Below are 144,179 nucleotides of genomic sequence, written 5' to 3' on the forward strand. Positions count from 1 at the left end.
GTTAACAGATCTGTTGAAATGGTTAAAATGGTTAACAGATCTGTTGAAAGTGACTGGTAACAGAGAGCCTATGCTTAACATAATTCTCTTCAGAAAGCTATTTGCTGTTCTAGACACGGTAATCAAGGTTGTTGTGTCAAATCAGGTTCTTGATTATCTTTTTATGCATCATCACAGGTCCAATAACAAACCAGTGACAAAATAGTTTCGTTAAACAAAATTAATTTTATTGGACATTTCATGCCCCTCATCCCAAACCTAACACACATATGTTGCCTTCTTCTAAACTGACTTAACATTTAGAAATCATACTTTGTTGGTGATGACATTTTCAGTTTGATAAAGAAATAATTAAAGACTGACTGTACTTTTTAAATAATTCTACTTGATTCTATAACTAGCCCTTTTAAATTTCTTCTTATAGCAGTATTCTTACTGGACCCAATAACCTTTCACAGGCAAGAGTTTGGAAAACCAGGCTTTACTATGTGAATAGTGTTTACATGCAGAGTACAAAGATTAGCAATACTTAAAAATTTTCAAAGAGCTAGTGGCCATAACACACTATTTTTTACTAACACCTATGAAATAAAGACTACTATCCTATTTTATGGGTAAAACTGCTGACAAGCAGGGAGATCAAGCAGGTTTACTCAATCAAATTTAATGGTATGGCAGTGAACCTTTTACCATCCTCAGCCAGACTATTAACAAAACAGGTTGGTATAGCATTCTTTCATATGAAAACCTGAAGAAAGTTATTAGTCAATCTGAGGAACATCTCTCATGTCTTTCTCAAGAAAAGTGATGAAAAGGCTAGTGGAAAATAGTATAATTTGTGCATGGTGCTGGAAACAAAATTCCCACAAGAATTTTAAAGTTTTGACTTTTTTTGCATTCTTGGAATAAAAAATAGAAATTATGTAAATGCTTATGAACCAAAAATCTGAAGAAAAAATATTAGGATCTGATCTGTTAAAACTTTCAAATTAGACTCTATTTCTTTGGTTATCCATCCATCTGTTTATGTGTGTTGTGTTTACAATGGTTTCTCATAGAACAATAATTTTGACCTCAAATTCAGAATATTTTCTGAGGAAATATGTGGTCAAATTTCCATGAAAAATCTTCAGATTCAAATGAACATGATACAGTGAGAAGGAAAAAATCCTCTATTTTAATGCAAATCCAATTTTGTCCATCATCAAAGATTTGCAATGGACATTTCATCAATGGCATGATGAAGGCTGCTGCATTTCACCTGCACCTGCTTGCAACAAATGATTTTATGTGACCATAGATTATAAAAATTCTTTAGAGTTTAGTAAAATTCATACAGTTGTAAGCATGTCTTGTTATCTCTGCAAACCCCATAAACAAAACTGTTCTCTTGCAAGCCCAGTTTCTGGGATTCATGTACTTAGTCATGCACATAGTTTGCATGAGACACACAGGATCTTCATGTAAGTGAATGAAGCATATTTTAAAAATACTTTAAAATAAAGAAATTTAATTTGAAAATAATCTCTATAAGCACATGATGCAGAGGTAAGTAGTGAAGGAAATCAGATAGCTTTTCAAGGAAGATTAATCAGAAAAACTGATGGACATAACTGGCTTGAATGCCTCTGTTTCCAGAACATTACAAACCACAAGACTTCTGTGACTAGTTACTAATTCTATAAAGAAGAGTCTGTTTTAGATTGTCCATGTCAAATGCCAGTTTGCTTTAATCCATAGAAAATATCATAGCTGAGGTTAAGGATTTATTTTGCAGTTACCATTTTGAGGGGGAAAAAAAAATATTCAGAAAGCAACAAGAATTAATGTTTTCCCTATGACCCCAAATGTCTATTCTGGCATCTTAAGCTTGTCCTTGCCTCTACTCTCATTTTACTAAAGAGAAAAAAAATAGTTTAGAAAAGTTATTTCACTTTATTCGCTGCTTCTCAAAAATCAGGAAAGAGAAAGCAGTATTTGTAACAAATTAATTTTTCCTGAAGTATACACATGCATTTAGTGGCTCTCATGTAATCCCAGACAACTAGAAAACTAGCAAAACCACTTGAAACTGTTGTTATCTCCCTTTTTTATGTGGAGGGGAAATAATTCAAATGACTTCAAGTAGGAAGAATTGCTTACACATTTTCCTGGATTCTGTATGAGGTGGTATTGTGATCTAATTCATCATCTGGTCATAACTTCACCATCTCTTTGCACCTTATTCTAAACTTTAAATCACTGTGATATTTCTTTTGATTCCTGAGTGAAGGCAATTATGTGTAAATCAGCCCTCTACAGAATCCACAGATATTGCAGTGTTTTAAAATCCAGTTCTTGTCTCATTATTCCAATGCAATAACTTCCCTGCTGTTACTTTAAACATTGTAAATAATTTCAGTTCTTTTATAGTAATTGGAAACTTATGCAATTTCATGGCTTAATATTGCATATGTAAATATAAGCTAATTGAAATTGCCAACTAATAAATGTTCTTAATATAATATTCATAAACCAAGGATATTTCATACAAATATTCAGTTGCATATGAGACATCTGAATTAAATTTTGATTTGAATTAAATAAAAAATAAAGGTGCTTTCATTTTATTGCATTAGGCTTAAAATGTCATACTAGACATTGGAAAAGTGAATGAATTTACACAGCAAGATTAAGGCAACTATGAATATTGGAATATGCATAATCATATTGCTCTTCTTCAGTCATATTAACAATATATGCTATAAAAAAAAAATTATCTCTGGATAAGAAACTGGTTGATAGTTAGGGGCAAAACACAATAATTTTTTCTAGTCAACATTCCTAAAAATGTCCCTACTTCAGTTTATATCTGTTGCGTTGAAAGCTATGTCCTCAGATTTCTCATGGTGTATTGCTGCTTACAGCTTCTAAAAGGCAGCAGGTGTGACATAGGACTAGTAAATTTGCTAGTCAAAATAAGAATTATTTTAAAATAAGAACATAGCCTCATGAAAATGTAAGCCCGCTGTACTCTTTTTTATACTGTATGCTTTGCAAGAAACACAGTTGCACAGCAACCATCAGCAACCTTTAACACTAAACTAAAAAAGCCACTAACACTCTCAACACTAAACGTGCACTAACATTTCAGGCAGCCTTTTCACCATTGACTGCAGGCTGTGTTGTGGGTAACTGCCTGTGTCCTTCTCTGCACTGATGGCCCCAGGTGATAGGGCTCAGGCAGACTTTCCCCAAAAATACTAGCTGAAATATCTGGACTACTAAAACATTAACCAGACTGCTGTAATGGTGAATCTGGGGGAGAAAAAGAAAAAAAGAAAAATGTAAAGTGTAGTAATATTTGTATCAACAGGGTGCTAACTCTAAAGCAGAATGGCAGCTCTGATGTAGCTTTATGTATTGTCCCCCTACTGCTAATGTATAAAAGGGTGATGGAGTTTGTACAGTATTAATGTAATTATGAAAAGAACTGAAAATGACCTGCCACGGATGTTGAAAGTATGCAGACATCTGTGAGACAAGAGCCCTTGGTTTTATAAAAACTCTTGCTGTCGTGTGAATGGGCCGCAGTATTTGGTGGGTAGGTACTTTTGGGGAACGAGCCTTTGGTGTCTGCACTGGGAGGTGCAATGTGGCTGTCTGTGAGTTTGCAATGGCACAATACTTCTGGCTGTATGTATATCCGTCAGCGTTTCCTGTCCATAGCCATCAACAAAGTGGTGAAGAAGCCCTCTGTGATTTCTCTTTTCCCTGAGACACTCTCCATGACTGAATTCTCTGAATTGGAAGCATTGCTGGCTCTCAGGTCACAGAGAAAATTAGCCTTACACCTGTACAGACATGAGGGTTGCGTCTGTGTACACAAACCTCTTTTACATCCATCTTCCCAAATAGCCTGACTTTTTTCTTAACGCACATGGCTTTGAGATGTCAGCAATTTGCCAAAAGCTGAAGACTTGGCCAGGGCAACTTTGGTTAGCAAATTGGTCAGCATGTGTTTCCAATACGTATGATATTGGCTTAATTATGTTTAATTAACAAGTGTTTATGTCTGTTGTAGGGGACAATGGCTATCTAGTGAAGGCTTATTTATTGGCAACATATGGCATTCTAGTGAATGATTGCCAGAAAAACTGTAATGAAGCATTTAAAAGAATTAGTTCGGTTCAGACTTTTGGAATACTAAAAATGTTTTTCAGATGTCTACATAGTCCAGGAGATGCCTCTTATCTCATTTCTTTGAAAATTGACCTCATGCTCCTTTCAGCACCTTATGACCTAAGGGCATGGGAGGTGGGAAGAAACTGTCATAGTATTAAATGAATTAAGCAAAAACTCACATATAAAACAAGAGAGTTATCAAAAGCATAACTAATAGTACTTTTTGAAAAAAATTACTAAAAGTCCTTCTCTATATTCTAACACAGTTATGTATGTCCTAGACTTTACAGTGATATCCAAGGAAGTAGGATCTCCATTTCAAATTACCCTGAAATTTAGCTTTACGTAACTTGTAAAGTAGGTCACAATTAGAAATGTATACTGTTCATGGACTCTATACAACAATAGATACTAACTCTAGTTAAAAAGATTTGTCTCAAAAATTTATCTAAGAAAGAAAAAATAGGCACACATCCCACATAATAACAGACACTGGTCTAAGCAAATACAGATTTTGCAATATAATGCTTTCTAAGGGGATTGGCCAGTAAAAGCACCAAATTCAGAACAATAGTTTGCCATTAAAGTTAATCTTCTGACACAGAGTTGATGCTGATAGCATTTCTGTCTGGCTTTTAGCTAGGAGCCTGTTGGAAGTTTAACCGGCACAGAATAAAAATCTTTAATATTTCATGGAGCTATCTTGAATTTTGCTGGAAACAGTGGGGATGTTAACCTTCATCAAAGATTTTTTTATTGCATCTTTGAATTTTTGCTCTCAGGCCTGTACTTGCAAACCAGCAATGGAAAAAGAGTCACACCAGTTCTGGCACCCCTGTGGCATAAAGTGGCATGCAACCTGAATTTACAGGCTTCTGAGGATGGTGCCTTATAAATGGAAATTTCCAGGAACAATTCTTCATTCTGGCTTAGTCTTATCACCATCAGCCACATCCCTGATATTCCTAAGAGTGCTCTACACCATGCTCTTCCCCACCCCTCACATCTCTCGTCTGTAGGCAGTTTCCACAGCTCCTCTCTCTGTGGATCAGCAAAGTATGTGGTCTGTCTCAGTGGCTCTCAAGCACAGGCAATTTTTGCACACAGTCCATAGGGTCAGGACCTTTGCCCACCCAGACACTACACAGCTAAATTTACTCACCCTCCTTTTCACAAACTTCTGCAAGCTTCAGCTTGACCACAGCTTAGATAAGGGGCCAGCATGTTTCCATCTTAAACATTAAAACTTCCATATATCCTGTTTCCCTAAGACCATGTTGGCAGTTCCGCACCTCAGCAGAAGGTATCATACTTCTGAGTTTACTCTTAAGAGTTTTAGAGGGAATCTGACCACATCCTCATGTGCACACCCAGGTTTGAAAAACTGCAGCTAAAACTTTTTACAACTAAAAAAGCTTGTAGCTTATTTCATGCTGGTTGTGCTTGAAACTCTATCACCAAGGCTATTCTTACCTCTAATTTGAACACAATTTAATGTGATGGTGTTAAATGAAACTGTATCTTCAGATTATATTTTACTATTGATTGACTCTCCTATACTTACTTTTTTTGTTTGTCCGCTTGAACAGTTCTTTCAGAGTTGTTCTTTGACTTTGCTTCACAAATACAAAGTTTTGCAGTTCATCTTTCCTAGAAATAAAGAAAAAGTCTTCAAGAACTTTTTTAACAGAAAAATCTTTACCCTTCATTGAGTCAATGCCATTTGGCACATAAAAATACGAAAGTGGCATAAACTCTTGACGGCATTTAAGAAAATAGATACGTACAAAGATAGTTTTCAGTTGTAAGAAAAAGGAGGATGATTATTGGTGTTTTGTCAGGTTAGCAGTCAGATTCACTTCCCACCTGTACTCATACATTTGCCTATAATTTTTTCCTCTCAGATCAATATTGGTGTTCCCATATGTTTTCTACTTAGCTACTACATTGGGCAGCTCCCATACACAAAGAATAGCCTTTACTGTGGAGTTTAACAAAGATCCTGGAGTATAAAATAATAACACATATGATGAAGTACTTCAGATAACCAGCAAGTATCCCTAGAGGGCAACTAACAATTATAAATTTGGAGGAGGAGGGGGGAAGTGCTATATTCTTAAATTGTAAACTCTTTCCTTTTTACAGAACATAATACATAAAAATCCTAGAGTAGATGAACCTAGTAGAAGGGTCTACTTCAAAGTGAATATTTGTTTTTACCCCCCTCCCCCTTCATATTGTTTCTCTTCAGATACTCCCACTAAAAGTAAGGCAGCTATTTAAAAATAATAGCTTCATTCAACACAAGGGAGGGTAACCAAACTGACTCAGTATATTTAAATATAGTCTACATGTTGTTATGCCATTGCCAAAAGCTAAGCATTATCAAATACTGAAATATATTTACAAGTGACAAATAAGATACACCAGTTTTAAGGGACTGAATGGTTTAGGGGTGTGGCAATAAGACATACACCACTGGTTTAAAGATTGCTGCGTCAAGTGTGGACAAAGACAGTCATAGGATTAGAAGTCTTATGTGATTACTTCTGTGAAAGTATTTTATCTATCATTTATAAAGACACATAACAAAACCTCTAAATCATTGAAATTTATCCAAGACTGGCTAAAAACTGATGGCAGTTCAGGTTCTTGTTCTGAGAAAAGACTATAAAATACTCAGAGTGGGTAAAAGCTCATAAAACTAAGTTTTATAATGCAGACAACATGCTTTCAAGAGGAAAAGAGAACTATTTTTCACTAATTGGCATGCTATTACTCATATGCTGTATGTAGGAAAGAGTTGATTTTAAAACTATCACAGTCTTTATGTGCTGTAGGAGCTAATGATTCATGTGAAGTTTACATATTCAGGGCAAATGCAGCCCTAATACAACCCCATAGAAGCCAGTGACATTCCACCTCTTACACCAGGTTTGATTTCAGTGCATACTTCCTTGTTTTAAGAATTAGACTTCCTGCTTGATGGATACTGCAGTCATTAAAAAAAAAAAAAAAAATGAAGCATGTTAAGAAAGGTAAAGGATATTTTTTGAAGACCTGTATTTTTGTCATTACCTTTCTAATTGGGCCTCCACAGTTATCATTATTACTGAAATACTGAAAGACTTGAGGCACCATTTTGTACACAGGAAATGTGGATATTAGACAGGTTCCCTTGTCAAATTTTTATCTGGACACTTATAACAAAATGCATTTTCAAAATAACAGTTTACTAGTGATGTGGTAGATGGGAACAGTTCAGCAGTCTTGCTACAACAGTTCGTTAGTTTGATCAGATGCTATCTGAACTAGATAAGTCCTTTGAAATACATTCTTATTTGTGGAAGGGTAAGAGACATCTTTTGAGAAATACTGTTGTAGTTATGAATTAGTATTTCATCAGAAGATGCAGAAATATTTTTGGAGCCTGAACTGTAGCTAGGATACTTTTTTAACACACTCCAAGGAGGGCAAGATAAAATAAAATATGTATAAAAATTATACTTGAACAACATTACAGCAACTTTAAAGTGGAAATTCTCATTGTCCAAAAAGTCAAGAAGCTCTAAGTCAGGTTTCTCATTGTAAGCATGATGGTGTTCCTTGTCACTTCTGAAGTTTGTGACTGTTTTCATTATTTATAATTGCCTAATAGACATTCCAACTGATGTCTCATAACTTAATGGCTGACAGGGAAAAAAATGTGTTACTTCCTACCCTATAACTTGCTGAACCATGTGTCACAAGGGCCTTTTAGCTATGCTGGAGCAAAGGTGGTAAAAATTAAAGTATCCTCACATGATAATAGCTTTGAATTCTTCAGGTTGAACCCTTTCCCGGGAGAGTACTCTGGCACTCAACTGAAACAGGGTGCTATGCTGGAAAAAACAGAGTGAAATTCCACTCTTGCTCTCTCCCTCCTATTCCTTCAATGCATTTAACAGACTCTGCCTTGCCCAACTGTCAAAAGAAAGTCTAATGCCCTGGGTTGTGCGTATAGGTTTTCCTTGTGAGAAATATACCCCCACAGTCCCAAGCCTAAGTGATGGACTGAGACAGAAATTAAGACTGTCCTGAAATTTCCCTACATCATCATTCATACTGTGTTGTATTCAGGGCTCTCACGGGACCTCACCCTTCACATGCATTGTACCAGTAGCCTGAGCGTGTAACACGAAACTGCACATTCATCATGGAATATGAGGGACAAGTACCTAAAAGTAAGGGTCATCAAAAGTCCTAAATCCCAGCATGGACCAGGGCCTCAGCTCATGGCATGACCATATTCCTACCCAAATCACAAAGGATCAAGCTGCACTATGAGTTAGGCTTCAGTTTTACTTGAAATGGGAGAAAGTATAACTTAAAAATATTGGACCGAATTTTTAACCCAGAAGGCTATGTAAATCATTCTCCTTCCTACATTCTTCAAAATCCCTATATCTGTGGCCTTCATCTTAACACCAAGCATGACATTGCACAGAACTAAAATTAGCCTTGTCGTAGTGAAAAATAACCATCTGGCAGTCCTGGTGTGGTGTAACAGTATACTACTTTGAAAAGAAATGACGCATTTTAACTATGAACAATTAGTCTCATATGTATTACTGTTACTGTGTTTAAAAAGAACTTTAATTGTTGTCACTTTCCCTAGAAGGATCAACAACATTTTCCTATAAGAAAGTGGGTGGTGACACAATTGGAGGGGTGTGTGCAACGAAATTTAATTTTTGTCCCTCTGTTCAAAAGTCTTCTTGCCTGCAGAAAATTACAGAAATATCAAGTATCTGCCAGAAATTCAATCCCAGGTGTCAGCTTTCTGCCCCAAAGCAGTGTTTCCATTTGCCACTCCTCTTCTGAACATGTCATGCAGCAAGGCAGGCACTGCTGCTGACATGACCCTGATAGGCTGAGATACAAACAGAAATGAAAATTAGGATGTTCAGTCTCCCGCTCATTGCCTGAATACCCTTATAATGATACTATTCAGAATGAGTGTTTATTATTGAAAGTGTGTGTTTGCTCTGTATGTCATGCATAAGACTACATCACATTTCCTCTAATGTAAAGTGACTTTCAGAAGTTGTTTTAAACCCTGAAGAAGCAGGATTAAAATTAGGAAACTAATTCCCTTCTATATGCTGACTCAAATCAAAAGTAAACAAAAGACTCCTTAACAGTCTCAAACTAATTCTTGTAGGCCAAACAATGTAAGAGCATACCTGTGAGGACAAAAAGGAGTGATAGAAAGAATAATTTAGGATATTATTCATCAGATAGTATATCATTCATCAGATGTTTGACTGTATAGGCTCTGAACTTCTGACACAGCATCTGCCTCAGTAAAAGCTGGTGTTAAAGAGCAATGACCTTGAGATGGGCAGACCTTTAGCCTCCATGCAGCAGCTGATCAACTTTGTAAAATCAGCAAAAGGCAGAGTCAGAACAACATAAGAATAGTTCAGAAGCTCTGTTCCTTTCCTACCTTTTTTCCATCTAGAAATAATTCCACTCCTCCATACAGTTTTTTAAAGATAATCTACTAATTAGATGATGATTATACACTTGCACATTTTGCCACTGGATTTCATAATATTGGTTCATCTGGACATTAATTGTGTTGTCAGTTCAATTAAACAGCTTACCTGGCATTTGTTAATTTATATGCATTTCTAATTGTCCATGACAGCAGGATGTAGAACTTTAGCATGTACTTGTTTTGTGTAGTTCATGGAAAGACACTTGAGAGCTCGCCTTTCTCTTTTATCTTCCTGCATTGCATCTTTCAAGATGACTCAGTCTGCAAAGAAGGTAGATCAGATTTTGTTTGTCTTGTTAGAGGACAAAATATCTTCCAGGAGGGATGACTATAAAGTGTACGTTCAGATTGTGAGTCTCTGAGGCAGGAAGTGTCTTGTTTTTTCTTCATGTTGTATCACAAAGGGATCCCAAGCCTCACCTGGGGTTAATATAATAAGGAGACATTGATGATTTTCTATGAAAGGCACATAGAAACACAATGAAATTAGCACATATTTTGCAGCATAAAATATATATCATATGTGCAACAATGCATTTTTTTACAGCATTAAAAAATTTATATTTTTAGAAAACAAAAAGAGAAACCAATAGTCCAGGAACCTAGTAATGCCTAAAAATTTTTCACCTCTGTGAATTAAAATATTAATAATGCCAGTATAAATTACTATAGGCAATTGCAAACCCATTAAAAATGGGTTCCATGTAATGGAAATGGCAAATGTGATGCTCTAGTAATTATCTCCAAACAGAAGCCAGAATTGAGTTGCAATATTTAAAAGAAAAGTATTTAAAAGAATATAATTAGTAAAAATATTTAAGGCAAATACAAGGGTCATAAGGAATTTTTTAGTTATTAAATTTGTATTCTAAATTGAATTATTTTCCAGTCTCAAAGAGTGTCTTTTTCTTTAAGTAGATTGAACTTTAAGGATCAATCAAAACTCAATTGTAATATAGCATAATGAAGTTTCATACTATGAAAGTGATGCTCAGAACTGAAAGATGCATGTGGGCGCTTTTGTTTGTTTAACTATTAAATACAGAATTCTCAAGGCAGACAGTTTAATCTTATGATTCACGCAAGGATATTTTTATGATGTGGCACATATGGAAGCAGGTGACTGGACTCAGTGATCCAGGCAGTCCCTTTCTGCCATATTCATCCACCAACATTTTTAATTCCCCTTAGCACCACCAGAAGCTTCTCCCCTCCCCTCCCCTCCTCCTCTCCTCTCTCCTCTCCTCTCCTCTCCTCTCCTCTCCTCTCCTCTCCTCTCCTCTCCTCTCCTCTCCTCTCCTCTCCTCTCCTCTCCTCTCCTCTCCTCTCCTCTCCTCTCCTCTCCTCTCCTCTCCTCTCCTCTCCTCTCCTCTCCTCTCCTCTCCTCTCCTCTCCTCTCCTCTCCTCTCCTCTCCTCTCCTCTCCTCTCCTCTCCTCTCCTCTCCTCTCCTCTCCTCTCCTCTCCTCTCCTCTCCTCTCCTCTCCTCTCCTCTCCTCTCCTCTCCTCTCCTCTCCTCTCCTCTCCTCTCCTCTCCTCTCCTCTCCTCTCCTCTCCTCTCCTCTCCTCTCCTCTCCTCTCCTCTCCTCTCCTCTCCTCTCCTCTCCTCTCCTCTCCTCTCCTCTCCTCTCCTCCAGAGAATAAATGTGCCTGTATTATTTTGTTCTAGCAGTCTGTTAATATTAGCCTATCAGACAGCCAGACTTCAGGGAAATGTCATTAGCCACCTGCTTTTACACACTCCAGAATATATATCTATAGCTTTCAGAAGTAAAAGGTAACATAGATACAAAGAATATAAACAGAGATGTCTTATTACTAATGAAAGGCTTTGAGTGGTAAGGAAGTTAATTCACTTTCTATTAAGGTAGGTTTTTTTAAAAAACAGTGTTTACTCATAGAAGTGGATTACTGGAAATGAGAGATGAGTGATTGTTTCTTTCAGTGGTAAACACGAATTACTACTCTGTCTCCAAAGGAGTTTCACACACCCTCTAAAGCCAAATGGCATGTAAGGTGAAATCCAAGATTGCAAAGATAGAAAAGTTGGTTGTTGATTTTAAGCTTAGTGGAGAAGACAAAGAGACAACAGAACCATGTGTTGGCATCAGACATGCACAACGCAGGAACATTAGTCGTGTAAACAGGGGAAACTGAAGGATTAATAAGATAAATTATACCCTAGTTATCACTACCTGAAAATTTGAAAGAAAATATTCTATTTAAACAGCACATTACATGTTCCATAAACAAAGGATAAAAGGTGATAGTCTAGCTAATAAAACAGATTCTTACAGCTAAGTTACTAGTTAAAACGGAATGGAGTTCATGCTCTCAGTTTTGCAGTGGCATATTTCTGCCTGCTTGTCTACTGGCAGACATTTCTCTTTTAAGTGAAATACAATCAATTCTCTTGCACTAACCAAGAATTTGGGCCAGAATTTTCAGGCACTAAACCTCTGAAGAAGCTATTTTGCAATTTAAACTCACCATGATATGATTTATTAATTGTTGAAATCAGTTGAATCAGGCTATCAGAAATTTGTGCTTGCTTTCTTATCAATCAAACTAGCGCTGATATATAATATGGAATGTGTTAAAATTAGTCCATAATATATATGTACAATTAAAGTTTAATCTTTTTCATCTAAATATCTTATATGTCAACATTTGAAAACTACCTTACATGTACTGTATCTGCTTTAACCTCTTGAAGTCCTGATTCCTCATCAGTTACTTAGTACAGTTAACGTGCCATGAACTGTGGCAGGCATGGGATTAATCCATACAGGAAAATAGGTTTTCTTTCCATGGAGATGCCCACAAAAGGAGAATCTGAGAGAATAAATTCCACCGGAAGCTTTTTGTAGAGATTTTGTTATTCATTGACTGAGAGCAATCAGTATTAAACAGAACATAATTTTTGTTCTCATCTTTATTTGTATGTTTAAGGAAGTATTTTATGGAATATTTTGGCATAGTGCCAGCAACGCAATTTTGTTTCAAGGGAAAGATGCATCTTAAGCTCCATAGATCAAGGAATCTTAGCCAAAAAATACAAATTCTGCTTTTCACCTGGCTTGAACTTCTCCATAACATTTTGCCCCATCCAGTAGTAATCCTGGACTACCTGTCTGGCTGGCCTCCACTCAGCCTTACAATAGACACACTGTTTTTATTTTTTTTATTTCGCAGAATCAGCATTTTGAGATGAAATACTATTCTACTGGAAATAGAATCATAGAACAGAATCATAGAATTCTTTAGGTTGGAAAAGACCTTCAAGGTCATCAGGTCCAGCAGTTAGCCTAGCATTGCCAAGTCCACCACTAAACCATGTTCCTAAGCACCACACCTACATGTCTTTTAAATACCTCCAGGGCTGGTGACTCAACCACTTCTTGGGCAGCCTGTTCCCATGCTTGACAATCCTTTTGGTGAAGGAATTGTCCCTAATATCCAATCTAAACCTCCCATGGGAAAACTTGAGGCCATTTCCTTTCATCGTATTGCTTGTTACTTGGGAGAAGAGACCAACACCCACCTCACTATAATTTCCTTTCAGGTAGTTGTAGAGGGTGATAAGGTCTCCCCTCAGCCTCCTTTTCTCCAGGCTAAACAACCCCAATTCCCTCAGTCACTCCACATAAGACTTGTGATCTAGACCCTTCACCAGCTTTGTTGCCCTCCTCTGGACATGCTCCAGCACCTCCATGTCCTTTTTGTACTGAGGGGCTCAAAACTGAACACAGTAATCGAGGTGCAGCCTCACCAGTGCTGAGTACAGAGGGACAATCACTTCCCTAGTCCTGCTGGCCACACTATTTCTGATACAAGCCAGGATGCTATTGGCCTTCTTGTCCACCTGAGCACACTGCTGGCTCATGTTCAGCCGGCTGTTGACCAACTCCACCAGTTCCTTTTCTGCTGGGCAGCTCTCCAGTCACTCTTCCCCAAGCCTGTAGCATTTCATGGAGCTGTTGTGAACCGAGTGCAGGACCCGGCACTCAGCCTTGTTGAACCTCATACAATTGGCCTTGGCCCACTGATCCAGCCTGTCCAGACCCCTCTGTAGACCTCTCCCACCCTCAAGCAGATCAACACTCCTGCCCAATTTGGTGTCATCCGCAAACTTACTGAGGGTGCACTCCATCCCCTTGTCCAGTTAATTTAATCTCACAGATGTACCATCAGAAACCAAGACTATTTATTTGTCTGCCAGACATGTGCCTGATCACAGGCTATGTGGCTTTATGTTGCTTCTAAACATTCCCCAGAAGTATGAGCAGTTTCTCCATTACTTTTATTTTGATGTTGGACCAGAATTTTTCCTGTTGCATTTCTACTTTTTGAAGCCTGCTCACACAACCTGTCTTTGGGATTTGCCTGTCCTGTCTGCTCAAACCCTCTGTCTTCCTAAGTGAATGCTTCCACCTAACAGGCAAGGCCTACAGAAGTGGAAGCCATGTGCCTTGCCTTGCCCAGTCAGCAACCAAATATCTATGGATTTTTGGAATGCATTTTATTTTGCATAGGTCCCTTTCTGGACAGCCGCTGCTTTGAAATTCTTACAGGGGTTGTCTTCTTAAGGGGCTGAGACAGGGAAGCATGGTTACTCAAGAGTCCTGCAGACTGGGATGTGCAGAAGTAGGATCCTTCATAGGAGCTCCTAGATGTTGCTCTAGATTCTTAGCAGATGAAGAGTTTTATAGCATTTCTTATGGTCTTCTGGAATCCTATACATATTAGTTCTTTACAGGCAAAATCAACTGTTACAGAAACGCTATGGTAAAGTCCCTTCTCCAGTGACTAGGGAGTCTAGCACTACAACAGAAGATACATCTGGTGACATATTGGAACAAATTGGCATTTTCCACTTGCCAAAGTTATAAAACTCACCTTAAAATTTTATCGAGTCCCAAGGGCATCTGTCATTCTCTGAGTCAGACTGAATACAGCATGCTACAAAACAAACGTGGTGTGTTATCTCATAAATACCTTATTTGACTCTTTAGTTGCTTCTTAATGCTTCACTCCTCTCATAATTAGAAAAAAAAAAAGACTTTTTTTCAAGTTCAAAGCAAGTCTTCTTTTCAACTGGAAATCTTGAACAGTGGCAAAAAATCATTCAAGGAGATATGGAAGATATGGAAGTAACCTATGTTTCCAAACAAAATATTTATTTCCAGAAGACTTAGCCCATGAAAGGCTATAGGTCTTTTAACAGTTAATGCCCATCCCGGTCTACTGCACACCAAAAATTTTGACTTTTCAGTGCTAGTAAGTCCTTCCTGGGTATTTCTACATATGGATGTGTAGCAATGATGCTTGCATGAAACGAACAGCAGATGACTCAAGGGAACATCAACATTTCTAAAAAGTTCACCAGATAATTTTAATAAACAATTATTGTCCTTTAGGAAAAGTGATTTTTAAATACGAGTTTTAAATCGTAAGTGCTTTCAACCCCATAATGTGCAAATCTGATGATAGGTGTATTGGGAATATGTTAGAAAGAAGCAGTGACATTACATTACAAGATACAGAAATTGAATGTCTCTTCTTTCAAGCAGTTTGGATGCACTTGCATTTCTATCACAAGCCATTGTGTTTTTTATAAAAAAATGAAAACCGTTGATTTCTGAAGGACACGGAAGTAAATGATAAGGTAATAAAAATAATATGCCAGGAAGTTCAGTTAAGGTCATTGAATCCTGAAAGCTGTGACTATTTGTTGATCGATCTACTAACTTCAGTTGAGAGTACTATGAAAATGTAGTTCTCAGTCCTGAGGAAATATCATCTGTGATTGACAGATATTTTTTCCTGTTAGAAAGAGTCAGACTTCAGTGGGGACAGATTAGTTCATTGCTTTTCCTCACTATACTGTATTTCAAATATGAGAATCTAAATGAAGAAGGACATCTGGTAGATGTTTGAAACAGTGTCTTGGTAGATAGAGAATTGTAGAATTGAAAGATAACTGAGTCTGATTTCTACCATATAACAGCAACTCACAGCCATTAGATTTCTTTCTTATTTAAGCAAGGCTTATCAATTCCCACTAAGCTTCATTCACAGGTTTGAGAAACCTGAGTCAGTGCTTGTAAAACAGATAATATGAAAAAAAAATATTCCAGAAGTTCCCTTTTTTAAATAATGCAGGACCTGAAAAACAGCATAAAGAGAATCATACTCACATTAAATGAAATTTATTATTTCAAACATACATATAAACATGTAGGACTGCCTGTGACTTGCTGTTTATGAGAAAGTTTAACATCTGTTTTAAAATGTAGATAAATTGATTTTTTCATACTTTCTATAATTTTTATCATTTAAGTATACTTAAAAGAGAGCTTTTTAGTATACATAAACCAAACCATGCACTCTGTATAGAAATGTCTGCTTATATTCCGCAAATTGCTATGACTTCCCACAAAAGATTGTTTTAAAGTTCTTTTTGGCTAAAGACTGGGAGAAACTCCACCAGAAAGAAAACAGGGCTTAAGACCACACATTATCAATGTAGCATGGGGTTGCTAGCATGAAATCTGTGTGTCTGCTGATGTGGCTCCTTCCCTTTGCAGTAACTTGAGCTCTATTAGATCTAGACATACAAGAGCACAAAGCTGTATTTGTGAGTACATAATTTCTTCAACTGCATCTTTTTTCTGTCTTGAATTCTGTCCAAAATCTCAAAGCAAATATTTGATGAAGACAAACAAAAACCAAAAGGAAAAGAAGTGATGTATCTTTGTGATCGTATCTGACTACACACCCAAAATTTTTCAGGAAGAAGAAGTAAGTTGTGGCATTACTGAAGGACCTGCACAGGAACTTTCCACATCAGTTATGCAGCTATCAAGTCCAAGTATCTGATAACAACACTCTCCATGAGACAGAGGAACTAGGGCAGTGTTCCTTGAAAAGTAATGTAGACGTTGTTTTGAAGAAGCAAGCTTTTCCTCTCAATGTTGTACCTACTGGCTATCCTGATATTCAGTGGAATGGTAAGACAAGATCCACAATGGCTGCTGTTGTTCCTCTCTCATGTTGGCACATTATCGTGTTGTACTGGTGTCATTCCAGTAGTTTGTATTAATTATTAAAGGAGGGTTGGTGTTCCTGTATGTCAGCAACTGTAAATGCCAAACAAAAAATTCAATGTTTTGACTGTTGTTTTTTCCAGTGGAGGCCTGAGTGTGCTCTTTGAAAATGCTTTTAATATATAACATTAGCACCCAGTCACATTTCTTCAGTTCTTCAAGGTTGTTTTGTGGTTATCCCAGCTAGTTCCCCTTTGCAATGGGTTGAACTACCTCACCTCTACTCCACAAGGTAAGTCAGTGTACTGCAAAACTGCATGCCATCATAAAAGCTTTTTTCCTTGCAGAAAAGCTCCAAGGACTAGTTTCCACCAAACTACCCAGTACATGGTTGATAATGAGCTCTAAATGAGGTAGTGTGGACACTGGAAGTGATCTAGCTGTGACCACTAATCACAAAGCAGTTCTGAACTGCGCATTTTTACTGTATTTTAGCATGCTTCCTATCCAATTTAAAATCTTCTTTTCCACAGCTGCTGTGAGCACAGACCTATATATTTTCAAGCAGAATCTTAAACAGGGTTTGTGAAGAACAGTTTGGTCACATTAATTTTTGTTTCTGCCCCTTAAAAAATCACCTGTGATGACACAAAAGAAACAATTAAATATACATTACTTATTTTTTAGTGTTAGCCCTATGCTCTGTTGCTACAAAGATGACACAATAATCAGGTGAAGCTAAAACCTAGGCACTTTGCAAAATGCTCCAAAGCAGCTATTAAAAAATACTTTACAAGAAGTACTTTTTTAGCCAACATTTTTAATGTATTCTAGTTGCCAAAAATACAGTTCTAAATTTAAATTCTATGTGATTTCTTTTTGGTAAAAAGAAAAATCAAAAGGGATGAAACCCAATCTTACTTATGTGATTACTTCCCTTTAATAACCTTCAGCCTCTACAGATGTTGTAAATGGCACCCTGGCACTTCATTTCCAAACTACAGACTTCTTCCTTTTGAACTAAAAGGAGACGTCTTTCAGCAGTGAGCTGTAGCTGAACCTGTAAATCCTTACTGAACTGAAAACAACCACTAGTCACATCACCAGCCCTCTCCTCAGAGACAGAAACCCTGCAGCCCTTCAGATACCCATGGATAAAAGACTGGGTTTACAACTAGCAGAGAAATGATTAGGCCCAACCTACTTGCAACAAAATGATTAATAACTCCACTTGACTAAATCCTCTCTCTTAAATACCTCTGGCACATGAATATTCAGCAGATTTCAGTAAAAGATAAGTTTTAAGTAGTAACACAACAGACTCTTTGATCTAGACCGACAAAACCAAAATTTTAAATTAGAATATTTTAATATAATTAAAAATATTATTTAACTATTTTTTTCTTGCTTCACAGAAGCATTCTCACTTCCCTTTAAAGTAAACCAAGACAAACATTTTTTCCAATCTGGAATTACAAGGCTGGATGAAACCGGGTTTCATAATTGTGGCTGTTTTTACTCTGAAACCTGGGGGTGTTACTTGGCATATTAAAAAAAAAAAAAAAAAGCCACCTAGTGGTGCTTTTGTGGGACCAAACCAACACGACTATATATATGAAGTAGCGCAGAAATCTCTGAATTGACTGGCTCTAGTATTCTTTCATAAAAACAGAGGAGTACGCCACAGTGGAAGTTGCTTGATTTCCCTAATGAACCACTCTTTCATTTTGTTGCACAGCAGCCGGAGAGTAAGGCTTAACTTTTAGGCACGTCCTGTTGTAACGCTCTGCAGCCTTCCAAGACGCATCTTTTCCCCCTCTCACCAGTAGGTAGCAGGAGCAATGCAAACGGGAAAGGAGGGAATGGTGTGTGGAACAGAAGTGTCATCTCAGAAAAAGCATCACGTATTCTAAAAGCAGTATCTGAGAGTTTTAAATTAACAGAGGAAATAGACACGTATCACTATCCCGTATGAGCTCTAATATGTCATTCTTTACTATACTAAAATCTCAGTCTGGTACTGAGTACAGCAGTCAGTCACTTTGCTCTTGCCTACCAGACCCAGTGTGAACCATACATAAGCTAGCTACAAGGTCTCACAGTTTACCCTTTGTATGCAGACAAAAGGTACATCTATTCTCATGCTCTCCTTTAACCAGGCTCAAGGATGAAGACAAGTTCACAGCTTGTTTGCTTCCTATCTATAAATGTAAAAAGTCATGTCAGACTGCATCAAATAAGCTAAAGGACCAAGGATGTGTATCAGCTAGAATATCCTTTCCATCAGTACACAATCAAATACTTCTTATAATTTCTTCTCTTCTGCATACATTGATCACAAATCCCAGTGGCTTTCCATCTCCACAATCATGAAACATCTTTTCATTAGTCTTGTATTTGCTCGTGTGAATATATGAATGCGTGTGAGTGTGCACATGTGCTCATATGGAGGGAGAGCAAATGCTGAACACCATATTCTCATATTTTAAAATGTGAATGTTAAATCCCATCTGAATGAATCATATCGCCCCAGAAAAGAACAGACTGGCTTCAAAGCAAAGTGAAACAATGAAACAAAATAATCTAAAGCACAATTTTGAATCAGTGAATATGGTGACACTTTTACAGCTGAGTTTTCATTTAATAAAATCAGATTCTTTACTGAAAAGGTAGAAATATACTTTGTCTTATTTTTGTACAAAACTTCAGGAAAAAATAAACAGGAACTTTTACACTGCAAGAAGAATGCTACACAGTTTTTTGTCGTATGATAAAGAGTTAAGGTCTTTTGCACTCTTAACCACGGAATTATCTTAAGGAGCTTTTTTTCTTCTTAAGCTATCAACAGGTATTTATGATTTCATTTCAATTATTCTCCAAGTATTGATTTGGTGGCAAAAGCTACATTAATACGTCTGTTTTCACAGAGATACACATTTGAAAACAGATGATCTAAATGAAGGTGGTATTCCTTCAGGCAGGTTGTTTGCATTTATCAACATCAGTAATTCCAGTGTGTTTTAACACTTTCTCAGGTACCAGTTGCAGTTTGCCATTTATACTGAGGAACAGAAGCTATAAAATGGTGAAATGGTGAAAGCAGAAGACAACCGCATTCCCTGGCATCTGATGTTCTAACAGGGACATTTTTAAGCATTCCATATTCATTATGAATAATCATTTGGAACAGGGATAGGAAAAAAAAAAAAAAAGTGAGGTTACTTTGGTTTGACTTTCAATTAATCATAGCATGAACGCAAAGTCTTAGACCTCTGGATCACGTTCTCTCCCTTTGGGTTCACTGAATGCCCTGCCTGGGAATTTAACGGATCCATTGCTACCTCATGGTCTTGTATATGTCTACATGCATGTCTACATGTATGTATATTACCTATATATATGCATGCATGCATAAATAACTTCCCAATTTACTGAAGAATATATCTCTCTTTTTTCAAAACAATCAAGAAACACAATATTATACCCTGTAGTGTGCAAGCTTTAGTATCATATCCATCATTTAGTATATACCATACTTAGTGCCTTAAATAGTGCCTGTGAGTCTCCCTTTCTTCTTAGTTGATGTAAGAGAAAGATGGGAATATCATTTATACATTTCTGCTATTACTTTATCTGTACAGGATGCTTATAAAATTCTGCTTTTCCAGAAAATGTGGGAAAGCATAACATTCACTTTTTCATTCAAGTGATACATCTGATTCACGAGTGGGCAAGTAATAGTCACATACTAGACAGAAAATAGAGTTCAGTCAGAGGCTTAAGGCAATACAGTCCATCTTCTATAAAAGAATAATCTTTCTGTCTTGGGCCAGATGCTAATAGTCTAGCTTTTTTGTAATAGTCTTCCACTCATTAAGAAAATACCTAACTAGGCCCAAGACTTCATGTAATGGTTTCTCAAATGTTTTCAATGGAAGAAATAATAATCTAGCAAAGCAAATATCTAAGGTAGCACTTAAAAATAAAATAAACTTTATTTTCCATTCTCTCATGCTTTTCAAATATTTATTATCCAGATAAATGTGTTCTTCTCTTTTACTGGAGATTTACTGTGAAGTTTCAACTTCTTGCAACGATATAACAATGTTCCAGGGGACTGCCAACATAATAAGCTGATTGATTTGAAGATTTCTATTTTTAAAGTTCCAACACATTCCTATTAGAAGTTAAAAATTCTGTGGAATTAAAAAAAAACATACAAAAGTAAGTGACAGAAGGCTATATAGAGAAAGACATATTTTTTCTGAACTCAACAGCTGCTGATAAATTTTTTCTAGTACTGTACTCCAGATAAACTGTATTCTAGCATTTCTCTGTGCAAGTAAGTAACAAGTCCCAGATGTCCTTTGTAGGCAAAAGAAGGCGGCATTCATGCAGGGCAGGAAAATTATGAAAGACCTTAAAATAAGAAAGAGTGGACAAAGAGGGACAAATATTCCCTACAGTAAAATTCTGCAAATTACACTCAGCAACATTTCTGCAGTTGCGCAGGTTCCTTGAAAAGAAAGCTATGCTTGAGTATTAGGTTAAGATAGGTGATTCTGGGAGGTTGCTTTTATCTCTCCTTACATATCCCAAGCAGAAAAACTCTCAGTGTATCTTAGGACATTCAGTGTATTTTACTAGACATGTCAAGTACCTGGGATGAAATCCTACCACAGCTGAAGTGAATGGGACCTGTTGAATGCATAGAGCAAGATACCTATACAGTCGGTATTCCTACAGTTAGCCCTGAACCTCATGCATTGAGAGCCTCTCATGCTTTATGACCCAGGGGACTGGGATGCACATCAGCTTGATTTATGATATTAAACAAGGTAGGGTGATGTGTGGGGCAGAGAACAGGAGACCAGGCTTACAGCTGTGCTGCAACTGGCAGCTCCCATTCAAGGGAAACCAGTAGAAGACAACCACACTGGTGCTGTACCCCTTCTTCTGTACATGACCTGTTCCCCTCCTAGGGCCTTCTGCGAGGTGTCTCACAGCTTGGGATAGAAGTAAGCTGGGAAATATGCTTCCCGTTCCTATTGTTTTCAAACACAGGGGTAAAATAGCCAGGCTTTGTTGAGCAATTTGCTTGTGGGAGTTTTGCTCAATTGAGGATTCAGAAGTTGTCTTGTGGTTTGGCTGGCTAGTTCAGAGAGAACCAACCAATATTCAAAAATTATTTAAAAACATGTGTGACCCTGTCTGCACCATCTGGCCAGTTCAGCAGGAGCCCTATGTGAACCACTTAAAGAAAACTTGTTTACAACATGGTATTTTCTCTTTCCACAGTATCTCAGACTGGGACAGACCTCAAGTTGAACGATGACCTGTGATTTTTTTTTTCTCCCCAGATTTATTCGCTTTTTTTTCAGTGGATTGATAGTATAAGAAAAGAAACTGTACAAGCCTCTAATTCAAACTAGAGTACGTGATTTTGAAATAAAAATATCTACTTATTTAAATGACAAATGTGATAGATGTTCAGGCATCTATCTACATTCAGGCATACCACAATTTATAAGAAACACAGGCAAAATCAAGCTCCTAAGAAAAAGATGTAAATAAAAACAAAAAGGATGAAGTTTTACCAAATTAATTAAATGAATGAAATACCTCTGCTCTTTTAGAGGCGTTGCATTGGAGTAATGGCCCTTCACTGCAGGTAGGACATTTCTCTTGAAAAATAAATGTCATATTCCGAATCATTCTGTAAGACTGCATAATTTGCCATGCAAAATGCATGTAAAAAATATCTGCAAATGCTTACCCCCCTCTTCTTTTTTTTAGACAAATATTTTTAGATGAATATTCCCCAGCTTTGTTGAGCTAAAAGCAAAATCGGGGGGGGGGGGGGGGGGGGGGCGGGAAGAAAAAAAAAGAAAAGTATTGTTGGTATGTTATGGTGCAATAGAATGTTTTCAGAAAAGGTGCATGACTTCATAGGAGCTCATTAACAGTGATCTACATAATTGGTGGCTTTCTACAAATCCCCAAATACTGTTCTTGTCTTTCGGGGACATCTCACTTGCAAACGTGAAGAGCACTAGTAAAAGTGCTCTTGTATTGAACCACTTTCAGAAGACTAAACATGTATCTCTTTCATTTAAGTGAAAGACCTTAATTCAAAGCAAAATACTGACACTTAACTGTTATCTGTCCATATGGGCAATATAAGAACGTTTAATCCAATGTATAATTATGCCAAATTGTGTATATGCACATCCGTATGCCTTGTGCTGCTTACTGCCTGGTTTGCTTCGGTGAGATTTGCAAACTATTTCATTCCAAAATTAGTGAAGATATAATGATTTCATTTACGTGATCCAGTCTGTTCCCAAAGTACAACCTGCTGCCAGTTTTAGGGCATAGACATTCTTCTGAGCTATGCTCTGGGGTCAGGTAACATCAAGATTTTCACCTGCATGGATGCTACTTAACTCAGACAGCTGAGCACCTGAGTATGCATAAGCACATTAACAGACAGTAAAACTACAGCAGAAAGTGTGAGAGGCTGGATAGAAATTATCTTATTACCAAGATAAGATAGAAAATATCTTATTACCAACAGTTGAATTTATAATGGTAAATTGTGGATATGCGCATACTTTTCATTGTTTTTGAGCTCAGGTGGATAGATGGCAAATCATTCTTGTGCAAATCACAAAAAAAAAAAGAAAACCCCTCACACAACCATCCCCCCCTCATCCAAGAAATCCCACCTATGTTGTACTCATTAGACCTCTGTCTTCACAAAAAATGTCCTTTCAGTGACTTTGGCTGCTCTCTCCTCAACAACCAGTATTAATCTTAACTCTTCATTGTGCTTTCTAACTGCTAAATATTCAGATATTTGGATTACTGGTGCATGGTTACTCTACTGTCTGTATAATCATGTCACGTGGTTTTCTGTGGTAGAAGGTTTATTGGTATTTTAGAGGCAGTAATATATAAGTGGAATTGCACAGGGCAGATCTATTTTTCCTCCTCCTTAAACCAGTTTTATATTGGGTGATGCCACTGATAACAAGCACACCAGTGTATCAGAAAAGATCTACTGTTGCAAGACATGTCTTTTTGATGGGATGCTTCATTTGAGCATTCACTTGAGGGATGAGTACGTGATCCGTATGTGTATGTCAGTTCTATGTGTATGTCAAACTATGGGATTCATGATTTCATATTTTGGGGGATGGATATGCTCTATTAAAAATCACAGTTGTCATTATATATTAGCCCTTCAGGATATGAATTGAGACACCTGGATTGAAAGTACTGGAAGGGCAGTAAGTTCCGAGTGAGAAGAAAAACAGGGAAGTGGACAGTGCTGGATGTCTGAGACATATCACTATTTTCTTTTTATACTGTGAGCAACTGTAACTGTTTACAACCCTGCCTGAAGTTCAATGGTGTTTTTCTAAGGAAATTTCCACATCTGTTAAGAATTGCATCGTGTGTTGGTGCTGAAATGTTCCCTCTCTGTATAATTCCTTTCCCTCTCCCCAGTTCTCCTCCCCATCACTACCCCTGTCCAGCAACTTCTTTCTCATAATCTCTCTCCACTTCCTATTGGTACCTAAAAGTTATATTGGTAAATCCATTCCCTCAAGAATATGGGAGCCTAGATCTTTTATGTCATGGGGAAAATTGGAGACAGAGCTAGTGCTTCTGTGCCACCAGTGCTGGAAGAACATCTCCGCAGATGTTGCAGCCGTGGCATGCCAACGCATTACAGCATCCACATTATGAAGAGACAGCAGGACAGAACAATCTGCTCTCATCTAGACTCCACCAGACTGAAATCTGAGGTCTGGAGTAGAAACTTGTTATAAGAGCAGCTCATATGGGGTTTATAACCTCAGTGTAGGCAAGAACTCAAATTCTGAAGAATTGAGAGGTAGGAGTATTAGAGAAACAGCTGCCAAACTCCAGACAACTTTCAGTTGAACCTAATTCCTATTGGCTGACAAAGAGTAATGATTTTGCACAGAATATTTCTATATCACATCTGTACTTAAAAGATTCCTCAAGGCTGTTGCTTTCATACACAGAGAACAGATACTAGGCTAAAGGACAGGACTTCATGTACCTTTGCAGCAGCAAGCAGTTGCTGTTCCTAAGTCTGAAATTTGCCAGCGTGCTTGGAGCCATCTCTCCCTCTCAGATAATCCCTTTCTTTCTAAAATGAAACTTCCTTCACTCATTTCAAAAAATGTTGTGGAAGCAACTTTTCCACAGGACCGTTTGTCTCAACGCTATTTCCCCTGTGGTTTTAAGTCTAAGGATCTTTGGTGATCCGGAGACTCTTTCTAAGATGTTATTCACAGCCTAGGAAAAAATAAATTTAAGAAACTCAACCATTTGTGTCAAAAGGAATGAAAAGAGGCTGGAAAAGTTTTAGGATTTTGCAAGTCAAGGAAAAACAGTGTACTACGACTAGTCCACTGAAGTGGAATGGTTAACTGTACTTCTGTGACACCCTTCCCTTTTAGGTAACTCCCAACAAAGGGGATAAACCCCAGCCTTCTACACTTGGGTAGCCTCACTGGTAACAACACATGTGTTTTGCATATGTACATCACACACAACTTAGAATTCTGTATGTGTTGCGGCCCTGATCCGTTGAAGTCTGACACAGACATATCCTTTTTCATGCAAGTATTGTCATTGACTTCAGAGGGACTATTTCCAGGAGTAAACTTAGCCATGTGTGTGACGACAGGATCAGGGAGCTGGTATGAGCATGTGTCCCTGTTTACTGTACAAAATAGACACACATTGCTCTTTTTTCTGTCATCTGCTGTGGTGGAGACCTCATTCTGCAACAGACTGAAGTGTGATATACTGGCAGGTGGTCTTTATTAGAAAGGTCATTGACATTGTCAAGCATCTTTTGAAAGGTGACATTGCACCTAGAAGGTTATCAGGCCAGAGCCATGGAGTCTACAACAATTTCTCTGACAATATTTTAAATAGGTAATATTTCTGACCCCTTCTTAGACTTACAAAACACAGGAGATTAAAGTTCTTCTGAGCCTCTTTCACCCCTTCACGATCCATGCAGACACTTCCCCTAAGCTTTGTCTTGAAGTACCCCGCAGAAGTAGTGAAGTTGCGAAAGAGCTACTTTAATTATAAGTACTGCAGTAATGAATTCAAGTACACTCATTTATCATAAAGGGCTTCCCCATCTGTCTCTAAAGTATGCTCAAAAATGCTGTGTATTTGATAACATAAAGGTTGAGAATTTAACACAGTTTTAAACACTCCGTTTTGGTTAGCTTTTTGTAAGATTGTACAACTGCATTTTGACTGAAAGAACGGATGGGGGGAGTGTGCGTGCGCACGTGTGTGTGTGTGGTCTCTTCCTAATTTATTTGCACTTCAACCCATTGGGATCAAGCTGCAATCCCTGTAGGCAAAAGAAGATTAGGGAAAGCGACTGACTGTTTTTTCCCAGACACAGAAGGGAAAGCCACTTCTCAAGTACTGCAAGTTTTTCTGGCCACTGTACAAATTGTTCCTGAGTATGGAGAGTTTCCAAAAGACCTAATTAGCAACTCGCTACAAACATTTCTTTGCATTAGCTAATGATCCGGCTACACTTGTAAGCAAACAGTACCAACATATCTAATCAATGCAGAAAAACCAACAGAATGCCTGTTAAACATCTGGATGTAATTTTCTAGTTAGACTTAGAACAAAATGAAAACATATGCAGGTTTCTTTGATCTATGCCTCAACAAAGAAATTGTCGATAAAAAAAACCACTGGCCAGTCAATGTGTCATTTTCATAAAGCTTGGTCATTTCTCTTCAAATGTTCCCAGTTTAATTTTGTTGGTTTCCTGCAATCTCCAATTTTACCATACTGTGTGAAACCACAAGGGATTCTTTGGATCTGATTTTATTTGAGGTTTTACTGCTGCACGATCTGCTACTGACTTTTTTTTAAAAATTCAACTCGGGGAATTTTTAAGGGTGAAAGAATGGGGGAAGGGAATACAGTCATGATGGTAAAACGACCTAGTGCAACTTTTTGAACGTTCTTGCCCACAAGGAAAGCTATTAATTAAAAAGAAATCAAATTACAAAGAGGGTACGCAATGGCTATTAGCGAAAAGATAACAAATAATTAGAAATGTAATTGCTTTACCCTGCTCACATCATTTGCACTTCATAAATAAAGAAATATTTTAAAAGTGATATTGTTTTGCATGCTTTCATAATAATTATTATTCTTTCAGCTGTATAGGTAGTCACTACTATGCCACATGCACTGTATGACCCAAATACAATTTTTTTTCTCTATTCCACCTGTGCGGTCCTGCCATTAAAAAAAAAAATATTAAAAAATAGAACAATCCCTTCACCCCGTGAACATATATATAATTTTAAAATGTACTCTCTGATTCTCTTTCAGTTGAAAATCCAATGATCTCTCAATCTAAAAGTTTAAAAGCATAAAATTTATTGAATTCTGTAATTGGTTCCTCCACTGATTTGCTCTCACTACAAAAGTAGTAGAACTGTGGGATAAATCACAAATTTGCTAAATTGTTTCCCGCCCACCCGCAGCAAACTCCTAGCGATTAACATCATCAACATTTTTATTATATGTGCCAATTTGTGGGAAGTTAAAAAATACTGCTTGTAAATATTACTGTTAAGAGCAAAGGAAAAAAATTTAAACAGTGTAATAAACAGAACAAACACCATACAATACATCATCTCCCTAAAGAAGATGCTACATCTGAAACCCTTTCAGTATATTCAAACTACATTTTGGACCTAACACTGGGGTTTTTTGACTCAAAGCTCCAACTGCTTCCAGTGTGAATTTTCAGTACACAGTCAATGCAGGATTAGGCCCTTTGCAATACAAGGTAAGAACCCTACATTAAAATGCTTACAGTGAAAAACAATTGATTTCAAACAGCAGAGTCAAATGGATGATTAAACAGAATGGGGGGGGGGGGGGGGGGGGGGGGGGGGGAGTGTTAATAATCACCGGAATCTTTTTATTGTATTTCTAAAACATGAGAGAGTTAATGTCAGTGGCTCTCATTAGAAAAAAAGAAATCATCACATTTGATTTCCAGTACTGCTTTTACAGCTCTTCTATCTCAATTATAATGGAGAAGATTCAAAATGTCCTTAAGTGTCTGATTCTAGAATCTAGGTAGGTTAAAAGCACCTGCTAAAAAAAAAAAAAAAAAAAAAAAAAAAAAATCAGGAACATAGAGCTTTTCTGTTTGCGTTACAACATGTCTTGGATGTTTTAATGATGACAAATACAGGTTAGGAGACATTTCAACTCTCATGTAGGCGAGCAATTGAAAAAAAAGCTTTTGTTTATGTTCCAAAACATAGTGTTGTTTTAATGTCATATCTGTTAATATCTCATTATCAACTTGTGCCAGCAGGTTAAGCAAAGTACAACCAAAGTTAGGTAAGTGTTACATTATTACAGACTCCATAGCTACTAGGTACACACACAAAGTATATAATAATACCTTGCAGTTTTATGGCATCTTTCATCTGAAGATCTAAGTACTTTATAACCATTACTTTATTAAGCTTTCCAATGCCATGAACAGAGCAGTGAGTTGGCTTGTCCAAGACTACAAGGGAAGAGCTGGGAACAGAATGCAAGATTTTCAACTTTACTTAAAGCAACAGACAAGTTTACATTCCTGTCCTGGGAACCACAATCTATCAAAGGTCACTAGCAAGGGTATTTTGCCTCATCTCTTTAAAAACATTAGAAGTCCTCACATTTATTTATGTATTCACAAAGATGTATCCACATATATATATATAAAATATATATATAATATGAACACAGACACATACATATGTATAGGTACAGACACTATTACATGTACACACACACATACATGCACACAGGCACAGAGACATACATGTATCTGTTTTCAGTGTCAAAACTCTCGTCCCGGAAGACTGCAGAAGACTGAAGGAATTTAATTTTCTTTTCCTTTTGTCGTTCCTGTGTAAAACTGGGAATAACGTAGTATGGATATTAGCACTCTGAATGAGTAAAGCTGTATCTTGATATTGCAATGTATCAAATTTCATACCAAATTTTAAACACAGATTGCTCTTTCTTTAGGACACAACATGAAGCATAACGAAATTCTAAGTAAGTGTCTCTAGTGAATATTAATGGCGAATGGTAAGAAAATGCAAATTATAAAATTACCTTTGTGTTTTAAATGATGTGATACAACATTTTAATGCCTGGTTTTAGGTAGTATACAGGTATACTAACAGCATGAACATGTCTTAATGCATTGTTTTAAGTCCGAAGGTACCACTATGTCACACTTTATCGTGTAATTCTGCTGTGAATAGAGTGGCTGTTAATAGAGGACATGTTTTGAAGTTTACTTCCCACCTCAAGCTGTGTCACCATTTGTCATCTCAGTAGCCACACAGAGAGCCTGTGGAATTTGTTTGACCCTCATCTACATCAAGTGGGCCTATAAACCATTTACAACAGCAAAGTTCTTGACAGCTTTCCTCTAGCAGACCTCTCTTATAAAAAGCCAACCTTCCCCAAAGGACAACCTCCGCCTGATCAGAGGGTCACTCTAACCAACGTTTCTGTTGGTGTAGCTGAGCGATGCAAACAAGTGTGAGATTTTATCCTTCTTTATGGCATCTTCTGTACAGCCAAGAGCAGCGTCAGCAGGCGCTATATTATTATGTAAGAGGGGGAAAGGTGCTCCATCTGCCCGCCCGCGTTACAGAGCGGATTCCCGGGACAGGACAGGGTAGCCTCTTCCCCGACCGCTCCGCGCCAGGCTCCGCGTGGGCGCTGGCTCGGGCGCGGGGCGGGCTCCTTCACGCGGCCGCGGCCGGGCTGCGCACCGGCGTCGCTGAGGGCAGGATGAGGAGGAGGGTGCCGTTCCGTGCGCTGCGGGTGCCCGTCCGCACAGGCACGCCACGCTCAGCGAGGCCCCCGCCAGCGGCGCGTAAGCCGCGCCTCGCCACGGAGCCCCTCGGAAAAGACACCCCCGGCGGGCCGAGGGCGCACGCAGGGCTGGGCCTCTCGGCGCCGCGGCCCGCCCTGAGGCAGCCCCTCACGGGGCGCCAGCGGCCGGCGGGAGAAAACACCCCGCGCGCGGGCAGCCGGCGCGGGCTGTGGGGCCGCCCCGCCCCGCCCCGCCCCTCCCCGCGCGGCTCCGCCTCGCCCCGCGCTCCGGCAGCCCTGGCGGATGGCGCGCGCAGGCGCCGCGCGCCCGGCTCTCCCGCAGCCCCACCGCCCCGCCCCGCCCCTCCACGCCCGCCCGCCCGTGAGCCCCACGTTACTTTGATTGACAGCTGAGCCGCTCCACTCTCCTTCCCACCGACCTTCCCCTCCTCCCCGCCGCTCTGCGCGCTCCGCGCCCGCCCATTGGCCAGCTCGGAGCGCTCCTGCCGCTCCGCCAGAAACGGGTCCCCGCGACAGGCTGGAAGGCGGCGGGACTCGGGCTTTCGCCATTGGTCCGCGGGGCCGGGACTCATCACGGCCCCACGTTGGTGCCGGGGCCGGCGATTGGGCGGCGCCGGCGGCTGCCCGCCCCCCCGCGCGGCGGCGTGGGCGTGGCCGGGCGGCTGGTTAGCTGGCGGAGTGTGAAACCGCGTGCTAATGTAAGCGGGGCGGGCGGCACGGCGCGTCCTTCGGCCACGGCCGCGCTCCCGTCCCGGCCCGGCCCGGCCCGGCGCCCGCCCCAGCCTCCCCTGTCCCTCGGCCGGCGCGGAGGGGAGGGGGAAAGGAGGCCGAAGGCGTTTCCAGCTGCTCGGGTCCGCATCTTTCAGCCGGGTAGAACTTTATCCCGGGCCGGCGAGGAGCCGTGGGGCAGCGCGGAGGAGGAGGAGGGGGAAGAGGAAGGCGAGGATGCTGCTGCCGCCGCGATGTACCGCGCTCGGGGGGCTCTGGTGAGACACGCAGCTCCCCGATGCGCGCCCGCCCGGAGGAGGCTGCAGTGGTACCGTTGCGCGAAGGAGCTTCACGTCTGATTTAGCCCCGATACGGACGTTTTTACCTTTCTTTTTTCCCCTTTCCTTCTTTTTATTTTTTTTTTTTTCCCCCCGACGGGGCGGGCGGCTTGGCCGGTCGGGCCAGAGGGCATTTTGAGGGCTTTTATTATTCTTTTGTGCTGGGGATCTCTCTGCAACTAACGGAAGAGTGTCTGCTGCGTGTGTGGTTCCCCCTCCTCTACTCTCCTGCGTTCCGTGCATGTGCTACTGGAGCTGCTCCGATCGGGGCCGGCTGCGCAGAGCCCCCCTCCGCCCTCTTCCTCCTCCTCCCGCCTTCCTCCGTTGTTCATTGCTCCGTATCTTGCCGATGACCTGGCCCCTCCGCCGGCGCCCGAGAGCAGCGCGGTCCTCCCTGGAGACTTTCTCGAGCCGCCCCGGCTTGCGACCGTCCCGCCGCTGAGACCGCGTCCCGCTTCTTCCGGCTGGATTTTCCCCTCTTGGCGAGAGGCAGAGGTGGGGAGAGGAGTCGCCTCCGCCCGGGGTTTCCGGCCTTACCATCGCATCGGCAACTTGCGAGCCCGAGAGGGGGATTGATTATTCACTCCCGCGACGGAGAGCGGCGGGGCGGCCGCGGTCGTCGTCCCGTCTGTCCCCCCCACCCGCCCCGTCGGGTTCCGTTCCGTCCCGCCGCGCCCGAGCGCTGCGGGCGCCGTCCGCCGGCCGGAGGAACGTGGAGCGGCGGTGACCGTCCCGAAGGCGGCCCGTTCGCCTCCGCCGGGCACCCCCAGCCCTCCCCGGAACAGCAGCAGCAAGAAAGGACGCGGCGCCCAGAGGATGTCCCCGTGGCGGGGACACTGAGCGGCGCCTCGCCGTGCTCCTGCCCGCGGCGGCGGAGGGAAGGAAGGCGGCCGGCGGGTGCCGCCGCTCCTGCCCCCTCGGCGCCCCGGGTGTGAAGCCGGGACAGCGCGGGGGGCTCGCCGCGAGAGCCGCGCTGCGAGGGAGCCCCGCCGCGGCCGGAGCCATGTTCCCCCAGAGCCGGCACCCCGTAAGTACGGCCTGGGCGGCCGCTCCGCGGGGGTGGGGGCGCGGGGCCGGCCGGGGAGCGGGGCGGCGGCGGCGTGCGCCTCGGCAAGGCTCCCCCGCCCGGCTGAGGCGGGGGCGGGCGGTCGCCCTCACAAGTTTGTCCCCTCTTGGGAGGAGCGGTGCATCCTGCCTCCCCTCCCCCGACCCCTTTTGTTTCGTGGGCAACTTATTTGCCTTGGGAACGACGACGGGGGGGGTCGCCGCCTAGCCGGGCAGTGTCGTCGTCGTCCCGTCGTCCCCGTCCCCCCCCTCCCCCGCCGAGCGCGGCGCCCGGGCCGGGGCCGGCCGTGCCCCCCCGGCGGGGGTCGGCGGGGAGGAGCCGGCACGCCCCGCTGCCGTGTAGGAGGCGGCGGCGGCTGGAGCGGGTGGGTCGGGGTCGGAGCGGCTGCGGGAGCGCGGTTAGCCTCGCCCCCACCCCCGGCAGATGAGGGACGGGAAGGTGGGTAACAAGTGCGCAGCGCCCCGGGGCGGGGGCGGGCCGGGCTGTCCCTCCCTCCTTCCCTCCCTCCGCTCGGCCGCCTCCCCGCGGGGCGGCCGCGCTGTCTCTGAACGTTCCTCTCTCTCCCGTGCCGGCCGCTGCCGCGGCAGACCCCGCACCAGGCTGCGGGCCAGCCTTTCAAATTCACCATCCCGGAGTCGCTGGACCGTATCAAGGAGGAGTTCCAGTTCCTCCAGGCGCAGTACCACAGGTGAGCGCCGACGGGCCGCCTCGGGCCGGGGGTGGCCGCCCCGGCCGGGCGCCGGGGACTGCACTGAGCGGCCGCGGCCAGGCGGTGGCGTGCTGTGTCGCGGCTGAGCCCCGCCGAGGGGACCGGCGCCGCCGCCGGCCGGTTTTTTGAGGGGGGGGGGGCACGGCAGTGCCGGGGGGCGCCCGGAGGACGGGGCGCTGGGGAGGAGACGGCGGCCCTGCCCTGTGCGGGTCCTCCGGCCGGTGTGCCGCCGGGACACCGGCGGAGGGGCGGTCGTCTCGAAGCCGGAGCTGTTGAGCGCTTGTACGCATTTAAAAAAACAGAAAAAAAAAAAAAAAACAAACCAAAACCAGCCAGTATTTGTTGGGGATGCTTATGTGGAGGACTTTCTTCGAGTACATCGAGAGAAGACCTGCGCTAGTTCTATAGCACTGAGCATTAAGGAAGCTAATTCTCGTGTGTGCTCATTTGTGTGTGGTGTTAATGCAAAGATTAATAAAATGCCAGTATGCAGTGCTTAAAGACCCAAGAAGGATTGTTAAAGCACACAAGTACTGGAGTACGAACACAAAGTTGACGTGATGTGTTTCTGATTGCTGTGCTGCCGTCCTCCAGTCGTTCTTGTTGCGTTTGTGCTTTGCTGCTGAGGTCCCTACAGAGATGTGGGGTATGGGTTCTTGCATACACAGGGCAATGGCGTTAAGGGGCATTTATCTTCCTTAAGTTTGTACTTACATGCACCTGCAAGATCTGGATAGGAATAAAAGCTTTGCAGGTTTCCCCATTAGAAATCACTTGGTTTTGATTAGGCTTCTGCTTTCTTACCTGTGATACTGTAGTCTTAAGTATCTTATTTAAGCCATTTATTATTTTAGAAATGCAGTGTAAACTGTTAACATTCAGTATCACAGCTGTAAGTGAAAAATGCTGGCTTGCACACTGTTTGCTAGTGATGCTTACCAGTGTCACTAAAAAAATAAAATCAGTCTGCCAGAGAACGAAGGCATTTGCCCTGAGTGAAAGTAGTTGGAATTGTACCATTGTTAGTGATGAGATACGCAAGTGCCAAATGCAACTTCTTTTCATTTATGAAAACAAAAATAGAAAAGAAATTTGGTAGTAAATGGTAGTCAAAGTTACTGTTTTTCAAGCTGTGGGCAAGACAACATCGGCTAGAGAGTACTTAAGGTTAAGAATTATAGACATACTCAAGTTGTAATTGTAAATGTGAGTGGTGTTACTTGACAGTAATTTACTAAATGTCATATACAAAGAAATACCTCTATTTTACTACTGAGAAGTACTTCAGAGGAATTCAGATCTTATTATAACTTGAAAGTTGTAGCACTTTATAGCAGCTCTTTGTCAAAGCGTGAAGACTGGATATGTTTGGGTTCTGGAGACAGTTTGGGTCTCGTACAGCACCCATGAAATACCTTCTAAATGTCCTGTTCAGCCGTTGTATTTAAAGTATGAATTAAGTCTTTCTCTACTTGTGTGTTAGTTTATGAGTTTTTTTAATTAGCTGCTCTGTCAAAATACAAAGTGGGTAGATGTCAAAACAAATGACATAACAGTTACATTAAAGTGTGATCTATTTTGTAGCCTTAAATTGGAATGTGAGAAACTGGCAAGCGAAAAGACAGAAATGCAGAGGCACTATGTGATGGTAAGTATATTTGATTTTTCTTCAGTTAATATCTCCTAATACAGTGTAAACCAGCATAAGAGAATAATGTTTGCTCCTTTATTTGCAGTATTATGAAATGTCATATGGATTAAACATTGAAATGCACAAACAGGTAAGGCATTTTGTTTTCTATACCACAAAATCTGCAGTCTGTCTAGTGCATTTAAATGTAGCTGTTCTGTTTATGTTCAGATGATTGTATCATGTACCTGAATCAATAGGCTGATTTGTATCTGTGATTAGTAAACCTTTGCCTACCTGCTGTCAAATGAAGTATAAATTAGGTTGAGAGGCAAGGCTTTCTTGGTATTGGTCCTGAAAGATGTTGACAAAAATAGGAAAGGTCTTGTGTCTGTGGTTTCAAAAATATAGTTCAGTGCTTTATATGGTTTTATTTTGTTAGCAGTAAAGTCTTTGGTATATAGAACCGGTCTATGTGTGTGTAGCATATGTAGTGATAGTTGCTCAAATCCGTCCCATTTAAAGGCATGAAAAGATTAGTGACTTGGAAAGCTGTAGTTATGACTATGAGTTTGCAGGTTCCCATAAAATTCACACTTACGGCCACTATAATGGTGAATAAAAAAGAGCGTTGAACTGGAACAAGACACTAAGGACCTCATAAGAGAAGAAAAGCTAAATGATTGCTCAGCCCAGAGGACCCTCAATTGAGTAGTCATTGTCTGCCAAATAAAGCATTAATGGCAGGGTGTAAGTATTCTGTAGATATGCTGACATTCACTTTTTCATCAAGATGCTGGTACAATAAGTCCTTCAGAAATCGATGGCCTCTTAAAAAAAATTATCATTAGATGAAGTTGCACAGTTGGACACATTTCAAAGTGCAACAATACAATTCTTTCTTGATGTGTATGTGCTGTTTCATCTAAAACTCTTGTTTCATTAAATTAAAGAGCATGGCTGACCGGCTAGGGCACAGTGAAGAAATTGATTAGTTCAGGCTTCGGATCTTCAGTATATTCAAAGACTTTCATTAAACAAGTGAATTGCAGAGTTGAATTTTGCTTTTGTAACTGAACTCTTTGATTTTTGTTTTGTTTTCCCCTAAAAAATATATGTGATAAGGTAGTATTGTAATTCCATGATAACTTTCTGTCTGCAGAGCTGGGTAGGTATTCTCTTGGTTTCTAGAGGTATGCTTCTTTGAATCCAAAATGCTGGTAAAAGAAGTAGTACTACGACAACCTCTTTTTTTTTTTTTTATTTAAGTGATACACCGAATAGGTAGACAGAACAATTAGAGTAGTGTTTGACTTGATTCTTTCTGTACTGTAGCTGCATCAGTTGTCTTGTGTTTTGGAAGAATGTCAGTTTTAGTGTGAGGTGGCTTTTCCAGACATTGTGATTTGGAGATTTCTTTCCTGGATTTTTTTTTTTCTTCCCCTAAACATTTTTCTCACACTGTAACCTGTGAGGAAGCCAACATCTGTATAGGCGTCACATTTGGCATGAAATGGATGTTGTTTTCAGAAGATCTTTGAAGAGAATGTGTGACTTCAATAAATGTACTAGAAATTAACTTTAGATAAAATCAATTAAACCCACAAGATTAAAGAGTGTCAAAGCTGAGGTTTCCACTTTGACCTTAACATCTGTGTATTGCAGGGGTTTAATGTTCTGTATGTATGGCAACTGTAATTACATATCCAGTAGGCAGCGATACTTCGGAAGCTTTTAAGATTTATGACAGAGCATAATACCTATGTTGGTTCTAGCTGGGGGGAGTAAGGCACACTTGCTTTGTGCGTGCTGTTAAGAAAAGAAAAAGCTTTTCAAGGCATAAATATGTTTCCCTGGATGAGTCTCAGACACTATGCTTTTACATGTTAAGTAATTCTAATTTCCAATAAATAGCACCTTCATGTTAACGACTCTTGATTTAGAAGCCTGCAATGAGGATGCTAAATGGTGTTAAAGTTCAGTATGTAGGTGGTCTTAGATTACAGGAAACAAAAAAACCTACAATGACACTCTTCTGAATTTCCACTACTAGTGATAAGTTGTGAGGAGGCTTTTGGCAGATAGTAATCATAATTCTTATTAAAACTGGTGACGTCTAGCCCCAAGGGAGTAGCCAAGCTCAAATTGATGCTTTTTGCTGGCTAATCACCAGCATGGCCTAAGTGCTCATTATGTTGTAGAGAGGGCCTTCGGAGCTCTCATTACGTTTGACAGGAGTTCTCTCTAGGGGGAAACTGGGCATTAGCTACACTCCTGACAGGCTGAAATTATTCCTGCTTTATGGCTTATAACCAAATGCTAGCAAGGCATCATCAGGGGACATGAAAAATTGTCATTTCTGACAACATCTTTGTTACTGAAAAATGCAGTGATGGGGAAACCTTCCACTGAACAAGCTTTAATGTTTTTAAGGCCTGCCTCTTATGTGGATGCTGCAATCTGTGTGAAGCCTTTCAGAGTGCTTGGCCTCCTGATTGAAAAAAAATTACACCGCAGCAGTGTTTCTGCAGTGTGGTGCGTACATCACTGTAAAGGTGGAGTCACTTCGATAAAATTAGGTAGCTGCAGTTTGCCTGTGTATGTTGACTTCTTGTACTGATATAGTTGCACCAGCAGTTCCCTCTTCATTTAATTTGGTAATCTAATTGACAAAATCAAAGTTAGTCAGGACTTGAATGATGCTATAAACAGACTTAATTGAGGTGAACTTTCCATGCACAAACTGCTGTACTGCAGAGCTTTGCACTTGAATATGTTGCATCTGAGTCCATAAATGGCCATGGTAAGGCTTCCTTCACAACTTCAGCTTTGGCACTTTGCAGTGTTTAATTGCGTAACTGTGTGCTTAAATTGAGGTGCTGCTGCATTTCAATCTGCTGACTGAACAGTAGTTGGGAAATAATGTTTTTGGCATATTTGTGGCTGGTTTGTGGGTTGGCATTTTTTTTTTTTTGTCTTGCTTCTCTGTGGGGTTTTTTATTTTTTTACTTTTTTTAAGAATTTCAAAGGTTAGCTCTTAAGAGGATGTTGTGTGTACACTGTTTTCAGAAAAATTACTTTAAAGTGAATGGTTACTAAGTTTTGCATACCTGCAACAGAAGCAAGCACTTGAGGATTCATTTAGGATAGATGCACTTGATTCAGATATTTTCATATGTGTCAAGAAGACAGAATGAATAAGGACATTTTGTGTGGTCTTAAGTTTCTCTTCTGTGTTACACTGTCCAAGTCAGATTCCTCACTGTGATGTCCATGGCTGGCAAAGCAGATGTATCAAGTGCTAGTGCCAAGGTGTAGAGTTGGTTGGGTGTTAAAATCCTGCTGTACTTGAGGGGTTGCTGCCCTTGGCTATTAGGGCAGTGCCTCTTTATTTTCACCAGCTCTGTCATCTTATGTCATAAGTCAGAAGATAAGGCTTCCTGTGAGTTTAATGACTAGATTGTTTAGGTGCAAGATTAGCTCTTGTTCAGTGGCAGGCAGCCAAAGAAAGAAAAATTCATTGCTGCTGAATCAACTGACAAGACTATATAAACTACTACAGTGTGTGGGTTTCTGCTCTCCCAACGGTGACAGCTAAGTTTCCTTCTCTTTGGGTGGGTTGTTGTGATCTCTTTGACCTGTCATTCAGTACCTTGCCTCTTGTAGAAAAGTATACAAATTCCCAGACTGCATTATGTTAACTGGTTGTACAAGGGTTAAATGTCAGTTTTAGCCTGGACTGTTTTTTGGGATCATTTCTAATGCTCTCTGGCAAAGGACAGAATCTTCTACTGACAGAAGATTCTTCAGGAGTGGGTTAAATAGAACGGAATTAAGGAGTTTAGTTAGCTCTCTACAGCTTATGAGTAGCATGGTTGTGCTGTTGAAAGCCATTTAAAGAGAAATTAATTTTTTTTCTTTTTTCCTACTTGCATTTTAATTATTGGAATGAAAAACTTCATGAATCCTTAAGGTTTTGGGGGTCTGCAGTCAGTGTCTTGAGAGCATTTTACAGTTGACAGTGATACATAAGAAATGCAAAACCTGTTTTTACTTAAAAAGAGAAAATGGTAAGGTTGGTTGGGACATAATATTCCTCACTAAAAAAAATATGCCTATTCTGCAGTGTTGAGTTGCTAAATGAGTACAGTTGTATCACCAGTGCAGCCATTTCAGCCACAACTAGAATTGCCAGTTTGAATGGGGAGGAAAGACTAGAGTAATGACCTCAACTTTCTCGACTTTTGAACCACATTCAAGCTTGAGGCTAGCGTTATTATTGTGAAGGATTTATCTGACAGATTCAGGGCATTGTGTGAAATATGTCTCCCTGTGGCTTTTAGATAACCATATTTTCAGATACTATCTATTATGTCAACTCCATATACAACTTAATCCAAAAGTATGTCACAGTGTAAACACTGTACATGTTAAATAGTGCCTGATCATCTTGCATTTTAGCCTTGTGTCTACCAGATTTCAGGTTCCTTACAGAACTGTGGAGGGAGAGAGGAAATGCATTCCTACCACCTACAATGTTAAACTTCGCTTGCATTGTTGGAACTTACGTTGCCAAATGCCTGTTGATGTACTTATGGACTGGTTCAAGTGGGCAAAAAAAAAATGTCCTGGTATTTTTGAGGGCAGGGAGAAGAGGAAGAGGGAAGATACTTTGTGAATGTGCAGTACCATTCTGTCACAACAGATTGTGGGGGAAAAAGCTTAATGCTTTTCTGCTGGCTGTTACACCAAATCAAGCTGAGTATTTCAATTGCCTTTCCTTCCACCCTACTCTGGCACTTAAGTGTTTGTAGCAAAGCGGTAAAATTGCATTGTGTCTCCTGTGCGAAATGGAAGATAGGATCTTCTAGGTTGATAGTAGGTCACCGTTGGCATACAGTAAAAGCCTTTAAAAACAATTTTAGGTTAACTGGCGTTTATCAGAAAACTTCACAGTACTGTTATTTTAAAAATAACTGCTTTGAGTACAACTAATGAGGTTATCTTTCCACTGGAGGTAAGATTTCTAAGATATCTAATGGCAATTATGTCAAACACTACAATTTTCGTCTTTTGCATCACACTTAGTTGGACTCTGAATGTAGCTATTTGGGCAATAGCAGTTCACATAGTTCCTTTGAGAAGGGGGAAGAACAACAGCTGACAGGAAGAATTCCTGATTTTTCAGCATGTATTTGTCAAAACAGCTAGTTTAACAGATCAGTCCTTATGATTACTCATAGGCCATGGCTTTTAAAGTACTTGCAAGTTGGTCCCATGTTCAACCTGAACTTGCAACCGGTGCTTTTGCAAATATAAAATTTGATCAGGCCCAGTCAGCATGGGTTTATGAAAGGCAGGTCCTGCTTGACAAACCTGATCTCCTTCTACGACAGGGCGACCTGCTTATTGGATGAGGGTAAGGCTGTGGATGTTGTCTGCCTTGACTTTAGTAAGGCCTTTGACACTGTTTCCCACAGCATTCTCCTGGCAAAACTGGCTGCTCGTGGCTTGGAAGGGCACACACTTCGCTGGGTAAAAAACTGGCTGGATGGCCGGGCCCAAAGAGTTGTGGTGAATGGAGTTAAATCCAGTTGGCGGCCGGTCACGAGTGATGTCCCCCAGGGCTCGGTTTTGGGGCCACTCCTGTTTAACATCTTTATTGATGATCTAGACGAGGGGATCGAGTGCACCCTCAGTAAGTTTGCAGATGACACCAAGTTGGGTGGGAGTGTTGATCGGCTCGAGGGTAGGGAGGCTCTGCAGAGAGATCTGGACAGGCTGGAGCGATGGGCTAAGGCCAACTGTAGGAGTTTCAATAAGGCCAAATGCCGGGTGCTGCACTTGGGCCACAACAACCCCCAGCAGCGCTACAGGCTTGGGGAAGAGTGGCTGGAGAGCTGCCAGTCAGAGAGGGACCTGGGGGTGTTGATTGACAGCCAGCTGAACATGAGCCAGCAGTGTGCCCAGGTGGCCAAGAAGGCCAATGGCATCCTGGCTTGTATCAGCAATAGCGTGGCCAGCAGGGAGAGGGAAGTGATCTTACCCGTGTACTCGGCACTGGTGAGGCCGCACCTCGATGACTGTGTTCAGTTTTGGGCCCCTCACTACAAAAAGGACATTGAATTATGTGAGCATATCCAAAGAAGGGCAACGAAGCTGGTGAAGGGTCTGGAGCACAGGTCGTACGAGGAGCGGCTGAGGGAACTGGGGTACGAGGAGGCTGAGGGGAGGCCTCATTGCCCTCTACAACTACCTGACAGGAGGTTGCAGAGAGCTGGGGATGAGACTCTTTAACAAAGTAACAAGCGATAGGACAATAGGTAATGGCCTCAAGTTGTGCCAGAGAAGGTTTAGACTGGATATTAGGAAGCATTTCTTTACAGAACGGGTTGTTAGGCGTTGGAATGGGCTGCCCAGGGAGGTGTTGGAGTCCCCATCCCTGGAGGTGTTTGAGTAGGGTTGACATAGTGCTTAGGGATATGGTGTAGTTGAGAATGGTCAGTGTGAGGTTAATGGTTGGAGTAGATGATCTTCAAGGTCTTTTCCAACCTAGATGATTCTGTGATTCTGTGAAATTTCCATCTTAAGTATTTTGTGGAGGTAATCTTGTGTGACATCGCTGGGCAACACATTCCAGTGTTTGACCCATCCTCATTGTGAAGAATTTTTTTCCTTCACTAACTGGGACTTGGTCTTTTTTGCACTGGTGGCGATTGCTTGCCTTTTATTCTTGTGCAGTGTGCCTCTAAGAAGAGTCTGTCTTAGTCTTCTCCGTAATCACCTCTTTTTTGGGAATCGGATGTCCTCTCCCATTAGTCCTTCTCTTCTTGAAACTAAAAAAATCTAGCTTCTCCTTGGTATGTCGTGGGCTCTGATTCCCTGATCATCTTACTGGTGTCACTTAGAGACTTGCTCCACTTTGGCAACATCTTCTTTCTTGCCAAGCAAAGGGAACAGAAACAGGAACAATTTATTTTAATCAGCTAGCTGGTTACAGTCATACTATTACATCCTAGTATGAGGTGTAGCCTTCATCAACACAAGGGTGTGGGGCTGATGTGTATTCAACTTGCCCTCCAGGACACCCATGCCTTCTTCTAAAGGAGTAAAACTGCTTTCTAGTCCATTTCCACCCTGGGTGTGCTGTTGTGGGGAGGCGGTTGTCCCAGGTGTAGGACAGAACCAGCCTTTGTTTGCTTTGAACCTGGTTTCCACTACCTTTATCTGATGGCCCCCAGTTCTCAGAATAGATGAAGTCATAGATGCCTAGCTACTTTTTCAATGTACTCTGATATTTCTGCCATAATCCATCTGTGTTGACTCCTTTCTAAGCTGGGCAGTCCCAGCCTACACAGTTTTATAGCTTTTTTTGATTGTCTTCTTTGCTTTTCCCTCAAATGAAAATTTTTAACTTAGTCTGTTAAAATGAGGGGAGTAGAACCACATGCAGTTCTTGGGGTATGGGTGAACCAGAGATTTATATTATCACATAATTGTTTTCTGGATATTTTTCTTTTCTTGCTTCTTTAGTAAAATTCCAAAATCTGATTTCTCTTTTGGCTACCGTGACATGCTGCACTGCTGGAGTAATTTTTCAGATTTGAGTTCTTCTGAACTATGATTGTAAGCTCAAGAGCCATCATTTTACATTGAGGCTAGGGATGGCTACTTCCAGTGTGTGTAAATTTTGTTTATATACAATTCTTTTCATTGCCCACTTAGACTTGTAAGGTCTCTTTGCAGTTCTTCAGCCACTGTTTTTACTTTGAATTCTCTTATGGAGCAAGCTTTTTTATTGACTGCTTGCTGTCTTATCCAGGCTGTACTGCTGAACATATTAATAAAACAGATTGCAGTAAAGGTCCCTATGAAACTCCACTGGTGACCTGTTTATGGCTCAGCGTTGGAGATGATTGAAGAGTGGATTAGAGCTTGCTGAACTGGAGTTTATTCCTAACTGAATTCTAGTTTAAAGTCTGATTAGGTTTAAAAGGCAGCCGAGTGATACACTTCTTTTGGTACTTAAAAAACCAGCCTGTCCTGTTGCTGTGTCAAGATACATATAGACAAATGGAAACAATGTTGAATTATTTCACTTGGAACCGTAATCACAGTATGTTTAAGTGAAATAGGAATAGAAAAAGGTAGGGTAGTAGTATTTTAAGTTTGTGAGTAGTATTTTAGTTGTTAGCAAGCCTAGTTATATAATATACTTTCTAGTATGGGGAAAACAGTTCAGAAAATTAATACATTTGGTAAGTTTCACTGAACTTTTTATAATGGTAGTATTCTGTGGCTAATGATAAATTGCATAAATTGTTTAAGAAGAGTCTGATCTTTAATTGGGGATTGGATGAGTTGCTCTCACCTTTTCTTTATGTTCTTCAGATGTGTGAAGAAATTAGCACAGATTACTAAACTACAGATTAAAGTTCTTTGAGGGATGTTGGGTAAACTTTGTCAGGGCTGCTTATCTGAAAATATTTTGTGCTTAGGTGATCCTAAGAGCTAACAAGCCCTTTTGGCTATGTGATAAGAAAACCAAAAACTGAGGTTAATTTGTGTTTTGGTGTCGGGTGTTCAGGTTTTTTTGTTTGTTTTCTTGTCCCCTGCTTCAGCATCATGGATGGTTTTTTTTCTGTTTAGTCTTTTTTTGTTTCTCTTGAAGCTTCTTGATGTTTGTGTAAACAGTTGGTCAAAGCAACTTACTTGTAAGGTGACCAGTCAGTGTATTGACAAGAACAGACACAGTGGAAAACTACATTAGGAGGCAAGCCGTTGGGATTTGCAGTAAATATATTACAGAACACAAGTGAATTGCCGATACTGCTTGTTTAGTAGTTTGCAAGGGCAATGGTAGTATGGATTTTTGAATTAGAAGGGAAGGACTGGTCTTTCTATATGCTGGAACGTCTAGTTGATGGCTGGGGATAAAATTGATTTAGAGAACAAAATGCTGCTGCCTCTATTTGTGCCATTTTAAAGGCTTCTATGGATTAGCAAGCAAAAACAAAAAGATAGCTTTCAGTTTTGGAAAAGGAGAGCAAGAATGGGTATGCTTGTTGAGCTGCATTTTAATTAGGTATTAAGTCTATGAGGAAACCTGCTTTTGTTAGGTCAAGAAAACGAAAGGACATCTGAAACTGGGTGGTTTTTAATGATCTGTGGAGATCTGCCTATTTATGGAATTGCTCTTAAGTGTTCTTAAACCTCCGAATTGCTGTGCTCTCTGCTTCATGGTATGATGATACCAACTTTTTTTAAATGTAGAAGTTTTAGTCAAATCCCTGGGGGCAGGAGATGAAAAACCCACAATTTCTTGGGAAAAATAACTAATAGAAAGATCGTTCTTTTGCGGTGTTGCCACAACAGTTTCCATTTACAAGACAGTTTTTTGGATTTTGGTTTGGTTTTTTTTAAACCAGCAGAAATGTTTATTGCTGTTCTTCATGTGTGAGTTTGGGTGTAAGGGTCATTCTGAATTTCTGTTCTTGTAACTGGTTATAAAGTTTCCAGCCCTTATGTTACAGACAGCTGCCTGTCTGCAACCTCAGATGATGGACATAAATTGCCAGTTAAGCAAACACAAAATCTTTAATTAACAAGACCTATGGAAGCTTACGTTGTTTCTTTAAAATGAAATACGAACTGTAGAATTGCAGCACTAGAAGGGACCTAGTGCCTCCCTGTGTTCTAGCAGGATTGGCTATAGCAGTGTCATTGCTGATAGGGTGCTCGTCCAATCTGTTAGCAAAGACTTAACAGTAGTGGCTACTCACAAGCTCTATAGGTAGCAGAGTGCTTTTATGACCTTGCTGTTGAAGTGCTTCTTCAGTTACAACTTCAGTCTTTTCTGTTGCAGCTTCAGCTCTCTACTATGCATTTTCTTCGCCCTGGATAGGGAGAGCAATGATTCCCCTGCATTCCAGAACCATTTTGTATACCTCTACAGTCTAATGTTCATTCTCTGAATGTTGTTGCCCAGCTGAAATACAGTGCCCAAAATAAGTGCAGTATTCCAGGGGAGGAAATGCCATGCTGAGTAGCAGAGAAGGTTTACTTCGCGTATGGCTTACTGTGGTGACAGCCTTTTTTGCAACAGCATGCTATTGACTTATGTTCAACTTCTGATCCGCTGTGACCGAGAGATTCCTTCCTGGTCCATTATTTCCTTTTCCTTTTATGTTTCTGTCTAGGCATGTTATGGTCCTTTATCCCCATTTATCCCTATCCTTCTTTGTCCTTTGTAGTCTTTTCTATTCACTGCAAAGTGAGTTCTGAAGCTATTCTCCAGCATATTCTGTCTTTCTCAGCTTGAAGCTCTCTGCAAATTAAGGATTAGGGCAAATGAAGAGGTCTTTATGCTTGTTAGTGGGAAATACTGAAAAATACTGGACCTATCATGCATGCAGAACTTCTCAGTTTGCAGAAGAGAAGGATGTATTCATACATGGTTTAATCATCAAGCAGTTTGGTACTTGTTCCTGTTAAGTTATAGCTGTGCTGTGCTGTTTCTGTTGCTCCTAATAGTTCTATGAGTGTCAGATTGTTAGTGAAGATGTTAGCATCATCTGCCTCTTTGGCATAATTACTTAACCCGGTTGGACATTGCACAATTCTGATGTTTACTGCAGAAAAATACTTCTGAGTTGTGACTTATATCCCTGTTTCACCTAGATGTTTATTGATAAGAGGCTTTTTAATGCCCCAAACTTAAGGGATAGTAATTAACCTGGAGTGTCTTTGCTCCTTCATTTGCTGTTTTCTGTTTGTTGGGCACTATCCTTTCATATCCACTTGACATCTGCAGGTTCTGCAAGGTATTCACTAGCTGCTCAGTCATCTCTAATGTGCTGTTTCTATTTCATCAGGCCTAGTCAATTTGAATAAGTTTTACTTGGAACACTGATCAGTTACTTTCCTGTTTAAGCTACAGTGTTGACCTTACATAACTACTAATTTATATTAATTATGTGGTTGATAATGATTCTTGTATAGTTAAGACGGATGCAAAAAAGTACAGACTTTCTGGCCTTCTCGGTGTCCCTTGACCATATATTTCCTTTCCTAATTGAGGGGATTGAACCATTTTTCTTTTGTTCTCCTCCAACTGTTCCAACCTGTAGAGCAGTAGTTTTACTTTAGCTGTCACTTACTAATAACACATAGTTAGAAAATATGTGCTTGTGCTGTATATGTTCATACTGCCTCACCTGACCTGGTTGCTACTTCCTGGATGCTTTCTGGTTTATATGAAATCAGTTAAGATTTTGGAATTTAGTCTCTTGGCACAATTCCATCCCTCCCCTTTCTGCTCTGTCCCTTCCTTCCTCTTCCATTTTCAGATGTATTAACTGCCACCCATGTTGTTAATATTGTTTCATAAAGAAAATGTCAGCTCTCAATAATAGCATTCTGTCTTCCTGCTCAGTAACAGGTCCTGTAAAGCTGATTTTTTACCAGTTGGCATTTGCTTTCCTGAACTCTCAATGGCTTTTTCATTCTTCCTTCCTGTCCTGATGATGATAAACTCTGCAGTGATTGTCAATCTTAGTCAAATTATTTTCTATTTGGACAGTTTCAGTCAGTTCTTCTCCATTAGAATGTAACCTAGATAGTATCTTTGCTAGTTTTTTCTATTCTGTGAGCAACAGAATATGTATCTCTTAAAAAAAAAAAAAAAAAAGGAAGAAACTTACTGACATGTTTCCAAAGTTTTGCAGAAAGTTTTCCAAACCTTTTTCCCACCTGATGATAATTTCTGGTATTTTCAGCTTCCTTCCAAATCCTGTGTGGTGGATAATTCTGCTAGTTTCTAACAAGAGTTGTCAATCCTATTAACTTGTAATTCATTAGTGAGTCACCTGTTGGCACCTGAAGCATTGATGTGAACACCTTTTTAAGGCCTTAAATTGTTTCTCTGACTTGACAGATTTTTGAAACTGACTTGTGGGTATACTAAGTATTGTAAAATGATGAAATTACATTTAAGATACAAAAATGCTTACAACTGACTTGATTTGGTAGCTATTTTTTTCCCCATATTTCAGGCTCTTGTCTTAATGTGCCATCTTTTTTGTCAGATGGCATGCTTATTGTTCTAGTAAAGTCCAGATTCTACTGCTATTATAGTCTTATTTAAATGTTGATAAGGACTGAATCCTGACGGGGAGTTTTGTTATTGACTTGCATACTGTAAACACATATGCTTGGTTTTAGGAACTTCATGGTCTAATTTTTAGAAGCTGTGTGATTCTAGGCACTTCTCCAGCTATGCAAGAGCTCTGACTTTCTCCTGCCATCCCAATAAAGTGACTTCGTGTGGCAAGTGCTGCAAGGGTGTATGCAGAAATTTGGATGAGGCTTGTGGGAGTGAGAGCAAAACAGGAAGTAGTCTTAAAATAATGTCCTAAACTAAATGAAAAGCCAACAGGGCTCTTTTCTGGTGGGGCTGTAGCACTTACAGATAGACTGCTTCTTTTATGTCTCTGTTCTTTTTCTCTTCTGTCTCTTCCTTGTTCTTGTATAGTGTAGTATTGCTCAGTTGTCCAGAGTAAGTTCTTAATGTCCTTAAGGGTAACAATGCAAAGCATGCTGGATAATTTTGGAGATGGTGCTTCTAGAGCACCATAAGAGCACATGTGAGTGCAGTCCTGTGGGAGGAGGAGGGCTCATCCAGTAGCTTACTGTTTCCATACACAATCTCTGCTCCCAGCTTGGCTCTCCTAGTACTTTATGCTGCTCTGCTGCCTGATGGATGCCTCCTGTGAGCCTGTGTAACTCACTAATGTCGTGGTCTACGAAGCTGACACTCCCTCCTCCTATAGTCATGTTTTCTGCTTGACTAATTGAGGAGTTGGATAGGTCCAAATGTCTCCAGCATGATTTGAAGAAAGTGTGCCTCTGAAAGCAAAGGTGGCAAGATCTCTTCTGGATTGGAGTCAGCCTCTGTCTCACTCAGCATCTGGTGGAATCTAAATAAAGTGGGAACTGCGTGCTGGAAAACAACTTGAAAGTAAAATAAGGCTGTGTGCTCACTTCAGAGATTGGAATAGTTCTGGGTGTATTGAAGGTTGGCTTGGGCATGGAAACGAAGCTGTGGAACTAAAATTTGGATAAACACACCTTTTGTAGTTGCGAGTGCTTGAGCAAGATGGCCTAATGTTAGATTAAAGAAGAAATGTGGTAACTGTCCTGTTTAGCCAAGTTTAAGAAGAGTCTTGACAGTGAAGCTGTTGTCATGTTGAAGTGCTCCTTTCACACAGCTGCTTTGTTAGCAGTTGGCTTGGGTTCAGCAGGATTTACAGCTGCAAATGGGATGGGCAGTTATGTACAGTTGTTCACTGAGCTACATGGCAGCCTCTCTCTATTATTATAAAAAGCATTGAAATTAGACATCTGCAATTTATCCAGTCACTTCACTTTAGTTGAATAAAGTCCAAACCTGTAGTAGATGTTTGGCAAGTGTAGGGGTTGACTTGTGCATCCTATGTAGCTTATGTTTAAATTAGCATGACCTTTCTGTAATTTAAACTGACATCTAAGAGGATTCAGGTAAATGTAGTTTAGGTACAGAATTAAAAAAATACTAATTTCACTTTGGGAACTATCTAGCATTGTGTGGCTTTATCATTTTAGGTTTTTATTCTGTTAATATTTCTGTTACTTCTTCCTCTCCCCACTCCCACTTGCAATATGGTGGTGTTTGGTTTTTTCATAGCTAAAGATTTTTCATGCCAGTCTTCTGGGGTTTTAATATAATCTTGTGGGTGGCTGACTTCGCAATTAAAATGAGTAGTACAAATGTGGGGCAGAGGGAAAGCTGTATTTGTTAATGATATGTCATGTTAAACTGATAGTTTATGCCCAAAGTACAGAGATTGTTCCTGTCGCTGAAATGAACGCTACCCATTGCTGCTTGTCAGATTGAATTTCAAGTATCTGTTGAGAATAAACCTTCCCACCCCCTCCGGTTGGTGAGAATATTAGTAATGACAGTGTTTATAATTTAAAATAGAGTTTGAAGGCCAACTTCCACAGTTTGTCGCAGGGTGGTTAAAACTGTGGTAAAGGGGAGATGAATGCGGCTACTTGTGCAAGTCTATTACTCAGGAGGCCTGTAAATTTGATTGGCTGCTGCAGTTCTAGCAGAATCATTCGATTTGAGAGCAATAGAAAGATAAGATATCCAATTACCTAAATGATTTGCAGGGTTAGCCAATGTTGTCATGGAGATGTGAGTTGAAACAAATTAAATTTTAAGCAATAAAATAATCTTAAAGCACGTCTGGGAACAAGAAAATTTGGCAGTGGTACTTACCTGAATTGAATCTTAGCTTGACACACGGATGTTTGACATTGATATACTATGGGGGCCTAAACTTCTTAATGGCATGTTGCCTTTTTTTCCTTTTCCAGCCATTGCCAAAAGAGTGTAGTGTGGTAGTTTTAAATAAAAGGATATTAATAATATATGCATATCTTACTGCTCAGTGTGGATTCAGTAACTCATGAACAGCAAAGTTCATAGAATGCTACCCTTAATCATTTGAGGCTTTTGAGTATTCAAGTTTTGAGATTTAATGATACCTCTAGCATCCCCTCATGCCCTGAATTCTTAGCAACAGATTTTTGGAAGTGCTTGAGTCTTTCTGTAGCAAAGGTCTAACAAAGCATGCAGAGAGCTAAGCACAGTGAAATGTTTCTTTTTTGTAATTGCACTGTGAATGTGTGCTTTTTCTTGTCTTTGAAGAAAAATAATAAAGACTACATTATTTAAATGTACCGCTTGCTTCAGTGATTCTGCTGGAAAGATGAAAATATGGAATGGGTACTAAACTTCAGCTCAAGACTAAAATATACACACACAGTTTCTTACCCAAGGACTTCTGAAATGTAGTATTTAACTGATTTCTGGTTTGCAACAGGGATTAAAAAAATGATCAAGCATGTCCCGTAAAGTGGGTTTTTATCCACATGTCTGTTAGATGGAGATGAAAATTGGTCTGAGGTCAAGCCATTTGCAGCATTCTCATAGCCTTCGATTTTCTTCTCATCTCCACCAGAGATAATCTCAAATGATTCGGTAATGACCAAAAGTGCAACATTGACCTTTACTCCCTAGTGGATTACTGTGTTACATGCTATAAATGACAGGAAGTCCATTTTGTTCTTCCAGAAGGAATTCAGTGTTGTACTTGGCTTTCTAGTGTTAAAAGTGTAAGTGAAGGCAGAGTACTTAAGAATTGCCTTCTAAAGCTTTTGTGAATGTGATTTGACAGTATATTTTTCTCTGGGCCTTAAAGGCTGATTATTCTCTGATTCTTTTGCTTTAAATGAATGGGTTAGGACATGCTTTTTGTTGGTATCATCAGAACTTCGGATTTTCTTGCTTTAATTTTAATCATGTTATTCCTAAACTGTATTCTTCCCAATCTAGTGACAAATGTGTTTCTCAAAATTGGTCTGAAATAACTGAAGTATATAAAAAGGTAATAAATGAGAACACATAAAGCCTGTCTGTAAGAAGTGGTGATAGAGTGCTTTCAAATACTGATCTAACTTTGTGATATAGGAAGTGCAGTTTGTGAGAAAGAATAGCAAGCTTCTGACATACAATGGACACTTTTAGTGGAGTATTATTTTGTAAAGGTAGGTCACTTGGACAGCTTTGAAGAATCTCAGCACTAATAGAGCAGTTGTGACAACTGATTGTTAAAAATAATGTGTTGTAAGATTTAACTTCAGATCACCGTCATTGCTGTAGCTAAAGTCACTACTGGGATGTGTGGTAGACAGTGATTGGAGCAAACCCAAAATTATTACTGTTGAAACCTCTGAAGCTGAAAGGTGATTAATTTTGTCAGAGAAAGGTTGCATTCATCACTCAGAAGTGAGAGTGGTGGCTCCCGTAGGCTGCAGCTTCCAGCATTAGTGATGAAATACACATGGGTGTTGGGTGTTGTGAGAAATACAGTTAGAGTTTGGATACTTGTATTGTACTTCGTTCTTTTCATTCCAGTGCAAAAATCTGTAGTTGCTTAAGAAATAATGTTGATTTAAGTATGATATCTTTCATGGTGCTTTGGAAAGTACAGGCTGTCAAAATGCAAAGTGATTTGGAGTAGACTACTGTAGAGGCAAATACTTCAATACTACTTTTAACAGTGCAGGAGGAGAAAAACTACAATTGTATATAAAAGCTCTTTATTACCTGCTTAGTAAAATGACTTATTTAAATGAATATATTTAGTAACTAGTGTGGCTGCTTTGTTCTTTGTCATTATATTAAGAATTCACTTTAGCAAGAGACAAACTTAAGTACAAACACTTGAGTATGCCAACAGTTACATCAAAACATTTAAGTCCTTAATTAGATGGAACGAAGGCAAAAAAATTACACAAGTGAAGAAAAAAAAATCTGTCGGCTCAATCTAATTTTATAAAATGCAGCTGAATTCCTTCATGTTAATTTTTAATGATACTTCAGAAAGGAGGGTAGCACTTCAGTCAGGGGTCTGACAAGCTTGTCATTTGCAAATAATTCAGAAGACAGTCATTACAACAGCAAGAACCAGTGAATTAATGTAGTTTTGTCATTCTTTGATGGGCCGCACACTCAAGTCCTCTATTAAAAATGAATGTATTCAAGAGGCTCTGCATTAAGAACACAAACAATTAAGAACACTTCAGATGCTTTGCTAAGAGCTGCCATAGAGCTAGGAGGGCTTTCATGAAGGATGCAGGCATCTACAGTCTGCTTTGCCAAGGAGCTAAAGAACATGGGCAATTAGTCATGTTTGTCTATGCTCAAGTAGCTTTCTGCAAGATTTTCTTTGTCTACTCATTCTTCTGACTGTCTTACCCATCTCAATATCTTCAGTTAGATAATAGCTATGCTATATTGGGAGGCTGCTAGAAGTAACTGATAAGTACCTTCTTGTTAAGACTTTCAAATGCATGAGTCCCAAATCTGGAATATATAGTTTACTCTAATGCCACCAATTACTGATATCTAGCCTTGAGTAACGAAGCTCTCCTAGACTCCTTCAAAAACGGTATTTGCTTTCAAGAATGAATATATATATATACACACACACACATATAGTCTCAAAGATATTTCACCTTGAAAGGTGAATGTACATTGCGTTTTGAACACCTAAATTTAAAGTAATGAAAGTTCTTTCTTCCCAGTTCTGAAAACAATCTCATGCAACTCCTGATGGGCAAGATTAGGTGAATTGTGCATTAAACTCTGTCACAACTCACTGGAGAACAAAAATATTTTTGTAACGTGTTTTTGAATAAGAATAGTTTTTACGAAACATTTGAGGGCAGCAAACAGGAGATGTGTGAAATATCATAGTGGATAAATATTTTTAAGTATTTTAATTGTGTGTGGGAAATTGTGCTAGTAAGCAAACTGCCTTTTAAATGTAAGCAGACTTTTCTTACGAAGTACAAAATAGTCTTTTCAGTTTCATTTCAGTGTAAATGTCTCTTAACTGGCACTTGTAACAGCAGCAAGAAATCTCAAAATATACTTATTTATGGCATGGACACTTTAAGTTTACTTAGCACTGGGTGAATACTAAGGATGCTGTTCACGTATGATCATCAATGATGCCTGCTTTGGTAAAGACAAAGGATACATTTCTTTTACTTCTGATACTAAATCAGGTATGATAGTAATTGAAGCAGTAATTTTAAAGTAAGATTGATTGGGAAGGGGAGAAAGTTGATTATGCCTGTTTTTTGGAAAGGAAATAATTTTTAAAAATCTAATCATCCTGAGTTGGAACTGGTAATTATTGCATGATGTCGCATTCTGTTGTCTTACTGTGCAGTCCTGCGTGCTGTGTTATTACAGTAAAGCTCTGATATTTGGGACCTGTGAAGGAAAACCTGATCATGTTGACAACTTCTGTGTTTCATAGACCACTGAAAACATTTTTTTTTTCTCACAGCTACAATAAGGATACTTATCTCAGTATTACAGAACATGGAGACTTCTATAGGCCATACAGGCCAAAGAACTTTTTAGAAGAAACCAAATGAGTTTCTTACATTACTTTTTTCTTTCCCCACTTATCACCTGCTATGATTCATCATGGCTTCTGTCTTGAAAACAAAGGTAGTCCCATTGGTCTAGGGCAATTAACCTCTTGGACCCTAAATATCTTAGCTAAACTTCAGCCAACCAGATTACTATGCAACAGACTTTCTTTCCATAGCTGACATACCTTGCCTTCTGGAGAGACATACTAGATATGTGGAAAAATGCCCTTTAGTACATAGATTTTCACAACTGTGTGTGGGTTTTTTTTATCTTGTTAACAGACATTGAAAGTACCAACAGATTTGGTAATGGTTGGTGACTTCCTTGTATTGCCTTTGCCAGTACGTATGCAGTACCAGTACTAAAGGCCACACACAGAATGATGGATATTTTATGGTCGTGGCCCAAACAAAACAGAAACAGATGGCTGTGGTACTGTGTGAAATGGTAGCTGTTTCTATTGAGAATAGGGATGTCGCCTTGCTGCAGAGGGAGAAAGGCTTGCTGTAAAGCAGCTGTCACTTCATTGCCCTTATTTAAGGGGAACCTTTTAGTCCTAGGAAGAAGCCATCCCAGAACTGCTTCAGAGACTTTTCTCTGCAAAACTTTAGAGTGGATGTGTCAAATGCCAGACACTTTGGTCAGGTGGAGTACTTCTGATTACATCAGAGAGACATAGTGTTTTACAAGTCTCAATGCTATTGAATATTTTTCTTGTGTTTGTCAGAGGTGGGGAAAGAGATTTTAAAGCTTGCCACTTGTATTTAGATCCCAAATCACCTGTCTGCTGAAACACAGGAGCGAGCATGGCTTTTGTATCCTAATTAATGCTTGACTGATGTATAAGGATCAGCACATCGCAGTGTCTTCCTAAAAAACTCAGGATGATGGGAGGGATATTTTCATCTGACTTCTTTGAAAGAGGTTATCTTTGCTCAAGTTTATGCATGTCATTTCATGGAAGGCCTAGCAATTCTCAGGAGGGATCTCTTGTTTCTTGTGTCTAAAACAACCCAAGAAATATACGTATGGACTAATGATATGACAGAGACTGACAAGAGCTGTTCAGAATGTTTTGTGTGTAGGCCGTGTTCGTATCTGGATGCTAATTTTGGTTTTGTGCAGCTGTGCTACAGCCACTGCAGGAGATGTTTTTAAGGAAAACTGTAGGAGGTGTGCAGGTACCTTGAGGGTTAATTATAATGGTGGTTCTGAAATCTGAAAAGCTGTAAGCCGAGGTAAGGCTGAGTAATGAGAGAAAAAGATCTCTGTATCCCCCCAGAAATCCTGTGTTCAAGTTGACATGGCAAAAGTGGGAGATCCATAAAGCTGTTGAAAAGTAGAACCTTGGACACTTTGTCCTGCTGTCTTTTCTGCTGCTTTCAGTGAAGGATTTTCTCTACTCTGTTGTTTCCTAGCCTTATTGTTCTCTTGTTACTCACGGTTTCACTAACTTGCTGTTACTGATTATTACATTTTCTGATCTGATTCTTTCTTGTCTGCATTATTTTAATTCTCTCTCAGTATGGGTGTTTTAGAAGTCTCTACCTTTTGTCTCCATTCTGCCTTGCTTCTGTTTTGGTATTTCTTTTGTACTTCTGATAGTGTGTTTCTGTCAGCAAAACTAATTTTACCTTCTAATAGGCAGATAAAATTAATCATGAAAGAAATATTTTTCTTCCATGCCTGTCACCTTCATGTTCTGCTGCTTCATAATTTGAGTAATAATAAATCTACCTTTTAAAAGGCTTTATCTTGAACTTCATGGATTTCAAAAATGCTTTCCTTATTAATAAGCTATGTACAAGGACCAGATTTGTGCCTAAATGTGTATACAGATTAGGTGCTTTAGACATGGCAGATGTCCTAGAGTAGCTAACTAAATCTCTGTCCTCATCTGAGTTTATATATAAACTATTTATATTTGCAGTAGTATGAAGATGTGGATTTTTTGTTATTTTCTTCACCGTGTGAACTTAATATAATCCTGTATGCTAGTTAATATGTGGCAACAAACCTAGAACACATTTTTAATCAAAATACTTTTCCTCTATAGACAGAAATCGCCAAGAGATTGAATACAATTTGTGCACAAGTCATCCCATTTTTGTCTCAGGAAGTAAGTAAAACTGTTCAACTGTTAAAGTGCAATTATGTTGCTTTTCTGTTTGCAAATTAGCTAGTTTTAAGATGTTAATTTTATCACAATACACAAGTGTAAGGAACATCTGTTACAGCTGAAGTGTGCAAACCCCCTGCTAATTTGGTCTAACAAATCTGAGTTCAAACTAGTGACAATGACTCAGCCTCATTCATTGCCTGAGGAGAGTGGGAGTCTGTAAAATATTACTAATACAAAAAAATGCTTTCATTTCTAATCATGGTGATTGCTTATTTGATACTCAGTTGTCAAATGTGAATCTAATGAAATAAGCATGCTTATCTTGTCTACATAATGTTTCAAATTTTAGTGCGAAAGGTGAGTAGTTAGCTCAGATGCAAAACACTGTTTAAGGTTACAAACCTGCATTTGGTCTGAATGACTTCAATTGTAGTGTATTGTGGGCAGCTACTGTTACATTTTGAAGCCTGTTATTTTGGATATGTCTTTTCAAACTTTACAGTTCACAAAGATTATTTGTAATTCTTGTTGAGTTCAGTGAAGCACTTCTTTACGAAGATTATTTGTAGCTCTTGTTGAGTTCAGTGAAGCACTTCTATTTCAGTAGGTTTTGCTGTGTGGGCAGAGTATATAAATATTAAAATTTATACTACTGTGAAGTTAACATTATTGTCCTGTCAACTGAATTAGAAACTGATTATTCATTTTCCAGAAAACTAATATTGAAGTGGCATGGGGGAACAGGTGAGAAATAGGGCACTGTTACCTTTTATCTGCGTAAAATGTCTTGTAATAGGTAGCCTGGACTTCTTCAGACAAACTGGTTATTCAGGTGTTTATGATCCTGGTTTGATTTGGACTGGTCAATACCTTAACATAAATTCCTTCCCATACTCCTTCTTCTTTTAATAGCATCAGCAGCAAGTGGCCCAAGCTGTAGAACGTGCCAAACAAGTGACCATGGCTGAACTGAATGCCATCATCGGGGTACGTGGCCTTCCAGGTCTACCTCCTACAGTGTGTATAACTTGCTTTCATACCTTACTGCTTTGCTATTTTTAAAATAAGCTTAATGTTTTGATATCTAACACTGTTCTGATGCCCAGTGTTGCTGAAGTGTTTGCCTTGCTTCCCATAGATTTTTAGCAGGGATAAAGTTAATAGTTTACTTTCAGAACATCATTTTGTGCAGCAGTACTGTGTATAACAAAACATATCCTGCAAGAAATATGATTAGGAGAGCTGCTTGTTTATTTGTAGGTATTGTATGTCAGTTGATCCAGTTACCTTTGCCTCATGCTTTGTGACACTTGAGTTCTTGGAGCCTGTACAACTATTCATTCTTCTTTCTTCCCTTTCTTGTGAATCCTTCATGAATTTTAAATTAGCAAGCTACTGAAAAGAAACTTCACTTGCTTTTGAAGTAGTATTAATTGTCTGACAGTGTTCTAATAGCCTTTCACCAAGTATGTGCTTCTTAATATGCTGAAATAAGTTAATACTACTTGCTAGTGACTGGTTGTCAATCACAAGTAATTTGCTTTGTATTAATGAACTTTCTGAACCTTACATTCCTTCCACTGCATGAGTTCATTTCCCCTACCACTAAGTCTAGAATATTTCTCATGTTTTCTGCCCTTCCAGACTAAGTGAAAGAAGTAGCTGAAACAAGAACCTATCCTTTCTGATTTTATTCATATGTGAACGCCTTGAGCGGATTCAAATTACTCATTTATCAATTTATGTTAATTGCTTGTGAGAAGATGCCCTGCTGGTCTTTATAGTTCCCTCAGACACTTTGTAATGATAATTAGACATGCTGCTCTACGGATTAACAGTGCCATAGTCCAATGACGTCTACAGACAATGGAACCAGTTAATCCATCTGTGCTTAAAATTACATCCCAACTGGAGATGGGAAAAAAAAAACAGGAGTGAGGGAGGATTAAAAGAATGAGCCTCAGCTTGAAAACTCTCCTTTCATCAGTTTCTCAATTGCAGATCTGCAGTTGGTTTGCCTGTGGTAAGCTATTGGCAGTCAATTAGGTGAAATAAACTGGGAGGGTGACCTTCATTTCCTTTTAATAGCTTTTCCTCCCCTTCAGTGGATTTTCAGCTTAAATTTTATTCAAGCTGCTTTATTACACTTGACAGATTAGCTTTGCATAAACATACCCCCCCTTCAAATCTGCAGTTTTGTCCCTTCGTATCAAATTTTGACTGTTACTTAGTTGATTTGCTAATCACATCTTAGAAACCTACATAATTACATCTGTATTTGTCACAATCTCCCCTATGCTTTGCTTGTGTAATGAATTACTTTATGAATACCTGATTTGATCTTTGGAATACAGCACATGTACATTTGTGGTATTTGATTAGCAAAGAGAACTGTACTTTCTTGCATTTTTTAAAATGAATTACTACTTTGGGATGAAAATGGAATGGAAAACCCTTTTTAATGAACTAGTTTTAAAGACTATTTTATGCAGTAAATGGAAATGTGTATTAAAATTTATTTAAAAACATTCTTGATGGACTTAGGATAGTGCTACTTAGCCAAACCAAATTTTGCTATCTCAGGTATGTCATATACCTCTCTTTAAAGTCTGTACATTATAGTCTTCTAAAAGCAATAGGATCTACAAGTACCACATGCAATTCAGAACTTTTTTTGGGGGGGAGGGGGGAAGCTCTTTGGAAGCAGGAATAGAAGCCTCCACCTTTTTCGTTTTTCAAATTATCTAAGATTCACCAGAAGAGATACTTTTCCTGTGTCTTCTGAAAGACTTCTGAATGATGCCATACAAATTCAAAACTGTGAATGACAAAATGAGTGTGTTGGACACAATTTCTTTGACCATGTAGCTGCATGCATGTACATAAAGCTAAAATTAAATGTATGTCAGAGTGGTCTTTTACAGTCTTATCAATAATTATCTTGTGCTGCACAATAAGTTTCATGCTCTGACATATGCTTGATTTTGTTTGAAAGAGACAGTGTGCATCCTGGAGAATCTGAATAGCATAAAATTGGGTTGACAATTCAGCGGACCTTTGCTCTCCCTCACTGAGCATGCAGCATGTCAAGCCCTCTCCCCAGAGGGGAGGACACATCAGAAGCCTGTCTGTTCCTACAAGCGGCAGCTGCACCAAGAGTGAGCACGGCACAGTTTGATAGCAGCTGTCAGTATTGTTCAGGGACCTGACTTAGTGTAAAGAACAATGGAAGGGCCATGCTGGTAAAGTGCAGTGTCTTTCAAGATAAGAAAAGAAATAGTAATTTAACGGTTTAGACATCTATTATGAGCATGAAAGATCATGAAACTTCTTTTCAGAATGCAAATAGGCTGGAGTAATCTGTAACAGTAGAAGATGCAATTGAGTAGCCTCTGGAGTCATACTTAGCGAGGATACTTATGTACAATAAATTTTGAGGATAGGAGGAAAGTTTAATTTTCCTAGATGATGTTCACTTGCGTAGTTTCTCTTGATTAGATAAAATCTACATTTTTGTCAGAGTTTGACTTTTTTTTCCCCCCCTTTACGTTCTCTCTTTATGGGCCACTGTGTCCTGACACTAGATGATTCAAGAGTTTCCCACATGGCTTGCCTGAGTTAGAGCAATTCCTGTTGCTGCTGGGCCATATGTGAATTCTGGAAGGGAGAAAACCTTTAATTAGTGGGAACAACTTTTTGAAATACAAGGTGATTTTGAACTATCTTTATTTTGTGTTTATTTCCAGTGGAAAAGGTGGAAACCTGTTAGAGGACAGAGTGAGGATAGGAACCTGTAGTCTCATGGGACTGAGATTTTTTTTTCAGAGAATTTACCTACAAAGTCAAAAGCCAGGCTTTGGACTTGGTGTATATTAAGCACATATGTAAGAGAATGAATGAATTGACATATTTTTTTTTTAAAAAAAGAAAAAAGGTAATATAGTTGGACTCAGTGAGCTTGTAAGCAGTAATACTCTGTGTTGATTAAAAATTCTTACTTCAGGAGAGAACAGTGGATGATACTTCGTTATTAACAGTCATACCTCTGGCCTTATACTTTTCCTGCATGTTCTTGAAGGCTTTAACTTCCAGCCATGGGGTAGCAGTGTGGCTAAACAGCTTCTTTGCCAGTTTCTTTGAATGGCACCATTTAATATTTATTATATTAAAGTTGAATTATATTAAAGTAGCAATTTTGCTAGATAAATAGTAAACCAGAAACCTTTGACTTAAGATAAGTGTACCTGTTATCTCCTTGGCACTGCTGCAGTTGCAGGCATTGTCCACATTTGGGGTTAAGGGAGAATCCAGATCATGGTATGAAAGAATTAGGTAGGTTATCATGATTTAGCTTGAAGGTTTGGTTTTGGGGTTTTTTTTTGAGAAATATGATCTGGATAGAAAATGGAAAGTACTCAAAGTTCATGCTAGGAAGTATAAGGGACAGTAAAATTGGTCTATCTAGATGTAAACAATGCAGAGTTCGTTAGATTTGCTTTCAAATTAATTAGGTAGCTTGAGTAGAATAAACAAATATCTGAATGGGAAATATAAGCAGAAAATAGTAGTATTTTTTAGCATTGCATTTTAGATAAATGATTTCAGTGTACCACTGAGTAGCCAGGTATGACTGATTTTGCTTTTGGATGTGGGTAGCTAACGGCTCTGAAATATGTATCTTTTGGATTGACAGTACTCTTGAGACAGATTGAGTTGTAGGCCTCTGAGAGGCCTTTCCACTGTTGCATGAGGTGATTGGCTAAAGGATTAGCAAGATGTGGGATTATTTTTTCTCTCTTGGCTGTGGTTGCCAGCTATCTCTGGGATTGTAGTGTGTGAAGCTTAAGAGGATGAGGTTAACCTCTTGAGGGTTTATTCTTATGAGTGTGTAGTTAATCCTTAGAAAGCCTATAAATAACTAGGCTGTATGTTTCATTATAAAATAGAAATACAGACTTGAGCAGAAATGAATGTAGAACTTAATGCAAGGGAAGAGCTAAGCAGCTGTAGCATTACTTTAGATCCTCCTCAGCCATTGTCTGCATTATGTGCTGAGGGAGGGGAAATTGCCTATTCCTTTTAAATTAAATAGAATGAGATCTAGTGAGCACAAGACACTATGTCCTCACTTTTAACATAAACTAGTTAACCCCAAGTCTAAATTACTAAACTCTGGCAATAGGAACTCTATTGTGTGGCAACATCCTGGGTTATTCTTCATATTTAAATTCTTTAAAATATGTAGAAACCTTAATTACATGTTAGGATTCTGCCATGGTAGGTGCTTTTAGAATACAAAGGCTCCAGACTTGTAAACTAAGTTTAAAATAGGTATTAAAGGAAGAAGGCATTTTTCAGCATGACAACTGGTATTCTTAAAGTACCGGTCCCCAAATAATGGTCAGATTTTTATTGTTAGTGCCACTAAATTTTGAGGAAAAATAAAGTGTTATTGATGTGTATTGGTAGTTTGTCCTACTGAGAACAGAAAACCTGGGCTAAAATGTGTAAAATGTGAATGGATAGTGTTAACCAAACTTGGTTTCTGCTTGACATACCCCCCTCTCCCCCCGCCACACAGACACACTCTGTGCACTCTGAACTGATGGGGACATGGAGAACCTTGGAGCAGCAATATAGAGGAGAGTAGTGTCTAAATGAGACAGTTTCCTGCAGAAGATATTCTCAGTCATTCTGAAATTCTGAGGGGAAAACTGCATCCAAATGTCAAATATAATTGAGTTGCAGGCCAGACCTCACTTATCTTGCAAGGTTTCATGTGTGAGTAGATAGAAGAAGGTACATCTTGGATCTTGTCCAAAAAGAAAAATAAAAGATCTTTAGGTAGCTCTCTCATCTAGATCTAATATCTAAGCCACAAGTCAAAGGTGACACCAAGTATATGGTTACAAATTTGTGAAGCTAAACAGCTCTCAAGAAAGGAGTGAAAGGGAGATAGTTGGAAGAAAATGTTAGCTAGACATTAGAAATGGTTAGCTAGAGCTCAAAGCTGAAAACATGCAACTGCAAATGCAGGGAGAAGGTAGATTCTGATGAGATGATCATGTGAGGTACCAACAGTGAGTTGGTACCACTAGCTAGATTAGTATCTACTGAGCAGATGTTGGTGGTATGGGATGTACATGTTGAATGGTAATGACCAGTAAGTTGGTTTATTTTGCATCAGGAGAGAGGTGCAGGGGGGGACTGGTAAGATTAGAAGAACCTGTGTTATGTTGCAATAGAAACAGAAGACCAGAAAAGTCAATGGACAATGTAGTTTCAGGAACAGTTAGGTAGATAAAAACAGAGGAGATTGATATGCCAGAAGAGATGATTCCTTCTTTTTGTGAACTTCGCTCCAAATCGTTTTGTTAAACAGAGTGGTTTGGAAGAAATAGTTTCAGAGGAATGGAAGGTTGGGTCAAAATGCTGGAATAGTACAGTTCAAGGAAAGTAGTTAAAGAAAGTGTGTTCAGTGAGCTTTAATAAAGAAAATATGGAAGGGCTACCAGAAAGACTAAAAGGACACAAACTGAAGAGACGAGCATGTCTTTTCCTCTCTTGCAAATGTCTCTTTTGCATTCATACTTGAAGTGGGGGAATTGGACTAGGTGAAGAGTCAGTAGGCTGAGATAAAACTGTGATGTGACCTTCAGTGCTTTTCTTGAAAGAAGACTCAGATATGGTAGGTTTGGAGGAGGAAGGAGTTGGATGGGAAGAATGAATCAGTTGGCCCAGACAGAAGAGAAACTCAGCTGGGACTGCACATGAGGTGAAATCAAATGCAAAGAAGTTAGTTGAGGAGAGGACAAAGCATATCATTGGCATGGAGTTGTCGTGCACCATGAGTAGGAGTAGAGAAAGGTATTAGGAGTTTGTATGTTGAATAATGTAGAGCTGTAAGGGGACTACTTTGTGGTAGGAGAGAGAGGTGCACAGAATGAAGCATACAGGTCTGAAAGGAACTAAGGTCTGGTTTTAAGAAGCAAACACTGATACACTGAGGTGAACTGTCACTGTGCTGATGAGAGTGGTGTGATCTGCGCAGGCAAAATATACTTGTAACTGTGAGACTGTGACAAAGATGGAGTCAAGGGGAGTAGAAAAGTGCAGAGATAGATACAGGGGGACACAAGTACTGTAAATATTAAACATTGGAAATGTGCAGGAAAACAGCAACCCACTATGTTTTTCATAGGGGAAAAGCAAGGCAAACTGTCGAGATAGGCTGTGTGGGAGGACTGGAAGAGGAGGGAGAGAAGCTTGCTTTCCATGTTCTTGCACAAAGCGAGACTAATATAGGCATTTAGGATAACTTCAGGTAATATTAAAGGCAGGGCAAAGACATAGTTTGTACAGCCATTTGCTGTAACTCTTCAATATGCTGAAGAGTTTATATCAGCTTCAGGATTCCTGGTATCGTGTAACTGCAGTATTTTTTCTTTTTTCAGAGTACTTGCTGAACTACCAAGGTTGCTGTCTGGTATAACACTTAATTTCCTGAGACTGTCCCAATACTGATTTTAAAGGTGCTGGTTAACTGTATCTCAGAAATTGAATACTTACAAGCAGTATTATTGAGGTAATAAAAGTCAGGATTAGCAAACATGGATTGCTTAAATGCACGTGCAGAAGTGATCGTCATTTGGTAGGTGGAAGATGTTATTGAATGTATAGGAAATTTCCAAGAATCTAGTCTGTGTCTTGGAACAGCAAATAAAAATCAATGTAGTGCTTTTCATATGACTGTCATATTTCTCATTCTTTAATATCTCTGAAATGTTTTTGTAGTTTGTAGTAGCTGGGACAAAAGGGTGATGAGTGTAATTTAAAACACTATATTTAACATCTGGATTTTAATTTACCAAAAAGCCTTTCTACTCCATCATTACTATGTTCATGTTCAGCAAGATTTAAATTTCTAGAGACTAAAAGAATGTGGAAGGAAAATAATTTTAATCATATGTCAGTAATAAAATCCCCTATCTTTAAAGTAATTTCCAAATTGGTGCAATGCATGAACAAGTTTTTGGCTGCTGTGGCAGCAGGAACATGCTTTTGAAGTGTTGTTGGATGGTAGGCATGTTAACAGTAGCTAAAAAGGCAAATACATAGATTTGAGGTTAGAAGGTGAATAATAGCCAGAATTTATGGTTGCCCCAGATAAGAGTGCTGACAGTTTCTGCAAACCAGAAGCAATGTGTGCTGACAGCTTCATTCTAGGGACTTAAAGCTTGCATCTGAGTCTTCAGAGAAAGCAATATGTACTTGTCTAAAATTAAAGAAGAGCTTTGTTCTCAAACTGACTAACACTGACAGTGATCAGAAGAATGTAACTGGTTTCAGAAAACCAGCCTTTGTCTTGTTTGGACCAAGATAATATAATGTCGTCTTTTGTTGCTTTTAGAATGTGGTTTTGAATTTGTTACTTTCCTTTAGAGTCTGGGAAGTCCTTTGGTGAAGACACGTTTTCCTGCACAAGGATCATTTTTTCCATTTTTACTCCGACTCTACTCCTCCACTCCCTCTTGCCCTGTGGCATCTGTCCTTAATGAAGGCTTCTCTGGTTCCTCCATTGTTGCAGTCTTTTTCCTCCAGTGTAACTTCAGCCTTGCTGTTTGTTCATTATTCCTTTAGAATTTAACCTAAGGAAAAAAACCCCAACATTATTTAACCTAAGAAAAAAAATAATACCGTTATCAATACAGGGACTCTTAGAACATTCTCTTCTGACTTGTTTCTATTTCCTTTTTTTGCTATAAACTGTTTGAAACAGGAACTGTTTTTAAGCCAGCCCTGTAATACAGATTTTTAGTAGAATAGCTATGAAAAAGCTACATATACAAACACACAGAACTTTTATATTTTTATATAAAAGTATAATCAATACATATATACAGAATAGTATGTATATTATATAACATACAGTATATGTAGTATGTAACAATATAGTTAACATAAGATACAAAATACATCATTGTGTATATATGATGTATAAAATGTTATATGTGTGCATTTATACATACAAGGCTATGCTAGCATAACAAAAGGGCTTCTCTATTTTGTGGGCTGCTTGTTGTGTTGCCAGCATAGCTGCTGGTACAAGCACTAGCAATGCTTCAGTGCGTCTGCACTTGGTACAAGCAACTAAGTTTTAGGTTGACTTACAGAGCCTAAAAGCATGGAGGAGGGAAGAAACCCCTTCTTTTCTGTTGGCAAAAACCCTTATGTGGTTGCAGCTACACCAATGGAGTGCTAAGGCACCTTGGGGAGAAGATGTTGCTGAACTGGAAGAATTCCATCTGCTGGCAATATCCGGCATCCTTGCTGCAGGGCTCTGCTGGTGTGGCAGGATCTGCAGAGGCTGCACAGTGTAGCTAGGCTGCTAGTACTCTTGTGAAAGTGCCAGTCATGCTGGCAGTACTATATAATTATTCCCTCTATATCAACGAGATGTTAAAAATCTTTCCATTTAACAATTATCACTAAACTTTTGTTAAATAGTTAATTGCTGATCACTTCGTGGGAAAACAGCTGACTTGCTCCTTTACTGGGTGTGGTGACAAATCGTTTGGGTGGGGTCACCCACATCTGCCATTCCTGTTCACAAGAGTGATCTTTTTGAGGAGGCTTGAGTGTGCTATCTATCTTTCTAATTCTGGTGCCTGGGCTTGCCCTCCAAAATGCCAGAAGGAAGGGAAGAGAAGCCTAGCTCTTTAAAGTGAGACAGAAAGACACAGCAAAGATTAGAGCTGCTGCTCAGCAGAGTGCTAAGGAAAAGATAGGACGTTTCTTTCTCCCTTGCAGTCTGTGTCTGCGATCTATAATGATGTGGGAACTAATCAATGGTTAATAAGCTACCCTTGAAAAATATTTTTCTATTTGCATTATACTGGGGAGCATTGAAGACTTGTTTCTCAGTTTTATAGGTGTAAAACTAATTACAGTATTCAGATTAAAAAATGGGATCTTATGATTCAACAAAAGTACTGTGTGTGTACTTGTAGGTAGGCTGGTACTGGCTGTAATTCAAATTGATAGCAATCCAGGCCTTTCTTGTGTTGAGCGACTTAATTTTCCTTTTTTAAAAAAAAAAATCCTCATGAAATACAGAATATAGTCTAAAATACAAGCTAAAGAATATATTTAGTATTTATATGTCTTATATAAGGATTTTAAGGAGCTCTCAAATTTTCCTGTTGTAGTAATGAAAATTTGAATTTAGAGTTTTTCTAGGTAGCAGGCTTCACTATAAGTGCTTTGACCCTTGCTGGCTGTCTCAGTTGCCTTCTGTGGGCTCTTTGGAGGTGACCCATGTACACTAGTGATTTGCTGGCCCCACATTAGAATCTGTGTTCTCTTCCTGTGTTGTAATTTTTCTCTGGTATCATTTTTCTCTTGAACTACACTGCCAATCAATAAATACATATTTTTGTTTCAGAGAAGTTAATGTAGCAGCTTCATGACTGCAACTAGTTTTTATTTTCTTCGTTCAGATAGACAAGACCTTTTAGCCTTCTAGAGCAAGTATATGGGGAATTATGCTTGTAAGTGTTTATGCTAACGTTCCTTACTATAGCAAGGTTAAAGAATGTAGCTTAATCACTAATGCAAGGAGGAAAAAAAAACCCCTAACTCTAGAGTTGGACAGCTTTAGTGTTCTATGGCAAAAACTGTGCAACATAAATCTGTAGAAGAAATACATTTTACAGTGAAACAAGTATGTATCAGTGTAAAAGTGTAGTGAGAACAGCAGAGCATGAAGTGGTCTTTTTAATCTTCATAAGCCAGTTGAAATCAGCATTGCTTTTCCTATTTTGAGTTTTCATTCCTAAAGGAGGATCCCATAGCAGAGGACTGAAAGTGAGTTCTGAAAAAGAGGAGAAATAACACAGTGAGGAAGTAATCAAGAGACCAAGTAGAAAAGGAGTTAAGGAAAACAGATGAAAGACTCTGAGAACCATAAACTTCATGTTGTTTTGCAGTAGCTTCATGGAGTACTTTGGACATGCTGAAGGTCTTGTATCTGATTATTTTTTTTTTTATAGATAAGGTGGCAGAAGGGTTTAGTTTGTCAGTGTTGTTACTGCTGTATCAGCAGAGCAGTGAAATACAACTTCTGAGCCTTATTTCAGTTACCTTTAGAGAAGTTACTTTGTGAGAAAAGGACTGCTTGGGGAGTGTGTAGGGAAGGAGAAGCTGCCTTTATCCCACTATAGCATCATTTTCTGGTTTATGTGAGGCAATTTATGCAACCCTTTACTGCTACAAAAAAGCTATATGCAATTGAGACTTATTAGTGTGGTTTGTGTTGTTCGAACAAGTGGAAACAGGAACTGTGAAAAACTTACAAGAGCCTTCTGTTCAGAACATTAGTTTGAAGCAGATTCCTGTAGTAGAAAATAATAACAAAGAACAAACTTAAGATAGATAACTTTTTCATCTTCTGACTTTGATATTTGCTGACGTCAATTCTCTACACAGTAAAAAGTTTTGATTTTTTTTTTTGTGGGAGTGGAAAATAAATGTTAAGACCCAAAGATGCAATCCTGTGCATCTTCTGTAATAAAGCATGAAAAAGGAACAGGATTTTTCCCATGAGACAGTGCAGTCTTTAATCATGCCACTACAACACAAATGTTACATGTATGAAATAATGGCTTGGGATAGCTTTTGCCAATACTGTCCTTCTGTGGACTTTAAATCTCTAGTACAATTGACATTTCACATAGTTTATAGATGGAAGAGACTTGCTGAAGACACTGTTTCTTTGTTCTGAAGGGACATTCTCTTCCTGCACCCAAGGCACTGTGGCTTGTTCACATAATGGATAGTTTTCAAATAATGTCTGCAAAACTATAAAGGCTCCATTCTCGGCTCACTAACTAGAGATGCATTTGTGGGCACTTTCAAGTTTGTTTACTGTGGTATAGTGTAGCTTCCTATCTGTCAGAATAAAACCTGAACATTTAGAAGAAGGGGAGATAAGGAAACCAAATGAACCAAAATAAACACAGATGTTTCAAAGGAATTAGGTAGAAAATTAAGCAATGATAGTAGTAGCTGACTCATTTCTCTAAAACACATTTAAACAGGGAGAAAACAGTAAGCAATAGGAGTGGCAGAATCATGGAATGCCTGAGGTTAGAAAGGAGCCTTGGAGGTCATCTGGTCTACCCCCCCTCCTTGCCCCTCCCACCGCTCAAGCAGGACCACCTAGAGTCAGTTGCACTGGACCGTGTCCATATGGCTTCTGAGTATCTCCAAGGACGGAGACTCCACAACCTCTCTATGCTAGTGATCAGACACATCACAGTAAAAAAAGGTGTTTTCTAATGTTCAGGAGGAACCTCCCATGTTTCAGTGTGTGCCCATTGCCTCACACCCTGTCATTGGGCCATCCAGTGATGGGCTACAAAAACAATTGAGGGCCTGGAGCATCTCGCATATGAGGACGGGCTGAGAGCTGGGTCTGTTTAGCCTTCTCTAGGCCCATCATTGGATACTCTTCAGTATCTCCCTGTCTCTCTTGGAAACCTAGAACTGGATGCAGTATTCCAGGTGTGGCCTCAACAGTGATGAGTAGGGGAAAGATCACCTCCCTTGACCTGCAGTACTTTTTCTAAAGCAGCCCAGGGTGCCATTCACTTTCATTGTCACAAGGGCACATTAGTGGCTCATGTTCAACTTGTTGTCTGCCAGGACTCCCGGGTCCTTTTCTGCAAAGCTGCGTTCCAGATGGATGGCCCCCAACATGTATTGGTGCGTGGGATTGTTCCTTCCGGTGCAAAACTTCGCACTTACCCTTGTTGCACTTCACGACATTCTTGTCAGCCCATTTTTCCAGCCTGTTGAGGTCCCTTTCAATGGTAACACAGCCATCCGGTGTACCAGCCACTCTTCCAGTTTTGTCTCATCAGCAAAAGAAAGCAAACTCAGAGCTTAGTTTTGCAGATTGCTGCTATGGTGCTAAAGATTAGGGTTCAAATAGGTCAGAAGGAAGTGTCTTGCAGGGACTGCTGACACATTTTGTGATTAGTTGGTATAATGGTGATATTATCAAGGAAGAACAAACATCCAAAAACAATGAAGAGGAAACATGGCTTCTGCTACTGAAGCAAAGTTAGAAAACAGAGTAGTAATCAGTCCATACAGGATAGCTCATATATCAGTCTGTTCACCTATCATAGAATGGTTTAGATTGGAAGAGATCTTCAAAGGTCAAGTCCAACCCCACTGCTATGGGCAGGGACATCTTTCACTAGATCAGGTTGTGCAAAGCCCTTGTCCAGCCTGGACTTAAACACTTCCAGGGAGCGGGCATCCACAGCTTCTCTGGGCAACCTGTTCCAGTGTCTCACCACCCACATCATAAATTTCTTCCTTATGTCCAGTCTAAACCTACCCTGTTTCAGTTTAAAACTGTTGCCCCTTGACCTGTCACTACAGGTCCTGGTAAAAAGTCTCTCCATCTTTCTTATAGGCCCACATTATATATTGAAAGGCTGCAATAAGGTGTCCCTTGAGCCTCCTTTTCTCCAGGCCAAACAACCACAACTCTCTTAGCCTTTCTTTGTAAGAGAGGTGTTCTAGCTCTCTCTGATCGTTTTTGTGACAGTCCTCTAGAGTTGCTCTAACACGTCCCTGTGTTTCTTGCAGAGTGGACCCCAGAACTGGGTGCAGTACTCTAGGTGAGGTTTCATGACAGTGGAGTAGAGGGGAAGAATTACCTCCTTCCCCCTGCTGGCCAAGCTTCTTTTGATGAAGCCCAGGATACAGTTGGCTTTGTGGATTGCAAGTGCACATTGCTGGTGCATGTCCAATCTTTTATCCACCAGTATCCCCAAGTCCTTCTCTGCAGGGCTGCTCTCAATCCTTTCATCCTCCAGGCTGTACTGATACTGTGAGTTGCCCCACTCCAGATGCAGCACCTTGCCCTTGGCCTTGTTGAACCTCATGAAGTTTGCATGTGTCCCCTCCTTAGGCCTGTCAAAGGCCCATCTGGATTGCATCCCTTTCCTCAGGTGAATCAACTACACCACACAGCTTGGTATCATTTGCAAACTTAATGAGGGTGCACTCAATCCCATTAGCTATGTCATTGATGAACATACTCCAGTAGTGCTGGTCTCATTATGGACCCTTGAGGGACACCACTAATTACTGGTTTCCACAGGGACCTTGAGCCATTGGCTCTTTGGACTGAGTCTCATTGACTCTTTGGATGCAGTCATCCAGCCAGTTCCTCATCCAACTAACAATCCATCCATCAAACCTGTACCTCTCCAGTTGAGTGGCAAGAATGTTGTGAGAGACTGTATCAAAAGCCTTCCAGAAGTCTAGGTAGATGATATCTGTAGCTCTTTCCTTGTCTACTGATGCAGTCAGCCATTGTAGAAGAATGTGGATATATTCTTAAGGGAGGTTGTTATCCTGCAACTTGTTCTTTCCTGTAGTTGAAATACTCTTTTGAAAGTATTTACAGAAACTTAAATGCAAGTACTAATTTATGGTTTAGACTGTCCAATGAGTTTACTCCTGCTAAATTTGACTGTTGGTAGTGTGGGTGGTGTGTGCAGAGTTTTGGGGTTTTTTAGAATGGGGGAAAAGGTTGGATCTTACGGGAGCATAATCTTGAGTTGTTTCTTTTTTTGGAAGGTTACATGTGCAATGTTGGTTTTAAGAGTGTTTCTAAACAGTGAGGGAGCAGGTTATTTCTTGGTCAACTAGCTGTATATGCTCAGACAGTTGCCCTCATATGTCCATTGGCTGTTGACATTTGATACAGGCTCTCACTTCCTTCTGCTACTGAAGCAAGCAAATAAAAAACCTACAGATTTCCCTTCGGGAAGGGAGAGAATATGGCAATGAAACTGAACCCAGTAATACACATTTTTCTCTCATGTCTTTCTGCCTGCTTGAGTTTAACAAAATCACATTTCTTTAGTTTTACAGAAGTTGACATGAAATAGTGCCCTTTACATTTCAGGTCTCTAAATGACATTTGTGCTTGCCAGATACTTTTTCAGAACACCTCTACCGACCTTGGCAGAATCAGTTGATAGTATTACTAGTGCTGATAAGGTTTTGGAAAACTTTTTCTACTCTCAGGTGTTTATTTAGAAGGGCACAAGAGAAGACAGCTATTGTAGTTTGGGATCAGGTATAACCGTTTTCCCACTGTTCATCTGAACACATCTGAATTTTTAATTCAGTGCTTTTCAGCAGATACTGAATAGTACATCACACATCTGTTTAAGAATGCTCTGTTAAATGCTAGGAATTCAAAACTAGATTTTTAAGGAAACAATAGGTGTTTGTGACCTCAGCAGAACTACTTTAAGATGGTAAGTCATCTAGGAGCTCATGCTCTAGCTTGATAAGCAGGAAGCCTAAAGGAGACTTGTCATTGTTTATGTATAGGAAATCAGTTTCACAAAGACTTACTGACTCTGTCTCTGGAAATCTCTGGGAGAGATTGAAAAAAATTAATTCCAAAATTTAAGTCCTAGTTAAAGAGCTCTTTATAGCTGGAACATGCCTGAGGTGTTGGAGGTGAAAAACTGTACTGCCTTTAAAATGATTAGGAGGTACACGTGCTCAGAGAGGCAGGTGCTGTATTTTTCATATGTTGATTTTTGGGTCTTTCTGGTCTTGTTAGGGGGATACTGGGGAAAAAATTTGAGGCAATAAAACCTACATCTAGACAGTACAGTAAGCTGAATTTGCCATTCCTTTTCTCTCTTTGTAAATACGAAGAACTCATTTTTTTCAACAAAATGGTGAGTGAACTACTGATGCTTTTAAAGTCACTGCTATGGCTAATTATCTCAGTGCAGTCACTTACGTATGCATCATTGCACCCTTTTCTACCTTCCCACTTCCCTCTGAAAGTGGACACAGCCCTTGCTCTGCAAGTAATAATAATTGGTAGTAAGACAGACCTGTTACTCGTAGTTTTTTGGGCACGTTTCTTATGGCAGGTGTCTAGTTTTTAATTAACTGTTAATAAACATGCCTAGTAGACCATGATACTGCTGCCAACTTACTCCATTTTATATCACACTGCTGCTAAGCTCTTAAAAGGTGATAGAGCAGGCATTAGTGTCTTTGAAGTGACGGGAAAGAGATTATATGCATAATTGTTTCTAGGATCTACTATGGCAAATGTCTGGTTACTAAATACAGTGTGGCTGCTATCCATCTCTCTAGTCTTTAGTTTCTTCCTTTGTGTGCATCACATATTCCCTTCTCCCCTTTTAGAAAGAGAATACAATATACTTCTAACAATTCAAGTTTTTTTAAATAAAAAGAGCATGAATGTCTCGAAAGGATTATCTTTATCTATGTCTTAGGGAGAACTTTAAGCCTATTATGAATAGGTAATATATAAATAATAAATCAATACACTTCAGTCTTAAACAGCAGTGGGCCTCAGACAATAAACATTAAATCACAATATACTTTTGTTGGCTTAAAAAACTATGATTAGGTTTTTAGTCTTAAGTCTGTTTAACTTAGTTGGATATTTAAGCATCTTTGGGTATCACTTTCCTCTGATACTCTCAGTAACCATTTTGCAAAGCTTTTAAGAAGTTCTGCAGAGTGGTGCATTTCCACTTACAGATCTTACATTCTGTTCTACCCCTTAGAGTGGGCATTGCTTCCCACCGTTCATATCCAGTCCCATCAGAGAAGCAGGACATAACCTTTCTTGTCACATGCTTTCAGCTTCAGAACCTGTTAGAGGGGATTAATCTGTTCCTCATTTCTGAGACTTTTGAAATACCCTGTGTGTAGACTACAAAGCAGAGCCAGGGAAATTGTAGGTAACGTGTCCCCTAACACTGTGATTTCTAAAGATGTTAAGCTATGCTTCCTGAAATCATGTGGGTTAACTTGTTTGCTAATTAAACCAAGCAAGAGAGGCATGAATAAAGGGAATCTTCACATGCTTTCTGAAGGGATAGGGAGACAAGAATGGAAGCAATTTAGCTTAATTTCTCTGTTTTGACCTTCCCATGCCCACACTGCAAAAGAAGTTAATTTGAGCTCACTGTTGGAGAAGGGAGACTTTTCTCCACAAATTCGGAAGGGACAAATCACTTTTTGTTCTTAGCCAATTGCACACAACTAGGTAATCCAGTGTGATAGTGCAGCTGGGGACAAGTAGGACCAATGCCATGAATGCGGTACAGTACTGCTGATGCATGTTGTCTCATGGCTAGAGTGCAGATGACTGATCTGGTTTAAGTGGTCAACAAGGAACGGAATGACTAAGGTACCGACTCTGAGAGAGCCTGCCAAAACATCAGGTTATCTCCTGATTTGAGGAAACATGGTGGAAACTACTAAAGTATTGATAAAATCTGAGAGATGTCCTCTTGTTCTTTAGAGGCTGGATCAAAAAACCAAACCAAACCAAAAAAACCCAAAAATGTTGCAGTTCTGTCAGACTTTACAGTGCTTTTTACTGATGCTTCTTCAGTTAATTGAAGTTTCACTAGCAATAGCTGCTTGATTTTGTGGAAGGTGGCCTACTTCTTTAACTACTTCAAGCAAAAATAATTCTTAATACTTCCTTCCAAATGTTACCTTTTGGATTGCTGTAAACACATTAAAATAGAAGAATAAGAACACTAGCTTGCTTTTTAAATGTATTGAAAAATTGGCAAGGACAGTGATCAGATGTACGTATTACAGTGAAGACTACAAGACTTTTTATGCAGCACGTGAAAAGAAATTCCTGATACATGGTATGAGAAACATTTGGTAAACTTGTGGCTTTATAGAATTGACTAAAGTGATTATGGTAAATTTTAACATTTGTCTTGTATATGGAAAAATAAGTAAATGATGGCTATATTGCAGTTGGGACAGCAGAAAAGTGAGATTATCAGGCCCAGTCCAGAGTTCTTCTGTCAGTTACTTGTGTCTACATAAATTTATAAACAGCTCAAGGCATGTCTTGGGATGGGGTTATGCAAAATAAAAGTGTAGGGTTGTAGTAGTTACCTAAATAGTAATAAATTAAGTCATTCATATGCCAGTAGATACTATGCAGGTACTATTGACAGTTTGTTGTGAAAAGTCTTGGGGTCTAAGGAAGCAGATAAAATATTTTTTGATTATTTTGAGTTATTTTGGAGTGACTTGTGAAATCTTGTGAGCTACAGTCTAGATATGATTTCAGTAGCTGTCATCAGTACAATTTTGCCTGTTCTTACAGGACCGCTAACATTCACCAGGTCAAATGCTCATGTCTAGCTGAGCTCATCCTGTTCAGACATTTGCTTATCTGTTTTCTCTTTGATCGCATGAATTGGGTGGTACTCTAGCTTTTCTCGTGGTATCTACCTTCAGCGGAGGGATGGTGGAGCGTGGCCAAGGTGGAGAGGTTTGTTCTGTCTTCTCTTCATATGCCCAGGCTCAAGAAAGCAGGAAAGAGGCAGAAGATCTGTTTACCTGTAGCAGACTAAAGGGGAGCTATGACTAAACTAGAGATAGTTTTGAAGCTAAATTTTCTAAATAAATCTATGCTGAGCTTTTTGGATAAGTTAAATGGTTAGTTGAACTTGGAAAATATTTATAAAACCATAAGAGCTTTAACTAGAAAATATCTTAATATTTAAACTATGGGGAAGTCATTCCATTGTAAGGACTCTGTTTCTAAACTTGCTTACAGGTTATTTTAGCAGACTGGTCAGAGAGTTATATGTCCACTCATTATGATATTGATCTTGCATGCTGCTTTTGAAACAGATGGAGGTATTTTAATTCATTAACACCATTTTTTTTTTATTGAGAATTCCATGACCTTATTGATGCTATCTGGAATACCTGGATTTTAAGCTCAAAGTAGGTTCCTAAACATGGTGTTAGTTCATGAATAATTTTTTTTCCCCAAACTTTGGCTAGAATAAAATATAAATTTATCTACACTAAGTATCAAATCGAGCAGTGTCTTCTAGGTTTTTTAGTATTCAAAATAGAAACCAGGGAAAGAGAGGTGTATGTGTTTAAATCAGTCTTGCCAGTGAAACTTGTTTTTTTTCCCAGAGCAGTGATACTCCCTATAGAAAGGGAAAGATATTCAGGCCTCCTGCTGCTGCTGTTTTTTTGTCACTGGTGGTGCTGTGGCAGGCAGTAGCTGCCCAAAACAACCTACAGCAGTTGAACCTATTCCTCAGGCTGCAGAAGAGTATGCAGCTGGCCTTTTCTGGTTTATGGGACATGAGCAGATCTGTCCACAGACAGCATGATATAATGCAGTATGTCTAGTGTGGTGGGACAAAGAGGAGAGGCTAGATTTAAAACAAACAAATGAAAAAGTCCACTGTTGATTCTCAATAATTAACCAAACTTCTCCCTTCTCCTTCCCAAAATATGTGCTATGCGTTGTTCTTCTGGGGATGACGATACTGCTGGCAACAGCAGCAGCAGTTGCAGGCTCAACATCTCTCCCATGGCCATGGACCTCCAGTGCCTCTAACACCACATCCATCAGGACTTCAGCCTCCAGGAATCCCTCCTCTCGGAAGCAGTGCTGGCCTTCTTGCCCTTTCTAGTGCTTTGGGTGGGCAGTCTCACTTGGCAGTAAAAGATGACAAGAAGCACCACGATGCAGAACACCACAGAGGTGAGAGGCATGGCAGGCCTGATTAGGACATTGTCAAATTTGCTCATTGCTGCAAATTACGTGCATCTCTAAAGAATTAAAGTTATATAGAATGAGAAAAAACTGTTGGCAAACTTAAAAATGTCTGCATATATACCACTGAAGCAAAATTCAACTTGGAATTTTTCAGTATTTTAAAAGGGGATCGCTAGGTGTCACCTGCTCTGCAGTTTGCAGGGCATTTTGACATCTGGTAAATGCTTAGTTGTAACACCAGTGGCCTGCACCATATTGTGGAAAACTGTTAAACTGCATAATGGGTAATTTTTTCAAAGAAAGTAATGTTGTTAAATGGGTGGGTGGGAAGGTAGGGGGAACAAGAGGTTAAAGTTTAAAGTGAATGTGTTCAAACAAAAGATTGAGATAATTGCATCTGTTACTTTAGTTTCATAGGCTTAAATTCTAGTACTCAATTACTTAAATACTGGGCAAAATTGCACTTGACTAATTTTTGAAAAGAAAATAATTTATTCTGTCATGAAATAAAACTAGGCTTTGTGTATGGTTAAACTGTAAATCATGTTTACAAAATACTGTAATTTTCAGGAAATCACTGTATTAGGAATGTGCAATGACTTATATAAATAAAAGCCATTTTAAAACTGTTCGTGGTTTGTGTTCTAATTTTTTTCCCCCCTTTTTTATTTCTGTTCTTGTCTCTGTGTCTGAACGGGCATGTCTGTGCGTTTCTTGGTTACTGCGGGAGCAGACAGAGAGCCAGGCACAGTAAGTACCAGAATTCCTGCTAATATTTCCACTTCTACATAATGTAATAATCAGACATTGCACTGTTTGTTTCATCTTCCTTGTAGTCAGTTTCATGATATTGGGGGCATGTGTTTTTCTGTTAAGATACTTCTTGGTTTATGCAGAACACCAAGTTACCTGTTTGGAGGACTGTGTGAATCAGGTTTGTTTCTGAGCAGAATGATTTTGAGGAAGCTTTAACTTTAGTTTGCTTATTGGGGGTGGGAGGAAAGCTGCAATTCAAACGTTGACTGCAACTTAGAAGTATAACATTATAATCCAGAGTTAAAATTTTTCCTGTAGGATTTTTAGGAATTAGTTGCAGAACAGGTGAGAAATTTAAAATTCATGTGTCATGATGGTGTTAGGCCCTAGGAGTTTCTTCAACTGAATCTGTTTAAGCCGTACTAATGTCTGTACTGCTTAATTTGTGCTTCAGGTATAACTTCCATATCAATACTTTTTTTCCCTTTAGACGTAAGCTGTAATAGGATTGGTCTAAGACAATCTTATCTGAAAACAGCCAAAGAACTATTTTGTTACAGCTTTTTATACTGTTGTGTTTTGAGTGATACTGGTCTATTAATTTGCTGGAGATGTGCTACGTTCATGTAATTTCAAGTAACAAAGCAAATTCTGCTTGTTGATGTCATAAGTGAATTTGGGCTCTATTTTGCTTCTTTTTCTCAATTAGAAAAGACAAGAATTAGGAAAAGTTGTCTGACAGTTATCTTTAGGGTACTAAACTTCTGTATTTTACTGGGGTTTTTTATACTAGGGCTTCACAATTATTTACTGGAAACTGCATATCTTTTGTGGAAGTCTTTTTTGTTTCTAGGTTACTAAGCAAGAAGCATTCATTTCAGCTTTCTTAACATTATTAATGGCAGGATAACGGTGGAAATAATTTTAAGCTGGGTTTTCCTGAAGCCTCAGACTTATTAAGGATATATTTCATTGAGTGGGACATATTTCTTTGAGTGGTTAGTCACGTGCAGGATTCTCAACAACTTCTGTTAGGAGTTAAGCAAGGAGGCTTGCGGTGTGTGTCTGTTTCCCTGTGCATGCACCGGTGCAGTGATGGGTTTCTGTTTTGCGTTGGTTATGTTCCCTGTCTTTGCTGTCTTCCCCTCCTCTCCTGCCCTGTCCATCACGTACGTTGCTAAAGGGTTTTTGAGTTTAAAATCAGATGCTTCAAGTGTTGTGAATTTCAACTCTGAATTCATCCTGTATCTGCAAATAGTTCTTGCCTATGGAAAGACAGCTGTCAAAAATAAAATGAGCCTTTTGTTTTGTGGGAGATTTGCGATATTACTTGTTTAGTTGACTATATGTGTCAATTTTATTTAATTAAAGTACACAAAATTGTCGCTGAAGTTACTTCTGTCTCCATATGTGTAACTCATGATTGCTTGGTTATTATCTGTAGGTAGGCTTTTTTATGCTGGGTTTACCACTAACCTTTAAACAATCTTGAGGCTGTATTTCATAGAAGAACTTTGCTGTATGGATATATTGAGTTCAGGTTACTACACTATGATGGCCATAGTTTCTTTTTGGTCCCAGTGGAGAATAGTACTTCATAATTAAAATGAACTTTGGTAGCTGAATGCAGGTGAACTTGAACTTAAAACTGTTTATATACACTGTTGCATTAGAACCTTGGCTTAACAGTAAATGGTATCTTCAAGGAAAGAATCATAATTCAAGTGATAGTCCAGTTTAAATCTGCGGTTAAAATGATCAGCTGGGAATGATTTTCTCTTTGAACTCCTCTAATTAATTCTCTTGTGTTTTTAATGGATTTCTTTTTAATTTAAAATATATTTTTAAGGATAATATAAAATTGGTTACAAGCACACAAGGCATACCAGCAGGTCCAACTGAGCAGTAGGCTTTTATTTTGCAAATTACTTTATAATATTTGGGTCACCAAGATAAGATCAGTTTGATTTTCAGACTAACATTTTAAGTGCAGTGGTGCTGCCAGAAATCCTGATAAAGGCTTGCTTTCATCATCCAAAACCCATGCTATCTCTTAGTGACCTAAATTAGCCATGATACACTTCTACAGCATGATTTCTATCAAATATGTCTGGTGTGACCTTCCAGTATCATCAGTAGAACTTGGCAGTTCTACATGTGCAAGTTTGAAATACTAAAATTTAGTGCGTGTTTATTTGGTTTTAAGTTGACGTTTTCTGACATAACTTTGAGTTAAAGCATATTGTGGCATATTAATTGAGCATGTTAATTTGTAAATGAGATGTGGTTTTATTTTTTTAAAGTCTCCTTGGACAAATGAGCAGTCACAAGCTTTTATGTATCATAAGTTTAGAAATATTTCATAATGCAGTGTGATTCATGTATTTATAAAGAAGATTATAAAGATGTAGTGATTTCATTATTCTTGACTGTAATCAATGTCAATTTTACCTACTTTTGCTATATTTAAATGGCAAGGGCTACATTTTTCTTTTTTATACTACTTAAAGTTTCAGGAAATAAGATGAAAGGTCATTTCTTGTAAATACATGTTTGTGAAATGTATAACATTTAAGTTCATAATAATAGTATACTTCATACATGAACTGCTAAAATTATTTGGTTAAAAATAAATTATATGACTACATGGTTAACGGCAGGTGGGTTTTGGCTGATGTAGCTCTAACCATCCAAAAGTGGGTCGTGTTATTGTGGGAATGCAGGCATCCTTACTATTGTGACAGTCTGGCTGCAGGTAATGACGCCAGACAAAGTAAGCAAGTTTTGCAACTCAAGCATGTTTTGGGAGACATCAGTACAAAAGAACTTTGATGTCTACATCTAGGGAACATACTGGCAACGTTTTTCAAACTCATCTTAGGTGTTAATTTATCACTTGTTTTCCCACTGTTCTAGTATCCTGTTTGGTCAGCACAGAAATGCAAATGTTCTGAAGCATCTACTGTATCAGTAATAGTTTGTAGACAGTGAAATCTGACTTAATTATGTGCTTGGGATTTACATTAAGCTTGGTGTTTTATCTTTTGTCCTCATTAAAAACATTGAGCTTGTTTCCTAAGACTTAGGAAGTACTCCTAAAGGTTGTTTTTTTTTTTTTTCCTTGGTTGTTAAGCATTAATGTTGCTATTGTTTTGTAAAGCAAATGCTCTTTTGTTACAGCAGAAAAATATTCTGTGTTCTTAGCTCACTGTCCTATTCTTCCCTTTCCAGTCTTGGAGGAAGGGGGCACGTGCAATTCAATGCTGCTTTTTGGTTGATATATGCAAGCTGTTTTTGTTTTGTGTTTTAATTCTTTTAAATGGGGAGCGAAATCAAAAAGGAGTTACATGAAAATGTAGGGCATTATTTAGTGTAGCATAGGTATGCTTCTTGGCCTTTGTGAAGAAAGTATTATTTTCCGGTGTAATTGAAAAACTTGAATTTCTTTAATCAGTTATCTTTTATTTTTATTGTCTCTTGTCAACTTAAAAATAAGTCAAATCTTAGAGTCTTTTTGGATGCAGACCACAAATTAGCCTCAGCAGGAGTTGCTCACATGGAAGAGCTGTGTTGCAGTTTAGTTTGTAGCTGATGCAAAGCAACGTGATGCTGATGACGAAGGACGAGAGGATTGGTGTGGTCTGGTCTAAATTTTTACGGATACGCTGATTCTGACAATTAGCTAGAAAATACTGGAATCAACAGAAGCCTTAGTTTCTGTTAGTGTCTCCCAATTGAATCAATGTGGAGTGATTCAGATCTGTTTGGGCTTCTAGATTTGCTTGTTCCTAATGTGAACATACTAGTCTAATTATAACTTAAAATCGTGGGTGAAAAGAGGTTGAAGTCAGTAGCTTTCCATCACCAGTAATTTAAACCAAAGCCTACTCACTTTATAAGTCAACTTTTGGGTTGTTGACATGTGTGTTTGCAAGAAACATATTCAACAAGTGGGAGTTAATGATTCTTGAGTTGCGTAACTTTGTATGCAATCTTCATGTGCCTTTCTGGGGGATGGTTAAGGGCTAGTCTCTCTTCCATCATCCACTATATTCCTGTCAGTGAGCAGTGGGACTGCTGAGCAACTGATGTTTTGGTTGTAGGAGTTAGACTTGATCCTGTTTTGCCCACTCAGCAAGGGATTGCATTTGTTCCTCTCTGCATATGGGTATCTGTAGATAGCACTTGTGTGTGGTACAGCAGCACAAGTCCGGTGCAGTGGTTAAATAAACACAGCGGTCCTGGCTGGTGATATGGACAAGCACAAGTTGTCAGTTGTAATAACTGGCTGTAATGGCAGATGGGTGCAGTTGGTTTGGATGTACAGTGACTCAGTGAATGGCCAAGCACAGAGTGTGTGTGTGTCTTTGGGGAAAGGGGCGTGGGGGGGATGAGGACCCCAGCACTAGAGAAGATCTTAATTGGGACCAGGTGTGGTTGAACCATGAGCACAGATGTGATGTAAATTCTGTTATTTAATTGCTGCAATGATCAGCATAAAGTTAATTGTCAGTTCTGTATGTTCTAGTGAGTTGTCCGTGCTGGGGCTAAATGAGATACTGTGGGCTCTCAGCCTGTACCTCTGGCACACATGCTTGTGGTTTGGAAGTAGTTCCTATGGGGAAACAGCACAGAGTCGAAAAAGTGCATTTGAATAATGTGCGTTATATTCCTAATAGGGAACCTGCCTTTTCTCTGTGCATTGTGACTAGGTTTTCATTTCACGTTTGCTGCTGGTGGTTTCAGTGTTTAACTTTTGCTGGCAGCAATGTTGCTTTAGGATCCCCAGTTGCCTGTTATACAGCCCTTATGCAGTCTGGTAACTCTGACAGGAAGTGGTGCTACGTTAGGCTTTTTAAATTCTTTCAGGATTTATTTGAAAAAAAGGGATTCATGTGAATAAATTTTGAATTATCGGAATAAAAAGAAAACATTTACGTAAGATTGATTTTGACCATTTGTTCTGATTCATGATTTACAGATGTTGCTTTGGTAATCCCTAATAAATTCAACTAGTATGAAAGCGAGGATTATCCTCAATTATGCATCTAGTCTGCTGAAATTAAGACAAATTAGTGTCAGGGAGTTTCTCTTTAGGAAATGAACTATGCATGTATATATCTTTTTGCCATTTTTTGTACAAATGGATTATTGTTGAAGATCAATTTCTGAGGCATTATGAAAAACTATATAAACATTATAGCTGAAATAAAAATGCCTGTCCTACTTTTGAAAATAAGTCAGATGTTAGTAGGCCTGGTAGAAGAGCTAAACAGATTTTTTTTTTTTTTTTTAAGAGAAGATAAGGAGAACTCTTATCATTGTGAAGCAGTTGCTGCTGTCTTCTAGCTGGCCATATGCTTGATAGTGAATTTATAGCAAATATAAACTCTACCAGAGCTGAAATGAGGAAAGGTGGGTTTTGGTAGGCTTTTCTCACTCTCCTGAACCTTAACATTACATTGGCAAGAGATGTCAATAGCTCAAGGCTTATATCATCATCTCTTTCCCAGTTCTTGTTTCATTTTTTAATTTATTTTCATTTATTTCCTTTGTTACTTTTAGTGTTCTGGATCTATGATACGCTCTATTTACATTGATTCATATTGTTGAATGAAATCTTACAGAATCGGTGGTTTGAATTGTGGTAGTAAGTTATAGCAGCAAGCTATTTTTTCATCGAAAGTTATAATTTACCTGATTTTAGTCACAATTGTTAGAACTTCAGTGTACTCCTAAGGGAAGCAAAACCCTAACTTTCTAATTATTGAGTCTACTGACAGATTTTGCCAGAGTAACAGCACGATGTTATTTGCAACTGCCAGTATATCTACTCTGAAATAAGCTGCTCTACAACAGATTCTAGCGTGAATGCTCTGATTCCAAAGAACGGTGCTTTATGAATGTGGTAAGCTAGAGAAAGGCCATGTAGAAATGACTATATGGGAGATGTTTTGCAGAATAGGCTTTTGAGGAGTGTAGATTATTATTGCAATTATGTTTGTGATAAGTAAGGCATGGGTCTTTTGAGGAAAAATCAAACCTAATAATATTCATTTGGCATTTAGGACACAGTGAGAGCTAGGTATATGTAGGAGTTCCTCGGTATGTTTCACAGTATTGAAATTCTGCAGGAAAAACTGTACAGAATATTGTCAGCATTGTCTAGGTAGACTTTAACTTAAACCAGAAAAAACCATCAGCCATTGTAGCTACACATATTTGATGCCAAAATTTGCAAGCTGTTCCCTACACTTCTGTGTAGTAACTTCAGATAGCAGGGTTGCTAAATTTTTCCCAGCTGCTGCCCCTTAATTTTGGCAATTTAAAATGAAAACCTGAGTTTATTCAGTTTACTACTTTTGCCTTCATTGTTTTATTCTAAGCTCTTCAATAGTAGAATATCTATTTTTAAATTATTTTTGTTAAGGGAAGTTATCTTAACTAAAAGACTTTCCTCCTTAAGACATATGCAATACTTAAATCTGTGGTCAAGTTTGAATTAACAGATTGCTGCTTAAGATGTTGCTACTGCTACAGACATGATGGATTCAATATTAAAATGTTGAAGATGGGTTTTAATGTTTTTCAAACTAGTGAATCCCTGAATTTATGTGCATCGGGGAGGAGATGAGGGGTTAAATTCAGACTGTATTTGTCAAGGCAGTTAGTTCAGTGATCCAACAAACCCACCTTTTAGCTGCAAAACATTTCGGTAAAGACATTATTTTGAGCTTCTTTATACTGAATTTCATTAGAACCTCCTATATGCTTTATGTAAGCCCCTTGGCATTTGTTTAGCTTGAATAGTCATGGATAAAAGAGCTTAGAGTTGGCTTTAAAGTGCAGCTTGTGAAGCAGGAAAAAGAGGATTCAGATTGCCTTATGTACCTTGTTTTGTTTTCCTTCTCCTTGGGACTAAACATTAATGCCTGAGTAAAACTGCCATGGTGTCCTCAGGTTCTAAAGGGGAAGTCACTCAGTGCACAGTTCACTGGCTGTTAGTATATGTTCATGATACATTAAGAGTAAATATCTCTGGCTTTTGGGTAGATACCAGTATTTTCTTTGAGGGCTTACACTTAAGATATCTTAGTATATATGTAGGTATTAGGCTTTTCTCTCCTGAGGTACGTGTATGCGTGTAAATACGTGTTTACTTACATATTTATGTGAGCGTATATTTATTTATGTAAGCATGTACTTGGCTTTTGGGAACTAGGTTTACCAGGTCTTTGTGAAAGGAGATTTTTTTTTTCTCAACTCATTCAGTATTGTTCACAGCATTAACACATCACTGAACAAATTGCCCTCTTGCATATGCTAATCCTGCACTTAAAAGAACTCATTGTAACACGTTTTAATGCTTTAGCTGGAACGGAGATGGAGATGGGAATCGCAGGCATGTCAAATTGTCATGTGACTGAAAAATGTCTAAAATGCCTTTCTTTTTGGGTCAACAGTTTGTACTTAGCATAACTTAGCATGAATGAAAGCATTCCATGTAGTTTGAGGAAAAGATTAGTCTTTGCTTTTGTCTTTTGTGTGTGTGTGTTGGCCTCAGTTTTTCAGATCAAGCCTGATTAAACAACGCTTTAGCCTTAATTTCACGCTAGTAGTGAATGTTATGCTGGAAATAAAAATATTTGATCTTTGTTTGCAATACCTTTGTTGAAGGTATCCAACTGGAGTTTACCACAGCTAACAAATGATTACTGCATAACCTTATTTGGTAAATATTTGTTATTTTAAGAGTTAAAGGCAAGTTGCCATATATCTATCCATGCCTGCAGGTGTAGACGTACCAAAGCCTCATTTATTTATGATGATCTAGAAGTGAGCAGTCCGATGATATTTAGTAAATCTCTTCTATTATATGGGATCTGTGTATTAAAAAAAAAAATAATTGTTACCTGCTCATGAATAAACAGCAAGCCTGCTTCTCCTAAACAATAAATTCAGTTGAATTAATTAGTTAAATAGGTGGTGACCGACAAGTTAACTAAACTTTTGATAAGTTGAACAATGAAAAGCCAACTTTAGAATGCATGAAGCTGTACATGTTTGCCTGGAGGACTTTGAGTTGAATTAAATGGAATGAAAGGCTATGTAGGTATTACATTTCTAAAGCACCTATCACATCAAATTTGAGTTTTTAAACATATATGGTGAGATATTGAAAGGAATTTTTGATTGACCTTGTTTTTTGTCTTTACAGAGTAATTCTCTGTTGGTCCCGGACAGTCTCAGAAGCACAGATAAACGCAGGAATGGCCCTGAATATACCAATGACATCAAAAAGAGAAAGGTGGATGATAAGGATTCCAGCCATTATGTAAGCAAATCCATGTCAAAGAAATGATTAATTTACTTGCACATGCTGTGCTTGTATAAGGAGTAAAAGAGCTGTGAAGAACAAGGCAATGTGTTTCCTATGGCTGATGAATATATGTGCCAGAGAGACCATTATTCATGTTGTGGGAAGAGCAGTGACTCAATTGTTTGGGCTATTGTTAAGCAGTACTCCTCAACAGGGAATAATGAGCCAGGAGTAGCCATCTGGGATTCACAAGTGTTCTGGGACATTTCTCAGTTTGAGCAAGAGATCCTTTCTGGACTGCTCTAAAGCCTGCAGGTTTGTTTGAAATGGAGGATTTTGTTGGTTTGGGGGTGTTTAGTACCTTTTTCTGGTATAAGCTATTACCACGTTGAGTAATAATTACCATTGCAAATTACATGTGTTATGAGGCTCTACCAACTCACTAAAGTTGGCTTTTGGTTGATACAGCAGTTTCAGCAGGAAGCAAATGGAAATATAAAAAGTTCACACTTTGTTCTGCATTTTTGACTAGCTTGCTTGTTGCTTGGTTTTGAAAAGACACTTCAGTATGACGGTGTGGCATATGTGAACCTCAGAAGGTTCACACAGCTTTCAACTTCAAGTCTAAATGCTCATCTAAATCACAGGATGATACTTGAACAGGCCTTAGAGACTAGGACGGGTGTAAAAGAGTACTGAAAAGCAGAATATAAATATGACAGAAGATGGTATTCTTTGACATAACAGTAATGTGGCAAATTGTCTGGTTTACATGAATCAAGTCACGAATTACTTCCTGGTTATTGAAACCCAAGAGAAAATCAGATGCCACTTAATTTCCTCAATATTTGGTAGGGTAATTTCTCTCCACTTGGACCCAGAATATCTGAGCAGCTATTGGATATCTCTGCAGCTACTGACAGTAGATGGGGTTACTTTCCCCTTTCTTCACATTGTGGTTACAGTTTTGCAAGTTGTATTTCCACCACTTTCTAATAATCTTGGTTTGATTACAGAAGGGTTTGGCAAACTTCACCATGTTACTCCCTCAATTTTGAGGGTTTGATATTCTATGGGCATTTTTCATTTTAAATATTTGAAGATTAAGCATTCTTAACGTACATTTGATATTAAAAAAGAAGAAAAAGCTTAACTTGTTTTTCTTGTATTTCTACTGGAAAGTAATGGAAAAGGATATTATTGCTCTGTAGAAGCAGTTTGTTTTAATCCACATTTTAAATGTGTGGTGCTGTTTGCTTGAAATGGATTTTACAGATAAAGGCAGCATCAAAATAAAGAATTGAACGAAGCAAGGATATTTGAAAGTTCCATATTTATTCTAATCTGGAAGAAGATCTTTATTTTTAAAGGTTCCCTGATTCTGCAAACACAGAGCTGCTGATTTGAAGCTTATTTTAGATGAGGCCCTTGTAGGGACAAGGAAGTAGTCCTGCTTTTGTCAGAAAGGAGATAAATGAGCTGTAGGAATTGTTGCTTTTGGAAATAAGATGCAAAACTTCTTTTTCTTCTTTTTTTGACTTCTGACTAATTTTCGTATTAGGACCTGTATAGTTTCAGCCTGTAGATTTGTTAGTGAGAAGAGTCTTCTGATGTTAATAGTACCTATAGGAGATGCCTTTGATAGTCCCAGTAAATTTCTATTTCTCAAGATGACAAAGTGAATGGAGTGCACATAATCATTGCTTGGCGGCTATTTTTGCCCTCCTCAGGGGCGGTATTTGGTGAGCAAGCGTCCCACCTGCTGTGCTCCCACATGCTCAACTATTTTCTAACCTATTCTTGCCTTCTGGGTGCTTCATACTTTTCAAGAGGTGGCAGTTAACTGGGGCTGAAGCTTTCCTGTTCCTTCTCCTTTTGCATACTTCGGTTGGACAGGTTCCCGAGTGGCAAATAGAACCGCCATTTCTGTCTTCAGTGGCACTCTTGGGTCCTTAATATGCTTGCGGTGTTTCTTGGAGCAATATTCAGCTGCTAAAGCAGAAGCGAAAGGTTGAAGCTACCTGTTGGGGTCTTGGGGATTTTTTGGGTTTTTTTAAACATTTATGGCCTGAAGTGAGAGGAAATAACCAGTGTTAAGTGTGGTAGCCCAGACACTTTGAAAGCAAGAGATGGGGGACAGTTTGAGCAATCTTGTATGTCTGATTTGTTTGCCTAGAAACTTTTTAACTGAAAGTATTATTACTGGAAATGTCAAACTTGCCCACATGAAAATTTTAAGTTTTGTCATTCACTTGATTGTTTGTTTTTGGTTTTGAGTCAAGCCTCACCTTCTGGATTGAACCATGGTGGTGCACTGCACAAATCACTAGACCACTGTGTGTCATAGAATGTGTCTACTGTGGCATCCCAGCCCATTTTGGAGATAGGGGCCAGGAGGCACTTGAGTAACAGCTATTGTGAGGCGCTAAAGCAGCTCAGGTGAACACAGATTTATGTGAAACAGTCAAAATGCAGCTTGACAAGCCACAACAAAACATTTCCGTTTAGGAATGTCAAAGTATTTTGGTTTTGTTAGGCAGAAATGTTGAAATGCCTTGGCATTTCTGAAGCTTTTTCTTCCCCAGAACTTTCCAGCTCAAAGCTTTCATTTCTGGAAAAGAAGGAAAATTGTCCTATCACTTTGAGGAAGTCGATTCATCAAACAAATGCCAAAAAGCTCCAGTTTTCTGAGATGTGTTGGTTTTTTTAGGTATGCACAAGCAGTAATTTCCATAAGATTAACACATAAGATTAGCATATGAACAGAATGAGTTTCTCTTTTAGGAGTGGTGATAACACTGTTTATATGGTAATACGAAGGTGTTTTGGACCATCTTGCACTGGTGAGACCACCACCTTTCAACTACTTCTACCTTACTGGGTTTTATTATAGAAGCAGAAATAAGGTTTCTGTGTTCCTGTTTTCATTTGTTTTCCCTGTTGCTAATAATAAAAGGCTGCTTGTTTTTTGTTTAGGAAAACCAAAAAAATGTCTGAGTAGATGCGTAGTCTTTCTCTCTGGGCTCTTAATGTACTAATTGAAATGAACACTATATTTATTTATTTTTAATAGGACAGTGATGGGGACAAGAGTGACGATAACTTGGTTGTAGATGTATCCAATGAGGTAACTTTTTTCATTTTTGTAGTCTTGACATTTGCCCAAAGGTTAAAGGAAAAGTGCATTTAGATGGTAGAAGAGAAAGAATCCTCTGTGTGGATATGTTAAAATATTCACAACTTCTCCTTTTTGTTAGTACTGCAGTTACTGTGTCTTCCTCTGGTTGCCGTTGTGGCTTTTCCTTCTGCTGCTTTGTCCAGCTCTGTTCCCTCTGTGGTTACATTCTGACGCTTCACAGCTGCTCTGTAGTGGAGAGAGTTGTGGTGAGATGCAGGTAGAGGGCTGAGATTTTCAAATCACTGTCTTCAAATGAAATGGAAGACATTGCCTAACCTTGTATTAAATAGTAGTAGTATTATTAAAGCATTTTTGGTACCTTAAAAATTACTAGTATTTTAACATCCTATGCTAAAGACAACATTTTTCAGAAATGTTTGTTTTTTAGAATGAAGTCAGCTGAAGTCAAAATTAGGTCAGTCAGTTCACAAAATTTTCCAGAGGTTGTAGCCATTTTTTTTTCTCCAGGACAGAGATTTGTCAGTGGCATCAAGGTGAAGGGATGGGCCTTCCGCTTTCTTCATCTTTTATTTCACAGAACAAAGAGATTTAGGAAGGTTGAATATGGTAGCAAGTTCTTCTACTCTGTGGAAAGCACAAGGATGAGAAGCTGACAGAGAAGTGTCTTCAGCAGCTCCCAAGTGTCCAAATGATGTCAGCCAAGTAGAAAAATCCATACCCAACTAGGGATTTTAGTAAAACTTTTAGAAGCCCTACTTACAATGACACTGCTCAATAATTAGTCAGTAGACTTAGTGTCCTCTTGTGAGGACTGCTTTCTCCCTGCTGCTATTATGAGCCAGAGGAGCATGGAGAACCTGCAGAGCTCTGATGGTATTGTAGCTTGCTGGGCTGGCTATTTTAGGTTAAAGTAAATGCAGAGAGTGCCTCTGGAAGAGAGAAAGATAATCACCTGAGAGGTGATCTCAGTTTTTCCTGTAGATTTAAGTAGTGAGGCAATTACAGATGATATTTAGAAAGAAGTGACAGATACTATGGCATATAAAGCATGTGTCTTTATCTCTTCTGAAGATAATGATGAGCAAGGTTTGTATGGCCTAAAAGAGATTATTGAAATGTTTGTTGTCGCTAGCAGCACGTGGAGAGTGTACATGGAAAAAGCTGTACACTTACTGCAGTTACTGTTGGTCTTTCTTGCTCTTACCACATGTTGTGCATGCTTGCCTTAGTTTGTACTTCAGTGTTCTTAGATTGCAAGCTCTATGCTTGGAAATGGTTTATGGTTACATGTAGTGTAAAATAAAACCAGATTGCTTACTATATGAACTTACTTAGCGTCTCTAAATTGATGAAGGGTCTTCAGCTTTTTTTCTATAGAGATAACAAATGTCTTGTTCTTTGAACTTACTGCCTAAATTCTTCTAGTTTTTTTCCCATACACTCCTTAGTGGTGTTGTGTACCAACATGTGACACAGTTCTGTGCTGTTCTTCCCATTGCTTTAGGATCCTTCTTCCCCAAGGGCAAGTCCCACTCATTCACCACGTGAAAACGGTATAGATAAAACCCGCCTGCTGAAGAAAGATGCTTCTAGCAGCCCAGCATCTACAGCTTCTTCAGGAAGTTCCACTTCCCTCAAATCCAAAGAAATGAGTCTGGTGGGTAGCAGTCTGTTGTCCAGATAAATGATCTTCTTTCTTATAAAGTCTAGCTCTCCATCTCCTACATCTACTTGTGGCAGAAAGTACATGGCTTTAAACACTTGAAGCTATTGAAGTAGACTACTCTTTTTCAAGACCTTTATAGTAGTATTCAGCTTTCCTCCTCACCAATATTTTCTGTTTCACTTTGATTTCTTGTATTTCCTACATTTCTGTCAAATGAGTTGCAAATGTATTACAAAGTAAAGTATGAGTCACTTAAGCGTTGTTTATTTTCTCTTTGAGCAATAATTTATGGTTTAACAGTCTGTATATATAGTTACTTTTGTTAGGCTTTTGTATAGGCTTTTGTTAAACTCTTCTAAATCAGCTGTTACTCTTTGAAAACTTTTCCTGCAGTATCATTAATAATTTTATCAGATTTTCTGTAGCTTTTGTGTCACAATTTTTTGATACTATCAACTATCGTGGTATTTTGTTGTTGTACTTAGATTTGCTGTGTCCAGTAATAACTGAGACAATGATTTCAAGCTAAAATAATTTGGTGATACATATTGTATTGTCCTGAAAAAAAATTATCTCAGGAATTTTATTTTTCATGCCAATGGAAAAATGAAAAGTAACTTTCTACGTTTCTTTTCTTATTTTAATTTTGGCAGCAATCAAAAAGGTTGGATTTCTCACAAGTTAATGTTGTTAGTATTGCATGGATTTATGAAAACTGGCTGAGGGACTGGGTAGTAGGTGCCCAGCATCCCAGCTGCTGTTGTGATAAATTGTATAATATGGCCTGGATTAAAAATAATACTCGTTTAATTTGTTTAATGATACCAGCATGAAAAAGCCAGCACGCCTGTTCTGAAATCCAGCACACCAACTCCTCGAAGTGATGTGCCAACCCCAGGCACTAGTGCAACTCCAGGACTTCGTCCAGGCCTTGGCAAACCTCCAACAATGGACCCTCTGGTTAACCAAGCTGGTAATGCATTACCTCACTTGTTTTTATGGTTCAAAAATTAATCTTTTTTTTATGTGTTTAGTTCTTTGAGAATGTTAACGAAATGTATTGCTTTGTTCTTGATATCAAGAGAGGGCTTGATGAGAAGCAGATGTTTGGATTATCAAGAGTTTGAGTATCTTTCTGTCTCTTATCCTCCTTTGTTTACTTTTGTCTTTATCTTTTTTGCAAATAATCCAGAGACTGAATGCAATATAAAAAGATTTCTCAGAAGTTTCTGGTACTTATTCTGAATACAATCTCTTCTCTGCCACGTCATCTGTGTCTATGAATATTTGCGACACTGTAAATCTTGACAAATGCAGGGGGAAGTTTACTTTTGCTATTCAGGCTGGTACAGCAAGTTGCTTCAGACATGAACTGTGTAAACCATGTCTATCAGCTTTACTGCTTAATTTGGCAAAGGAGAGATTAACGTAAACAGGGAAATATTACAGAAATGAAAATAGGTAATGCTAGAATAGATTGTTAGAAGTAATCAGCAAGTTCAGACTTTGGTAGATCTTATTTACACTGAGTGAAAAGAGATGGTGGTACTGATAAATTATGGCAATGTTTCTTGGCAGTGCGTCTATGTGAGAGGGGAAAGTTAGGTATTGTAGGGGGAAAAAAGGACTGTTTTATTCCCTGTATGCAGGAATATATAAATAAAACTACTTGATTTCATTACTCTGTAGCTGCAGGTTTGCGGACACCATTGGCAGTACCAGGACCGTACCCTGCTCCATTTGGAATGGTACCTCATGCTGGCATGAATGGAGAGTTAACCAGTCCAGGGGCAGCCTATGCCAGTCTGCACAATATGTCACCCCAGATGAGTGCTGCTGCTGCTGCAGCTGCTGTGGTTGCCTATGGAAGATCTCCTATGGTAGGCCATACGTTGCATGCAATCTCAGTCATGTGAGTTGTGGTTCACTGAGAAGAGCTACATGCTTCATTTAGCACCATCAAATTCCCAAGTTATAACGGTGCCAGAGACTTGACAGCTTTGCTGTGTGTTTCACTTTGCTGCCTGGCTGGAGAAACAAATTTGCACCTTGAAAACAAAGAATCTTGGTGTATTTATGTATGTTCCCCTTTTCCTTCACCTTCATCAGTGCTTTGCCAAAAAATTATTTTACGCTTTAAATGAAAAGGCAGTTTTGGTAGCAACAACGTATTTCATCAGTGCTGTGGACATCTGCTTTTCTCTTGCTGAACCAGATTTGTGTTCTGTACAGACGTACCAAATTAATCTTGAAGGATGTAGAAGTCTTTTTATTTACGTTTCTGTCCTTGTATTTTGTTTTTTGTGGAAATCAACATGAGAAGTTGGTCGGTACATATTTTGGAGCTCTGTGATAAGGTGTGTTAAGAATAGTTGCTGATGTGGGTGTAGTAAGTAAATGGAAAATGGAGCCTAGTAGTTATAGCTGCTGAGGCCTGATTATAATAATATACCTAGGGGCCTGATTCTGCAGACATGAACTTGATGGCAGCTTTATGCATAGACAAACTTACCTACTTCTAAATTTGCAAGATTAGATTTAAGCTTGTCATCTGCTCATTACTGTAGATATGACTACTTTTTTCAAACTGGTAAACAGGGCTTTTATGTGAAAATGTGGAAACTGTAAATAGCATATATGCTCCCTAAAGCAATAAGAATTTTAACTTGGGTATAGTGTTTAGAAGAAAAACTATGTCTGTTTGGTCCAGAATTTCTGTTTGGATTATTTGATGTACATATTCAGGATATAAAAGTTCAGTGGAATTGCAGTATGTAAAGGGAGCATAGTATATTTAAGGTGTAGACAAATTTATCTGCACCCTGTGGTGTAGCTCCGTGAGAGATTTCTCAACTGATGTGCTCACACAGTGCTGTGTGGAGCCATGCAGAGATTCTGGCTGGGGCCTGAAGCTGGTTTCCAGCATCGTGCTGTGCCTGCATGGGGACGTATTAGTGTCACAGAGCTAAAGAACGCTGGCATGGCTGCATGCCAACACACCACGGACTCGAATTCCAGGGCTAGCTCTGTGCTAACACAGGGGTATTTGCATTATGCTCAGTGGTGTGAATGCTTAATATACATGATTAGTTTTATGTTCACATGTGAATACTTCTCACAGAAGCATGTCTAGGGAAAATGTCTTGCTTTGCCCCTGCTGTGAAGGAACATGGACTTATCCAATACTTATCCAATAGTAAAAGCCACATTTTGGTTAAATGTGTAATATCTTGGGGGTGAAGAAAAGGGTCTTGCTGAATGAGAAATTGTAAGTGTGAGATTAATTCATTTTTCATTGTCAGGTTGGGTTTGATCCTCCTCCTCATATGAGAGTACCTGGAATCCCTCCAAATCTAGCAGGGATTCCTGGGGGAAAACCGTAAGTAACTTTTTAACATTTTGGTAACTTCTGCAATATCTAGAGAGAATAAAGTTAGCTTGTGTCAGTAAACAAGAATTCCAAAGGCGGTGGTGTCTGGTTGTTTCCAAGAGATTGTTTTAGACTTCTTCTGGTAAGAGGTGCAGCATATAAATCCTCAAATGGTAGTTGTCATATCCCTAGACAGCTGTGCATATACCTATTTCCAAGGAAAAACTGCTGAAGGTATACTTTAAGGTTTTATATTTCCTTCTTCCTGGGGGAAGTTAAGGGGACCACAAACTGGTAGACAGTGGTAATATGTGTAAGATATACTGAAACTAAACTAAACTTCATACTACACTGAGCATAAATGTGTAGTGCAAACTTGCAGACTCCTTGTCTGGCACCTGCTTTATCAGACATGAGAGCCTGCAGGTGTTGATCATAGTATCTGAACTGGTTACTTTAGCTACTGATGCACACCTTGCATAGTAGAGCAAGCTCCTTAAAACATTTGTGTAAGTGTGCAGCTGGAGAGCAAAAGGGTGATGAAGCAGTTGTGCAGCAGGTGGTCCATAGTGTCGGATAACTTCCACAATAGGTTCTTTTTGTTTAAAAGCTTTAATTATTGGAGAGATGGTTAAATAAAATACCTCTGTGATGCTGTGGCTTATTGATGTTGCAATAAAATCACCAAAACAACATACATCAAATTTTTCAGTAATTTGGCTTTGGTAGACTGTTGAGACTGAGCTTATCCATGTGCAGTAGATTCATGAGCATGTATGACCTCTTAATATGTGATAATTTAAAAAGTATTTTTTGACAATGAGATTATGCAGGTACAAACAGAGCATAGACTGTGAATTTGACTAATCTGTTTTCTTGGAGAGAGTGGGGCAGAGAGAATTGTAACAGGTTTTTCAACACTCTGTTAGAACCTGTTCTTTGTCCCTTCATGCTTGGCATTCACTCCTGTCTTCTCTTTCAACAGAAAGTTGCAGTTAGAGTAGTTTCTATCTCAAGGTACTTACATAATTTTGAAACTCACTTAACACTTTGCACTTACGCTGAGTGTTCCTGTTACATACTGTCTTCTTTACCAATCTATCATGGTTTAATTTTTCCTTTTGCAGCTTCAGGAAAAATTTGGAAACTTACTTTTAGGATACTCTCTTTAAGTTATAAAGCACACTGTGGTGAAAATTATATACACACATATTTCTGTTTGCCTTCATTTTGAACTCCTGTTAATTGCTAGTGATACAGTGTATCATCAGTCATGCAAACATCCTTAAATGTACACCAGATTATAGTCAAAAAAGTGTGTATTTTCTTCTGCTCTTTTTCCATAACAGTAGGAAAGCAGCAGACTTAGATTAGGAAAGCCATCCTGAATGTGTTTTCATTGTTACCCACCATGCTTCTGAGAACAGACTTAGCTATCTGTTGGCTGTGTGAGAAACCTGTTAAATCTTGGATTTACTTAAGGAAGGGTTGGTGGTATGTTGACAAGATTACTGAAATGAAGGCTCAGTGAGTTGGTGTTATGTATCAGATGGTGGTGTATCTAAATTTAGTACAGTTAAGGAACAGGCTTTGTTCTCAAAACATCTTTTATTAAGGGTCAGACTTATTCTTGCTGACTTCAGTAGAGTTCAGCATACTTAATAGAAAATATTTTTGGAGGCTGCATAATCCAGTGGCTGTAAGTTTTTACTTCTAAACAAGTATATTCATAAGCTTTCAGTGACTTATTATATTAGCAATGCCAGGCAATATTTCATATTATAAGCTATGAAAACCTGTTTTTGTTCAGGCAGAAATTTTCTGTGGATGAGTTCTAGCTGTTGCACTATTCAAGGCACAAAAGCAGTGCATGTATGCTGCTGTACTTTGTATACTGGTATTTCATAGCTAAATTACAGTCTGTGTGGGTTTTTTAATAATCTTTTCATTTAGTGTTTTCAGCACCTTATTTACCTCTTCATAGATCTCCTACTTTGATACATACTCCTTACTCTCCACTTAAGTGTTCTGTAATGTTTTTTTGTGGTTGTGTTACATGGACTGAGTCAGTCATTTCCTCTGAAGTGGCTTCTTTGCTTATCTTTAAATGAGGCAAACCTAGAATTCCACAAACTGACCTATTAACTTTCCACTGACAGTTTTAGAATGATCTCTTGTACTAGTCTTGATTGGCTACAGCTGCTACCTGCATCATCTTTGAGTATCTCTTACCTGTATTAGGCAAGTCTCCTATATTTTCTCTACAAAGCACATGGGTTATATAATCATGCAAACTAGTGGAGTACTCCTGGTTTATTTTCACAGTCTGCCTTTTCCTAGAGTGCTGTTAAGGTGCCACACTAATTTTGTTTTATGAGAAGTGGAGTTTTAGGCTGAGTCTTGTTGCAAGTGGTATAGAGAATTTTCAGTTTGAACTGTTGAATCCCTAGCCATATGTGTATGCTTGTGGTTGCACATTTTTATCAGTGGTTATGCTGGCACTGTTGTTTTCACCCAGCCCTGCTTCCAAGAGAAAATTAAGTTCCTCTCTTTCCAAAGGAATGACATTTCTGATAGCACCCAGTTTTCTTTAACCCCCGTGTGTTGTGAGATCTGTGAATGACTAGCTTGTTAGAAAAATTAATAACCTCTTAAGAACTCACTCCTACTTGTCTGTCTTGCTTCTATCAAGGGACTACTGCCTGGAAAACTTGTCTTTTGCTTGCCTTGTTTTGTAATTTGATTAAATGTAAGGCTTTACTACCATATTTTTATGTTTCTGAAAGCGAATCTTTCAGTTCTGCTCACCGCAGAGTCTAACCTGTTAGCAGTGGTACAGATGTACTTGGGAAATTGGGTAGCAATCTAGAAAGTCGAAGTGTCTTCAGCAATTTCTTAATTATACAAATGAGCTAGTCTTTGCATTTGGTCGCAGGTTGTGGTTTTTTAAAATTATTTCCTGTGAGGCTTTTCAGGTTTTTTGTGTTACTTTGATGTTTTGGTGTATACACATGTCATATCATATTAGTTGTTTTCTCTCTTCAGCTGTTTGTAATTAAGTAATTAATTTTATGGACAAGGACTTGATACCTGCATGTGTGTATAAATCTGCGTAAAATACGTGTTCATATTCTTGGTTTCAAAGTTGATTCCAATCAGTAGATTATTCTTTTCTTAGCAGCTCTTCCTGTTACCTGAAATAAAGACTCTCAAAACCAGAAATTAGTTTAGAGAGGAGATACTGCTTTATTCTGCACAGGGTGCTAGGTGGAAAGCACCCACAAATCAAGCACGCCACACAAAGGAACTTCAAAATATTTATACACTCCAAACTACGTGATTACATATTTTCTATAATGATTATTGGTTAGTTGCTTATTGCTTCTATCCATCATTGGTTAGTAACATACAGCTCAAAGGGTAAGGGTCTGTATGCGGGCAGGGAGTCTTAAGCTGATTTATGTAAAACAGTTTAACAAACTTCCATGTTCCAGGATGTTTCTCTTCTTCAAGGATGGTAGCTCCTGATTAGAAGTTCCTTACTAATTATTGTTGACAGTTTGAAGAACAGACTGACCTATCCGGTGCATCCAATTTGTCCTTGTATTTGATGAGAAACACTTGTAAGGACAATAATATGTACTATGTGGCCTTGGGTGCAATGAAAAGCATGTGTGGGGTCTGCAATGTGTGATGAGAAACAGCTTTGTGGCCTATGACTCCTGGTAGACAATACATTCTTGATCATGGGTAGCAAGCAGGTAAAGTTTTAAGTAACTCTGAACAAGGCCTCTTGTTCAGGGTACCATTCTGCTTTTGGGTTTGTGTTTGGGGTTTTTTGGGGGGATGGGGTGGGGTGAGGTGGGGTGTTTTCTCTTTCCAGATTGCCTGGAGCCATCACCTAATCAATAATTGTCTTAAGTTGGGAGTGGGAAATCAGTACTAGTTTTTGACATGGACATATGTCTGAGCCTTGCCCTCTGTTGTTTTGATACATTTAACTATGTCCTGGACTACAGATTCTTGGTGTATTGCTGTAATCATGTTTTTTTTGTTTTGCATAGCCTTTCCATCAAGGTACTTATTTATTTAGCCTTTAGTCTTCTAGAGCTGCTAAATTAATGTTCTTGTGGATTTCTCCTTGATGGTGAACCACACCTTCTAATAGTTGGACTGTGCACTGAACACAGATTTTCAAGCTCAGTGTAAGATTTATGTCCACAGTATTGCTTTCCTGCTCTCTAAAATCGTGAATTGATGGTAGCATTGAGGACAGATGTATTTCTCAGTATTTTTTTGAAACATGATTTTAATTGAAGTTTATACACAGATATCAGAAAGACCTGAAAATACATGTTTCTTATTTTAGTAGGAAAGTAAAATTTCAAATGTTAACTCTTCCAACTTCTAGTTATAAGCCAGCTTTTCTTTGTGTTTTTGGAAAGGAATAGTATAGTACTCTGGAATTGCTCAAGGCAAAAATTAAAAAGTTTCAGCTCTCCTGTTCTTCACACATGTACAATGAGGAATATTTTAAAGGAAGGTTAATTTTATTATATTCTAGAATAACAGGTTGTTTCCCCTCCACCTTGTATCTCTGGATAGAATTATTTGATGACACGTATGAAGTTAAAATTTTGTTATTTCTGTACAAATATCTTTGTCCTTATTTCTTGGCATTTTGTCTTATATAATGAAACACCGTATACAGATACTCAGTTTGTTGTGATAAGTGCAAGTAAAAATAATCTGGAGTCAAAGAAGAGCTGGAAGTAAAATGCACTCATCAGTAGAAGGAACTGTCTGCTTTTGTGTTTTGTAGTTGGGGTATTTTTGTGCTAGTTAAGGAATTCTTTTTGAATTGGAGGTATGAAGTGGAAGCTTTTTTTTGAGGCACGGAACTTTACATAGGCATGAATTGCATGCGGTATATTAATCTGAATACTTAAGAGTAGCTGGCAGTTAGGTAGTTTAGTTGATTTGCCATGTTCTTGAGAAGTGAATTATTCTGAACTCAACCCAGCAGGTCAGATGATACTTATTACATGCTTATTTGATACTTACTTGGAAATTGGGAGACCATAATTACCAGATTTAAGCTGAGAAACTGGGTTGTATTAGTATCACCTACTATGCTGTAATGTATAGGAACTCTGCAAGTTCTCAGTGCTGCTTTGACAGAAATGAGGATAAATCTTTGGATGCAATAGATCAGAAGAATATTTCTGTTATTCAGAAAGAATATATTCATAAGTGACAGTATACTGTTTCTCAGAACTCTTTCCTAAATAAACGGCATGCAAGTTTGACTTGTAACTGTTCTTTTCATAATAATTACAAGTGTATATTTACATATTACTTGATATGCACTTAACTTGGTTTATGTTAAATTGTAATTGCATTGTATAAGAACTTTCTCTTTGTTTGCTGTTGTGGTTAGCCCAACGTCAGGGAGGGCTATCTCAATGCTATGCTCATTTGACCAAAGATGGGCAATCATGGAACCCAGTCATTTCATAGAGACAGAATGCCATGAGTGAGACAGAAATCCATGATTATCGTGAAGGTGAACAGCAGTTTCTGGCATACGCTGTCAGTTATAAAAGATCATAATAAAAGGACAAAAATGCATATTAAATTTTTGCTGTGTTATGGAATTCAGATGTTAATAGCAATTTGTTGAGGAGAAAGATGGGTGGGCAAGGGATGCCTGTCAAGAAATACCTTGAGCATTAGAGAACTCAAGAATTTACCAAGTTTTACTAAATGTTGACTCTTTGAAGGTTGGCCAACCAAAATGCTTGTTAGTTTTGAGAATTCAGACCGTGAATATACCTAGTGCATTAAAAATTGAGTAATTTCTTATTGGTACAAGTATTTTCTTGTACCAATTTTTTGGTACAAATATATTGGTATTGGTACCAATATATTGGTACAGTTTTGTAAGTGTAGCACTGGAAGTACAGTCCTCCCCAGAAGTAGCAGAGTAGGCCCTCTTTCATGGTGACTTAATGGAGAGCTAGCCAGGGACAACAGCAATTGAGCCGCAAATAGTCATTTGCACTGCTGTCTCCAGTACCGTGTTCCTCTGGAGACAGAATCTTTCTTTGTCTAGGGAGTGTCAGTCTTGCAAATGACGCAAGTTTTTTCAAAGTAGAAAGTATTTGTAATGAAAAGTTAAACCATAATACCTAGTCGATATAAGTTACTAGACCACATAATTATTCTGACAGTGGTGATGTTAGCATGACATGCCACACATGTTCCAGCAAACGGGAACATTTACTTTTTTGTGTGCTTGTCTTAGCAGAGGCAGAGGGATTTGACAATGTGTAGCCATTTCTTTACACAATGAATTGTTGATAACTTGCACTATAGAAAAAGCTGTCTTGGCTTGTCAGAGACTATTGCTGGTCATGTTTGTTAGGCCCTCAAACTCAAGTCATCCAGAGTCCTGACCAGCCAGTCTTGGAAGCAAATGCCTGCTCATGATGGTAAGAGTAGTCTTACCAGCTTACGATCTTACGACCTTATGATCTGTATAACTGCACATTAAACATGGACATACTGGTAAAATTCTACAAGATTGAAAGTACACTGGGTAAGTTTCTGGCATTTCAGAGCAGAAGAGTCATTGTAATTCTACAGTATGCGTGAAGCACTTGAAAAATGTTCCTATTGTTTCCTCCCACTCCATCTCAGCAAGAACTGAGAAGCTGTGTGTATGCACAGAAGTATTTCAAAACACCAGTTATTTAGGTATTTTGAATTGAACAGAACATTTGCACTGTAACCTTCAATTTAAAGAAAAAATATGTACAAGTGGATTATTTATAGTAAATATGCTGGAAAAAATTGGTTAATACTTGCTTAATTGTTTTTCTTCTGTCCATGATAAAAGCAAAGGCAGGCTGAGACTTCAAAGTTGTGTAGTTCTGTGTAGTGTACTCTTCCTGCTAACAAATATTGTGCAGCTGCCTTTGATCTGGAGCCCAGGATGGGGCCCAGCTTTTCAGCCTCTTAAGTGCTATGACTTTAGTTGGATTCTGTACCTGAACCTCAGCAGTTGTTCAGCCTTGAGCAGTCTTGTTGCCACTCCTCTTCCTCGCTCATCCTGTGTCTCATCTGCTTAGTAAATAACTACTTTGGAACAGTCCTGTCTTTACTCCTCTTCACAGAAATTATGCACATTTCTAGTTAAGCCTTTATTATTACTGTAATTCTTCATACAAAAAAGGAGAAAGGGTCCCATGGGAAGAAATATATTTGATATACTGTGCATCTTGTATACATGTTAATGGAGTGAACTTTGCACTTCCTTTCTTATCTTTCATTTCCCATTCCTGACATTTCCATGATAAAAAAGATTTTAATCTTTTGCACTCGCTTATCCTCCATTTCTGTGTATTTTCTGAGGAGGCTTTCAACTCACAAGTCCAACCATGAAACATGAATGAGGTACAGGAATTGCATGTATATGCACTATTAATTTCTTCTTTGTTTAATAGCAGTTACTGATAACCAGTTTTTACCCTTCCCTTCTGTGAAAAATCTGATATTGCATGGGGTGACTGTTTCCATTGTTACCTTCTGTATGAAAGAACTGTAGAGTTCTTTCACCTCTCCACTTCTCACTCTTTTTTTAAAGGAATGTCTTCTGCTCTGCTTCTGGGCATATTCAGTTGCTTTGTGATGTCTGTTATGGATCTAGGCATCTTGCTTGTTCGTTCCTTTCAAACTGTGCAATACTTGGAAACATGAAATAAAATACTTTGAAAATATTAGCTCAGAGCTCAGAACGGAAGATTAAATTGAATTATCTATTGTTGGGTCCTTGGAAGAGGGATGCAATACCAATACTTGAGCTACAGTGACTGAAGATTTCTGAGGAAGAAGGTATGTTTGGAAAAGAAAGCACAATTCTGAACACAAGAATATATTAGAAAAATAAAGGTATCACTAGGGAGACAGTAGCTAATTAGTTTAAAAAAAAAGGATAGTCATCTGACTTTTTTAATCAACTTTGGCCTCTTGAAGAATGTTGTTAATGTAACAGCAGCATCAAAAACATGACCTATGGATGTGCTTAAAACAGAAGCAACAAAAAAGGAGCTCATCAGTATAACAAAAATCAGCATTCTGCAGTAGTGTTTTCATTATTATTTAAAACTGACAAACAAAGAAAACCCCTTGCACCCAAAATCTTTATTAGCTGCTATTTGTGCCCTGGTCTTTGAGTAGAGCTGACTTTAAACATTGCAGTGAACATGAAGAAATAATTTTGTGTACTTTCCCCAAGGAGGAGTGTTTTTATTCAGTGCTGGGATTCTCTTCCTCAGCCCTCAGTTTCCATATACTTGAAATCATGCACTGAATACAAACAAAAGGTGTTACAGAAGTGCTAAAACTACCTGGGAAACTAAGCCTTTCAGCTTTTCCAAAATACTTATTAAAGAAAACATAATTATGAGAAGATGGTATTGGGTTTGAAAGGTGTGTGCAACCATTGTGCATGTTTCCATTTGCTGTTTAAAACATTAATTACCAGCTGGAAAGAGAGGCATGTGAGCAGAGCTGGTGCTGATGTTAAAGATGAGGTGCAGAAATGGAGCAAAAGATGAACTTTGGCTAGTGCTACTGCAAAGGCAACAGGTGCAAGCCTCATGGGAGAAGGCTGAAAGAATAGTACCTGGTGAGGGATTGCTGCTGCAGGACTTGTGGTGCTGAAACTTGGGACTGCTGGCTAGAAACCAGGGGCTGAAAGATCTTTTGATTATCTGGGTGGATGAGGGATAGCAGCTGTGATCTTGGACCGTAGAGTTAAGAATTTAACATGCTTCCCTACTGCATGAATACCTGAGGTGCAGCAAGCTGGAAATATCTATTTGAATCCTTGTCTCCCTCTGAGGTTTCATGTGCCTGTATTACTTGGCACTGTAGCTCTGAATTTCATGAGAAAAAGACTGGCAAAGAAATCAGGTGAAAAAAATTACTGTTTTGCTTGCTTTATGGCACTGTAACTGGCTGATTTTTTTTTTTTTTTTGTCTTCTCTCTTCTTTCACTTCTCCAAAAGAGCCTACTCCTTTCACGTTACTGCAGATGGTCAGATGCAGCCAGTTCCTTTCCCTCCTGATGCCCTCATCGGTCCAGGAATCCCTCGCCATGCCCGTCAGATCAACACTCTGAACCACGGGGAAGTTGTGTGTGCAGTTACCATCAGCAACCCCACAAGACACGTGTACACGGGTGGGAAGGGGTGCGTCAAAGTCTGGGACATCAGCCAGCCTGGCAACAAGAGCCCTGTCTCTCAGCTGGACTGCCTGGTAGGTGAATAGGAACTTGTACACAAGGGTAGCTTCTCCTTGGAGACTCAGTAAGGAAATAGCTGTCCTTGTCTGGATTTTGTTCATGTTGCAAGGAAATAGGAGGCAGTTCTGTTTCCTGCTTTATGTATTTAGCTGTCTTTTTTTTAACGTATAACAGGTGGAGTTACAGGCATGAGTGCTGGTTTGTTTAGCAATAAATATCATCACTAAGAGTCAAATAACAGATAAGATTTCTGTGTAGAGAGTGTACCTGATTTTTTCCTCTTTTTTTTTTTTTTTTTCCTTCTAGTTATGCTGATGATTTTTGTGCATGAGTTTTAAAAGGAGTGTAGCCTGGCTTTTGCAGAGCTGCACAAGAACCTTGCTATGTGTTTCACTCACACCAGGAGTGACAACCTCTTTTTTTTTTTTTTTTTGTAAGAGGGTAGCAACCACATAATGAAATAATGTGACAAGGTACAAAGGTCACTTTAAGTCTTGCTGTGTTTTTGTTGGTGATCCACAAGTTATACAAGTTTTCACATCAGCAGTATACAAAGGGGACTGAGTGCAGTAGTATGTGTAGCTGAAAGCTAACTAGGAAAACTTAATGGCTCAGTAAAAGATGCTTCTCATATTAGAAGCAATGTGGATGTTTGTGAAGTGTTAACTGAGAAGACTTAATGTTGTAAAGCACAGTAATATATATTCTGAATGAAAATAATTCTAGTTTCAATGCTGATCCAATTAAATGTGGTGGGGTGTTTGGTTTGGGTTTTTTTTATCCTTTATCCTTTATTTACTGCTATCCTTATGTTAGTTGTCTAGTAGTAAAAGTTGAATATGTATTCTGTTCTGTGGCAGGTATGTGCCTGGATGCACAGTCCTAGCTGCCTGCCTTTTAGTTATGGAGCAGTAATGGCTGGCTAACTAAACTAACATTTCCACTGCACTACTTATGGCTCCTTTATCGTGAATAAAAAAAAGTAGTAGTAGGAATGCTGTTAGCTACTTCTTGCAGTGTTTTTTTCTATGTTTTAAGTTACAGATCTTAATGCTTCATTTCCTAAAGAACTGTTACCATGTTAATTTGGCAGCTTTTAGGGAGAAATGGCCATCCAAACACTTCAGGAGTCAAGCTTGTAATAAACGAAGGTTGAAATGTTTTCCACCTCTAAATCCCTTGTATTACCTCTCAATCAGCAATAGTATCACAAATGTACAATAAGAATCTTGTTGAACAAGAACCACCAACGTAAATCCAGGACCAATATGGGAATACTTAATTTAACTTTAAAATGGTGAATGCAAAATAGTATTTGAAAGAAGACTCCAAAACCTGAAAGGCATGAGACTTGAACTGCATTTTCATATAGGGTTGTGTAAATGTCAAATGGAAAGGTCATTTATTTAATATTTTTATTGTTGGTGACCTTAGCTGATGGAGTGCACTTGCAGAAGAAATGCAAACTTAGTTTGGATCTGTTTTTATGTAATGAGATGGAGGACTTGCCATTCATCAGGTTTAAAACAGAGTAGACTATGGCAACAGGAGTCTGTAGTTTTAATTTCTGCAGCTGCAGTTTCTGATTAATGATGAGAAGTAGGTGTTTGAAATGTTTTAGGGTCTGCTGGTTCATCTTCAGTACTTTGTTAACGGAAAAAATAACATAGCGTTTAAAAGTTGGATGGAGTCAGAATCGTATTAGTGGTCATTATTGACAGGCATGTATTAACATAACTGAGGTGATTTGTGTTGTACAGAACAGAGATAACTACATCCGCTCTTGTAAATTGCTGCCTGATGGATGCACCCTAATAGTTGGCGGGGAAGCCAGCACATTATCCATATGGGACCTGGCAGCACCAACTCCTCGTATAAAAGCAGAGCTGACATCCTCAGCCCCTGCCTGTTACGCTCTGGCTATCAGTCCTGATTCCAAGGTGTGCTTTTCCTGCTGCAGTGATGGGAACATCGCAGTGTGGGATCTGCACAATCAGACGTTGGTCAGGTGAGTCATTACTTGTTTACAGAGAACTTCAATAGAAGTTACTCTTTGGACAGCTACATAAATACTTATCTCCCTGAACAGTAGTTCATGACAGCAAAGTAAATAGTATTTCTTACCCAAAGAATGCAGTTTGCACCCGAGTTGGGCAGAAACTAGTTTTGGTAGATTCAACCTAGTCTTGGAAGATGCACTTTCATGGCCTAAAGGGTTGGTCCATAACCTACTGCAGTCAGTGTAAAAGTTCCTGTTTGTTTTGGTTAGTTTGGGATTTGTCTGCAGGTCTCCCACAAGCAGCATTTCTGATTGATTGTGATTCATTTAGACTGAACAAGCCTTTCAGGGAACTCTTTGAGGTTTGTTCTTTTCCTTTGTCTTAAGCTTTGTTAGGTGATAAAGAGAAATTTCAGTTCTTATTTAGGGATGATAAGTAATAAAATTAATCTTACAAAAGCAGTTGAAAGTGTGGATCCTCTCAGTTCTTCAGGAAAGCATAAAGGACTCATGTTTGGTCATTCATGAGAGAAAGGTATGTGAGGTTTTGGGGAATTTGATCTCTAAAACTTTCAGAATGGGTTGTGAAGAGTATAATAAATGGATTGTCATGTAAATCACTTCTGAAATCTTTTCTTAGACCTTTGATTAATAAACATATTAGTAGAAGATTGAAGTGTCTAGCAGGTCAGTGTTCAGCATTGGTGCTATGACAGAGAAAAAAGAGGGCCATGTGTGAAATGGCTCTTAGCAACTAGCTGTGTGGCTTACTAGAAGATAAGTTTGGTTTATGCTTACCAAAGCAGTGTGCCTTACAATATTGTGAGAAGAGAGAGCCTAAATTGGGAAAGGCCATGATATTTCAGAAGTTCCAAATACAAACACTGAAGAATCTGCTTAGTCTGCCATGTTTCAATTAAATTTCCTATATATCAATAATTAGCCTAAACTTATGTGCAGAGAGTCATATTAATGTGCATGCAAATTTTACTTTCTGTTTAACTTTTAGGTCAACAAAGATGATTTTATTTATATAAAATCTTTGGTTTGCCCTATGCATGCTTAGTTTCTGTAAAGCTGTACTCTGACTGTCTTGTCTTTTGAGTGTTTGCTGTAGGTATTCCCACCACTTGCTGGCTGAGTTTGTTAATTGATAACACGTGGAATTTTGAGACCAGAGCTACAAAACAAAATGTGCCTTGTGACCTTTCTGTGGCAGCTCGTAGTGATTCATACGTTTCGTTCCCAAGCTAGTCGTCTTTTCCACCCTGCCCTCCACTTTTCACATTGGGGCATAGGACTTTCGTATAGCTAACTGCTGATAAAATGCAGGAGCCTCAGAACGCTTTTGCCAAAGGATTAAGGAAAACTTGAGATGACCTTCTGGTTGCTGAAAGCTGAGAATTACTAATGAGAAGACTATAAAACAAACTGCACCATTTAGATTTTTTGTGATCTCTTGCCACAGAGAATGCAACTTTGCTGACTCAGCAATGCTTGTGTTTAACTATCCGGATCTCTATCTGGATTCCTTCCTACTAATATCTCTTCTTAATATCTATCATCTTGACTTGCAGCCAAAAGGAAAATCCAGAAGTGTTTTCTGAAACTGGAGTTTTGTTCCCTCAGCACTTGTTTTAATCTGAGTTGTCCTTAGTGCTTTTAACTATAGTTACTGTACTTTAATGTTCTTACAAGCTTTTTTTTTCTTTTCAAAACCTGATAGGAAATATTTGACTTTGTTCAGCTAGCCATGATGCAATTCATTTCTCTAGCACCTGCAAAATGTTTTTGTAACGCTGTTCTAGTTCATGCTCAGTAAGAGGGAGGGGCTGATTTTTGCCCATCAGCAGACACAGAAGAGATGACACACGCATACAGAGTCCAAAACTAACACTACAACAGTGTTTACCTTGAGCTCTGGCAGGAAATCATTATTCAATCTGGTTTGTTTTATCAGGCAATTCCAGGGCCACACAGACGGAGCCAGCTGTATTGACATTTCTAATGATGGTACCAAGCTCTGGACAGGAGGTTTGGATAACACTGTCAGATCCTGGGACTTGAGAGAGGGAAGACAGCTACAACAGCATGACTTCACATCACAGGTAACTGGATTTTCCTACAGCTTGGGGTGGAGGGTGTGCAGTGGGAGGGAAACATTTAGGATGAAAGCTGAGACTGAGTCCAGTGCAACTGACAGATTGTTCCTTCTCTTCCAATATTTTGGAGCTTTCATATGTTTAGCTTCCAGAACAAAATGATAGCCTGACACTACTCTCTTTTCCTGTTTTTCTAAGTTAATAGGTAAGAATAGGTTATTTAATCCCTTGAATTTTGAACAGCAGTCTTGCTATTGAACTATGTGAATTTTATTGGGCCCTCCTCTCACTGTCTCCCTGTAGAAAAAAAAAAAAAGTGTATCTGTAGGAAAATATAACAAGTCTAAATGTGGTTTAATTTTCAGATATTTTCCCTTGGTTATTGTCCTACTGGTGAATGGCTGGCTGTGGGAATGGAGAGCAGCAACGTAGAAGTGCTACATGTAAATAAACCAGACAAATATCAGCTGCACCTTCATGAGAGTTGTGTATTGTCACTCAAGTTTGCTTACTGTGGTAAGTTACCCTGAACACAGAACTGGAGGTCAGGTCTTTAATTCATGCTTTGCTGATTAGTTATTACATAGGCATAGCTCACTTGATAATAAAAACTTATTTAGTATGTCAGTTTCTTAAGTTATGAATAAATTTCTCTGCCTTATAAATTCAAACGTACCTGTATCTACAAACAACCACCTGTTTGTCTAAAGGCTGCTGTGAGGATAGATTTGTGTGTAGAAAGCTATTTCTACTTATAGAGTCTAGGAATTTCCTACTGTGTAACACACTGCAAAACCATGAATGTGTCCACATTGATTGTAAGCAAAAGTAGTATTGATTAGTGGTGAGAGCTTTTATAAGGGTAATTAGTTAACAGATTTCATAGATGTGAATTGAAAACCCAAAACCCAGATGTCTGTTTCGTATATTTTCATAGTCCTCATATTTTATATTTCAGGTAAATGGTTTGTGAGTACTGGGAAAGATAATCTTCTTAATGCATGGAGAACTCCCTACGGAGCCAGTATCTTCCAGGTGAGGATGATGGTGCTTTGAAAGAAAAAACACCCGAAGTCCCAAGAGTGGACTCGGATATCTTCACATATGTGATCTACCCAAAATGGGATGCTGAGATGAGGGTGACAGACTTTTTTTTTAAAATGATGTAATATATTTCTATTTTTCTTCTAGTCCAAAGAATCTTCATCAGTGCTTAGCTGTGACATCTCTGTGGATGATAAGTACATAGTCACTGGCTCTGGAGACAAAAAGGCTACAGTCTATGAAGTTATCTACTGAAAAATATGATGGGGGATATAACTTTTAGAAGTTGAACTGGGCCAAAATTGTTCTTAATGGTAGAAGTAGAAAGGTTTTGCCTTTTAAAAAGGGACAAAAGTATTGAGGTTCCAGACCTTGCCATGAAACTACTCCGATTTTTCAAAATAGAAGGCAACATCCAGCAACTAAATGTTGGCTACGTGGACCAAATGGAACACAGAGGCAAGATGGACAGATGTAGCCTAGGTTTTTGGAATGGTTTTTAAAAGCCGAGTCTACTGAGGAATGTTGGAGCCTTTTATTTTTTTCTTTCTTTGTGACCTCATGCAAATTGTTCTCATTGCCTGAATATGGGGGATAAATAACTTTCTGTTCTTTGCAGTTCAAGTTGCATTCTGTCCTGTGTAGAGCAATGGTGTCTCAGATGAACTTGTTTCCTGGTTTTGCATCTTGTGATATGTTTTTGTATTTTTTGTTGAAGGTCAAATATTTGTATAAATTGTAAATATATTTAGTTTATTACAGTAAAGGCTTTAGTACCAACAACCAGTCTTCCCCCCTGCCCCCTCCCTGCCCTCCCTGCTTATTTAAAATTAAAAACCTTTTGGGGATATAAGTACCTTTTTAGAAGCAAAAGCAAACACTATGTATAGTTTGAAAATGGTGTCTTATTCTTTATAACTCTCCTAGATTCCTTTATCATACTTCAAAGTAGTTGTTTTGCAATATTAGGGTATCAAGTCCAGTAGATACTGTCTTGTGCTACAGAAAACTTAAAAGGCAATTTTGTACTAATTATAGTGTAAATATAAAAACGGAACATTTCATAAAGTTGTGCAGTTTATTTTAAGTTTATTCTGATGTCCCATATATATGTTCTTTGGCAGATACAGTAATATGTGCCTGATCCTAGCTCATTTGGTCATTTCTCTAGAAGAGGTGACTCCCCTCTCCTTTCTCCCCCAGCTGAACAGAATTCATGTGAGACTACATTTCAACTAAGTACATCAGAGCCTTTATTCATTAACTGAGGATGTCTGTGATTAAACAAAGCTATATAAGTTTCATCCTATGTTACAGAGAAGTGGTAGTTAATGACCATTTCCTTTTTAATGTCTTGTCTATACTTAGATACTCAGGTAAATTTAATTAAATTACCAAAAGTGTGAGCTTTACAGGGGATCACTTAAACAATGTTAAACACTTGCAGGGCTCCAAGTGAAGTGAATTAACCTAAACTAAGTTAAACTCGCTTCTTAATTTCTTGTGAGAATATTGACAAAGGAATATTTTGATTTTTAACTAATCCACTGTACAAATTAATTAGAATTAATTTTCCTGAGTGTCCCATGTTACACAGGCCTATAGGCTCTATGTATTCATACTGAGCAATCTTTGAGTCCTTTCCACTGTCGCATCAGTGTGTGATATCTGTGAAGAGCTTTGCTAAGCAGCCAGTTACCAAAGCTATGCATCTTCAGATCAAGTTTTCTTGGTGTACTCTAAAGAAATGGATGAGGAGAGAACATGTACATTTTATTCTAACTTTTTTCAGATTAACGAGTTCTACCACTCTGTGCTAGGCAGACCTAGCTATTGCACCAGTGAGGGCCATATATTTCCTACATTCTGTAATTTAATTATAATTCCTGTTCTTAATGGAGAGGACAGATGAACAGGAGAATATCTTTGAACAAATAATTCAGATTACACAAGCTGGCAGACAGGTTAAGACTCATCTGTGAAGAGCTGCTTTCTCATTTTGCTAGCATTTGACAGTGACCTATATCCCTGCTCTTTCAAAGACATGTAACCAGGAAGATACAAGTTTGACTGACAGACGCACTGACTGGATAGGGAATTTCTCATCTGGGGGCAAATTTTCTCTCAACTTCCAGTCTGAAGAGACATCAGTTTTCTTTTCAATTTATATGATCATTCTACTGAAACCATTTTATAGCATCTAGAATTGTAATAGCCTTAATACAATATTAAACATTCAGGATAATCTGGTCTCCTGGACATGTAAAATTAGTGTTCTACCCATATGTATCTATATCTGTCTATTGCTGTTGTGAATAACCATCTGTATGAAAATGGCGGACCAGCTTAGGTGGTGGTCATGATCCTTTCACACATCGTGAGGCAAAAAGCAGAATCGTCAGACTTTTCAAAGAAGTAATTGTATTTGCTACATTGAAATACTGTGACGTGCTATGCCATTTTAATAAGGGAGAGCTTAAAAAAAGAGTATGTACTAGGTTACTTATTTTTACGCTACCCTGTTCTCATATTGAAGTTTTCCGAACATCTGACTCTGCCAATGATCATTGACTTTGCTTAGCAGCACTGGCAAATTTGCTGCAGTTAGGAACATTTAGATTTCTTCCACACTACTATCACCTTGCAATTACTTTATAGGTGTTATTTTGCCTTTCTTAAAAGTTGGTATCAGAGGAACCAAGAATGAAAGTATTCTAACACATTCACGTAACACTTAAAAAAATATACACATGTAATGGATCTGCTATAAGTTGTGACATAGTAGTTGTTAGTAAGACCACATTCTTGGCAATCAGGAGGTTCAAAACCATAGTGTCAGGAAAATCATGAAACAGCTTTGTCTTTTTTGTTAGCTTCTAGAATGCACAGTGAGTCAGAGCAGTGGAATTGGAAACTATGTATGTATGTGAATGAATTTAATCATATTTGTACCATATGTTTCTTGGTTATAATTAAGAAATTACTTCTTTTTTTCCCCAATCAGGTCTACTTTAAGCTTTGGGTCTGAAAACTTGGGGATGCCTCATACAATAGTCCTCTAAAGTTTTTGTTTTGGGTTTCACTTACAGTTTATGAAACTTTGTTTTCATTTCTCAACCAGTAGAGCCTATTCCATCAGCAGATGTAGTTTTTAATGAAAAGATACATTTGGTGAAATCTTGGCATGTCTGTCTGTGCTATTACCTATAAGGTTTAAAACTTGTAGGGCTTAAAAATTCTGTAAGATCTTGCAGCCCTGTGTAAAGTAGTGGTTGGAAATAATTGCATATTGAATGAAGAAACAGGCCAACCCAGACCAGCAGTGACAGAAAAGGCACTGGGAAAAGCACATGGAAAAAAGAGGTGCACCAGTAACTGTAGTGTAGGTAATTAATATTTTGTCAATTTAATTACAATCCTAAAATATTCTTTTAGGTTAGCCCCTTTCTGGGACAGTCTTTGTTTGCTGGGTGACCCTCAGTATTCAGAGATCTCTGAATGCCACTCTGGCAAACACTAGTGCCAGATAGAAGCAGGGAGTCCTTACGAAATGACATATTGGATGTCAGTGCAAACAATAACTGATGAAGAGGAGATTTGTGGTAATATCAATTCAACTGAATAAAATCCTTTGCCAGCTCTAATGTGTATATTTTGAATATGTGCACTAGGCATAACCTTTTATAAATCAGTTGTGCATAAAATCATTATATTATTCCATACAATGCATTTGTCAGTGTGTCAGGGTACTTCTTTTTGATTATAGTTGCAAGCAAAGATAGTTCCCCACGTCAACCCATGAGCCCCTGGTCCTTGAGAGAGAATTTTCATCCCCATTAATTCTTTTAAACTTGTTTAGCATTTCAGAAGCTTTTCTTCCTTTAAAGGGAAGAGGGAGCACCAAATGAATATGAAGTTCATAGACTGTTAAAATAATAGTCTTATTTTTTCATATAAACACCAGAGTAGAATCTGTCATCTAGTCACAAGCATACTTTTATGTATAAACAATTGACCATAGTTTTTCTGTCACATCTTTGCACTAGTGATGCAGTTAGAATTTTTAGAAGCATCTAACTAAGTTACTTAAGTAATTGAAACCCAGACTGACAAACTGGGGTGTTTTGCATGTGTGTGTGTGTGTGTGTGTGTTGTTTTGGTTTTTTTTGGGTTTTTTTTTGGTGGAAAGACTGCCCCACTTACGAGCTTGTGGGATCATGTAATCTAGTTAGAGTAGGCCTTCATATTTTCTATTATATTGGTGCAATTTTGAGTCAATGGGGAAGTTCCACCATTCTGGTGATTAAGAAAGGTGGATTTTAATGTTTTCAGGCTAAGGAAGAGTACTGAATTCAGATTTCACACTACTGATTAAGTGTTTACCCCTTAATCCTCTTCACTGGAGAAGCTGGACTGGCTCCAACTGTGCTGTCTCTTTGAAGGATTTTATTTTTTTACCTTCCACAAATGCATAGAAAGAATTTGAGAATTTGAGGTCTATACAAGACTTGAGTCATGGTGTCCTGCCAGAGAGGTCTTTTATTATGGAATGAGAAAGATGAAGCAGCTCAGAGTAGGACCTGATAAACACCAGAATGAAAGAAAAGAGTTCATGGCAGGGAATACACGGAGGGACGAGGGAGAATGAAAACATGGCACACATATGTTTTAGTGGTAGTCTAACATGTAATCTACAAAATTCACCTACAATGAGATTTCAGTATGCCATTTCACTGATTACTATTTCTCTATAAATTATTCACATGTTTCTGCATAGTAATTCAAGGACACCTCACCTGTGTGTTGGAACTGGAAGTGGGCATTTCTTAGGCATCCATAAGCAGTCATCTAATCCTAAGAGGAAAGAGAGTTAAATCACAACCAGTTCTCAACATTTCCCATTACCTAATATTTTTGTAGCTCAAGATCAGCTTTCCAGCAATTGATAATCCCATTTTCAGCTATGTGCTCCCAGATGTCCCATTGCAGCTTAAGTGCTTAGTGCAGCGTGGTAGATTTTGCTAGGGAAACCAGATGTGTAGGAACTGGGTGCTTTAAAAATCTACCCTGTGGGTGTAACTTACTGACATTTCTCAGAAGTTTGTTCAGCGTTTCTGTTCAGCTATATAGGAGAGCTCAAACACTCAATTAAACATTTTTTAAACCAGCAAAAACTGTGCTTTGAATACACATGGGTGTGGAGGGGTTTTTTGCTTTTTCGTACCGATTAATTTTTTCTTACATATCTTTTAAAATATCTATAAATTGAATACAACAAGAAAACAAAGGGAAATAATAATTGTTTTCAGAGGGCAGAATGTTCTTAAAGTATGCTGTATCTCAAAACAGAAGAACCTATTTCTTCTATAATACATTAATTCTTGAGAGAGCTGGATTTATGTTTCCTTGGAGCTTAAGTGCTATTCTCAGAAAACTGAATGCCAAAAAATTGGTGTTTTGGGACCAATGTTAGTTATCATTTTCAAATCTGAGCAGAGTTTGGTTTGGTTTATTTCCCGCCCCGCCCCCGCCCCCCCCGCCATTGCCAGGTCCCACAGTTCACTCCTAGAAGCTGAACAGCCTGTGCCCTTTCTGGCTCATGCATTAGTAGGAATTTTGTTGCTAAAAAGTCTGTTGGTGATATGTAGACTACAGAAAAATCTGATTGAATCTTTTAGTGGATAGACAGATAGATAATATCAGCCAGTGTATGTTGTAATAATTTCCCTTACTAAAGCGAGCACCCAGAGATAAGATAGTGTCATTGTTCCATACTTACAATCAGTTTGTAGAATTGCTTGTCAGTGTAGTTGACTCGCCATTGAAAAAATCTCTGGTGGCTTCTGAAGTAAAAAATTTTGAGACCTTTCCTCTCCTAAAATTTCACATGTGATTTTGCCTACATTAAGGTTATGTTGATTCGTAGAAGAGATGCTGCAAGGAGCGCTAGACAGTCGCTATTGCATAGAGTTTAGCAAGGATTGCCTTTGCTATGTTCACAATACAAAGGTATAGTATCTCTTGAACCTTGTTTCTATCTCTGTTTTCTGGCAAGAATGAGTTAAAGGCAAAGATAATGCATAGTTTAGAGATTAAGTAATCAAACATACTGTTATCATTATCCCTTTTGTATACTCTGTCATTAGCATAAAAATGGAGATGATAGCTTGTAACTGCAAATAATAAATGCTGGTTTTCCTTCAAGGACTGATGTTAATGGTAGTTTTAAAAAGCAGAATGAAGGGATCATAAATGCAAGTTAACCCATAGCATTGAGAAACTTAGAAAGCACTTGTTACTTTCCTGGTAGTGAGCCTAATTTGTTTAAAATAAAATCCATCTGTTCATTTCACAGTCTTTGTCCCATTTCCTTACAGCAATCCACAGTGGATTACCCCATTACTTTAAAAATTGGCAGCAATTATGATAAACTAATAACTCTTGTTTTGTGGTTTGCTGTAGCAAGATATTCTGGAGAACAATGAATCTTCCTTTTATTCTTAAAAAAATAATCCCCTATTGTTATTTTCTGCAGTTGGACCTGAGTATTTTCTTAGTTGTGTTTCAAGTAAATATGCAATCTGATGGTTTTGTAAATTCAAAATATTTTTGATTGTTGATTAATCAGCCAAACACTGCTGTTAAGTATGTAAATGACCTTAATGTCAGTTTGGTATTTGCTTAGCATGCCATGCATGCAACAGAACTTTGGAGTCATTCAATTTTTGTGGCCACATTAAATTTACTTCCTGGAATAAGTTTCCTTTTCATACAGGGACCAGTTTACTATTGTGCTCCCCTGTGTCTCCTCCTGAATATGTATTAGTCTTCTAGATATGTTTTAATTCATTATACATACATAGTGCTTCTACCTTTCTCTGTCTTTCTGGTTGTTAATTAGGTGCGATGTGTATTTCTGACAGCAGTTGAGTGAATATTCACTAATTATGATATAATTGAGTTTTTGAATGTGTACTTCAAGAGGTTTATAAACTTGTATAGAGAAATCATTAATTTTCATTTGTTAAATTCAAGATACTCTCTTGTGTTTTTATCAGTGAATCTGTTCAAGGAAGTACTTCTGGTTTTTGAATGGTTTTCATAGCTTTTTTTATTTGTTTATGTAGACACTCTTCTTTGTTGAGTGCAAGTTATTGACCTGGTACTCTATTTATAATTCTGCTTGGTTCTTCAGTATTTTATCTAGCTGTAACTTATTTAAAAACCACAAATATGAAATGGGGATATTAATGACAAGTGGTTTAAATGTGAGAGTGTCAAAATGCATGTTAGAATATTTCAACACTTTGTTCACTGTAATTTTACATTTTTTCATTACTTAAGTAATTAAAAAAATCCTTAGGGTTGAATTATAGTAAAATTTTATACATCTCAATACTAATTTTGTCTCCCAGTGGACAGCAATAATTTAGGTGGGATTGTTTTTACTCTACTTGTTGGGGGGAAGGGGAAAATATTAACCTTGCAAATGTTGCTAACTGTAATAATTTCATGAATATTGTTGGTTGTTTTTAGTAATTTCCATGCCTTCAGAAACTTGTTCTTCTATATTCTGAAGAAAAACATACAGATATACAGGGTCCTGTAATGGAATGTGTTTACAGTATTTATCCCCTGGGTTTGCTGTAATAAGGGGAAGTACAGTGATGGATATAACTTGCAATAGTTGCTAGTGTTACGTGCCTTTGAATCATTTTCTTCAATTTTTTTTTATATATCTTAGGTGAGGGTTAGCAGCTTTAAATCACTTTCATTTCTATTAAAGTGGGTATGGTGATACATTCTTAGAGCTTTACTAGTTTTACTAACTTCAAATAATTTTAAATCTGTATGGTAAATGGTTGTATGGATGGTTTTGAACTGATCGTAGACTGTTCCACTAACTTTTTAGGTTTTGAGCACTACTAGAATAGAGGGAGAACTTACCAGCTATTTTTATGCTTTCATTTTGTACTATATATGATCAGTGGGAGTTTCTTACCACAATAGGTGTATTCACTGTAGTGGCTTTTCTAAATGTTCCCATAGTTTGCACTGTGTGATTCATTTGAATTTAGCTTACAAATCAGTCCCTTTCTGTAGGCATCTGCTTTGTACCTTGACAAGTATGAAAATAATCAAAAATATCACTGTTTGACAGTGAGACTGTGTGTTTCTCTGTTTCTGAATGTGAATAGCGTTTAGCAAGACTTGTCTAGTTAAGAGGCAGTTAAACTAGAAATCATACATGATCTGTGTTTAACTTGTTTGTAGAAAAAGTGCTACAAAGTGATATGTGGTGATAAAAAATTCAGAAGGAGAAGAATATGAAATTCAGACAGCAGCTTGAATGATTTGCAGTTAGCATGGGGCCCAATAACGCTACAAAGCTATAAACTCTGTCTTTCTAGATTGCCCAGTTAGGTGGCGGAGATGCAATTTGTCTTTTCTGAAGCCGCCTGCTGCTTGCTAGCTCCATCTCCTGTCACAGCCTATTAGCTCCCCAAGAAAATTGGTGGGAAATTGCCTGCAGATTGTAGGAAATTGCATCTCCAGGCCCTGGAAAAAATGTAGGATAGCACAACACTGATCCTCCCAGAGCAGCTATTAATACAGCAAAAGCTGACCTTTGGCATGGTGTGAAACGACTTTCCGATTTGCTGAATAAAGACTGTATTATGCATGGTTGAAGGAGGGTAGAAATTATTATTCTAGCTATGCTTGTAGCCAGCCGGCTCCAGGAAGCTTAAGCATTAGTGATGTTTTCCTGCCCTCCCCTCCTTCCTATTGGAAGATGGGAGATGAAATCTTAGAGCCTTATCCAGAAATTCTATTGTACAGATGGGCAAAAGCCACCATGTATTTAAATGATGCTAGTATATATGAAATTCAAAGGTTTAGTGACAAAACTGGAAGATAATTTGATGCTAATCTCAAAAAAGTTGATAGTTGCCTCTGCTTGGTCTAGCCTTGGTCAGGTTAGGAATATTTTTTTGGCTATATCATTCTATGTGTATATCCGTAGTAAACATTTGATTTTGGAGCAGTTACAGTGAAATGTAGCTGATTTATACTGTAACTGCTGAGTGTAAAAGTCATGACACACACATTAGTTCTGATAGATTTTTAGCATTAAATTCCTTGCCGCTAGTAAACTCACCTCTGTCTTGTTTAAACAAATTCCCATGTGTTCTTTATGGTGTTACACACAATGAGTTTCAACCTCTGTCATTTCTACTAGGGCTACCTTTCTATCTTGTACTTTACCTCAGTTTTATAGGACCTTTCAACAAGAGTTGACTTTTCCGTGAATCGCAAGAGAGGGGATATGTAGAATTAGTTTGCAACATAGAAAATAAATGCCAACATTTTCTTTGAGCTTGCAGTTGTACTTAGTTGGTTCAAAGCCTCCTGAGGAAGATGTGTATGTGAATCAGAATGATGTATTGATCAGAGGGGAGGGCAGCAGCAGGAAAAAAGTAATTTTGCAATCAAGAGCATTGCTGTTTTCAAACTCAACTGAGATCTGTTGGTAACTGGCAGCTGCCCAGGGATCTGAGTGAAATCAATATGTTCATTTCCTATTGTATTAGTGTCCACTGATGTAAATGAGCTGACAAGACTTACTAACACTCAAACTGATAGATAAAATTAGTGGCCTGCGTTATGGAGCTGAGGCAGAGGATCTGAGCATGGAGCAGCATGACAAAACAGGTACTGCTTGTAGTTCAAAGCACAGCTGAAGAGGATCAAGAGCACTTCATGTTACAGGGATCTCTGGGCCCCTGTTTTGAATTTTTATGATCATGCATGCACACGTATGTCGATCTGAAATGCTAATTTGTTGAGGCATTGTCTTTCTAAATTAGTTATAGCACCTTTTATGGAAGTTATGCAGTTTAGTGCTGTGTGTCTTGTAAAACACAAATACAGGAACAGAAGAGCTATGGTGCTTGAGCATTTATTCTGTATTTACTATAGCTGTTCATCTTCCAAGATATTACATACTAATTGCATTCTCAAAATAAACCTTGCCATTTAGTAGCAAACCTGGGTTTTTTTGTATAGTGCAATACCTATACTGGAATGAGCAAAGAACATTTAAAGAACACACAAAATCTGCCCCATTTAGAGGACACAGAAAATCTGTCCTGGATAATCACTGAAGTTTCCTTCTTTTGTAACAAACAAACTAAATTGAGTAATATTGTATCCAGAAATTAATTTCTCCTGGTTGATGGGATTATGGACACTGTTACCTGAATGCCTACTCTGGCTTTAGTTAGGCCAATCCCTTTATTTTACACAGAGCAAGGAGGTATCAATTAATTCAAATCATTCTTATACAAAGAGTAGAACCTTCTTGTCATAAATTCAAAGTTGCAAGCTCTTGCTTTATTATGGAAAGATCAAAAATTTAGACTGAGTTGTGAGAGATTTGGGAATGCACCAAATGCTTCTGTAGATAGTGGGATGGCTTAAGAGAGCATTGGTGGGGAAAAAACAACTCAGACAAACCAGTTGTTAACCAACACTTAATGACTGGAATAGATGTGCAAGCCATAAGTAGCATCCTTTGTACTGTTACAGCTTATGAGCTCCAGTAAAAGACAGGACACTAAACTGTGCTTGCTTTCTTTTTCTGTAATTAGTTCAAAGAAAGTTTGTGGTTAATCTAAGCTCTGGTCAGTCTCAGTTTGATCAGGCCATGTTTTTTGTATTGCATAAGTATAGCCAATAACACATCAGAAAGACAAAATCTGAGTTCTTTAGTCACCCTGAGTTGCTTTTTTTTTTTTTTTTTTTTTAAATGATGCCTTCCTATGTAACAATTCTCACTTGCCACACTAGGAAAATGCAGCTTTTTTTTCCCATCTTTGTTCAAATTTCCAATATTCCAAATGTCATAAAATGGTTCTAATTTACTGCAGTATCCTGTTGAATATCAGACGTTTTGATAGTGTCATTTTTCCTAGCCCCAGCAAAAATTTTTTAACTGAATAGTTCATTGTGCCCAGAATCATATTCATGGTCAGTCATTGAAACAATTCATTATTTTTTTTCAAGTTCTCCATCAATGGCTTCCACTGGTGTTTAATTTTTATGAAATAGTTGACCTGAGCATTCCTGGGCTCTATCATAATACCCCTTCTTCTGCACCACACCTTTCTGATACTCCAGCTGAGAGTAAACCAACCTAGCACCCCACGCTCTTAAGAACGCAACACTATGAGATGAAATCCAATAGTACTTGATCCAGTTAGCCAAAGCACTTGTTTTTCTATGAAATATCCCAAAGCTTTTCTTTATACTCTAATAAAGATTCAGTTTTCTGCTTATAAAAAGGCACTAAGCAGGCATATAGCATGACCGCAGCCCTTCAGGCTTTCAGTGCTGGGACAGGGTGGTGGTTATGTTAAAACAGGGGGTGTGTGTGTGTGAAGATGAAGAGTTAAGCCTCCCTTTTGACCAGATTTTTATCATTGGTGCTTGTCTGTGGTGTGGGAGAGGCTGGTGAAGTTCATGGCCTCAAGGTCAGGGCCAGCAAGGGTTTGGAGGGGCCCAGGTGCCATGTTCTGGTGGACCCCCAGTATTGTTGGGGCAGTGAGCAATGATGTGCACACAAGGTGGTAGGGTATAGTATGGCCTCCATCTTGCCCAGTCAACCCTAGTGCTGCTGGGGAAGGGACTTGGGCTAGGGTGCTGTGCAAGGAGCTTAGTGATGGAGAGCAGAGGGAGGGGGACTGTCATTTTGGGCCTGCTGCGAGAATGGTGACTGGGGGAAATTTAGGGAGGAGGGTGCAGCCAGTGGGAAACTGAGGTTAAAAGATGCAGTATAAATAAATCTCTTATGTATGAGAATGAGCTAAGAGATTTATAAGTAAATTATTTATGGCCCCATCACTAAGTGTTGTTTGGGGACAAGGCTTGTCCAACATGGTCCAGGGGCAAGTGAAGAAAAAGACCTGGGAGAAAGGAGTTTGTAGGGTGGCATCAAGTGTTTGGCTTGTTGTGGCTGCTTCCACTTGTGGGGTATCCACTAAATTAACAGCAAACTTGTCATCTCCCTCACCTCCCTGCAGCAAGCTGCTCTGCAGCAGATTTGAAGCACCTGAGGGGAAGGAATTGCACACTCTGGCTCTGCTGCCTCTCTCCAGCCAGGGCGAAGAACTGTTTTATCTGGGGCTTACTGGAAAGGAAGGTGACTGTGGATTGTATCGGAAAGCAACATTATTTTTCTGCCAGCAGGGAAGACTTTTCCATTTACAGAGGAAATGGAGATATGTTAGAAAGAGCACACTCAAGCAGCAATGAAGATGTAACACCAGACAGGTAAGCCAAGACTTTATACTTGATTGAAGAGACCTGGGTGGAATATTACATTTGTGTTATTGAATCAAATACAGCGAAGCCAGGACACGCTATTGGTTGTTCTGATTTTTTTCTTAGTACCCTCAGGAAAGAAGGCAGTGGAAGAGCAAATATTCAAGCAAATGTTTATCTGCATGTTTGATAAATTCCTGAGAAACGGTCTTATCCAACCAGGCGATGGCTAACCACTGTGGTTAAAGTGTAATGTGCTTTTGGCAGAGACCACAATGTTCTGTTTTGAGTCAGCTTGCTTGGAATTGTTCTAATGAAAATAGGCTGTATGTAGGTACCGTCAGAGGTACGCCTCTCTGTTCCCAGGGTAACATCTTACTTGTAAGGAATTTCACCTTACTGTTCAGGAATGCAATATCTAGAAAAGACTGAAAAATCTCAGTGCAACTATGTTGATGATTAACTCTTGATCAGTCATGCTGGAGACTTTGGAACCTGGATATGGGCAGGAAATGGATGAGGTATTTGCCCAGGCGAAGCCTCTGCCTTTTGCAGCATGGGCAACTATAACGTGGCATTAATAGCACCTGTTTTGGAACTGATACAGGCCAGTGTCACAAAGTGATGAACATTGTATGGCATTTACCTCCAAAAAAAACTATAAAATCATTTGGCAATCCTACTGAAAATTTTTTGCTTTCTAACCTTTGCAAACTGGCAAATAATACAGAAAATTGCAGGTATCATTCAAAATCACTGTTGCTTTTCTAGGGCTGGTACTATAGAAATCCTTAAAAGTGGGTTATATATTTGTGTGGGCTCTGTTAATCTCATATATAGTGACAGAATCTTCATCTGTCAGGAACAGGATAGTGTTCTGCCATGTTGCTTTGAAATGTTCCACAATATGTGCTATAGCAAAGTGTCTTCCTCACTACACTAGTACTTTAAAGTCTGAGGCTTATCATAGCAATTTCCCATGCTTTCATCCAAAGCCTGAAAATATGCCTCAAGCAAGTCATTCAATCAAAAGTAAAACATTGCCAGTTATTGACTGTCTCTCCTGCTCCTTGGGAGGTAGCTTGCTGCTATGCCAATGTGAAGAAACTCATGTTACAAAAACAAAATGAAAGAAAACAGCAATTAAACAATAAGAACAGCTTCAGCTCTGAGCAATTGTCTGAATATCCCACAGCAATCAAATTTCCTTTTCTAGAAGAATTTTAATTTGATTTTACTTTCACTGATTTGTTTTCTGTTGCAGTTTTGAGCCTTTTAAAGGAAACATTTCCTTTTTGAACATCTCTAATTGGAGATGGGGAGGATTTGAAAGGCCTGCCTAACATCTGTAACTCTTCTACTTTTTTTTTCTCCTTGATTTTTGTTTGTCTTGGGATTGCACACAAGCAAAATACCCATTTCTCTCTTATCCAGTCCTGAGGAACCAGTGTGATGAGTGGGTTCAGCTACTGCACTATTCTGCAAGAATTGGTAAATCAGGACTGACCTCTTTAGATGAAACTAGTTAGAAATGGTATTAAATCCTAATCTGCTGGGCTTTGACGGTTTAAGAGGCTACAGTGTTTACTTGTACTGGAAGAAGGAGCTGTTTTGTTATTTCTGTTAGCTTTGCAATGAACATCATGTTGTGCAATCAATATGTGCTTGATTTCCTGCTGCAGGTGGAGGGAGGTTGTCTCATAACTACCAATTCAGGCATCCAATGGGAAATCTATTGGAAAAAAACCCAAATAAACAAACCCAACAACCAACTGGAAAAAAGCCTTTCTCTTAGGGTAGTAGACTTACTTGCTCTACCGAGGGGTTCATGACACATGTACATACAACATAAGTCTCCTCAGTTATACATCTGTGTCAGCCTTTGCTAAAAATCTAGTTATTTTTCAGTGACTACTCATGTATTTGTCCCATAAAACTACCTCATTTATTTAGTGTAGGCCTCTAGCTTCATATCGTCTTGTTCTTGCTTCCTAGTTTTTATTCATGACCACTTCAGTAAAACCAGGGAGGAAACATAATCCTTATGTTGATGTTTTTCATAAAGGCTTCTGACCTCCTGCTAGTTCCTTTTCCCACAAAGCCATTTCTTACCAAAGTTACTGATTTAGCCTAGAAAGTCTCAGGCAGTCTGTCTGTCATAGGATTATTGAATAAAATTTAGCTCAAAAGGGTTATCTGTATGTTTGGTGCAACATCTGCTCAGACAGGGTCAGGTTCAAAGTTAAGCTGAGTTACTTAGGACCTGTCCAGCTGAGTTTTGCATAACTCCAAGAATGGAGATACCACAGGTTTTCTGGACAACATGTTTCAGTGCCTAACCATTCTCATTATGACTTTTTTATTCCAGGTGGAATAAGGCCTGCTGCCTCTTCTTTGGCTGTGCAGTCCAGAGAGCTGTGCACTGTCCTGACAGCCAGAAATAGTTTGATGGGGCAGAATGATTTGTGGGCTGTTCTTTCTCCTAGGACTCTTTGAGAGAAGAGAGCCTGTCTTCCTCCTCTTCATTGTTCCACTTGTAGTTCTTGGTCAATTTTTATTAAGTTTTTCTCAACTAGTGGAGTGGGACAAGTGGTGACTTGCATTCACTAATGACGGCAAGGTGTATGAGTGGTGGGAGACAAATGGGATGAATTAGATTGAGAGAAGATAAGATGGGCATGGGGAAACAGCAGTGGAAGGTGGTAACCAGCTGGAATGAGAGGAGCTGGAAAAGACAACCTTATGTAGGGAAAAAAGAAATGGTAATTTTAACTCCTCCGTGGGTATGACTCAGTCTTGAGTGGGCTGTAAAATCCTGTCATGTTTTTTTCCCCTTTCGTTATATGAAGAAGGAATTTATACCTTAAAAATACCATTGTGGTTTCAGTCCTTGAGAGCTGTTAAAGTTCTTCTGTATATAAATCACTCCCTCTCATGCAGTAGCCAAGATGACTTCTTAACTGCAGGCACAGCACTTGCATGCAGCACTGACTTTATGGAGGACTTATTCTTGGGTGAACTGCAACAGCACTAGAAAGCTGTTATGTACTCTTACTGTGTCTGAGTTGTCCTAAAAGCTCTTTGTATAATCTGAGCAGTCACAGGAACATTGCATGCACTGGAATGAGCTTGGCTAGTGATAATAATACAAAGCATAAGTTCAAAAGGATAGCAATCTCTTTTCATGACCATCTTCCTCTGGGCATATTTACTGGGGGAGACCTGGAAGTACTTGTCTCTACTGTTGGTGCTGATATGCGCGTGTGTCCAGGTGCAGTGTGATGGACCAGAGGAGAATCCTAAGAGAGCTACTCTCCTTCTACTCCTTATTCAGTACTTGCAACTTCAGCTATTGTAAAAGCCTCACTCTGTTCTTGTCCAGTTAGACACCATGTGCTCTACTGTGGCATTGAGATACACAGATTATATTTGCTAGTTATCAGTTGTAAGGCAAAGTTCCTGTGAGGCAGAAACACTGCTTTTCCGGTGTAATGACCATAGATCAAAAACTATGTGTGGATATTGACAGTAAGATAAAATGCAGCCTACCAGATGAAATGCAGTGCATAATGTGGCTATAGACACAGCTGAACAAATTGTTCCAGAAGCTTCAGGGGTCACTACAGTCTAAACAGAAAGCAAGGGTGACCTGTGCTGTGTTCTCAAGACATAATAAATACATTCTTCATGCTGCTACTTACCTTCTGCTGAATCAGGTGCTTTAAAACACTGTGGGATTCCTTCTCTGAGAAAAACTTTGAGTCTCAACTTCCTGTATTTCAAACAGGATTTCTTTTTGTAATCCTTCAAAAGTTGCATTTAAGTGTTTTTGAAGCTTCAGAGTCTTTGTGTAGTACAGTGTAAGGTACTGCTTGTAAAATTCCTGCTTTTGGCAGCTGGTAAATCTGTCTGCCAGTTTCAGGAAGGAAAATAAAAGGGGTTTTGGAGAGATGAGCCTGATCTGGCTGTAAATTGTACAGAATTTTGTTGAGTTTGGTGCAGAGCAAGTACCTTATTCTGAATGAGGAACAGAGCTACTTCAGTAGCTGTTAAACCTCTTTTTCCCAATCAACACTTCTTATGTGCTGTCTGGATACTTTTATTTGTTGGTTTCTGTGTTGTTGTTTGTTAATTCTAATAAAAATATTTAACTTATCTGCTTCTCCTTTCAGTTGGTAGGGATAAAAACTGGAACATGCATCTATCTTGAGGAGAGTTGAGAAAGTGTAATGAATTCAAATAAGTTCTTCTGAACTGTGAGTGCTTTGCACTCCTAGGAACTCCTGAATAATAGGTGTCTCATGGGGAGGTAGTCATTTTGTCTTGTTTATTTCTTGGTGTAAAGCACTCATTTTAGATGCTAACTGGTCTGATATACTGACTTGGCTGGCCATAGACACTGCTTGCTGAGTGTATGTATGTTATGGCGTCAAGAAAAGAAAGAGCAATAGTAGAGGCTATCTTAAGCAAAAGAAAATACAAATGAGACTTTCCTTGACTGTCATTTATCATGATGATTACCATTTGACTTCCCAAGTTTGGAGCAGGTACCAGCAGGCGTTCAAAAGAGCCATGGAGCCTATCACAGGTTACTGCTGTGCCAAACATGATGTTGCTAGACATATATGTGGGACTGAAGGAAGAAAAATACTCAGCAATCTGCCGTAACTTGATCCAGATGGTCAAGTTTATGTTTTCTTTAAAATGCAAACTGTCTCCAGTGAATTCATTAGAACCATATTGTATCTTTCTTTTCTAGTATAATTTTAGCAGCTAGGTTAAAAAGCCTGGGACTGCCAAACTAATCTCAAGTGCCTGATTATCTTCTTTCTGAAGGATTTAAACTATTAAACAATTCTTTCTTCCTCTCCTTCTCCCTCTTATCACTTGTTGAATAAGAAACATTGGTCCTAAATATGTTAGATGTCTTTGTCTACCCATGTTTCTACTGTTTCTTCCTATACCTTTTTACTGTTTTGAATTTTCTTTTAAATTTGTTTTCAAGATTTGCCAAAAGTACCCAAAATTTGGGACAGGTGTTCGTATTTAGTTGTTTAATCAAAGTAGGCTAAAGCTGAAGCAATTCTGAGAACCTAAAGAAATTTTTTTTATATACAAATTAATTCTGATAGAATTAGATCCTTAAAGAAACTCTAATACCTATAACTAGTTATGTAAAAAAATTCTATCTGAGTAAAAAAACAAGAAAACACAAAACCATCAGTGCTTTGCACCCAGATGTCTCATTGGAGAGCACTAGGTGTTATTTACTGATCTTTCCTGAGAGTGACTTTACTGAGAAACCAGGAAATCAATTTCTACTGAAACAGAACAAGCATATACTGGGACAATAATAAAGTACTCACTGATTCATCTGTAAAGGGACTGTGTCTGTTTTTAAACTTGGGAAAGAACAAGGTAGAAAAGATAGTTCTGGGTGTCACTACTTTGTAGGTTTTCTCTCTTTTTTTTGTCACTTTTAAAATAAAACTAGTTTTTATCCCTCTATTTCGTTCCTCCTAAAAGGCGAAGGAACTGAACTCTGCCCATTTACAATGAGAAGAACTCCTGCAGTGGGCAGTTTTCAGTACATAAATATTATCCTATCCCTTCCTTCATTTCTTTTAGGAACTTATTTCCTAAGTTGCTTGCAGTAAATAGTATGACTATTCCCTGGATGTACAGCAGAAGTACCAACATGAATAAGTCAACTGATGTTTAATGCAGCATGACAAGGAACTGAAGGGAATAAGTTGTACGTTTTCTTTTTCGTGATCTTTGTTTAGTTATAAGGAAGTAATTCTGGAGAGCGGTATGACATTTAAATTGATCATGTCCTCTGAACTATCCAATTTGACATAATTAATTCATTGACAAAACATCAAATAAATATATATATATATTGGAAGTCATAGGATGAAGTTTCCATTTGCTTACTTAAGTAGATCAGATTGTAACAAAAGCTGTTTGGTGCTGGAAACAGAGTTGCTTTCCCCCTCTCAAAACAAGTGCTGCAGCTGTATAACATGTCCTCTTTGAAGGTGTCTGTCAGTCACAGAATCACAGAATCATCTAGGTTGGAAAAGACCTTGAAGATCATCCAGTCCAACCATTAACCCAACACTGACAGTTCCCAACTACACCATATCCCTCAGCGCTATGTCAACCAGACTCTTAAACACCTCCAGGGATGGGGACTCCACCACCTCCCTGGGCAGCCCATTCCAACGCCTAACAACCCGTTCTGTAAAGAAATGCTTCCTAATATCCAGTCTAAACCTTCCCTGGCGCAACTTGAGGCCATTCCCTCTTGTCTTATCACTCATTACTTGGTTAAAGAGACTCATCCCCAGCTCTCTGCAACCTCCTTTCAGGTAGTTGTAGAGGGCGATGAGGTGTCCCCTCAGCCTCCTCTTCTCCAGACTAAACCCCCCCAGTTCCCTCAGCCACTCCTCGTACGACCTGTGCTCCAGACCCTTCACCAGCTTCGTTGCCCTTCTCTGGACACGCTCGAGTAATTCAATGTCCTTTTTGTAGTGAGGGGCCCAAAACTGAACACAGTCATCAAATCCAGTTCAGACTCTGGCTATTGGCCACTGTCTGCTATTTTTTCACCCTGAATACCCTTGAATATACCAGGTGCAGAGTTGTGAAGCCCCATATGCATCATAGTAGACATACAGCACAGCATCATCTCAAGACTGTTCACAGTCCAATAATGGGCCAAAGTGATCTATTTCTGTTGCAGGATTGCATTGTGTTGTGGTAGCAACAAAGCTGTAAAATAAAGTGCGGTAGTACCCAGGACCACATAAACTACCTGCCATGTACATAGTGCCACAACAGTGAGTCAAGGATCAAAGGAGGAACAGATTATGAGTAGGGTAGGAATACTGTGGTAATATAAAATGTATTAGAAAAGTGAGTATGCTTGGGTTTGTTATCATATGTGTTAGATAATTAATAAGAAAAATCATCTCTGTTTTCTAACATGTTTCAATTTCTACAGTGAATTTTAACTTAAATATGTGGAGACTGATGTTTGTACATGAGGCAGTGAGATGCAATCAACCACAGCAATGTTTGGACAGTGCTTGCTGTTTCTGGTACAATGGACTTGCTTATTTTTCCGAGGTGTTGCTTTCAATATTACAGTGGTGCTCAGTAGGGATCATGACTCCATTAGCCTCCACTTGTTGAAAGAAAAGCATCCTATGCTGAAGACCACGGGATCTGCCTTAGAAAGGGTAAATTCAACAAAATAGGAGAAAGGTGGAGAGGTGGCTTAGGTTAAGCATATTTTTGCAGTATAAAGTGATTTTTTCTGAAAGAAAAAAAAATAATATTTGAAAGCGTAGCTTCTCTGTAACACAAAAGAAATAGACACTGATGGATGCAAGAAGTTTGTTCTTATTTGTGAGGTAGCAAAACACCCAAGGGAACATGCCAGTCTTGGTCCAAGATAGTGTTGTAGGACAAGGGGTTCTGTAATGATATCCATATCCAGCCTGCTTGTGACAAATCTTGTCTTCTGTGAGAAATGGAACAAGAATCAAAGGTTAGAATCAAGATGCTTAGAAAATTGTACTTGTCCCAAAATCTTTACAAGTGTATTTCAGATGAAGGGAAGGCTCTGAGATGCTGAGTAACTTATCTTTGCCAGGAGATCCAGGAGCACAAGATAGACACTTGATATAGTTTGCTGAGTCATTACAGTAAGACACATTCCCAGAAGCATGTGGGATTCAAACTTTGTTTTTTGTAAGCTTGTGAAAACATGCATACATTGAAACTTGTAGAAATGTTTCCATTGACTTCAGTGAACCTGGGATTTTACCGTATTTTCTATGCCATATTTCTAAAAGCCAGGTCTGTCTGAGAGAACAGCTGTATCTACTGTCTCTTCAATGTCTCTTCAGGGCTCTGTTTCAGACCTGCCTGAAATATTCAGGATTGCATCTCAGAAATTTACAATAAGATATGACAAACTTTCTTCTTTTCTTGGAATATTTGGTTTGTCAGAAGAGGAAATGCTTCATGATGAATTACCTGAGATGGTTTAAATCTGTTGGAACTCTTGTCAGCTTGTCCACCTAAACCTTCAGGAGCCCTTTTTGCTGGGGATGCCAGTGTTTCCCAGGTCTCATAGGAAGCATGAGTCATAAAACAAGCTCTTTTCCCATTGGGTGCTACGCAAATCTCAAGAAATCATGCTTTAACCAAAGTCTTGTTGGACCCAACTTCCAAAAAGCAGAATCTCTCTTGGTGAAGGATTTTTCTGGTAAAACCCAAGGAGTCTTCCTCTAGGAAAGCTGCAGCTTTCATGGGACAGTTACTAAGAAACAGTCGCATAAAGACTGGGTTTACTATATGCCAGTGGACGACCCTAGGCAGCATGAATGCTTTCCCCCACTTAATTGTCTTCAGTTTTCTCTCTGACTTGATAGCTTGCAACTCTTTTGTGAAACAACAGTATAACAAAGACCATGACAGCACAGCTAGCGCTTTTAACTTACAACTGTACCCCATACAACTTCATCTTTCTGCCTTTTTTCTCTTCTGCCAAGAAGAAAACTGAATAGCCAGAATTAGTGCTCCTTGAGTACCAGTTCACTTGCCTGGCAATTTTATTCAGAAAACAGATGGTTCAGTATGTGAAAGAGCGCTGGTAGAGACCTCTGTGTGAGGTCCTTGGCAGGGTAATCTCATTCCCAAGATCTAGGTGGCTGGAATTCCCTTTCCCTCCCCTTTAATACAAATCCTTAAATGTTAAGTCAGGCAGAAAATGAGTCTAGTCTACATTTATCTTACTGAATGGCAGTCAACTCCTGCCTAATCTTTCAACATATATTTGTTCAATGGATCAACAGATTGTGTAAGCAGCATGACGGATAGGTTTAGAAATGTGCCTGCTTATGTTTGGTTTGTACTGAACCATTGACCATTTTGTTTGTGAATCCATCATAAATTACATCTCCAGGTTACTCAGTATGAGTGAGGAGGGGAAAGACTTGTTCTCACTGTGGTGAAAGGCATCTTACACAGCTGTCAGCCTCCAGAAGGGAAGCTGAATCTCATCAGTACTACTTCAGCTTTGTTCTTCAAAAGCTGGATGGATATGGCTCTGCTTTCACAAGTCTTTTGCTGATTCCAACCATACTTCTTATTGAAGATAAGGCAAAAGGCAAGAACTGTTACTGTCAAATAAATATGTAATAACTTGGGAACAAGGATATGATAGTGATTGTGTATCTTATTTTAGCTGCATTTGACAAAACCAAGGCTAAGTAACACCAGAAATATATACCACATTTTTAATAATGGAAATACATATTAAAATGTCATTGTTACAATCAACAGAAAAAAAATTACCTGATGGATTGTAGTTAATGATATCTGAAAGCAAGCTAGGAAGGTAGCACTCCCAGCATCAGCAGCAGTGTGGGCTGTGTAAATGCTTCAATTAACTCTTCCTAATTTGAAAATTGTTTTAACATAGTTGTTATGTGACTGCTGCTGCTTCATGTGGGAGATGAAGGAACAGGAGGAAGTCCCAGGGCCAAGAAACTGTTCTTCTGCAAATGCAGAGAGCTTGCCTGGAAGCAGGTGAGAAGCAGAGGATGTGGAGGTGACCAGAGTCCTGCTGAACAACCCTTCCCAGAGGTCAGAAAGCTGAAATTAATTTTCTGCCATTTTTGGGGATTGAGTTGGCTTTGAGCCGCTGCCTACGCAGGGAGCATAGGCATGTGGCACAGAGCTTCCTTCCCCATAGAAATCGCTTCACCAGGATTGGAGAGGGGTTTAAAAAAAGGAAAAATATGAACAAAGGCTCACCCTTTTTTGTTGCCACCCATCCTCATTTCCAGATAAAAGTTAAGTCTTTGAAAATAATTCTAAACAAGAGACTCACCTTGTCCTAGCTACATATCTGAAGGCAGTGAACCTCAAGTGTGACTTCCTGCAGCCTACTCCAAGCTTTGTTTAAATGGTTTTGAGCTGGAACTAGACAGCTCTGGAAAGGAAAGGCAATGAAGAGAGAGCTGGAGAAGAAGAAAGGACACTTGACAAAGGACTAGGTTTCTTTATGCAGTCAGAAGGAAGAAGCTGCAGGAGAGTGATTGCTGTTGGCTACTTTGCTGGTTTTGATGGCTGTGTTCTCATGAAGGCAAGTTTTTGGATTCATGTGTTTTTTGTGGGATTTGTGTTAACCTTTTTTTAGTCTCTTATGCATTGAGACTTTCTGAGATTGGTAGGAACTGATTGAATTAAGCTTCAGTGGAAAGTATGTACTGAACTATTTTTTTTTTAAAGAAAGCACAGGAAAAAAGCTATTTTTGACAAAGTGCACATAATTATGTTTTAATTTCATCTTTTTTTTTCTTTTTATGGTGAAGAGTAAACTTGTAATTTCTCTATGAACAAATGCTTCCAACTTCTAATTCAGCTGAGAAAAATAATTTGTTCCTAACCATCTCTAATAGGATTTGAAGAAACTGGTAAGGAAAAAAGGTGAGAAGGAGGAAAGCAGCCTTGTGAGTATGAAGAAGAAACTAGGAATGAAAAATTAAGCATTTCTATAGAAAGGAAAATGGAGCTTGTAACTCAGAAAGTAGCATGAATGTTATCCTGTGAGCCTGGAACTACTTTTTTAACCCTCGTCCTCTCAGAAAAATCCAATATCTAGTCAGAGTAATAATCCCTAGCATATTATTTTAATAATTTTACTCACTGTGTTTCTTTTATATGAGTTGTGATGCTGACTGAAATTTCCCTTCCTTTCTCCTCCTCTGTCTAAGAAGATGTAGAGGGCTTTAGGAATTGCTTCTAGAACACTGTGTTTTTCCAAATATTAGCTCAGGGAATAAGATGGCTGTGAACTCCCATGTTTCCTGGAATAAATAATCCTACACTGTCCTTGCGAATACTTTTGGTTTTTTTCCCATTCTCTTTTTTTAAATAGAGTTAAGAAAGGGATGGTTTGACTACCATCCTATTAAAGCCTTTGAATACCACATTCTTACTTTTATCTTTTGTTTATTTTCAGCTCTTCCTCTAGACAATATGGAGAGTTCCTTTCTTAACCAAAACCAATAGCATTATTGCCAGTTTCTCAAAGTTTTGAAGAAAATAAATTACATGATGTAAATCAGAACAAAAACCCCTTCACCCAGCAGCAAATGCCTAAACTTATCAATGCACAGATACAAATATCGATAGATATCTTCATTACTTCTTTGACAGCTGGTGCTTAATATGAAATACTGGGTACTCTGGCTGTGAAGTTTAAGCGTGATTTACTGAATGATTCCACTTCTTCCATGCACTTGTGTTTATATACAGTAAATATCAAGGAGGGGACAAAATTACTTAGAAATTCATAATTTTCTCCAAGTGTCCATTATCTGCCAGGCTGGCAAATTGAAAATGATAGTACAAGAAATATATTCACCTGCTCATTTGCTAATTAATTCCTTTAGAAATTTATATTACTTATACATCAGTATCTAACTAGAAAATTTGCTATTTGTTTTTATAATAATTAATTGGAGAGATTTGGTTAGAATAGCTGCTGGCCCTCTATCAATAAGGGGTTTGCTAACTGTAACTAAGGCTAACTGAAAATCTGAATTTTTGACAAGAAGCATGTTATCTTCTCCACAGCAAATCTATTTTTGTTGTTGAAAATGTGATCCTTTTAATTGTCAGATGCTTCAGTCTTCTGGGTCCTCGGGTTACTCTTCTTCCTGGTGCTTACAAGTCCTGGTTGGGCTTCACTGTGGGGAGAGGAGCAAAACCACTGTGAGCTACAAGTGATACATCACAGGAGAACTTGGGCTAACTGGGAAGACTGATCTACACAGGAGATTATGAGCATGAAATCTTCAAACTAGAAGACACTTGTAATATCATTATGAAATATATTTTAAAAACTTTTTTAGTCCTTTAAAGTTTTATCTCCTTCTTGCTCCTTTCTTCCTAATGTGCTGAGTAATTTTGAAGGGGAAACACAAGTTCTGTTTTGAACTCTGCCATTGCCATGAAAGTCCAACAATTCAAAAATAGATCTTAGTTTTTTTCATTCTATGTTTTGAGTGCTGTACCTTGGGTATGCAAATTAGGATTTTAATTCTCATTCCAACTACTTTTAAACCATGTTATATGGCCAAAGCAGCATGAGTCAGCTCTTCAAAGTGCACAAAAAGACTTGGAAAGAATAGGCAACAGAAAGCCTACGCTGTGTCACACTGATCCCTTCTCCAACCTTAGCAAATGTTTAGCTGAGACAGAAGAGGTGGTACTGAGGCATGCACACGCGTAAAGGTTTTAGATAGTGCTGTGGTCCCCTTCTTCAAACATGTCAGACATATAGAGATTCAAAGCTGCTTAAGCATTCATGCCATGCATTTGCTTCCTACTATAAGTAGCCAAGAATTTCAGCTCTGGATATCCAGTTCTGCTTCACAGATTTCTCTTTCTTGCAAGTTGTAGTTGATGTTTTCTTCGTTCAAGCCACAACCTTCTCACCAGGATGTTTTGAAGTAAACATTTTAAAAAACGTATTGACTTCTGAAAACTAGGGTCCTGCTATTTTTGCCACCTTACCTGTAAACTGGCATAAACTACATTTGTTGTATTCTATTTAAAGGATGCTTAAATATGACCTTTTTTCTGTCTGCTGCTTAACCTGTCTTTTATCAATGCTAGAGACTGCAGGATCAGTAAAAAAGCTTCAATATGCTCTAGTGGAGAAAGATATGGTACAGCACAGCAGACTAGAGTGACTGGCTAAAAACCAGTTTGGCTGTAATCATCTGCTAAAGAAATACATTGCAGTTTAAAATGGTGTCCTGGTTCAGCCAGGATAGGGTTGAGTTTCCCCAGCAATGGGGAGAAGCTCTAGCCGGGTTATTCAATACCATGCTGACGTCACATCCGGGGCGCCCAAGCAGGGAAAGAGCAGGGACGGGTTTTGTCCGGGTTGTTCCCCTCACTGCTGTATCTGTGCGGTATATCTCTTGTTCTGCTCATTGTTATTACTGTTATTGTTATTGTTGTTGTTCGGTTTGTTGCCGTTACACTGTTGTATTAAACCTCTCCTTATCTCACCCCCAGGGTTTGTATTTCACTCCCTGCCCCGTCCGGTCCAAGGGTGGGGGAGGGGCAGCGGCAGCGTGGTCTCGGGTCCCGGCAGGGCCTAAACCACCACAAATGGTTACTGGCATTTTCATATGGGAGCACATTTTGGTTAGAGTCTTACTTTGGTTTGCAGGTATGAATTGGCAAGGTTTCTAGTGATTTCAGCAGTAAGGTTGGGTTTGAATGGAGTCTCAAAATATGGCAGTGGAGTATGCTAGAATGGAAAAGCACTCCTGGTGAAAAAGCAACTGAAAAAACATTTTAGAAGAAGGCCAATGTGTGGAAATGGATTCCTGTAAGGAGTCTTGTGCTTTGCCTTTTCTCTTTTGCAGAAACAAGAGCTCAACATCCATAATATGGCATGGAAAGCCTGCTCTTCAGACGTATAGCTGCAAGATGTTTCTGAAGGTCTGCCGGCAGGCAGGCAGGGAACACCCTTGTTCAGGATGGTACCAACCCCAGTTTCGGTGGCCAGGAACTGCTTTCCTGAGCAGCCTCTGGCAGGCTGTTCCACCACACTGTCTCTCACTCTCACTCAACTAAATGGCATGTTGCTTACCATCTTCTGTAACATGCTTTGAGATTCACAGCTAAAATGCCATGTAAAATCTAGGTAGTACTAATCTATGCTGGCAGCTTGTTAAAGTGTCATGGTTTCAGTGATGCATTTGTAACCACTCTAACAGAAGATAAATGTGACAAGTGCTAATTCCAAACACCCACGTTATTGAAACTGAGAACAGCTTAGCTAAAGCACTTTGATTTTCCTGAGGACATCTGAGGTCTATAGTTACAGAATCTCAGGCTGCTTTTACCTGAAAAATGAAAACGTTACATTAAAGAGCCAAGACTAAAAGGCAAATGGTTGTTTTAAAAGGGGTTGAGGGAGAAATGCATATGCATGTGTTTGAGACCTGTGAAGACTTCTTATTGTCTGGAGGAAGTGAGGAAAACCATAGGGTAAGAATATGTGGATCTCCCTGTGGGAAAATGATTTTTAAAAAAGAGAGTGAGAGAGACAAACTGCATCATTTGCAATTGTCTTTTACCTATGGTTTCCTGTGTGGAAGATGGGAAAATACTGAAATGTCTGATGTCAAATTACAAGAAAGTGCAAGATGTCAACCAAGTACTGAAGAATCATTGAGCAAACTAGTACCCTGCTAGTGCTGGTGACCCCAGGAAGGTTCCTGTATGACAGACAGCAGAAGGTGTTTGGTGTGGTGGTAATATTTGCAGCTGCAGAAGAACATCATGGGACAGTAGAAAAAGTGAAAGAAAAGAGGCAAATGAGCGCTCTGCAAACCATGAGGAAGGCTCTCAGCTATACTATGAAGGGTTTGCAGATTACAGTATGGTTTGGGCATAACTGCTGGAAAAGAATGTAGAGAAAACTGTTTCACACAGGAAAAGAAGGAAGCTTGTATTAGGGATGTGTAAGTCACACCATCTGGGGCATGTGTTTCTGCAGATACTCCAGAACCTCCTTCTGAACAGTGGAACTGTACAGAAAGTGGGATTCCTTTCCCATCATAAATCTCATACCTTGATATTTTTCATCCCCAAACAAGAATAATATAAAAAGCCTCACTAGAAGTACAGTGATTATGGCATCTTTTTCATTGTTCTTTCTAGGGTATTCCATTGTGAAGTTGTTTTCCAGAAATTATTGCTCTTTGTGGATATTTAGACATACAGAAAAGTTTCTGGATTCCAGTTCATAAACAGTTCAAAGTTGTCTACCTAGAGAAAAACTACAAAGAAGCAGGGAGAGGGATAATGAATCTTTATCCTATTTGCCAAAATTTTCACTTACTCTTGAAACATAGTTTATACAATATTTATCTTTCTAATCCTTTTCCTTTTTTTCTCTTGCTCTTAACCCACGAAAATACCCTAAAAAGAGTGTCTATTTTGGTAAAGAACAGTATTTCCTTTGACATTTTCTTGTTCTTCTGAAGAATGTTACAGTTATTCTACATTCTTATAGCAATTTTTCCTGATGATCCAGCTAAATCTTCCTTTGGTTTTTGTTCCTTCATGGGATATACAGTTTTCTTATTGAAGTTATAATGAGCTTGCTTCCATGAATCACTAGAGATGAGCCAGGCTAAACTGTCAACATTAAAGTTTATCCAACAGTGACACTATTGACTGTAACCAAGTGTTTAACTGAACATATCACCTTATACAAGCCAAATACAATAATAACTATCTTAGAATGACAGATCTATCAAAATAATATGCTTATTTTTATGGCAGAAAGAATTTATAAATGGTCAGAAGATGATCTTCTTCTCTCATGTAGCTATTTTACAATTTAAAATGTTGCATAGTGTTAGTTATATTGAAATAAAAGGTTAGCTCCTTAAAAAATGTCCTAGTTTCATCCAGGATAGAGTTAACTTTCCTTGGGCTGAAAGGGAGCACAGCTAGAGGGCTGGGCCCAGATCAGCATTGGAGTATTCCATATCATGTGACATCATGCTCAGTATATAAAGGGGACGTGTGCTCTCTCATTTCCGTTTTCCGGTCACCGTGGCAGGATATTTGGTGTGGTCAGATTCGCTGCGGGGGGCGGGCTGCGTACTGGTAGCTGGTCGGTGAGCAACTGCATTGTAAAATACCTGTTTGGACTTAATATTGTTACTGTTGTTTTGCTACTGTTACTAATTTTTTTTTTCTTTAACCTACGAATTTCTTTTTTTTTGTCCCTCCCCTGTTTCACCAGGGATGGGGTGGGGTAGTAAACAACTGGACATGTGGTGATTGGCTACCACCCAAGATCAAACCACAACAGTTTATTTGCACCCAATCTAGGGCTTGAGGTTTGAGATAACACAGATCGGATCACAATGTCTATTGCTTGGCTCCTTAAGATTTTATCATCTCATTGGCAGTATGTAGTCCCCATGCTGTTCCTCACCATCAGTGAAAGTTGGGACAAGATTTTGGTTTTGCTGTACTTTGTGATGCTGATCTGTGACACCATGCAGTCGTTGGTCCTGGGGCTATTTACAAATGTGTTTGAGAATTTCAGGAATTTCAAATATCCTTGGAATGTTGATATTAACATAGTTGTCTTACTGCTAGGAGCCAGTGTGTTCCTCCATGTCGTTCATGTTTTGTTCAGGGTTAAGCAACTATTTAAGAGTATCACTTGGAAACCTACCCCAAGGTTGGAGAATTATGAGTGGCTGGGGGTGTGGAGCAGCATGGGCAAGTGCCTAGAACAGTGGGCACCACCGGTGTATTGGAACTTCACTCCTGCACAGCTGCAGAATCCTGAAGAACTAGTAAAGTATTTGGAAAAAATATGTTGTCACCTGGGTAATTCCAGAGAGGCACAGCTCACTGCAACATGCTGTGGCGTAGCCCACGCTTACCGAGTGCTATTAAACACTGCTCAGCACCCTCAAGAGGAAGAGACGGGCTCTGGATCTCGTGACAAAATAACAACTATTGCAGCCACTCCAAAGTCCACAACAGAAACTGCAGCCACTACAAGCCCGAGGACGGGGCTGCAGCTGAACCAGAGAACCAACCCATGACAGTGTCAGTTGCTCCCATACATAAGAAGAAATACACAAGAAAATCCCCTCACAGTGTACAGGGTGATGATGAAACAGGCCTATCACGAGAACAGGAGGAGGCAGAGCCAGTGATAGTCACCCAATCCTTATCCCTGAGTGAGTTGCAAGACATAAGAAAATATTTCAGCCTCCAACCAGCTGAGCAACTCGTTACCTGGCTGCTCTGATGCTGGGATAGTGGGGCCAGTTGCATGGAACTAGAGGGCAGGGAGGCCAGGCAGCTGGGATCCCTGTCTAGAGAAGGGGGCATTGGCAAAGCCATTGGAAACAGACACAAAATCTCAGTCTCTGGAGGCAACTTCTGTCAAGTGTGAGGGAGAGGTATCCCTTCAAGGAAGATTTTGTATGTCATCCAAGTAAGTGGACCACCATGGAGAGAGGTATTCAATACTTGAAGGAATTAGCTGTGCGGGAGGCAGTTTACTATGACCCAGATAATGTGCAGCTACCCGCAGATCCAGATGAAGTCCAATGCACCCGGCCCATGTGGAGGAAGTTTGCACAGAGCACACCATCATCATACGCCAGTGCATTAGCACTAATGGTCTGGAGAGACAAAGAGGGACCAACAGTGGATGAAATGGCTCACCGACTACAACAATATGAAAAAAGTCTCTTCCCTCCTCGTTGCAGCTGTGGAGAAATTATCTCAACAATTCCAGCAATTTAAAGATAACATGACCTACTCCCCACCTGCACGGACTAGAATCTCAGCTATTAGGAGCAGTTGTTTCTCTACTCAAGAGAACTGGTACACACCATGGGGGAAGCTGTGGCATTGCCTGCGTGACTATCAAAAAGACTTAAAGAAATGGAATGGAAAACCTACTTACCCGCTAGAAGAGCGGGTACATGAGTTGAAAGGAAGAACAACTACAAAACAGGGTTCTTTTAGGAGAAATGCTGCTCCGGTTTCCTATAATCAAGTGCCCAAACAGAGCAGAAACTTGACTTTGCTCACAATCCTATGAGAAGAACTTCTGATTTATATTCACAGGAAGTGAGTGATCAAGATGAGGCTAAAACCCGTGCACACCACACTAACCCATTTGTCATTAGGGGGTATTATGACCAACATTAGAGGGCCCCTGCCTCCAGCCAGGGGAAGGACAGGGACAACCGAGTTTACTGGACCATGTGGATTCGATGGCCTGGCACATCTGACCCTCAGCAGTATAAGGGTATAGTGGACACTGGTGCTCAATGCACCCTAATGCCATCAAATTTTAAAGGAGCAGAACCCATTTGTATTTCAGGAGTGACAGGGGGGTCTCAACAGTTGACTGTATTGGAAGCCAAGGTGAGCGTAAGTGGAAAAGAGTGGGAAAAACACCCCATTGTGACTGGCCCAGACGCTCCATGTATTCTTGGAAGAGATTATCTCAGAAGAGGGTATTTTAAGGACTCAAAAGTGTATTGGTGGGCTTTTGGTATAGCTGCCTTGGAAACAGAAGGAATTAAACAGCTGTCTGTGTTACCTGGTCTATCAGAGGATCCTTCCCTTGTGGGATTGCTGAGGGTCAAAGAACAATGGGTGCCAACTGCCACTACAACCGTGCACTGATGGCAATATCGCACCAATCAAGACTCTGTAATCCCTATCCATAAACTGATTCATCAACTAGAGAGCCAAGGAAGCATCAGCAAGATGTGTTACCCTTTTACTAGCCCCATATGACCAGTGTGAAAGTCTAATGGAAAGTGGAGATTGACAGTGGGCTATCATGGCCTGAATGAAGTGACGCCACCGCTGAGTGCTGCTGTGCCAGACATGCCAGAGCTTCAGTATGAACTAGAGTCGAAGGCAGCCAAGTGGTACGCCACGATTGATACTGCTAATGCATTTTTCTCCATCCATCTGGCAGCAGAATGCAGGCCACAGTTTGCTTTTACCTGGAGGAGTGTCCAATACACCTGGAATCTACTGCCCCGAGGTGGAAATACAGCCCCAGCTGTCCGGGAATATTGGAAGTGATCACAAATTGGCCAGAAGGCAAAGATTTTGGAATGGCACCAGAGGAAGAGGTAGCACATGCTGAAGAGGTCCCATCATATAATAAACCACTGGATAACAAGAAGTGATATGCCCTGTTTACCAATGGGTCCTGTCACATTGTGGGGAAATATCACAGGTGGGAAGCAGCTGTGTGGAGCCCCACACAACGGGTTGCTGAAGCTGCTGAAGGAGAAGGTGAATCAAGTCAGTTTGCAGAGGTGAAAGCCATCCAGCTGGCCTTGGATATCGCTGAGTGAGAAAAGTGGCCAGTGCTCAACCTCTACACTGACTCATGGATGGTGGCAAATGTGCTGTGGGGGTGGTTACAGCAGTGGAAACGGAGCAACTGGCAGCGCAGAGGCAAACCCGTCTGGGCTGCTGAATTATGGCAAGATATTGCTGCTTGGGTAGAGAATCTGGCTGTGAAAGTATGCCATGTAGATGCTCACGTACCCAAGAGCTGGGCCACTGAAGAACATCAGAACAACCAACATGTGGATGAGGCTGCCAAGATCAAGGTGGCTCAAGTAGATCTGGAGTGGCAACATAAGGGTGAACAATTTATGGCTCGCTGGGCCCATGACTCCTCAGGCCATCAGGGAAGAGATGCAACATATAGATGGGCTTGTGACCGAGGGGTGGACTTAACCATGGATGCTATTGCACAGGTAATCCATGAATGTGAGACATGTGCTACGATCAAGCAAGCCAAACAGTTAAAGCCCATATGGTATGGAGGACGATGGTTAAAGTATAAATATGGGGAGGCCTGGCAGATTGATTATATCACGCTTCCACAAACTCGGCAAACCCTATGTGCTTACAATGGTGGAAGCAGCCAAGGGTTGGTTGGAAACTTATGCCGTGACACATGCCACTGCCCGGAAAACTATTTTAGGCCTTCAGAAGGAAGTCTTATGGCGGCATGGCACACCAGAAATAATTGAGTCAGATAATGGGAGACATTTCTGAAACAACCTCATAGACACCTGAGCCAATGAACATGGCACTGAGTGGATATATCACATTCCCTACCATGCACCAGCCTCTGGGAAAATTGAGCAATACAATGGATTGCTGAAAACTACACTGAGAGCAATGGGTGGTGGAACTTCCAAACACTGGGAGGTGCATTTAGCAAAAGTCACCTGGTTAGTCAATACCAGAGGATCTGCCAAGCAAGGTGGTCCTGCTCAATCAAACCTCCTGCATACCATGGATGGGGATAAAGCCCCCGTAGTGCATGTTAAAAACATGCTGGGGAAGACTATCCGCGTTACTCATGCATTGGGTAAAGGTAAATCCATGCGTGGGATTACTTTTGCCCAAGGATCTGGGTGCACTTGGTGGGTAATGCAGAAGGACAAAGAAGTCCGATGCGTGCCTCAAGGAGATTTGATTTTAGGTGAGAATAGCCAATAAATCAAACTGTCAAATAACCCTGTTATGGCAATTGGTGCCTTGCAACATTCCTGTGCCACATCCAAAGCCTCCTGCTCCACCAACTGAGCCAACTCCGCCTCATTCCTCCAGCCTTATAGACTGTCATGACAGATGGAACCCAATGTTATGGACTAAATGAACTCAGCAGACAATGTGGAAGGATGGCCCATAGACCAATGGAATGATATCTGTGAGACCTGGGAAGTAGAGGTGGTGATTCCTTAGGATGTATTTGGAACCTAAGCATAACTTCAAGGGTATGGAATAAGGGGTGGAGACTGTCCTGGTTTCGTCCAGGATAGACTTAACTTTCCTGGGCTGAGAGGGAGCACAGCTAGAGGGCTGGGCCCAGATCAGCATTGGAGTATTCCATATCATGTGACATCATGCTCAGTATATAAAGGGGACGTGTGCTCTCTCATTTCCATTTTCCGGTCAGCGTGGCAGGATATTTGGTGTGGTCAGATTCGCTGCGGGGGGCGGGCTGCGTTCTAGTCACCGGGGAGGGGCGGCGGGGGGGGGGAAGTAAGTGCCTGGCTGTGTTCTGACTGGCTTCCGGCTGAGTTCAAACCACAACAAAAATACAAGGAAAAATTATTTGGAACACAAAAAATCTGAGAAAAGCAGATGAATACCGCATAAGAAAGGAAAGGAACATTGAAACTTCTGCTTACGTTATAGTTTGAAATTATGTGGTTCATGTGTAACTCCTCATCTCATATGGTTTCGGATCTTAAAGTGAACAGGAGGAAGAAAAGTTTTTCTCCTCGGACATGGTACAGCAGCAGGAGTCTTCAAGTTAAATTCTGTATATCTGGAAAATGATTCTTCTGGACCACTTTTAATGCATTTCTATATAGAAAATAGCTTCTTCAGGGTTAAGGTTCTGTTTGGCAGCTAGATGTCTGGGTGCTTAAACTTGCTTTGAGATGGAAGACGAACAGTGAATTGGCATGTTGTTCTGAACTGGGAGATGTCTTACAGAAATACGTGTATTGTCAAGGGCAGGTGAGAGGTGAAGGAATTTGAAGCAATGGGAGACTCTCAAAGGCCTCACTCTCTTCTTAAATTTCTGCTCAGGGCTGCTTTTAAAGGTTAGAGGAATATGGAAATTCCCCTAAGAGGATATCTCCAAAGTCATCAAAACCTCTCAGTAAGATTTCCAATAAATACCTTTAAATAAATTTATTTGTAGTTCTTTGACCATAGCTGTACTTTTAAAGCATTTTTCCTTTGTATACAAACTATTCCTTCCTGCTTCAATGTATACAATGTAGTACTTGTTTGTATAATCCCCTGAGGTTTTATTGTGTAATTAGTCTGCAGTTTTTTCTTAAGCTTAAAGATAAACTTGGTTTATAATATTTCCTTTCTCTTGTTCGACTATTTGAAAAACTGGGAAATGGTCATTGAGGCCAGTGGAACATGACCAACCCTGGAAACTCTCCCATGGAGCATCAGAGCTATCAAGGAGACAGACAATACATGACTCTGTATTTTTCAAATTGTGGGATTTTAGGTTTTATGACTTCTGCTGCTGACTCTGAGCAAACAGCTTAATCGCTCTGTGCATCTATAAAATGGTTAATAATAATTTCTTGCTGCATCAACATTGTGATGAACATGAAACCATGTTTCTAAGTGGCCAGGTAGTATGGCCATGAGGTCAGGCAGTGAAAGCTGTTATTTAACAGTATTTAACTATTTAACAGAAAAAGTTATTTAACAGTAGCGTAATGATAGTCCTTGAATGTCCTGCTGTGTCCTGCTATGTCCTACTATGCATGATATTCCCAGCTGTGTGCAGGGAAAGTGATGCAGCTGTAAAGCCGTGGCTCAACATGGTTTCTAAGTGAACAGGTGAAAGGCTGAAGAGGGAGGGAGGGAGGGAAGTTCTGGGGCAGCTCCTTGGGCAGCATGCAGAGGAGAGTACTGATGAATCATGTCTAGGCGAGGATGAAATATGTGCATCTCCCTCCCCAAACTTGGATTTATTTTTATTGCTTTGGGCTTTGCAATAATCTTGATCTCTCTCCTTTTGGCACTGCTTGTACTTCTGAGTAATGCCTATCACAGACGTATGGTCATAAACACCAAAATTATCTTATGACTAAATCTAGCTAGCCCTGGATCTTCTCATCTCCCCAGATGGCCACCACTGGCTCTAAGTCAGCTTAGTGCCAGCTGGCAGATCTCTCATCTCCTCTGGGCTGAGCAATGGACAGCGGCAGTGGAGCAGCCTAAAGACCTTTTGCAGAAAATAGACCGAGAGCAGAGTATATAACTGTGTGTCTCTGTGCCCCATCCATGAGGTGACTGCTGCCTAAAACACCGTTTCTCAAGGTGAGTGTGCTGGTTGCATGAGCCTGGCGTAAGCAGCTACAGGTGGCCTCAAGGAGGGGTGCCACCTTTCCCCCAAGGGAGCCAGGGGGCAATCATTAGCACAGCTGGACAAGCTAGATGTTGGCTTCTGCTGAGAGCTGAGCTGCACGAGTGGTCTGTGGGTCCCCCTGGTTATGATGGTGCTGGTGGCACATCCAGCGCTGGCCTCCTGAGTGGCAGCTGGTGCTGCTGCTGACCTGGTTTGGGCCAGATTACCTGGGCAAAATCTTCTGAACTAACTCTACCATATAGTGTTTAACTTGTTCAGAAATGATCCCGAACAGTGCAAATACTCCTGAAGAAGAATAACGTGCACGAATGTGACAAGTGCTAGATGCAGAGTGCCCAACAGCTATATGGCATGTTACATTTTTCTAGAGTAGATTAGGCCTGTTCCTGATATGCAAATTCTGAGCAGGACTAGAATTAGAATTAATTACACTTATTTTAAATGGTGATAATGCACCTTTGAGGAACATTAATGTCAAAGAATTAAACCTCATTGCTTACCTCAGCTTTATTTGCCGTCTTTATGCTTCTTTACTTCAGTTGAAGTACTGGAAAATAATTAAGGTGGCGAGGTGGAGTCTTTGTGTTTGGCAGTAGCACAGGGAGTTCAGTTTTTCTACAATATGCCATGTAGAAATGCCATGCCAACATAGTGACAAAGGATAAGGAAAAGGCTGAAGTACTTAATGCCTTCTTTGCCTCAGTCTTTAAAAGTAATACCAGTTGTTCTCCAGGTACCCAGCCCTCTGAGCTGGAAGACAGGGACAGGGAGCAGCATGAAGTCCCCATAATCCACGAGGAAATGGTTAGTGACCTGCTACACCACTTGGACACACAAAGTCTATGGGGCCAGGTGGGATCCACTCAAGGGTACTGAGCGAGCTGGTGGAAGTGCCCACCAAGCCACGTTCAGTCATTTATCAGCAGTCCTGGCTAACTGGGGAAGTCCCAGTTGACTAGAAGTTAGTAACTGTGATGCCCATTTACAGGAAGGGCCAGAAGGAGGATCCAGGGAATTACAGGCCTGTCAGTCTGACCTTGGTGGTGGGGAAGGTTATGAACAGATCATCTTGAGTGCCATCATGCAGCATGTACAGGACAACCAGATGATCAGGCCCAGTCAGCATGGATTTATGAAAGGCAGGTCCTGCTTGACAAACCTGATCTCCTTCCCCAACAGGGCGACCTGCTTATTGGATGAGGGAAAGGCTGTGGATGTTGTCTGCCTAAATCTTAGTAAAGTTTTTGACATCGTTTCCCACAGCATTCTCCTGGAGAGACTGGCTGCTTTTATGGCTCGTTATGGTTTGCTATGCTTGCTATGGGTATCCTCTTCACTGCGTAGAAAATTGGCTGGATGGCCGGGCCCAAAGAGTTGTGGTGAATGGAGTTAAATCCAGTTGGCAGCTGGTCACAAGTGGTGTTCCCCAGGGCTCAGTACTGGGGTCAGTTCTGATTAATGTCTTTATCAATGATCTGGATGAGGGGATCGAGTGCACCCTCAGTAAGTTTGCAGATGACACCAAGTTGGGCGGGAGTGTTAATCTGCTTGAGGGAAAGAAGGTGCTACAGAGGGATCTGGACAGGCTGGATTGATGGGCCAAGGCCAATTGTATGAGGTTCAATAAGGCTGAGTGCCAGGTCCTGCGCTTGGGTCACAACAACCCCATGCAACACTACAGGCTTGGGGAAGAGTGGTTGGAAAGCTGCCCAGCAGAAAAGCACCTGGTGATGTTGGTCAACAGCCAGCTGAATATGAGTCAGCAGTGTGCTCAGGTGGCCAAGAAGGCCAATAGCATCCTGGCTTGCATCAGAAAGAGTGTGGCCAGCAGGACTAGGGAAGTGATAGTCCCCTTGTACTCGGCACTGGTGAGGCCGCACCTCGATGACTGTGTTCAGTTTTGGGCCCCTCACTACAAAAAGGACATTGAATTACTCAAGCGTGTCCAAAGAAGGGCAACAAAGCTGGTGAAGGGTCTAGAGAACAGGTCTTACACAGAGCAGCTGAGGGAACTGGGGTTGTGTAGTCTGGAGAAAAGGAGGCTCAGGGGAGACCTCATTGCTCTCTACAACTATCTGAAAGGAGGTTGTAGTGGGGTGGGTGTTGGTCTCTTCTCACAAGTAATAAGCAATAGATAAGAAGAAATGGCCTCAAGTTGCACCAAGGGACGTTTAGATTGGATATTAGGAAAGATTCGTTCACTGAAAGGGTTGTCAGGCATTTGGAACAGGCTGCCCAGGGAAGTGGTTGAGTCACCAGCCCTGGAGGTATTTAAAAGGTGTGTAGATGTGATGCTTAGGAACTTGGTTTAGTGGTGGACGTAGCAGTGCTAGGTTAACAGTTGGATTTGATGATCTTAAAGGCCTTTCCTAGCTGAAACAATTCTATGATTCTGATTCTATGACTCTATGTACTGAAATCCCCTGGTGGAGGTTTGTGAGTGACACAAGGAGGGTTGGGGTTTGGAGTGTTGCTGAACCAATTAAAATTATATTTACATGTTGCTGAGGGCATTCTGAGAAAATGAATATAAATAGTTTATCATCCCACTATGAAAGTCAGGGATTGAGAAGGTAATAAGAATGTACGTAGTCCACATTTCTGCTGCTTCAGAATTGCCTCCTTCTTTTGGCAGATGTGGCTGACTAGCTCCTCTGTTTTCCCAAAGCCTACTAAGTGTTAATTCAGCCAGCATATGGGGGCTAAACCAAGCAATAAAAAGATAAGTGCTGTATTTTCTGCATTTTCTGTAATTAAAATATTGCATGTTTCTAGAAAAGTGTGTTTACATGAGATGTAGGTTACTGTGTTTGTGCTCAGAGAGAACAGTGAAATGAAGACTGCTCTTCTACTCTGGGTTAGATGGTGTAATTTGAGTCCAAAGGTAAATTGGAAAAGCATGTAAGTTGGAGGAGATTATAATGAAATGAAATCTTTTTCGGCTTGGTAGGTATTTGGATATCAAAATTTTCTATACAAGTTCAACTGTCAGCAAAGCTGTTCTAATTTATAAGCTCATTTAGGGAAATGTTTTTGAGCTGAGTTTGCACGAATGGATACTAGAACTAAGTTAAGTGTCCCTACCTTATCCACCATACACAAGTGCACATAACAATTTATATTGCGATGCATTGTCTCTGCATTATATGATTCTATAATTCTGTGATATAATAGTTTTATTGTAAATGGTCATTGGTTTTACAATGTGGTGGATTTTTAGGTAATGAGCTATAGCTATCTGAGATAACAGCTTTCTTTAGTGACCAGTATTTGTGTTTACTGCATTTCATGCCACTTTTATCTGAAGAAACAATCAAGTAGACTGTGGTACAATATACTTTATGGTTTAAAAAACCACACAGAAGTAAAGAGTGAGTATGAGTGATACCAGTATCAATGTTTTTCTGTGTGGAAAGAATCCTGAAGAATGATGGAGGAGAAAAGAACACAGACGTCTAATGAGTTCCTTCATACTTGCAGATATTTGTTGTTAAATCCTATAAAGAACATCAGGTGTCATTTCACTGGAGGCAGCAGAGCTGCCTGAACATATTCCAATTTTGAGAATCAGATTTTTAATT

The 144,179-nt window shown here is 39.3% G+C and overlaps 1 protein-coding gene across 3 annotated transcripts; it reads left to right on the forward strand.

The window, feature by feature from the left end:
• The first annotated feature begins 30,453 nt into the window (after positions 1 to 30,453).
• On the forward strand, positions 30,454 to 115,762 carry LOC141937377 (transducin-like enhancer protein 1). Of its 3 annotated transcripts, none has more exons than XM_074854909.1 (20): positions 30,454 to 31,789; positions 32,416 to 32,516; positions 34,122 to 34,185; positions 34,274 to 34,318; positions 54,285 to 54,347; positions 55,263 to 55,367; positions 73,788 to 73,992; positions 74,741 to 74,757; positions 82,982 to 83,098; positions 86,157 to 86,210; positions 87,727 to 87,879; positions 88,717 to 88,861; positions 89,578 to 89,768; positions 91,191 to 91,267; positions 100,333 to 100,582; positions 102,329 to 102,576; positions 104,528 to 104,675; positions 105,035 to 105,185; positions 105,628 to 105,704; positions 105,861 to 115,762. In XM_074854909.1, exons 1-20 carry the CDS (start codon positions 31,766 to 31,768, stop codon positions 105,966 to 105,968), a joined length of 2,343 nt encoding a protein of 780 aa, XP_074711010.1. In that variant the 5' UTR covers positions 30,454 to 31,765; the 3' UTR covers positions 105,969 to 115,762. The 3 variants fall into 3 exon arrangements, with proteins under 3 accessions (XP_074711010.1, XP_074711012.1, XP_074711013.1); XM_074854911.1 differs by having other exon boundaries at positions 55,263 to 55,337; XM_074854912.1 differs by lacking the exon at positions 86,157 to 86,210.
• Positions 115,763 to 144,179: the final 28,417 nt, after the last annotated feature.

Source organism: Strix uralensis, chromosome Z, assembly GCF_047716275.1.
Source record: "Strix uralensis isolate ZFMK-TIS-50842 chromosome Z, bStrUra1, whole genome shotgun sequence".
NCBI classification, from domain to species: Eukaryota; Metazoa; Chordata; class Aves; order Strigiformes; family Strigidae; genus Strix; species Strix uralensis.

Bases quoted from the DNA above. Each gene is read 5' to 3' on its own strand.
- LOC141937377 (XM_074854909.1), top strand. From the start codon at position 31,766: ATGTTCCCCCAGAGCCGGCACCCC. The intron at 54,348-55,262 runs GTAAGTAAAACT...TTCTTTTAATAG, and splicing joins TCCCATTTTTGTCTCAGGAA to CATCAGCAGCAAGTGGCCCA. The intron at 88,862-89,577 runs GTAATGCATTAC...ATTACTCTGTAG, and splicing joins CCCTCTGGTTAACCAAGCTG to CTGCAGGTTTGCGGACACCA.